The sequence below is a fragment of the Spea bombifrons genome, chromosome 3, assembly GCF_027358695.1.
Source record: "Spea bombifrons isolate aSpeBom1 chromosome 3, aSpeBom1.2.pri, whole genome shotgun sequence".
NCBI lineage: Eukaryota > Metazoa > Chordata > Amphibia > Anura > Pelobatidae > Spea > Spea bombifrons.
Window position 1 is genome coordinate 86,283,422 of NC_071089.1, and position 144,179 is coordinate 86,427,600.

The following is a 144,179-nucleotide window of genomic DNA, read 5'->3' on the forward strand; positions in this document are numbered from 1 at the left end:
CTACAAACCTCTTTACAAAGCATGTTGCAAAAATGAATAACTAATACAAAGTTAAATTGAAGAAGTATTTACTAATTCGCATGAGATCTTGAGTCTTTAGATTTCCGTACCATCCTTAGAGAGATTCAGTGTTACAAATACAACGTATTAGCAAAATATTAACTAGGCAGACTGATTTCCTAAGTGTTTATTTATCTCCCCATTGTTTACAGAATGAATTAGCCAGAATAAATATTTTGCATGGCATGATTCACAATTTATTTTTAGGAGTTTATAAATGTATATATAAGGACTGTGCCATACTGTGACAATCTCCATTCCTAGACATTCATCAGGGAGTCTCAAACTACGCCACACACAATGCTTCTGTGGGTATCTTCTTTTTTGGCCCAGTTGCTCATTTGCTCTGCCTTTGTGGTGTCTCTGCAACCTGTTGGTAGAATCGTCAACCTTGATGATCCAGAAGCTCACGAGGCGGCATCGGTAGCTCTGGAAAACATTAATCGGAATCATGTCCATGGATACAAGTATGCTTTAGACCGGATAGAAAAAATAAACGTGTATCCCCAGGTAGGATTCATTTGGTGCCACGTATCAAATTATAAAATCCTGAATATACTGCAAGATTAGAACACACCTGTTTACAAAATGTGAACATCATCCTGTAATAGTAACACCATTTTTTCCTTGTAAGCTTTCTAGGTACTTTACTAGTGGATTACTATACTTTTTGCCATGATATACATGTGTGTGTGTGTGCGTGTGTGAGAGAAACACAATGTATTTATGTCTGTGTGGGAGAGTACTGATGCAGGTGATGAGTCTATAATGTCTTATTCAATGTCTCTCTCTCTTTTTTTTTTTTTTTTTTTATAGGGCCCAGGTCAAGAAATCTTCTCTTTAGAGATTGATCTTCTGGAAACAACATGCCCTTCTGTTAGCCCTACACCTGTAGAGCGCTGTGCTGTGAGGCCAGTTGTAAATCATGTATGTTTGCAGTAAATTCTGCTCGGTTCTGTCATGCCCCATCCAGGCTGCGGAGCTGCGTCTCTCTGGTTTCCCCTGTCTCGTTGTAATCCAGTCCTGGATTTCCCTGAACGCTGCCATTTCCTTCTGATACTTTGTTTCAGTTCTGCTCTTTGCTTCAGCTTCTGTTTCCTTTACAATTTGTGCCCCACCCCTTTGTTATGTTTTTCTTAGTCAGCAGTCTAAAGGTATGTCCTTGGTTATGTGTTTAGATTCAATGTTTAGTTTGTTTATTAGTAATTTGGTAGGGAGGGTTTAGTGTTAGGACCCACCGATATATTGGAGATTCCGTCACATATTATGGTCATGCATACTTCACCCACCACTACGCCAAAGTACTCCAATATATCGGTGGATCTTTAATTGATAACTGTATGATATATTTGGTTTATTATATTATTATTAAGACATTAGGCATACTGGGGCTTTTTCAAATGAACGAACCTTGAGAATCATTACATTATTAATGGACAGAATGGTCTACAAGATATTGTGCACAGTGTGTTTGCATTTTCTTTAAAATAATGCTCTCAAGCGAGTCTGTGAATCTAAGGGCTATTCTCAGCAAAAAGGGATCTCCAGTATAACCTAGTAAAATATGTGCTAGCCGGAACCAGCCATGTGTTCAGATCATAGTGAATTCTTCACTCTTAGAGTGTATGACCCAGATATTTTCTTTAGGAATGTATAGTATGGTGTGTGAAGGCACTTTTATTCAGTCATAGAACTGCTAGCATATACATTTCCAAGAAATAAAGAATATAGTTTACAATTATTATAGCATCATAGTTAAATTTTATCATAAAATGATTAAGACCAATCTTTGCCATTTCAGAGAGTAAAAGGTGATTGTGATGTTAAACTAAAGAAGGAAAATGGCAACTTTACTGTGATTGGAGTAAGGTGCAAATCTGAACCAGGTATGTTTCACATACATACAATATTCATGGAAATATCACAATAAAGAATAGAAAGTTGAGTATTCTGGCATGATATGTTTCTTTGGTGAAAAAAAATAAATTTAGTATATGCTATGTAAACAGCTGGTAGAACTGATCCTTTTTTACTTTTGAGGTGACAAAAATTACCCTACAGTAGACATATCTATAAATATCCAATGCACAGTGCTGAGAAAAAGTATTTCTTCTATTTTTGGATGTTTGACACACTTAAATGTTTCAAATCTTCGACCTAATTTTGATATGAGACAAAGACAACCAGAGAACCCAAGTAGCCAAAATTCACTCACCGACTCTCATTCTCATTCACTCTCTCTCACACTCTCTAAATGTTTCCCTACCTTTTTTGCCAACCAACCACTTCTGCTTCTGCCGACCACTTCCGCTTCTACATTGTCTTTTTCATCTTCTTTCTTTTATCTTCCCCCTTCTCTTAAATATTTTAAAAAAGAAAAAAGACTATTTAGGCATTCAAGGGAGAGTTGCAAGGTGAAATCCACTGCTGACCAAAAAGAATACAAAGGCTTTTCAACAGTCAAACATGGTTGTGGTAATGTGATGGTCTGGGGCTACTTTGCTGCTTCAGGACCATGAATTCCATGAATTCTGCTCTTTACCAGTAAATTGCGCTCAAGCGCACCTGGGTTATGCAGCAGGACAATGAGCACGTCCACCTCTGAATGGCTCAAAAGAAACAAAATTAAGGTTTCGGAGCTTAGTCAAAGTACCGACTTAAATCCATTTGATGTTCTGTGGAATTACCATAAAAAGCAGTTCATGCTTGATAACATTAAAAACAATTCCACCAAAAAGAGTGAGACAAAGTTCCTCCACAGAGATGTAAAAGGCTTATTGGCAGTTATCAAAGACATGATTGCAATGCTGCCAAGGGTGGCACAACCAGCTATTAGCTTTAGGTGGGCAATTACTTTTTCACATGAGCTGTGTAGGTTTTGATTAACTCTTTACCTTTAATACATGGCATGATCATTAAAAAGCTGCATTTTGTTTACTCATGTTGTCTTATATTAAAATGTGACACAAAAGCAAAAAAAAAAAGAAATCTGGTAATACTTTTCACAGCTTTGTGTGTGTGTGTATATATATATATATATATATATATATATATATATATATATCGTAGCCTTGAGCTTCTGTCTAATTCCCAGTGTTTTTTAGGTCAGGGAAGTTTGGTCCAGATGACGGGGGGGGGTGCGCAGTTTATAGGCTGTCAAAAGGCAAGGTATATGTTTAAAATCATAAACATATTCACTCAACTTTCCTCCTATGACCGCTCTTCCCAAACTGGCACTGTAGGTACATACCAGCCTTATGAAAATATACAGTGTGTTATTGCTTTAAATGCTGTTCCAAGGCTTCTTTTTACATTCCAGATTAGAGCAGATGAAGAAAAAGTAGAAGTAAAGAGAACAGGAAGTTTAGTAGTTTAGGGCCCAGTCGAAGCTACACAACCAGCAGCCACTGCTGCAAATTTTTCTATACAAGTTCCTCGAGCTGTTTGTTCTGCTGACATCTTGACGTATTTCTCTTATTATTTTAGATTCAGCTGAAAATATATTTGAAATCTGCCCCATCTGCTCTTTGCTGGCTCCCATGAATGACACACAGGTTATTCATGCTGTAGAAGTGTTACTAGGAAAATTCAATTCTGGGAATATCACTGGATTCTATCACCTTCATGAGATTGGTCGCGCACAGGTTCAGGTAAGTTATCACTGACCTCCGCAAAAATTCTGGGAATAAGGAAATTAATTTAAATGACTTTAGTCTGTATCTATGTTACATAAATAAAGAAGAATGAGAGAAAAGCAAGTAAATCACTTTCATCTCCTGCTCCAGAACTATTCGAGATGTTGCATTCACAAAACGATACTTCCACATTATTATTCTTTTATCCAACCTCCATTATCTGAAAACATTGTAAATCCTGATAATCTTTTTTTTCAATGCAGGCTGCCCCAGTCAACAAGATCAGCGTTGAATTTATTGTTGCAGCTAGTAACTGCTCAAAGGAAGATGCCAGTTCTAGTGAGAGTGTATGTGTGGTCCAGACTGGAGCTGGTTCTGTAAGTAACCTGGACTTAATGGTTCATTCCACATACATTGGAGGAGAGCATCCTATTGCCCACACATACACACACTAAATAACATGCACCGATCAGCCATAACATTATGACCACTGACATGTGAAGTGAATAATGGTATCGGTGGGTGGGATACATTAGGAAGCAAGTGAACATTTCATCCTCAAAGTTGATTTGTTAGAAGCAGGAAGAATTGGCAAGCGTAAGGATCTAATCAATTTTGACAAGGGCCAAAACTGCAGCTCTTGTGGGGTGTTCCCGGTCTTCAATGGTCTTTACCTTTCAAAAGCAGTCCAAGTAAGTAAAAACTAGTGACAGAGTCATGGGCAGCCAAGGCTCATTGATGTAGGTGGGGAGCGAAGGCTTACCGTGTGGTCAAAAACAGATGAGCTGGTGTAGCTCGTAAGATTGTAAGTCCCAAGAGCAGGGCCCTCTTCTCCTTTGCACCAGTTTGTTATTGTATGTGTTATTGTTATGTGTTTCTAAATTGTCCTAATGAATAACAGCGCTGCAAAATCAGCCGGCGCTTTATAAATAAATGTAATGTAATGTAGCTCAAATTGCTGAAAAAGTTGATTCTGATAGAGCTGTGTGAGAACACACAGTGCATGACAGTTTGTTGCATATAGGGCTGCGTAGTCACAGACTAGTCGGGTGCCCATGCTGACTCCTGTCCTCTGCCGAAAGGACCTAGAATGGGCACGTAAGCATAAGATCTGCACCATGGAGCAATGGAAGAAGGTGGCCTGGTCTAATAAATCACGTTTTCTTTTACATCACGTGGATGGCTGCGTGTGTGTGCGTCACTTGCCTGAAGAACACATGGCACCAAGATCCCCTACGGGAAGAAGGCAAGGCGGCGGAGGCAGTGGGATGCTTTGGGCAATGTTCTGCTGGGAAACCTTGTGTCCTGCCATTCACGTGGATGCTACATTAACACGTACCACCTACCTAAGCATTGTTGTAGATCATAGACACCCTTTCACGGACACTGTATTTCCTGATGGCATTGACCTCTTTCAGCAGGATAATGTGCCCTTCCACAAAGCAAAAAATGGTTCAGGAATGGTTTGAGAAACACGAGTTCAAGCACAATATCAGGCAGGTGGTCATAATGTTATGGCTGATTGGTGTATGAGTATATGCATAAATCTTCAAGTTATTTTGAAACCAAACTGATTTGGCTGAACCTTAATCGCAGCAAGTTTTCATGGAAATCATAGCAACTTAAATAGTCACATAAAGTCCAATCAAGTTAACACAGAAACTGTCAAAGGGGTCTAGCTTTTTGAGAGGAAGCACTTTGGCTAAGACTCAATTCAAATGAGCTGACATACTTTATGACCAGCTTGACTTCAGATTCAACTGCCAATTCATATAAGCTACTCATTTTATGACATGTCCTCTTACGGCATAATTTGTCTTGGGTCAAGGACTCTCTAGCTGCTCTATATGTCAGATCTTGTTACATACCACTTGTTATGTCCTATCCACCCATTGTACAGCTCTACGGAATTTGATGGCACTAGATAAAACAATAAATAATAATAATAACTTGCTAAGGCCTCATACAGACCTCAAGTTTATTGGTACTTTGTGATGAGGCCTCTTCCCTAGAGTAAATAAGACAAATTTACCTAAATGTCTCCCAAAGCTAAAGTTCTGAATTCCCCTAAATTGAATAACGAGCTAGTGCTCAAAATGGAACTGCATATTCACATATAATCACATTTTTAGATTGTCTTTCTATTATGTACTAGATATATCTTTATACAACTACACCAACAAAATATCTTATTACCCCTCAGGTTAATAGGTTAAGTATGTAACCAAATTTCACATTTATGTGACTTTTGTTTTACAGCATTATGGTGCCTGTGTTGGTTCATATAGCCAAACCCAGGGGGTAGAGAATGAGGACTTGGTGCAGTGCACGATCTATGATCCACAGGTACAATTTCTTTAATGGCAGACATCAGTGAGATCTGTGTGTGTGTAACTCCTTCACTTTTGCTGCATTACAGAACTTCAATGTATGTGTTTGTGTCTAACCCTTTTAAGGCTGGAGTGTATGTGTATTCATCCACTTTAATACTTTAATACTCAAGTGCAAAACAAGTGTGTTCTAAGTTGTGTGTCTCTGTGAGCACTTTAAGTTGTGTTCATGTGTGCCTGTAAGTTGTGTTCTTATGTTGGGGTTTGTCTCTGAGTGTTTTATTGTTCTTATGAGTACTGTAAACGTCTGTTATAACCAATGAGTTATGTTCTGGTGTGAGTGAATGTCTGTCAGTGCTGTAGACAAGACATAAAGTGTAGGTTGGACTTGTTGAGTCAGGTATAATTGTCAAATGAGCAATAGGGGCCCCCACATTTTGTTTGGCGGCTTCTGATACTGGTATATAAATATGTATTTACATGTACATTGTATTTTTAGCCTCAGGAAGCAGTTGATCAAAAGGTTCCTCCAGCACCCCAGCAACCTGTAGTGGTGCAACCACATTTCCATCATAACCTTCACCATGCAAACGTGGGCCATTATTCGTCTGAATCCAACTCAGCAGAACATCCTCAGGGGGTTCATGTCAGCCATGCAGTTTAGTGGAGAATCGCTGGGGGGGGGTCATGTCGGTCATTAGTCAGTTTACAGGAAGCTGACTATAGCCTTGTGTCTAATAACAAAAATAAAAAGCATGTCCTAAGAAATTATGATTTTTTTATCTACATTTTGTGTGCCACTGCAGACAACTCAGACAACTAACAATAACAACAAAAAAGATCTCTACAGGTCACGTGTTACAAGATATTTTAATATGTGCCATTGCATATTGTAAAGTTATAAAGTCTGAAAAAAGATGAGCGAAATTGCTGACCTAACCACACAACACCACACCATATTATACCAATGATTAATGTCTCCCTTAATAAATAATAATTACTAAGGATACACTTTAGAAGACATTGGATCTGTAATTGATTTGTATGTGACCCATACATCATATGGTGCTAAGAGTTTATTGAACTTGTGTTAACATATCTCTTCCTGACTTGGAAGTGATTCTATTATTAAAATCAAAAGAAACTTAACAAAGTAGTGTTTCTTCTTTCACAATGAAGTTTAACAGTTAAGTGCCATGTTTGGTTTTATAATTTCCTCAGTTAAAAGCAATCCATTCTCTTCTTGGAAATTACTCAGATTTTCTTTTTTTCGCCCTTACAGTTAGAAAAGGTAGACAGTGTTGGTTATCTGTAGTTTATTCAAGTCTCTGTGATAAACTCTGCTATTGCTACATGCTGTTGGCTATTTAACTACACAGGATGCCTTTTGGCTCGGTTGGCTGTAATTCATCCTCCAGAAGCTGCCTGCCCTCCCCTATAATGTGTATAGCAACATATTTTGTATATCGACACTTTAAAAAAATCTTGCTTTTCCTTAAATCTAATGTCTCAAGATTGTGTGGTCTACAGCAACGAAAAGGTCACCCTCTTGTTTCAATCCATTTTACTTTGACCAATCCCCACATATTTTGTGCAGAGTATAATAATAGTTCAAGCCTTAACTAACAACTATTAGCATTTCTAGTTTAGGATGTAAACCATTTATAGATGATGAAATCTTTCTATCTGATTTTTGTTAATGGGTAACTCTTATGCAACATCTAACAGGTAGAAAAAGTGCAGCTTGTATATCTCTAAGCCTTTTTGGAGAATTGTTGATGCAGACCAATTTGTAATATTGGTCATTTCATTCAATTACATTTCAAAATTTGAACCATAAACACATTTTGTTTATAAAACTCACTTAGCCTTAACAATTCCAGAATGTTTCTAGAAGAATGTTGTTCCAAAATCCAGAGTTTAATATGTTTCTTAACAACATTCAAGCAAATATATGCTAGTCAAGAAAGAGAAGAAAAGTATTTTAATTAGAAGAGTAACAATGTGTAATAACAACAGTATTATAAGTGTAATATTGGATCAACAGCCTGGTCAGTCCCCAGCATACATTTTAAAACATGAATATCGAATATATTCAGATATATATTCAGATATCAACAAATTTCTGGTCAGTCTGCTGGGTAAACTGGGATTTAGTGTCCATCTCCTTGTGAAGCTGTCTATGGCTTAGACCTCAGATGGTCAGGAGGGTGGTCCCACTGCACCAATTACTTTGAGTAACACTTTGTGTTTGGCAGTGAAGGTTGAAGGATCTCATATCTCTCACTTATGCTTACCCTCTCATGCAATCCTCATAGTATGGAGAGGGGTTTCCTAGATTTCCTGTAGGTGCCTCCTCAGTCAGGATCTCTCAAATCACTTTCCAGATGAAGTATTTCCTTTACATCAGCTGGTCTCTGGCATCTGCCCCACAGGCTTAGAGTGGTTCTGCTTCACTCAAGTGCCCCAGATTAGGACTATACTCTATAGACACAGACTAACTAGGGAGCTGACTCCCTTTTAGAGGCTTTATTCACAGGGTGGCATTTCTGTTCTTGACAAGGTCTTTTTTTAAAGAAGGAACCCTTACTCCTCTGTGATTTATAGGAAAGTAGGAAGAAATCTTACAGGAATCTATCACACATGTGGCTTGGTCTAAAATGTGCACACTAGGGCATTCCTGCTCATTGGCTATCATGATCAAGGAGAATGCTTATAAAATATTAACCTCCTGGTGGAGCACATCTCTCAAGGTTCACAAAATGTTCCCTGAAGCCTAGCTGATGCTGACTCTGCTGAAAATCGGAAGGCGCTTTCCCCAATCTCTGGTGGGATTGCAAATTTGTGTGTCCATTCTGGGAGGGGTTTACTCCTTGATTACTCAGGTGGTCAATGATCCAGCTCCCTTGACTCTGGGTGAAATGTTCCTCCACCTCCTGCTGTATCGACCTACAGGTCCTCTTTACAATACACTGAAAAGCTAGTGGGCTAGATATTAGATTGCAGGAGGAACGAGTAAAACAAGCAGTGGTTGTTATGAAGCAACCTGGTTTGCCTGGACTAAATTTGTCTCTTTCTGGGATTTCGAGGCCCTCTTGGGGTCGCACCCTTCCTAAGGTGGGGATATTAGTGTCCATTCTCTGCTCTTTTATTATTTCACTCTTTTCTCAACCACCCCCTTTTTTATTGCCCAAATCACCACCAGGTTTTGAGAAAATATATGTCATACAGACCTGCTCTGGGTAGGTACACTGTGGTACCTGGGAACCTTAGGTTTGAAATCTTAGGACTGGACACACATTATTGATACTGCCGTTTTCTTTTTTTTCTGTTACGTATTGGTATAATGTCACATTGGCCTGTTCGCAGTTGGATGGAGCACCCTGGATAGCTCCTGGGTGCAGCCCTCTGATTGTATGCATAATATACCTGCTGAAGTTCACTGTATGCTGTTTGCATTCCCTTCTTAACTGTTACCTTTGTATTCCTTTTTTATTTTGTTCCCTTTCTTTATTTCTAGAAACATAAATAAACTTTGATTTACAAAAAAATATCTGGAAGCATCAAATCAGCTCAGTCTTTGTTTCAAGCCAGATGTATTTACTCTTCACATACATAGAAACATAATGCCACATAAAACAGACACATCTCTATTTTTTATGGAAAACATTTCTGTGAAAGAAGAGAAACATGTAAAGTCAAAAGGAAAAAAGTCAAGATAAAGCAGGTCTTAATAATACTATAGGGCTACCCTGCAGCATTCAGGGCAAAATAAAGGCATGAAGGGCAGAGTATGAGTAGTATGTGCTTTTCCCTGCATGTTCTTTGAGGTTTATTATATATACTAAAAATTCTAAAACACATTCATGAAAATGTAATGGAACTATAAAATAGGCATAAAATATCCATATATGTGAGACTTATGAATGTAACCCCAAAGCTGAATTTGGTTACAAAAATCCATGAAAAAAATGTGTATACAAACTAAACAGAAATAGTGGGAAGGGTATATTTCCATAAAGTAGTTAAAATACTACCCTCAAATTCCACAATGAAGAGAAACATCATCGATAGCATGTGAAAAATATGATGGATGAAGCTTTTTTTTTTTACAAATGGATTTTTTTTTATTAATTAGTAATAAAATAACTGAAATGATCTTTTTGTTTTGGCTTATTATGCAATACATTAAACTAAATTGTTATCTTACACAAAGAAGGCATAGTGCAACACTCTTTGTAAATGTTGTTGCTCAATCACAGATAACAGTATGTTACTAATTATCCAGCTAGTGTCAGCTCCTAATATTGATTGAAACGTCTCTTTAAAAACAAAAAGTAGACTTTGCAATAACCAATAGTTACACAGTTAGTGACCTACATTAAGAAACACCTGCCTTAATGTCATGCCTTCCCTTTCTGCGGAGCAAAAAAAGAAGCACCCATTGTGCTTGTGAAGGCTGTATGTTTAAACTAAATTCCAAAGCATATGATGGCTGGAGGGTCACCTTTTATTTATTTAGCTGTGTTTTCTGGATTTTAGATTACGGTTATTGTGGTCTGGAACATGTAAAATTTACTTATCGTTTAATCGATTAATTAATGATAATACTCGGCACATCTCATTAAATTGCTTAATTGACTTATGAATTTAGCTTTTTTCAGTGATCAGGGACTACAATCCACAAATGCTAATTGGGGATTAGTCTGAATCACTAACAATGCGTTTCTTAAAAGAAAAAAAAGTAAAAGGGAAATTGATGTGTAGTATAATTAATAGTTAATCATACTCTGAAATCACGATATTATATACATATGATCCCTATAAATTATAATCAAGTATATATTTGAATTCAATGTTAACAAAAAATGGAATATAATTGGAACCTGAATTTAATCCATTAGGGAACATAGTTTTTAATGGATAAATTCAGAAGGATTCAAATTGTAGGAGTATGACAGTCTCATCCACAAGGGTTTCAAATTATTGATTTAATGCCAACAAATTTCAAAGATCCCAGGTCAATATTGTATTGTGCAATCGGTTTACCCGGCTTATTGGTTGTAAATGTTGAAGTGTTCTCCTACTGAGAAGTCTTATGGTCTTACCCACATAATGTTTATGGCACTGACATGTCATTAAATACACAATACCCAAGTTTGGATCTAGAATTCTTTATTGGTGATATATTTTAAAGATTTCTGTTGGCTGCAAGTGCTTACAGGCGAAACAGTGGATAACTTGATCAAATCCATTTGTGCGATGTGGCAACCAGGTGGACCTGATTTTAGGTGTTCTTAGTCTTCTTAGTAATAAAGGGTTTATATGGCTGATACCAACTCAATTGGATCAAATACAGATGTAAGTTGTAGTCCCATATCACTGGTTACATTCTGTTTTTGTATCTCCACATGTTCCAGAGATTTTCCAGAGATTTCTGTTTGCAGTTTGGACCTGTTGATCTAAAAATCTATCTGTAGCAAAATAATACTCTAAGATCCTTGAAACACAATTTTCTGAAGAACTCATAGAGGGATTCTAGATCCTCCTCTGAACCAGAGTCTCCAGTAGCTTGATGGGATCCAGGCCCGGACTAGCCATCGGGCACAACGGGCAGGCTGGCTGTTTTGGTGGCAAAGTTACCACAGGCAAGCTGTTTTGGGGGCAAAGATACCACAGGCAGGCTGAGTGAAACCGTCCATGGAAACCCTCCGGGTGCGGGTGTCAGTGTGGCAAAGCCTGTCCTGGTGTTTGTGATTGGGTGTCAGTGTGGCAGAGCCTGTCCTGTTGTGTGTGTGTGTGTGTGTTTGTTTGGGTGTCGGTGTGGCAGAGCCTGTCCTGGTGTGTATGTGGGTGTCGGTGTGGCAGAGCCTGTCTTGGTGTGTGTCAGTGTAGCCTGTCCTGGTGTGTGTTTGTGTATGGGTGTTGGTGTGACAGAGCCTGTCCTGCTGTGTGTATGTGTCTGTTTTGGTGTCGGTGTGACAGAGCCTGTCCTGGTGTGTGTGTGTTTGGGTGTCGGTGTGCCTGTCCAGAGCCTGCCCTGGTGTGTGTGTCTGGGTGTCAGTGTGGCAGAGCATGTCCTGATGTGTGTGTCTGGGTGTCAGTGTGGCAGAGCCTGTCCTAGTGTGTGTGTGTCCGGGTGTCAGTGTGGCAGAGCCTGTCCTGGGGTGTGTGTTTGGGTGTTGGTGTGGCAGACCCTGTCCTGGTGTGTGCACGAACACAGAAAAGAACCCCAGCACTCCAATCAGCTTCCAATCCTTAGGTTACTTTATTCAAAGAAAGCAAAACAAAAAAGCAACGTTTTGGCCAAACAGGGCCTTTGTCAAGCTCAAAAGGCCCTGTTTGGCCGAAACGTTGCTATTTTTGTTATGCTTTCTGTTTTTGTTTTGCCCTTTTTTCCTGCTAGCTCCCAGCTTCCTGGGAGTTGAGTGCTGAACCATTTCTTCTTTTTTTAACTGTCCTGGTGTGTGTGTGTTTGGATGTCGATGTGGCAGAGCCTGTCCTGGTTTGTGTGTGTTTGGATGTCGGTGTGGCAGAGCCTGTCCTGGTGTGTGTTTGGGTGTCGGTGTGGCAGAGCCTGTCCTGGTGTGTGTGTCTGGGTGTCGGTGTGAAAAAGCCTGTCCTGGTGTGTGTGTTTGGTTATCTGTTTCCTTAACTTACAGTAGGAACTATTTCATTTTTACTTATCCAGAGATAAAACGCCCTCCTGAATTTGTAGTGACTTCAGGGGACAAAACATTCAAGTCTCTGAAATCATTTAGTGGAAAAGTTAAGGTATTGTGTTATTTGTGTTATTATGTGTATGTATGTACATATATGTTTTTTCATAAAAATGGGCTGCTCAGTCTGAAATGCCCAGGCATATTTTTTGTCCCAGTCCAGGCCTGATGGGATCTATTTTTAGTTCTTAATGGATATTTTATATTTATCAAGATTTTTATTAGGAAGATGTTCCATTTCAGAAAACAAGGGGTCAATCTTAAAGTCTGTAGTTAATTCATTTCATATTTCTATGTTAAGATGATCAAGAAGTTTATTTTGTTCTATAAGGACAGAATACATTTTTATGCACTCTAACTTAGGTCCAGTATAATGGCTATGGGTGTTATAGTTTAAGGTTTGTTTAGGATCTATCTATGTGAGATACAATAAAGTGGGTGGTAAACCTATCATTATTTGAAACCGAACCTTCACTAGTTTACCATTGTGCTGGATCCTAATGCTGGCCACCTGTGCTGTGTTATGAGTATGTTCTTTTCCAATACAAAAAAACTCTTTCCCATTGTATAACCCCTTAAGGACAATGGGCGGTCCCTAAACCCATTGAAAACAATGCATTTTGAGCCCGTACATGTACAGGCTTTGTCATTAAGGGTTTAATGCCTATAGCAACTATATCATGTTCATGGGAATCACACCTTGGTATTGTGTATTACACAAGGTACTGTGAGCTCTGTTCCACCAATGGACTCTCTACCTTAAGAGAGAATCCCTGTAGTGTTGACAATGCCATGGTAATGCTATAACAACCAATCTATTTGGTCTATCGAGTAAAAATAGAACATTTTTGGTGAAACATAATTCAAGTAATTAGCAGAAATCCAGCTGGTTTCTTGAATGAATGTGGGGCAGCACCAATGCCTTGATGAATATGGGCATTACATAATTGTGATATTTTGTCATACTTTCTGTAAAATGGTTATGTATTGATACAGTCATGTGAAAAGGAAAGTACAGTCTCTTTGAATTTTATGGTTTTACATATCAGGAAATAACAATCATCTGTTCATTAGCAAGTCCAAAAAATAGTTAAATACAACATCAGAAGAAGAACACATGACATATAACACCATGTCATGATTTATTCAATAAAAATAAAGCCAAAATGGAGAATCCATGTGTGAAAACTCAAAACCCATAGGAATTAAGATGCTAAATAGCAGATAGCTGCTGCTAATCAAATGCCATTGATAAATTGATCATCATCAAGTGTGACCACCTCTATAAAAGCCAAAGTTTTGTGCAGTTTGGTTAAACCCAAACACAGTATATGAACACAAACACCTCATACCAACTACCAAGCAAGGTGGTGGAGGGGTGATGATTTGGGCTTGTTTTTTCAGCCCCATGACCTAGGAACCTTGCAATCATTGAGTCAACCAAGAACGCCAACTCCTCTGTATACCTAAGCATAAGTATAATCTCAAGCGCCTCAGCAAACAGAATGGTTGAAAAAGAAAATAATCAACGACCTAGTCATAGTCCAGACTTTAAACCAACTGAAATGCTGTGACAGGACCTTAAGACAGCTGTGTAAAAACAAATGCCCGCAAACCTCAATGAATTGAATTAACGTTGTAAAGAAGAGTGTGCTAAATTCTTCCACAACGCTGTAAGAGACTGATAAAGTCATACAGAAAACAATTACTTCAGGTTATTGCTGCTAAAGATGGTTCTACAAGCTAATTAATCATAAGATGTACTTAGTTTTTTACACATGGCTTATCTATTTAGGCTTTATTTTTGTTGAATAGATCATGAGGTGTAATATGCAAAGTGCTGTTCATGTGAGGTTGTATAACCTATTTGCTAGACCTGCTAAGAAACAGATGGTTGTTATTGTCCTGATATGTAAAAACATAGAATTCAAAGAGGGTATACTTTCTTTTTCACACGACTGTTTATTCTGTATTACATGAGATGTTTCCATAATATATCAGAACAATTTGAGACATTTCCACACACCCATAGTATGCCTACATTATCTATAGTACTCTGAAATCAATTATGTTACTTTTATTCTGACTCTGTTTATCTTGTCCTTTAAAATGATTACATATAAGAATACAAAAACATCATCCTTTGATCACTTTTTCATTCCAGTGCACAATTACATTATATTCATAAGGCTACTTTTTCATATTAGTACTAGACTTGGGCACCAGGGGGCTCTTCGTCTTCGTGCTCGTCTTCGGCAAAAAAATCTTCGTATTCCGCGATTATTCGCCCGTTCCTGTCCCATGGACGTTCTTTGTTTTTCGTTTTTTCTTCATTTTTTTCCGGTTAAGGGGTTAATACGGGGTTAACACGTCAGGAGTTTAAATGTCCGTATGAGCAACTCTATTGGTCGCCAGCAGGGGGCCTCCTGCTGGAGACCAATGAGCACACTACCATATATGGCTAATATATTCTCGGGCAGAATATTATGCTACTCAATATATCTGACCTCTATTGGTTATACATTGAGTAGCATTGTTCCATATGCTTGAAATCCGAAGTTATTATGCTACTTAATGTATCTTATCAACAGAGGGCAGCATTCTGTCCGAACATATATTAGCCATATATGCTAGTGTGCTCATTTGCATTTATTCAAATATATTCCCATGATCCTTTCGTGTAATGGTTTTATACAACCCCCCCCCCAAATAAATAGAAAAAAGAGTTTGCAAGTTCGACAGAATTAATGTCCGCAAGTGCAGACATTTAACTGTTGCAGTTGGGAGACCAGCGGATCATGGGAGCACACTACCACATATGGCTAATATATCATCGGACAGAATGCTGCCCTCTGTTGGTTAGATACATTGAGTAGCATAATAACTTATTATGCTACTCAATGTATCTTACCAATAGAGGGCAGCATTGTGTCTGAAGTTATAATAAGTTATTATGCTAAGTTAAATGTCCGTACCAGCGACTTTGTTGGTCGCTGGCACGGACTTTTAACTGTTGCAGCAGGGTCCCAGGTTGTTTTTTTTCTTCTGCATATCAACTAGTGGTAAGGGGCCGAGCGAGTGAGCCTATTGGTCGCTTGCACGGCCCTTTAACCTACGTATTTCTGCTCCCGTTATCCAACGCGGCATCGCAGGGGTTAACGGGAGCGGAAATCAGGAGTTAAAAAGGCCGTGCGAGTGAGCCTATTGGTCACCTGCAGGGTCTTCCGCTGGCATCAACCAATTGGTTAATGCCAGAGGAAGACCCTGCAGGTGACCAATATGCTCACTCGCACTGCCCTGTAACCCCTGACGGCGAACCTGCGGATTTCCGCTTCAGTCAACTCCCGCGATGCCGTGAAGATAAGGTAGGCTAGATGGGGAAGGGACCGGGGAGATTAGTAGACTTCGTCTACGTCTTCGTCTTCGTCTACGTTTTACCGGCACTGTATTCTCTTCTACGTTTCTTCGGAACGAACAAAAAAACGGACTCTTCTTGTTCGTTTTCATGTTCACCCGAAGACGAATGCACAAGTCTAATTAGTACCAACATTTTAGCAGAACCTTAATATCAAATCAGAATGCAAGGAGAATTTAGAAAACGAGCAATACAATGCAAGAAGAAAAAAGTTGTCAAATATAAAGCACTGATGGAACATAGGAATGGTCCCACTTCTGTTGGCTCCGCTATATACTTTATGCAAGCTAAAAAAATTGTCACAAAAAACAATAAGAATGTAGCCAATGGAAGCAAAATCACCAACAATAAAAAGATGTTGTTAATGTGTGAGCTTAATTATTGGATCCAAATGCTTAAAAATATATATTCACAAAATAGCCCTCACCAACATGGGAGCTTCAAGTGTCTGCTGGATAGAATGTATCTCAATTTATTGACTGAAGAGTCGGTCCCATCTGAATAAAAAATTCCCTGGAAAGTGCTCTCCAAAGAATGGTCATAAACACAGAACTTGTAGATAAACCAGGGTGTTTTATTCTTTTGGAGTGGTGCCACACAATTTTGATGGTTTAAAATCCACTCTTACCTCCCATTCTCTAGGTGGAATTTCTAGACATGGTGGTTTATGATGAAGAAGAACGTCTACCCACATATTGTTTCGTAAACCAATGACAGTTAATTCTCTTTTGCACTATGAGTCGTCCCCCCATCATGAAACAAAACATTCCTAAGAGCCAGATCCTTAGAGTAAAGAGTTTATGTACCGACCCTTTAATTGATGAGGGAGAGACACACAGTTTCGTCCAGAGACCAAGAGGTTATCCATTTAATATTTTAGAGAAAGCCTTGAAACAAGTACAGGGTTATGGATTTTCAAGCCTCTAAACGATGTGTAGATATACTACAGCCTATTCACCATTGTCGGGTCAGTTAAGAAATATTTTGTCCTGCCATTGGCATTTCTTAAAACAGGAACCTAAGTTAAATGAACATATTTCTGATCACCCTAGTTTGGCATTTAAGAGATAAATAAATTTAAGAAACCATTTGGTACACAGTGATTTACAGCCACCTCCCGTGCCAGAATCTTGGCTGCCTAAGCCCTGATAGGCAAATATAAATACGGTAATTGTTTACAGTGCAATAATATGTTATCTTCTAAATATATAAATCATCCGTACACGGGCATTCAAGTTTACACAAACCAATTTATCAAAACCCAATATTTTTGTACCACTTCTTTTGTTGTATATGCGCTTTTTTGCCCGTGCGCCAAGATTTATGTGGGATGTACCCAGAAACCTCTAAAAGAAAGGCTGGCAGAACATAAGTCTGCTATCTGAAATGTTCTTAACATTTTGGGCACAGATAAGGATTAGCAAAATGCCATGGCCGTACATTATTATCATACCTGGGAACTCTCCGGGTTTTTCCCGGAGATTGCCGGGTGAGCGCTGCTCCTCAGGTTCTCCAGGTCAAGACCGGAATCCTCCGGGTCGCGGGAGTGGGGTCTTGACACGCCCCGCTCCCCGCCCATTTTTCCTTTAAATGGGGGTGTTTCCCGCTGCTGTCAGCGGGAACGCCCCTGACGTCAGTGTGCAGTCCTGGCCGCGTCCCGCAAGGGAAGGCTCCGGGTAGCCGGAGCCGAGAAGTTCCCATGTATGATTATTATATGGCTGGCCACGGCTCTCTTGCTGCTTTGAGATTTTTTGGGTTAGAACCTATATCCATACAAAAGTGAAGGAGAGGTAGGGTTAAAGCCCTCTTACAGCACAAATATTTTTGGATTTGCGAATTGAGAGGGCTACAAAATTAAAATAATTTTGCAGGCTAGTAATATTGTATTTCTGCACTATTACATTTTGTGTTGTTGTACTTTTGCATTATTACATTTTCAGTCACTATCAGATTGTTTTTACCTACAAATTGAATTCATGTGTATGTCACTTAAATTTTTTGTTGCTTACCCAGTGGAGTAGAGCACCATCATTATTTCCATTTACCTTCTATTTGATGTGTTCCAGTGAATTGTTTCATTGTTAATATATATTCCCTATGAGAAATTAAGTGTTAAACCATCTACACTTTGACAACCTAAATACAGACAACATGGGGTGTGTGGACATACTGGTAACTAACGACCATAATATAGGGACCCATAATCACGTTTATCATACATAGGCCTTCTCAACAACTTCAACGCAGTGTACTCTAACTCGCTGTACAACAGTACACTACATCCTGTACAAAAGTTCTCATTGTGGAACCAAAAAAGGATCATGTTTTGTGGAAATTATCTAAATATGAGGTTGTGTTTTACAAGCCACCTGTGGTTATAAGAACTAAAAAAAAATGTTAGTGCCCCGAATGCTACAAATGAGAGAAACCATGGCAGCGTAATGTTACATTACCCTACTTGTCAATACACTTAATGCACAGTATTTGTAATGCAGGGCACATATTCCAGATTTTGGGAAAGCAAATCTGTTTATAAAGCTTTTTGATTGTGGTTCAAGGTACGCTGGGTAAAAACATTGATCATACTTCTAAGCATTCTTCCTGAGTTTGCAATATTAGACATTCTCCTAATCATTGACTCTTTCTTGTTTGCTTACATTTACAAAGGGTTAAAGGTGATACCAAGTTTGAGAGGGTGCTATTGTATAAAGCTGAGCTCCAAGCCTTTCTTCTCCAGTGTTCTGTGGAAAATTTCTTAGGGTAACTGGACTTGTGAGGCCATATTGCCTGTACCCTTCTACTTAGAAGGATGAAACCTATTATTTTATTGTTAGTGTGCATTCAGGTGTTCTGCTGTAGAGCAGCGCCTCCGCAGTCCCAGGAGCCTCCGCTGACCTCCATTCCTTGCACTGATCCTGGAGCAGAAGCTGCTGCCGATTTGTCTTTGCGCCAGCTAAATGCAAACCGCAGAGAGGGCTTCGTGTTTGGGCTGAAGCGCATTTCCAGCGCCCTGGAGCAATTTGAGGTAAATATAACAGCAAAACAACAAAGAACAAGATCAACAGGCCTGCCAATCTACTTTGGGCATTGGTTCTGGTTGAAAAGTGTACTATTAAAATAAATTATTTTTATGCATATTTATGCAATAGAGTATTTAAATGGCCAACTAATGGATGACTACTTTATTGACACAATAGCTTGAAAATGTTAAATTACACGGATATATACAGTAATTAACTATGAATAGGATGACAAAAATATGGTTGAAAAGATTTAGTGATAAGGCACAATCATTTAACTGACAACAGAGGAACCATGAACATATTTACTAATGTACATTATGTTTTTAGAGAGTTCAAGTAACTATGAGGAATATATAAAATTATGCCATACTACAAGGAAATGTTGGAATATACTGTACTCTAATGCCAATATAATTTGTATTGCAGGAGAGAAGCGGCGTTGTGTATTACCTGACACTGGATGTTTTGGAAACAGAATGCCATGTTCTGAGCAGACGGGCATGGAAAGACTGCGAACCCAAACCAAACCATGAAGCAGTAAGAATTGCTCAAAATTAAATATTATATAATGTTTCATATAGCCAGTAGGAGCCATGTTTTTTTTCTATTTTTACATTGTCTCCATATCATTAAAAAATAAGTCAAACCCATCTACATTTTTACTATGAAGGTAAGGAAAATAAAATATCCTGGTGGATATCAGAACATTAAATTTACGTAATAATAGCAGAAGCAAAAAATGGTTGTCTGTACTTGCTTTAATTATGGTTTTTCATAAGATGCAACAGTTTCTCTTTAAATTAAGTTATTACAAGTGAGCTTTACTGTTTCATGGGACCACTTAATGACCTTATCACTGCAAATAACCCTACGTAATTTTTGTGCTAGTGAAAATTATTATTAGCAATAAAATTTACACTTTTTAGTTTAAAACATCAACAGAAGAAGGAGTCTTTTGTAATAAAAGTCACTATTCCATTCCCACTGGGGTAGATGGGGGGGCTCCAACCGCTCTTGCTAGCATACACACAGAATAAAGAAATTCAGATGACAGACCTGAGCCTTCTCGCCCAAGCCAGAGAGGCCATCGGCGGTAAAAACTTAATAGGTGCTGCAGTCTTAAATAATTTGCACTGTTGAATCTCAATACATTACAAAAGGTGGGAATTCAGAGAACAACATGTTTCATGTCCACAGACTCTTATTCATAGAGTCAACTGCATGTGGGCTTTCTGGCTAGGGCAAGAAGGCCAAGGGCTCTCTTGCAATGTTATAATCTTTTAGACAAATAAATATAATTCTAAATGTCATCATATGAATCCGAAGCCTAAAAAAGCTACTGTAACCTTGGCTGCAGAAAAAAACTATAATATATTTATACATGTGTTTATTAATTACACAACTACTGTTATTTTTTAGGTTTTTGGACAGTGCAAAGTTATATTTCACCTTAACAAACCAATGAGGATAGCTCACCTGTACAGCTATGAGTGTGCCTTGAGACCAGGTATGTAGAAAGCGTAATATACAGTACAATAACAATCCTACATTTCTGTTTGTTCTTTATCATGCTCAGACAAGACACTAGGCAGTATAGAAATGGGTTACTGTAATAAGTTCCTCAAGCGAGACGCAAAAGAACGTTAAAGGTGCTGTTCCACCCAGACATTTTTTCTTTCCTAAGTACTAACATTATCACGTACTACTCTTGTATACATGGTCATGTACAATAAATGTATTCCTATTTTAATGTTTCTCTATATTGATTGAAGGTCTCTGGGAGAGGTTTTAGCCTGTCAGACTACTTTGATGTTATTCATAGAAGAGGGCTTTGGAAGAATGACAGGACTCTGTTTCTAAGCAACTCTTGCATCTTAATAAAGCATTGAGGTTTGCATTGAGGACAAACTAAAACGGCAGATAGCTTTATTCTGTTTCTTGTATACGTGGTACAGCACTTATCTGGTAATATTTTATGAGGAAACCCTGGTTAAACAGCAACTTTAAATAATATAATAATGATATAATAATAATATAATGGCGGCACTATGGTGACGTCTTCCCTAATAATAAGTATTATTAATGTTTTATATAGCGTTCTCATATTCTGTAGCGCTGTACAATGGGTAGACAGGACATACAGTAATAAGTAGTATATAATATAACAATATGACTTATAGAACAACAGGTGAGGAGGGCCCTGCTCAAACGAGCTTACAACGTAGAAATGTATTTTGTTTATTTGCTTGCTAATACTCATTTTTGCTGTGACTTGGTACCATCGTGATTTACACATCTGATCACCACATTCTCCTTGGTTATTCCTTCTTTATTCTTTAATAATTATCCAACTGTAAGTTTTTTTCCATCCATTTATTGTGGGTTACACTCTTCATGGTTTATGTATACTATTAAAAAAACCTTCCATACATATTGGTTTTATTGGTGAGTCAGTTCCATTCATTCTGTTTGTTGCAAACTCTAGTTGCCCGAGGTGTTGGCGGGTGCCCTGGCTGTGTCTTTTCCCAACCCAAGAATCATAGCAGTGTCCAGGATATTGTCAACAAAGCAATTGAAAAATACAACAACCAAAGTGCATACGATAAGTATTTTACTGTTGGAAACATCACAAAAAGCACATCACAGGTAAGAATGGCTACATTTCTTGAAGAAAGTTGTCATCTGCTGTTTTCTGTTTCTACTAAATTAAAACATCTTGAAACGTATTAGGAAAACGATACACAGAAATGAAAATAAGGGAAATAAAATAAGGGAAATAAATAACCAAACGTAGGAAAAGTAAAGAAAACGTTGATGGATATGGTTAGTGAAAGAAAAAGTAAGGTGTTGAACTAAAAGGATGACATGGCATTACAAATACATTGTTTAAACCTTTGTCTTCTGTAGTCCCAAAATGGTAGAGAATGAGCATTTATTTATGTAGGTGCCAGACAAAGTTCATGTTAATAGTAACAGAAAGCACCTTCCCAACCATGCTCTGTGTCTTTAATCACAATTTTTGTTTGGATTAATAAAGTGGGCAGCATAAAAAGCATATTAAAGGAAAACAACTATAATCCATGCAGTCAGTCACTACAGTTTTACTCTTTACCGCCTGTAAAATTTAGGGGCTATAAAAAAATCTAGAAATTCAGATACTGCAGACCATAGCAAATGAGGTTCAACTGTCCAACTTGCCATCTTTGCTACTTCTTCCCTTCGCTATGAAAAATATCTCATGGACCACATTTGAAATTATGCAATTGTACCAAAAAGTTATGAACCCTTTCAGGTGAAGAGTTGTTTTTTCAGGTGTTCATTAATAAGCACTTATGTCCTTCCCAGCCTAGCATAGGAACATAGAATCTGATGGTACATATGAACCATTCGACCCACCGTGACAGCCCTTTGCTTTGTATTATATTCAATATTTCCATACATATCCCATGCATGTTTCAACCATCTACCACCTCTGCTGCTAGGCTTTTCTGATAATCTACTAGAATTCAAGGGATTTAAAACTTCATTACAATACATCTAATGTAGTACAATCAGCTTGAACGTTCTTAAGCTGTGTACCATTAAGACATTGAGAACATTTCAACAATGCTATGAACAGCTCACAGAATAGTAAATCTGAGTAAACTTGAGATACGCCCAACGTGTACTGAGTTTTTAGCTTCTAAAATTAGTCTGTAGAACTCATGAGTCCATGGTGAAAATAAATTTGAAAAGAAAAATAAACATTTCCAGGCCTATTTGAGATTCCGACTGGACTACAAGCTGTACAATATAATTAATATAATTAATAAAAACAGTAGTGTGGTGGTAGGTGAAATGGCATGGGTAGTTGTTTTAATTTTAAAACTGTATTTATCAATGCATACAGTATGATTCAATTAGCTCATGTTGTTTTCTGTGGTGATCAAAGGTAATTGCTGGAACTGCCTACAAGGTGGAATTTACAATTCATGAAACATCTTGTAACAAGTCTTTGTCAGCTGAAGAGCTGGCACTTTGCAAGCCCCTGGACTGTGAATTTGCAGTAAGTACTTATTTTATTAGACAACCTGCTAGCACAAAATAATGCCAGAATTGTAATGGGCCAATGTGTTGGACTAGGGAGGACAGAGCCAAAGGTAAATACTTGGCAGATTTATGAAGTGCTTAATTGAGACATTGCACTGTGCCATGCCTATATAAACTAACTTTGGTCAGCTTCCACTAACTTACTAAATAACTAAATTAAAAAGTGAACTTGCTGACTAATCATATAAACACATCAGCTACAACACACAAGGAATTCCTTATGAAGCATGTGAATCTGGCTCGGATCTTGCATGGCTCAACAAGCGGAACCAGGGTCCGACTCATACCTCAAACAAATACCATTTTCATTGACTGACCATAAAAAAATCTTTGTACAATATTCCATGTAAACCACAAGCAAACTAATAGATGCCTATATTTTAGTTATTTTATATTAGACCTTAGTTAAGGCACTACTAGTAGCAATTCTGTTGAAATTTTCTTTTCTCAGCACACTGGCTATTGCAAGAGCCGTGGCTTAGCACACTGGAGCCGACCAGATGATCCATATGTGACAGTCACCTGTGATATATTTGAACCAGAGGTACTGAATGAACTTTATTGCTTAAAAATTGAAATAGCCTTGTTTACTTATTTATCACTTATTTATCCCTCCTCTAATCATAAACTAAACTTAACAGGATAGCAAAAGCAACCCTCCATCCTGTGGCTTGTGTGTAAAAATGGAGTTTCCAAAAAGTTCTGAGGATGGGGCTTAAGAGAGACACTTCTAATCTGAATGGAGTTGAGGGTCTAACTTTTGGATTTCCTTTTTATACAATATTTTAGTCTGACATCTGAAGGCAATTGAATGGTTAAGTATGAAAGGGCAGTTATTCTGTTTTGAAAGTTTGAAACATAGCTTACTGTATGTTTAGTAATTGTTTTTATTATGGTAATATCACGGAAGCCTGCAAAATCCAACTAACCTCCTCTTCTTATTCACTCAGCCCTTTAAATTGTATGTTAACATATATATATATATGCATTTATAGGCCGCTGCTATTGAAGAGCAGAACCATAAGAAAGGTCATAATGAAGAAAAACCTGAACGAAGTCCTGGAAAAAGTGGAGAAAAACATGGGAAGAAACCAGAACGCTCTTCTCGCAAACAAAACAACAAGAAGGACCATAAACATGACCATGACAACAGCGAAAGTCATGAAGATGAGCATAACCATGATCACCTGCACCCCCACGAACATCATCACGGCCAACAGGGAAATAGCCCTGCACCAGAATCTGCAGCGACCGTTGGCAAAATTGTATATCTAGGTAATGAAGAAGAGCCCACACCAACAGCCGCAAATAGAGAGAAGAAAGCCAAAAAATCTGATGGTGATAAAACTAAACAAGAGAAACCAAAGGGCCCTAAAGGAGAAAAATCACCACCTGGACTTAAATTGCCAAAACCATATATACGACCATTCCCTGCAGAAGCCTCAACATCGGACCGGTGTCCAGGGCCTGTCAAGAACATTGGTCCACAACCTGTTGCCACAGAACAACCCACAGCAATTCCAAAGTAAATACTCAATGACGTTCATAACAATCCTGTTACGTTACGTATGTTTCTTGCAAACCATGGTTTCACATGTTTGCATAAAAATGTACAATGCATTACCTTTGTCCACAAAAATCAAAGTAGTCTTTTACCTAGTAGTTTACCTAGTGTTAACCGACCAATGATTTGTAGGATACTATGGTATATTTGGCATGGCACAATGCTTGGTGGTCACAAACAGGTGGAACAAGCATTAAAATGTTCATGAATAAAATACTATATTTACATTTGTAGCATTTCTTGATTTCATTAATATACACAGCAATTCAATAATTAGGGTAACATTTCTTAAAAAAAAAAAAAAAAGTGGGTGCAATGCTCTGTGAGTACATTATTAAGCATTTTTTGACAATGAAAACAAAATAAAAATACACAGCTTACCTGACCTAGAAATTGCCGCCCTGCTGCAGCAGCTGTCCTCTTCCTCTGTCGTCCGACATTTCCTGGCACTGACTGGCTGTTTGGAGCAGTCAATCAGTAACAGGAAAGTGTTCCAGCTGAAATCAGCATTTTCGACACATGCACTGGTGGTCTGAAGAGACCCCAGCACGCAACGTATGTTATGTGCAGGTAGAACGGTGGAGCAGATCGCCTACTCAGCATTTAGCTAAGGTATGTGAAAAGGGAACAATGCATATGGGGGATTCTGCGGAACCTAGCATCCCTTAAACTACGGAAAGTATTTTCAGGGACAAGGCCAGATTAAGGAGGTTTGGGCCCGTTTTTTCTTGTGCCCAACATAATAATAATAAATGTAAAATAAAACAAAACAAAAAAACTGTCTATTGCAGATTCCGCTACATTCATGATGTCACACCATGTTCATATCAGGAAATAGCATGGCCACTGCACATGTTCTAATCATGTTTCACTTTTAAATAGACACTGTACATGTGCAGCCAATGGATAGGACTGTTGGCAAATGGCATAAAACTCCTGTCCAAGACTGTGCCATTCAAATCAGGTGCTGCTGCGCATGTCACCCCCCTGCCCCCTTCCCCATTAACAATAGTGAGCACCACCAATGCCAGTGAGACCTCCTACCTGCATCCTGTGAGCGAGAGCCCCGGGTAGCAGAGGCCAGAAGGTTACCAACTATGTAAATTAGGTAATATACATATCTGGTGTAAACATGGGCATAGGAAACCCTAAAAATCTGGGGGATAGAATTTCCCCCCATCAGATACCCATTTTTTTCCCCAATATCCCCTACCCCACTTTCTCCCCATCTTTTTTTTTTGCAAACACATACAAAATTATATAACTTGAAATACTGGTAAAAATAATGTACATTTAATACATTAGATCAGGCATGTCCAAACTTTTTTCGAAGAGTGCCAGATTTGATGAAGTGAACATGTGCGAGGGCCGACCATTTTGCCTGACATTTTCTGAACCATTAAAATTAAATACAAATTAACTATTTTATGCAAAGTTTATTGAAAACGGCATACCACATCTATCCCTTTCTCACTATCTCCCCTCCCTACCCCCCTTCTCACAATCTCCCCTCTCCCTCCCTACCCCCCTTCTCACAATCTCCCCTCTCCCTCCCCTTTCTCACAATCTCCCCTCTCCCTCCCCCTTCTCACAATCTCCCCTCTCCCTCCCTACCCCCTTCTCACAATCCCCCTCTCCCTCCCTACCCCTCCTTCTCACAATCTCCCCTCTCCCTCCCTACCCCCTTCTCACAATCTCCCCTCTTCCTCCCTACCCCTCCTTCTCACAATCTCCCCTCTTCCTCCCTACCCCTCCTTCTCACAATCTCCCCTCTCCCTCCTTTTACCCCCCTTCTCACAATCTCCCCTCTCCCTCCCTCTTAACGATCTACCCTCTCCCTCCCTACCCCCCTTCTCACGATCTACCCTCTCCCTCCCTACCCCCCCTTCTCACGATCTACCCACTCCCTCCCTAGGTCACTTACCGTCAACTCCTGTGTTGGGAGCGTGAGGCGTTTGTCTCGGGTGCCGGCGCTTCACAGCTGAGTGATGACGTCATATGCCGGCGCTCAGCGTGAAGCGCCGGCACCCGAGACAAACGCCTCACGCTTCCAACACTGCACTCTGGGCAGCGCAGAGGCAGGCGGCGGCAGCAGCAGCAGCAGAGGCAGGCGGCGGCAGCAGCAGCAGAGGCAGGCGGCGAGCAAAGGAGTCCTAGATTTCTGTCAGTCAGGGGGGGCCCAAGAGGTGCCGAGCGGTCGTTTTCAGCAACCGTTTTCAGGGCCCGGTCGCAGTCGCGACCCCGGTAGTTCCGCCACTGCCTACAATTTCTTTATCAGATGCCCTTGTGGCTGTGTGTGCCGGCGCAGGGAGAAGGAAAGCCCAAATCTTGCGACGTCCGAGATTGCAAGATTTGGGCTTTCTTTCTCCCTGCGCCGGCACACACAGCCACAAGGGCATCTGATGAAGAAATTGTGTAGGGGAGGGTTAGATTTCAACCCTCGTCTACAGTCAAACATGAACCCTGTTTAAAGTTACGAGGGTTGAAATCTAACCCTCCCCTACACAATTTCTTCATCAGATGCCCTTGTGGCTGTGTGTGCCGGCGCAGGGAGAAGGAAAGCCCAAATCTCGCGTATCAGTCCGGAACGCGGGCCGCAATTGGCCCGCGGGCCGGACTTTGGACATGCCTGCATTAGATAGAGGAAAAACAGCTAATCTTTGTAACTAAACATTTTTTGAAATATTGAAAACATTGGACCCTAGGCAAGCATTTCCTTGGGCCCCGCTCCATGCTCCCTAGCATGCAATCACTCCCTCCACTACCACACCAAAAAAAATATTTGCCACACTGACCATAGATTAGGGGAAGACTGTGAAAGTCCGTGCAGTCTTCCCTCCTTTTGACCCTACCGTGCAGTGGCGACTCTAGAAACAATATATAGGGGGGGCACACAAAATATCACAGTCAAACTGGGGGGGCATTCATCATTTCCAAAAGTAATGTGCTATGGAATTATACTTTTGTTATTGGGCTAAAATAATACTTGATCATTCAACATGGGAAGCCTGAAGCCACAATTGAGTGCGACTAATCCTTGAAATAAATATTATAACACAATAAATAACTTTTCCACTAAATGATTTCAGGGCCTTGGACGTTTTGTCCCCTGAAGTCAATACAACTTCAGGAGGGCATTTTATCTCTGGATAAATATAAATTAAATAATTCCTACTGTAAGTTAAGTGCCAGGAACAGATGACCAAACACACACACCAACACAGGCTCTGTGACACCAACACCCAGACACACACACCAGGACAGGCTCTGCGACACCGACAACCAAACATACACACACACACACACACACACCAGGACAGGCTCTGCCACACAGACACCCTGACACACACACCAACACAGGCTCTGTCACACCAACACTCAGACACACACACCAGGACAGGCTCTGCGACACCGACAACCAAACATACACACACACACCAGGACAGGCTCTGCCACACCCACATCCAAACACACACACACACCAGGACAGGCTCTGCCACACAGACACCCACACACATCAGGACAGGCTTTGCCACATCCAAACACACACACACACCAGGACAGGCTCTGCCACACAGACACCCACACACACCAGGACAGGCTCTGCCACACCCACATCCAAACACACACACACACACACACACACACACGGACAGGCTCTGACACACTGACATCCAAACACACACCCTAGGACAGGCTCTGCCACACTGACAACTGAACACACACACCAGGACAGGCTCTGCCACACCAACACCCAAACACACACCAGGACAGGCTCTGCCACACCAAAACCTAAACACACACACCCGAGGACAGGCTCTGCTACACTGATAACCAAAAACACACAAACAGCAGGACACAATCCACCTCACAGACGTCTGCATCAGGATGGATTTTTCACACTGCACTGTCGTTTATACCCCCCTTAGTGTTTTTGCATCTGCTGCCCATATATATTAATATTAGCCCAAGTTGCCGATAGTAGGTATAGATCAACACATTAACACACAAACCAAGCTTTGTATGGATAGATCAACTGAAATTCACTTGTGATCTCAGCACTGAAGGTATATATCAAATAAACAGAATCAGACATACAAATCCTGTACTTGCAGGTATACAATAGTATATGAAACGTAGCATTGCAGGTATAGATCAAATAAATACATGGAAACAGCATTGCAAGTATTAATCAACTGAATAAGACATACAAACACTGCATTTGCAGGTATACATAAATAATGTATGGAAATATATAGATATGGATCTACAGAATAACGCAAAAACCCAGCTTTGCAGGTAAAGATCAATTGGAATTCACATAAAAACACGTCATTAAAAGGTATATTTAAAACCCCCTAAATTACAGGCATAGATCACAGGTTGCACACCCCAAAGCCAGCCCTGCCGTCCACACTGCCCACACAGCAATCACACTCCTATCATACCCAGGCAACCAGTAAATGCTGGTACCTAGGCATGATGGGACTGTGCTTGCTGTGATTGCTGTTAGCAATCACACTCCTATCATGCCAGGTCAGCCAGTACATGCTGGTACAGGGTGGCTGTAAGTGATGTGTAGACCCCATACTGCTGGCAGCATCAATACACAAGGGGGGCAGCTAGCTAGGTTTTAGCATGTACTGGCTGACTTGGCATGATAGGAGTGTGATTGTTAACAGCAATCAAAGTCCCATCATGCCTAGGTTCCAGCACTTACACATCCAACCAGTAAATGCTGGAACCTAGGCATGATGGGACTGTGATTGCTGTTAGCAATCACACTCCTATCATGCCAAGTCAGCCAGTACATGCTGGTACAGGGTGGCTTTAAGTGATGTGCAGACCCCATACTGCTGGCAGCATCAATACACAAGGGGGACAGCTAGCTAGGTTTCAGCATGTACTGGCTGACTTGGCATGATAGGAGTGTGATTGTTAACAGCAATCAAAGTCCCATCATGCCTAGGTTCCAGCACTTACACACCCAACCAGTAAATGCTGGAACCTAGGCATGATGGGACTGTGATTGCTGTTAGCAATCACACTCCTATCATGCCAAGTCAGTCAGTACATGCTGGTACAGGGTGGCTTTAAGTGATGTGCAGACCCCATACTGCTGGCAGCATCAATACACAAGGGGGGCAGCTAGCTAGGTTTCAGCATGTAGTGGCTGACTTGGCATGATAGGAGTGTGATTGCTAACTGCAATCAAAGTCCCATCATGCCTAGGTTCCACCATTTACACACCCAACCAGTAAATGCTGGAACCTAGGCATGATGGGACTGTAATTGCTGTTAGGAATCACACTCCTATCATGCCAAGTCAGCCAGTGTATGCTGGTACAGGGTGGCTGTAAGTGATGGGCAGACCCCATACTGCTGGCAGCATCAATAGACAAGGGGGGGCAGGTAGCTAGGTTTCAGCAGGTACTGGCTGACTTGGCATGATAGGAGTTTGATTGCTAACAGCAATCAAAGTCCCATCATACCTAGGTTCCAGCACTTACACATACAACCAGTAAATGCTGAAACCTAGGCATGATGGGACTGTGATTGCTGTTAGCAATCACACTCCTATCATGCCAAGTCAGCCAGTACATGCTGGTACAGGATGGCTGTAAGTGATGTGCAGACCCCATACTGCTGACAGCATCCATTGACAAGAGGGGCAGCTAGCTAGGTTTCAGCATGTACTGGCTGACTTGGCATGATAGGAGTTTGATTGCTAACAGCAATAAAAGTCCCATTATGCCTAGGCTCCAGCACTTACACATCCAACCAGTAAATGCTGAAACCTAGGCATGATGGGACTGTGATTGCTGTTAGCAATCACACTCCTATCATGCCAAGTCAGCCAGTACATGCTGGTACAGGATGGCTGCAAGTGATGTGCAGACCCCATACTGCTGGCAGCATCCATAGACAAGGGGGCAGCTAGCTAGGTTTCAGCATGTACTGGCTGACTTGGCATGATAGGAGTGTGATTGCTAACAGCAATCACAGTCCCATCATGCCTAGGTTCCAGCACTTACACATCCATGCTATCACACACACTCATTCATTCATTCACAGATTCATTCCCTCAATCACATATTCTTATTCAAACTGCCTCCCCACCCCTTACCTGCACTGCAGCTCCTCGACGCCGCTCACAGACTTCAGCAGAGGGCGCGGCCTCCCTCTGCGTTCTCTGGTAAAGCACAGAGGAAGCGGGACTGGAACAGAGTCATGTGATGTCACGTGAACTCTGCTAGGTTCCGCTTCCTCTATGCAGTACAGAAGACCCTCCCACAGGTAAGTAGCAGGGCTCGAGGTGCGGCCCGCGTAAGATCGGTTGCCTTGGCTGCCGATCTTACTCGGGCCGCACCCTCTCTCTCCTCCGCGTTAAAAAAAGAAATAAAAAAAAAGAAAGACGGGATACAAATTCGGCAGGGGGGGCAACAGGGGGGGCAAGGATTAACCTAGGGGGGGGCAATTGCCCCCCCTTGCCCCCCTGTAGCGACGCCACTGCTACCGTGACATTGAGAGGTCCTCCACTCCCATAATCACCCCAGAGTCCCTTTGTCCCCTCATTCACTAAGCCACACCTCTCTTTTACTTATTCCCTGTAGTTCAGGTATAGATCAAATAAACAACACATGAAACAGCACGTGCATGTATAGATCAACTGAATAAGACATACAAACCCTGTATTTGCAGGTATACATAAATAATGTATGGAAACATAGCATATCAGATACAGATCAACAAAATAACACACAAACCAAACTTTGCAGGGATAAATCAACTGGAATTCACATAAAAACTCAGCATTAAAGGTATAGATAGAAACCTCCTAAATTACAGGCATAGATCACAAGTTGCACACCCCAAAGGCCAGCTCTGGCATCCACATTCCCCACATAGAACCTGACCAGCACTCAGATTACACAAACAGATTACAGTCTATAGTGAGCCAATTTTTGTCCCCAAATAGCCCCAACTTTGTCCCATAAACACCCCGTCTGTGCCATCTTGGTCCCCAAGACTCAAACACCCTGCTTGAGCCATCTTTGCCTTTCCCTAAATCACATCCATAATACACATATCCATTAATGCATTCTCACAAATCATTCAAGCAATTCATCCACACATTAATTATTTCACTTATTCACACAATTCATGCACACATTAATTAATTCTCTCACTCATTCACACAATTCATCCACACATGGGTTCATTCATTCTCTCACTCATTCACACAATTCATCCACACATGGGTTCATTCATTCTCTCACTCATTCACACAATTCATCCATATATTAATTCATTTATTCTCACTCTTTATTTCAATATTCTTACAACCCCCTTTTCTTAACTTCCTATTGCCCCATTCTCACTATCTACCCCCTCTACCCCCTTCTCACACTATCTACCCCCTCTCCCCCTTCTCACTCTATCTATCCCCTCTCCCCCTTCTCACACTATCTACCCCCTCTCCCCCTTCTCACACTATCTACCCCCTCCCCCTTCTCACACCATCTAGCCCCCTCTCCCCCTTCTCACACTATCTACCCTCTCCCTACCCCCCTTTGTAGTTCACTTACCGTGCTGAAGTCCTGTGGTGGGAGCGCGAGGCCTCTGTCTCGCTGCTCTGCCACAGTGTGCGCTGCTTCACTGCTGAGCGCCGGCATACGATGTCATATTCCAGCGCTCAGTGTGAAGAGCGGCACCGAGACAGACGCCTTGCGCTCCCACCGCTGTAGTAAGAGCAGCCGCAGAGCTGGCTCCTGCAAGTGTCTAACAGCCACTCACATTAAACTTATATTAACAGGCAGCAAAGTTTATGACAGCAGTGGAGTAGCTCAGGCTACTACATATAAAGTAAGTCTACTACATAATGGGGGGGGCTCAGTGCCCCCCACCAGCAATTGCTCTATATGCCTCTTGGTTATTCTGGTTCTGCTTAGGGTAACGAGTGGGTTTACATTCAAGGAATCATTATACACAAACACTAGAGTTTTAATCCCAAATTACCAAACGTAAATATTGAAAAAAACTCCATCTCATCTCAGGACTGGAATTTTTCCAGGAAGTGTTCAGAAATGCTATGAGAAACAGCACCACCTACCCTTTGAAATACTGAAAGGATAACACCATGAAAATTAAAAAATGACCACTGTGTTATCATTTGCATTAACGTGCATATGATAAATGTCCTTTTAAAATAGATTACATTAACAATCATGACACAATATACTTATCTGAAATGTGTTTGAGCTACTGGAGTCTATCCTCTGGCTATTGTTGTGATTCTATACCCACAAGGATTGTCAGCAACCGCTAGTGGCCGCCCTTCACTCTCTGGAGCACCCAGACCTCATTATTGCTAGCAGCTGTGCCTGGTTTCCTGGATTAGTTTGCCTATATAAACCTTCCCTGCCCTTCAGTCAGAGCCTTGGCATTAACATTTGAGGACCGCTTTGCTCTGGCCCTGTACCTGACCCTGTACTGTTCCTGCCGTGCGCACTGCCAGTGGGCTTCCTGCCGTGAGCCCTGCCACTGGGCATCCTGCCGTGAGCCCTGCCAGTGGGTTTCCTGCCGTGAGCCCTGACAGTGGGCTTCCTGCCGCGCACCCTGTCAGTGGGCTTCCAGCCAAAGACACTTATTACCTGTGTTTACTTGTCCTGCCAGTTTCCTCAATATGGACTATTTCCTAGTATTCTGCTTCTGGTGTCTTCCTTTGCACCTGTCTGTATCATCCCTCAGCTATGAGGTATCGTGGGGTACAGACAGACCCCCAAGTATCCCCTGCTATTGGGCTCCTACCTGACCTGCTTGCCTGGTTCCTGACACCATACGAGCAACTCTATCGCCTGCAGGGGCCTCCAACTTAATTGGTTGATGGCAGGCGAGCCCCCTGCTGGCACCAATAGAGTCGCTCTTACAGACTTTTAAAATCCTGGTGCCGCAACTTGGCCACTGGTCTCCCCGTTCCAGTAGCGTCGCTTGTACGGAACTCTCGGAACGGGGAGACCTCCAGGCCAAGTTGTGCCTTCAGGAGTTAAAGGGCCGTCCAAGTGAGTCAACTGAGGCGACCCTGCAGGCGACCAATAGAGTCGCTTTCACGTCTCTTTAACTCCTGACGGGGAACTTGGCCTATCTCCCCTCTACAAGAGTTAAAGGTCTTTAACTCCAGGTGACGAACCTAAGGATTTCCGCTCCCGTTATCTACGTAGCATCGTAGGGAGTGAAAATCCGTAGGTGTAACGATCCAACAAGAGACAGGTCTCGTATGCAGAAATAATGTGGAGACAATTAGAAACAATAAGGTACTCACCCTTCAGGTACCTTTCCCTGAGTGTTGAGCTCCCAGGTGCAACTTTAAGTGGAACCACAGGAGGGAAAGACCAATAGAATAAACAGGTCACAGTCTGAGGTCAATGCAGGCAGCAAAACTTTTAACGGGAGCGGAAATCCGTAGGTTTGCCGTCAGGAGTTAAAGGGCCATGTGAGTAAGTCTATTGGTCTCCTGCAGGGGCATGGTCTGATATCTATATCCTAATCTTGGCTGGCTTCTAGGAACACCTGCAGGAGATAAGGGACCCTGGGCAGGATGTTCTTCTTCAAATCGCCCACTCTGCCAAACCACAAGAAGGTCTTTTGAAACCACCTCTGCAGGTCAGATCTGAGTGAGTTAAACAAGAACTTTCCCCAGTACTTAGTAGTTTGAGAAGTATTGATATATAACATAAATCAAAAAACGGAGCTGAAACAACTTAGAACTGAAACAATATAGAGTGCTACGTAGGTAACTAACAGGTACCAAACAAGGCATCTAGTCTGGTGGGGATAGTTAGTAGCATACTTAATCTGTAGCAGTAGAGAGGGAAACCAACCCCCACCCCAGTCAAAGCAGCCAACAATTTTAAACTGAATAGTGCCATGAGTGATTTTGGCTAAGGACCCCCCAAAGCCACGAGTGCCATCTAAAGTATCTAATATAGGGGAAAGTAATCGAGCAAGGGTAGAAGGCACTGGGCAGGAGGCACTAGGGGGAGGATGCAGGCCTATAACCATAGTTGAGTGTGGGTGAAGAGTTTTCAGTGAGAACATTAGAGAGCTCACCTGATGGGGCTGACATCAGGAAATGGGTATACAGATACTTGCGGAACTCTGCAACATGCCTCAGCGACTGAGTGCCGAGGTACTAAGGAATCTGTGTCTATGGTTCCAGTTTCTATAAGCCCTCAATATCACCAAATTCCTCAAAACTAGCGTTCCTATGTGAGTTGCAGTATGATAGCATAACGGGTTAATGGCAAGATTGGCCAAGTTAACAAAAGCTATTAGTTTGTTCTGTAACTCAACTTGTGTCAGTTGACTTAACTCTTATGTCAATTCAAACTTTAGTGAATAATCCCACATACAAGTGTGCATTAAAATTTCAATAGTGGTAAGATTTCCAAATTGTTTCTTGCAGAGTCCTGACCACTAGTAAATACAGGAAAGTATGCATTTGGCACAATTAACTGAACAGATATCTCAAACATGTACAAACAACAAATGCAATAAAAGGGTCATATGTTAAGACAGAAAAGCAAATCAAGAGGACCAGTGTAGACCAACAAATCAGCAATACTTAATACTAGAGTAAGTTTTTTCCTAGGTCACAAATCACAGTGATGTATATAGCACGTAATTCAATATTTACTGAACACTCTGCAAATGTGGCCCATTGCTTAACCACAGAATAACCTCTAGGCTATTATATTATATATTAACCAGATTAGATAACGCTAAAAGATGTTTGAAAAGTGTAGGAGTACAGACATTTTTAATCCTTTTTTATAAACAGCTAAAACATAAAAGTGTTTAGGTCAAGTTATATCTAGAAGTTGAACATAATATAGCTCCACAAAGACTTTGTGATTCATAATTTATAATATCATTTCACACTGAAATTTGTTTTTTAAAACAAACCTGATTGAAAAACATCTCGGGTGCTAAAGCTAGCAAAAAAGCAGATCATTTCAAAACTTTACCACAAATACCACAAAAGTTTTCCTGAAAGCAGGTAATGAGAAAAAAGGAAAAAAGAAGGGTTTCCAGAACAATATGTTCATCTAAGCAATAAAGCTCACACATGAGCAAATAAACATAAAACTTAGGTACCTTTTATAAGCCTTTATATAGCCTTTGTCTGTTTCAAGGAGGAGTTGAATGGGTTGTCAGACCGCGGATGAAGTGCTTAAAATACTTTCTTCGATATTCAAAAACTAGTTTACTCTTTTCTTCATATCATGCATTCATGCAAACTTGGTTTAATCACAACTGTACAGTATTAGTTATGTGAGTTAGTTTAGACATTTCCACAACTTTTTGTTGTTGTTGTTAATTAACTGGTTTTATTATTTCCGCTTCCTTTACTACTTGGAAGAGGAAGCATTTTAAGCAGGTCAGCTCTAGTGTCTGCAGTAGTCCAATATAGATATCTACATGAGTTGTAAAGCATCAACATCTATTTTTTAGACAACTGTGGCAGGCATGTGCCAAGGAGGTAGTGGTGTAATTAAACAAAATGTAGTCCAGGAAGCCCCACGTGCATGTTAGTGGTTGGAAAGATAAAAGGCATCTTGCTTAAAAGTTACAAACATGTTAACAAAACATAGCGTGGATTCCCTATCGATTAATGTAAAAGTCTTTTGGGTAACAGGTCAGCTTTAAGATTACCTCCTGATCCCGGTATTGAAACGTTCTAATCATTTACCTTTTTGTTTGCTGAAATTCGCAAACACAAAAGTGATTCACTGATTAAGAAAGTACTAAACTATAAAAGTGAGTCACATAGCTTTATTCTGCAGTGTCAAACCAAATTGTCAACCATAGGTACGCCGATTGAGTGACATCCCGTTTTCCTTCTACTTGAAGGATGAAAGGTATTATTTTATTGTTAGTGTGCATTCAGGTGTTCTGCTGTAGAGCAGCGCCTCCTCAGTCCCAGGAGCCTCCGCTGACCCCCATTCCTTGCACTGATCCTGGAGCAGAAGCTGCTGCCGATTTGTCTTTGCGCCAGCTAAATGCAAACCGCAGAGAGGGCTTCGTGTTTGGGCTGAAGCGCATTTCCAGCGCCCTGGAACAATATGAGGTAAACAATATTTTGGGGCAAAAGTGCCTTTCTTAAAATCATTTTGAGAAGTTAATCTCACTGAATCTGATTGATTTGTATAGCATAGAAATCAATCATCAGCAATTTGCAAAGCTCAGTTTCTATATTAGTTTTCTCTATTGCAAAGTAGGCGCTCAAGTATGTTTTCACAGACATTTCTGTAGTACACGGATGCATCACATCCCTGAATAACAGATACTAAGGAACATTATTAGTAGCATATACTACACTGGTCCTATGCGCAAGTTCCTCTTCCTGGCCAAGTGGGTTCATTCACTGGGACAATAATGGTGTATAAACTTTAGACTCAATAGAATGGAAAACATGTTCTTGCTTGCTGTTCATTTAAGAATATAACTGAGAACTTGTTAAATATTTGATGTATTTTAGTATCATAACTCTCAACATATTGAATGGCTGAAGAGGACACTTTGGTTTACGGATGTGGTTATATAACTGTGTGACCTGTTGCTTATTATTAGCTTGGAAGTGAGATATTTAGGAGGACTTTAGAGTATAATATACAGACTCGATGGGCTGGTTACAAGAAAGATTTCTAATCTCCCCAATGGACTATTTACACTACAGAAGACCTAGCCTAGCCGACCCCAATGTCATACCTCTCAACTTTTAACCTTAGTGAATCGGGATGGCAGGGGCAGAGTTTGGGAGGTAGAGTGTCACTCAAACCGGCAGCGTTACAGTGCCCAATTCAGTGCATGTGCAGTATGCATTCTCCAGTGTTCCAGACACCGCCAAATGAAATTTGGACAGCGGGATTGTGGCCTCGAATCCTGCTGTCCCGCTGAGCTCAGTAGAACAGTAGAATAGAGTAGCAAAATCCGGACTGTCCAGTGCAAAGCTGTGAAGCATGCGTTCTGAGTATCTAGAAATGAGGGACATCAGGAAAGGGATGTGGGCCCTGAACAGGGACACTTGGCAGATATACTATACTATAGCATATAAATCACAAAGTTATGGTAACATATATTGCAGGAAGAGAGCGGCTCTGTGTATTACCTGACATTGGATGTGTTGGAAACAGAATGCCATGTCCTGAGCAGACAGGAATGGAAAGACTGCGAACCCAAACCACTCCATGAAGCTGTAAGTCATGTCAGCTATGCTCCAAGATTGATCCTATAATGTCTCCTGTGTGTTATAGAGTATCTTAAAATATATCCTACTTATTGCTTTAAGACGTTTTTGCTTCAGCAGAGCAGAGAGACCTTTTATAATGACCATATTTTGATGATTTAAGAAATGTACACATATATTCCCTGAAAACACAGTCATTTAAGAAACAGATGCAGTGGAGTAACTTATGTTTATAAAGAGAAATACATAAAGAAAACATAAGCACACAACAAAATCAAGGAAAAATTAAGAAAGAAAAACATGCAAGTAGGTACCCATGCCCAACTTTTTACAGACGACTGTAGCTGTGGCAGACTGGCAGCTTTGCTTCTTACAGAGGAATAATTATTTCAGTAAAAGAAGAATTTCTACAAATCAAATATACTTTTGAACTGATAAATGCCACATGCTGGCATATGAATGTAAACTTTGACTTTAACAAGACTTTATGTATTTTTTTTCCTTTGCCCTTTGCAAGGTGTTTGGACAGTGCAAAGTAATATTTCACATTAACAAACCACAGAGAATCGCTCATCTATACAGCTATGACTGCACTTTGAGACCAGGTAAATAATCCAATATACCAAATGGAGTAGCAACTATGTTCCTCCATGTCTTGCTGTATATGCCCTGGCTTGGCATAGAGCTTTGGCAGAAATGTCTTTATATTATAGAATTATAATGCATGATAGCTGAGTGTCCTCTTCAAATTTTTGTTTCTCCCAGCTCCATGACTTGCAAAAGATGTGTTTGGCTGCAAACATGCATTATACTCACCTCCAGCTTATTACAGTAGTGGCTTGTGTGAGGGGTCTAGAGGGTCTAACAAGACCCACCATGCACATGTGCAGAACACTCTCCAATTGTTTTCAGCCAATCTATTTTTTATTTTTTTTAAAATCAAATGTTATTAGGAATCAAACAAAATACAGAATATAGAAAATAAATATACATAATAGCAAAGGAAATTACAATAAATCATCATTTTTATGATGGGCCAAAATATGATCGAATTCATCCTTTTAGGAATCTGTAGTCTTCCATATCACATTCCATCAGGCTGAAAAAAATGGGGAGGGGTGGTAGGCAGACAGCAAATGGTAAAGAGAGGCCAACTAGCCCAACCAGCCCAAACCCCTTTCCCTCCCCTGAGAACAAACCTAGGACAACAGTTTTCTAAACTCATTAAAGGAGGTATCCTCCAGCCATCCAAACCAAGTTTCTGTGTATGTCTGCAATAGCCCTTAACTCTTCTACTCTCTGAGCCCAGTCATTAAAAGAAAGGGCTTCTGGTTTCCCAGGGAACACTTATATGTTGAAAGGGCTTTCTCAGTATTGTGTAGTAGTATCACATCTGGGGAAAGAAAGAGGTCCTCACGGACCCTCTTCCACTTGGGCTGCATCAGTGTACAATCCCACCTTAGGTGTAAAAATGAACTCACCTTCACCCTGCATCTTCAACAGCTCGGGACCTGTCCAGTATTTAATATTGATATAAATTAGGTTTACATTCATACAGAATATTAATGAGATGGAATGCTCAATGCCAGTAAGAGTAAACAAAATGAAGTGCATGTCCTGTGTGGATGGGACCAAGCAGCTTTGTCAAGTTGTTCACAGATTCATCAAATGTCAACATAGCCCTGCAACATGCATTTTTACACAGGAAATGTGGCTCACGCGAGTGACTTTGGGGTTATATAATTTGAATATTGAAAATCAAATGAATCTTTATGCAACGTAACCTGTTTATTTATATTTTACAGTTAGTCGACCCTTAGCCTGTCGTGGCTGTCATATGTCACGACCACTGAACAGCACTCGATTTCAGGATATAGTAAAGCGTGCCCTCGCTATATTTAACAATGACAGCAACTACGAACAGCTGTTCATACTTGGAAACATAACAAAAGGCACAGAACAGGTAAGAATGTGCAAATCGTACTTCCACTTTTATTTATTTTAAGTGTTTGAGTAAAGAGCAAGTGATCACTAATTTCATATGAGAGCACAGTACAGAGAATTTCTAAATTTGGTAAAATTACAGTAGATGTGATTTGTTGTACAAAGAGGTCCTATAAATAACATCGTCATGCTTACATTTAATGAAGAGCTTCATTCATTTCCTATTCTTGTTGGATTTTATGGTTTAAAGGTGATTGCGGGACGCTTATTCAAAGTAGAATTTACAATCCATGAATCCTCCTGTAACAAATCTATACCAATTGAAGAAGAACCCTGCCAGCCCCTGGACTCTGAAACTGCAGTAAGTATAATTTTGCTTTTTTTTGTGGGGTAGAAGCTTTTTTGAATGGTGAGTGATGCACAAGCCAAACCAAACTCCTCTCTAAATATAGTAAATAGAAACATAAATGATAGACGAGAACCGCTTGGCCAATATAGTCTGCCCATTTTTCCTGATATAAAGACTCGAACCCTACTTAATCCTTGGCCTCATCTTAGATTCAGGTTAACCACCAGCCTCTCAGTTGAGTTAAAGCTTCTTATATTACACCATTCACTGTTATAATTACATATTTAAAACTCTTTCACATTTAAGATGGTGTTTAAGATTAACATTCCTGCAGATGAGCTTGGCTTGGTCAGTCTTGTTCCACACTGCATCACCATACTTGGGAACTCTCCAGGTTTGCCCGGAGATTGCTCAAGACCCGGGAGACACGCCTCGCTCCCCGCCCATTTTCCCTTTAAATGGGGTTGTTTCCCGCTGCTGTCAACAGGAACGCCCCCAACATCAGCGGGAACTCCCACTGATGTCAGGGGGACCTCCCTCAGACATCACGGGACCGCCCACTGATATCAGTGGGGACGCCCACCGACATCACAGGACCGCCCACTGACATCAGTGGGCAGTCCTGGCCATGTCCCGCAAGGGAAGACTCAGAGTAGCCAGAGCCCAGAAGTTCCCCAAGAACGCATGGGCAATGAAGCTGCATCATATGGGGGCCCACAAAGGACAGATATGGACAGGATGTGAGTTGTGCAACAGACCACTTTCTTGCTCAGAGATACACACACCATCTCCAATCAGATCATTAGACTGATAGGGATGAATAGACAGATATCTGTTGTTAAAGCCCTGTGGACTTCTTGTTGTTGTTGAATGAATACCAAGGCCTGTTATCCTATTCTGTTTCAAGATTCTGATGATCTATGCCATTACGACTGCTGGTTTGATAACACAAAATTTTCTTTATATAGCATACAGGTTACTGCAAGAGCCGGGCAATAGCACATTGGAGCAGTCCCAATGATCCAACTGTGAAAGTATCCTGCAATGTATTTGAGTCAGATGTAAGAAGCATATTTAATTATCTATGGCACATGATTTTATCTTGTTAGGCTATTTGAATCATACAAAGTATATTTCAGTCAACATGATTTGGAATTGCCATGACATACAAGTGAAAAATTATTTTAATACTTTTTGCACCTTGTTACTATAAAGAAACAAGCAGTTTACAAAAGTTTTAAACTTCTGTAATTCATATTACTGATTAGAAGTTGTCATTTTCATTTATTGTACAAAGGTTAAAATTGTATCATTAGTAACACTATAATTATAATGAAAATAATTTAGCAGGCAAATTATTATTATATATAATTATTATTATAACCTTTAATTATGAACACAAAACATACTTTATAATAATTGCCATATTTTTTTTACAAATTGCCATATTTTTATCTATCACTGTTACTCCTCTTTCATTTCCTGTGGAAAATTGTACCTTGCATCGCTGTCTCCAAATCTTACGCAGTCAATCTCCCGAAAACTTACTTCTTCATGAATGTCATAAATACTCCTACTTAAGTCTTATATTTAATTGTCTGAATCCATTTTACCAGAAGTAGCAAGAGCTGGGTAAGCTGGTTTCAACTCAAAACCCAAAGCCCAGCTTTATATATGTTAAAATGAGACACTCTAGTCATTGCATGCACTTTAATAAAATGATTGGTGTATGGTTCCTCTAAATTTTCATGTTGTCTATTTTGCAAATGCATTGGGAGATTCTGTGAAATCCTTCCAAAAACATTTTCTCCTTTCCCCACCCCCAGCTAAATGCCCTGCAGGAGATGCATTTGGCCAAATGATCCTTGAGTCTGGGGTGTAACACAGAGATCATCTTAGTAGAATTCTATTCTATTTTTAAAGTTATTTAATGGTTTGACTGATATACATTGTTTGACTTTTGTAGTCAACGTCTTTGCCTATTACTGTAACTTTGAAAGTTACAATAAATTACAATTTACATAAATAGAATCCATCCCAACACTTGTCTTGGCCTGACTCTTTAGAGAAGGGAGAAGCCCAAATTGGGCCTATGTTATCCCAAAGATCTCCTTCCCTGCCATTGGGTACCTGGCTCATAGCTTGATCCTATGTATGCACAATATGTTGGCCTCTTGTTAAATCTAATATTGTATATTTATATTTTAGGTTGTTGATCCCGGCAATCAGAAAGAACAACCAGATAGTCCAGAGAAACCTCAAAATGGAAAGAAAGATGAAAACCCAGGGCGTGGGCATGGGCGTGGGCGTGGACACTCACACTCTCATCACAAGCACAGCCATAAGCATGGCCACAAGAGTGGTCACAAACACGGTCATAAGCATGGACACAAACATGATCATGATCACAGTGAAAGTCATGAACATGACTCTCAAGTACACTCTGCTAAAACCGTTGGCAAAATCACATATCTTTCAGCCGACGAAGAGTCCACGACTACACCTAGAATCCAAGAGAAAGCCAGAAAACCTTCTGATGGTGCTAAACCTAACTTGCCAGACAGGTCAAACTCCCGCAGAGGAGAAAGGCCACAACCACCTCCTTTCGTTCATGATGGACATGGTCGTAGATCAGGATTTGGTGGACCACCTAGACCATTTATTCGCCCTTTCCCTGAAAATGCTTCCACATCAGACCAGTGCCCAGGACCAGTGAAGAATAATGTCCCAGAAGATGCCCCAAATGTTGTAACCACACAAATGCCAACACCAATTCCAAAATAAATAGTCGCTGACATCACAACAACCCTTAATGCATTGATTGTAATCCAAGAAAAAGAAAGATAGTACAGTATAATGTTCAAATATTAATGTTAAGTGAGCCACCCTTCTTAGTACGTTATTATTTTAAATTGTCTATCCTGAAGCTGACATTACATTAAACAATATCTTATTTTAACATTGTAGCAGTATTACTTCACAAATTAAACGAGGCATGCAGTCCTGCTGACATCCTCAATGACTATTTTGGATTGTTTCTGAGTCATGTATTTCTTGCTGTTAAAGGTTTGCTAATTAAATGTCATTCCATTACCACATCACATTTACTCACCATTATGCCTGACTCAAACAACAAAAAAATCTACAACATTGTGTACTAACGTACAATGTAGTTACTGGCAATTATTAAGTTATCAAGTTCAACGCTTCTACCTTTCTTTTGTGACTCCAAAAGGCAATCAGATTTATCCTTGGATCAAGAAGCTCTAAAATATTAGTGTTTATTCAAACATATATTGCCCTGTATATTCTGCTGTTATAGCCAGACCCTTTTTGAAGGCATCCATTGTACTTGATAGTACCACCCCTCTTGGCAGTTGACTCCATATCTTTATTACCCTTACTGTAAAGAATCCATTTCTTTGTTGTGCATGAAATCTTTGCACTTCTAGGCTCAGAGGATGACCTCTTGCTCTTTGTACATTTCTGGCCCTGCACATATTTATACAATGTTATAATAACCCCACTAAGATGCAGTTTTCCTAGCACATATAGATGCAACTGTTTTAGTCTCTCTTCATTAATAAGAGCTTCCAATTCCCTTATTAATCTTTTAGCCCTCCTTTGCAGCTTTTCCAGTTCTATAATATCCTATATACAGACCACTGCCTTGAACAGCACCGCATATTCAAGGTGAGGTTTTACCATTGACTTAAACAATGAAAAAATGTATAATTTCCAAATTTGAAATGCCTACAAAACTGTGGGTTTCCTTCCACTAGCCAAGGTACCTTTAAAATTGATTGCATGTTAGGTGCCCTGTACACACACAACCAGACATTGACACTCATACCCCAAGGCACTCTCACACACTGACACTAACACACACCGACCCACTGACATTCACACTGCATGACACACACAACCAGTCAGTGACACTCACACCCAAAGACACTAAACACTAACATTCCCACCCCCAGACATTGACACATACCCAGATATTGACACTAACACACACCTAGACACTGGCACTCACACTCAAACACCAACACACATAACCTGACACAGACATTAACATCTACACAATCAGGTGCTGATACCCCCCCCTCAGACATTAACACATACCCAGGCACAGCCAAAAACTAACACACACACAACCAGACACTGACACTCACACCCCCAGACACACAAACACACTGGCACACAATAGATGGACACTCATATCCCAGACACTGACACTAACACACAACCAGGCACTGACGCACACACATCCCAGGCACACATACAGACAAATAAAAGAAACTAGCAGATATGGGGCGCGACATCAGGAACAGAAATCCCCAAGCGTATGTGTCCATCAGAAAATATCAAACTTAATTGTTTCACAAGGACTTCATAAAAAAATGAAAAATGTCTCACATGTTTCGTCCGCACTGGACATAATCATAAACTAATGTTCTCAGAATACACCTAACCCTTTAAAAGGTACACAGACCAATCACAATGTGATACATAATGGATCGCTGCTGTGGTCAGTTAAATAATGTAACTTCTTAATAGCGGGCATTATGAACAAGCATTAACTCCTTCACGATCAACTCACATGAAATAACTCACCATGAAAACATGAATAAATATTACTATCAAGAAACAACATAAACGTTTATAATTGCATAGATGAAAAAATGCCAAAAGAAGGAGCTTCTGGACACACTCTCTTCCCCAATTGAAGGGACTGATAGAAAGAAAGAGGCTTTACTCTTTTGCAGAAGAAAGAAAAGCATTCTCAATTTACAAAATGTCCAGTAACCAAGGCTTTGCTCTAGGTCCTTTTCTTTATGAAGACACTTTTCATTAAACAATTTCTTAACATCATTTGGCTTCAACTGCTATTTCTGTGATGATGACACACCACCTTTATAAAATAAAATTCATGACACAGCTGCAGCATGCTTTACAGCTATCTCACCCCAAAAAAATTATATATAACATTGAGCTACCCCTATTTAATGAGCATATGAGTTTAGGACCTGATAGCTTGTGGACATTGAACAGTTCCCATCAGCCTCCTGGGTGTTTACTATGCTGACAAGAATTTGTAGGATATCTGCTCTCTAGCATATTTGCTTTAGTTTCACACCTGTTGACCGTTACCCATTGAGACTAATTAGCAGGCTCATAAATACCAGGCTCCCTCAGAGTCTAATACCCTTGTACATTTTTGGAAACTCCTGTGTTCCTGCAATTGGTTTGCGCTTATTTAGCCCAGCTGTTTTGAGTGCCCTACTTTTCTCCTGTGTTTGACCTTAGCTAGTTCCTGTCTGTGATACCTCCTTGCTCCAGTTTATGGTTACTTTTGCTGTATATGGCTTTGGCTATCTTCAGTTGTTGCCTCGATCACCTTGAGAGGTTCCCCCTTTGTCTGGGCATGTACTCCTTTGGGTTATAAGGCCTGGTAGTCCTGGTGGATCATTGAAGTCCAGCAGCTGTGGTTTCTAGTGAAGAACTCCATTGGGACTCTAGACCCTCAGACCCTGGGTGTGTGTGTGTTCCAATTTACAGGCTTTAAGCAGAAGCAGAGAACAAATTATAATTATATTATATTAAATGTATAAATATAAATATATATTATATAAAATACAATATAATAAAAGTGACTGAAACATAGAATTTAAAAAATTAGGCCCCATTAATATGCCCATTATTCCATATCTGCATATGAGAAACTAATATGATATTCTGCCACAGAAGGATCTGGTTCAAAAGTATAGAGTGCAATATACTGTAAATATCAATTTGAAGTTGTGAAATTCATTTGGACCTTGCAGCTACCAGCATGCCAGCCCACAGAAACTTGACTTAGACAGTGGATGTTTGGATTCATTCCTGTCTAAATATTGCACCATTTATGTTAGGGCAGAGCACAAGGATCACCTCTAACCTTCAAATTTCCCATACACCACTCCACTTTTACTTTTATCATCTAACCATAATACGCATTATTTGTTAAGTAATTAATTATTTATAGTATCATTTATGTATCTCCATGGTGTCCCTTCTTAGGAGAGACAGACAATCCTTTTGCCCTGAATCCCCTGCCCTTTTATGTGCTGATGTCCTCATTTTCCAGTAGGCCAAAATGTTTGGTGGGCATCAGTGTGTCCTAATGTTTTACAGCCCTAAAGGTTACAATAAGGTGCATAGAAACCGCAACAAATGTGTCTAGAAATGTAATGAAATGATGTCGAGTCATTCAGTGACACCGAAAACCCACCCTAGGGTGCCCTCTCGCAGTGGAGCTTGTGACCGCTCTCTGCGAGAGATTTTTACTCTTGCAAGATGGCGGCACTCAAATAATAAACAGATTCTCAAGAGGGTCTCTCTAGGTACTACAGTCAACCATGCAAGTCAATGGAGCCCAGCTCCAAAAAAAAAAAAAAGTTAAAAAATATATAAAAATGTGATAACGTCAAAAAATATTTACATAATAAATTAAATTATAAAAAATCACCCACATTAAAAATAACAATATTGAATGGAATAAAAAAAAGAAGTTCTGTTCAAACCAATTTTATTTCTGATGATTCCTTTTATTTATTATGGATATATTTTTTTCTTAAAAAATACAGTGAATACTTTCTAGCTACTTTGTCTATAACCTGGAATCATATAAATGCAGGTTTAAAAATGAATTTCATGTTAAAAATGTTACAAACATTTTAGTAGTTTAAGTGTTTGTTTTAGTCTTTGTATTAACACTGGGCTCTGCCAGGTGAAGACCATTAAGGGCTTGTGACAGCCAGACTGTTGCACATATCCATGCATGTGCACAGTGGTGTATTCTGGTTTAGGCCAAATTTGAACAAATTCGAATGCACAAATTCGAAGTCTAATTTGGACTAAAAATGACCACATTAATTTCTAAGAATTTGAAACGACGGGAACAGGTGAAACCCAACATAAATATGACCACATTGTAACAATGTGAAACTTAGTAAAGTATGACACAATTGTGTCTTCAACGATTTTTGACAGTATTAAATATATGCAGTGGTTTTGGTTTCCAAATTTTCCAACCTTGGGACCTCTGCCCACAGTACCCTGGAGGTAATTGATCACACCTTTAAGTTTAGTGGTTAATTACTTTTTGTATATAAGTAAATATATGTTGCTTTTAGCACATTGTGGAATCCATCAGCCTTTATTTGCCAGGCGTTGTAAAGACTGGACACTTCTACATCTGCTGCTGCTAAAATAACAGATAACAGATAAGGACCATCTCTTTGGTCAACATAGTACACCATAAATTTTAAAATTGCCATGGGGGTTAGTGACCTGTTTTTTCTATTGCCAATATTGGCATGTTTGGCAATCTATAATCATTTACCTTTTGTTTGCAGTTCTCTGACAATAAGGTCAAGGAAATAGACACAGGGCTTTAACAACAGACTATATAACCACAGGATCTGGGATTCACAGTATGGTCTATCTGATTTGGGACCACAAATATAGCATTTTCCATTATGGGGAAAGATTGCATATTGATCCTGTTTGCATTAATCTCATTGTGTAGTGCTAGAAGCCCACCATTCCCCAACATAATCCCTGTAGATTGCAATGCTACAGAATTCGAAGCAGGGGTGGCCCTGGACTTAATCAATGATGCTCGAGATGAAGGTTTTGTCTTAAAGCCCTTCCGTGTTGTTGATGCATTCCGGCAAGAGGTAAATATGCTATTTCCAGGGCATTCCAAAGCACATTTAACAATGTATGGTGTTTTCCTTTGCTAGGTTCATTTATGTAAAAGACAATATTTCTAACAGAAACAGGCTTTGTATGCACACTGTAGAGGTGCTGGAGCTTTTATATTAATGAAATGGGAAAAGTTAGAAGAAACAGAAAATGTACAGCTAAAATAAATTAAGAAAATGTTTTCAAATCATTGAGGATTCTAATATATATATATGTTAAGAAATGTAAACATTATTGCAATAGAAAAAGGCTCAACTCGCATAAGATCTTCCTTAGGTGTGATTCCAATTGGATGATTCCAATTTGCAATATGACTTTAATTCTGCAGCATGAAGACATGAATAGGGTATTTTATGGTTCATTGCTGACAGTGAAAAATGATTTATATGACCCCAGCGGTACATAACAGAAACATGTTATATTTAATATTTAAATAGTAAGCAACCCTCTCCTGAGTAGCACAAGTAGCTTCTCAAGTATATCTTTCACAAGTATTTTTTGCAATTAAAAATTGCTTTGAACAAAGTGCACTGGACACACATGTGCAACCCGGTGTCATCTAAATCTGTGGGCAAGCATAAGAGTGTGATGTATATGATGGCAAGGGCATCTACTCCCATGGACAAATGGGTAGTTTTTTACAACACATGTTTGTAAGACACTGTATGTTATAGTTCTATTCTATACTATGTTCTGTCCTGATCTCAGTCCCAGAAATTAGGTGGAGGCTCCATCTTCTATCTAACAGTAGATGTCTTGGAGACAGACTGCTCAGTGTTAAGTGGGGTAACATGGAAAAATTGTAGCAGTGAAGTCCCGTTCCACGAAACGGTAAGTCATTTGATTGTATCTGGACCTTGTAATATATTTGATTACATTACCACTATGACACGTACTGAATATTTATACAAATACTGGTTTTCCCTAAAACCAGTTAATAAATATCATGAGCGCAGGAGACGACGCAGCTGTGAATTAAAGTACTAGTATTGTAGTATATGAAATACCTGATCTTAAACCTCCAAAAGTGGTGGGTCAATTTTGTATAATAGATTTTATGCAATGTCACATTCAGAGACATTCAAAGTCCATATTTTAATCAAAAGCAGACTCACAGTATGCAGCAACAGAACATCTACCCGAACTAAAAATAAAATAAAATAATACTAATAAAAAGGGTTGTCACTTAAAAAAATGTCCCTAATATATTCTGAGTATATTAAGTAAAACATATATTTATACCAAAGTGTCACCCTGTCAAAGCACAGTCCACTAAAAATTGCCCCTTAAGCTTACATACAGTGTTTTATATATTGAAAAGGGGGTTTCCCAGGTGAATTTCCAGTTGTAGCTTACTGAATTCCCTTGTTTAAATGAAAAAATAGATTATTATTAACTAACCAATATGTACCTTAACTTTAGATTGGACTGAATTAAACCATATGTAATGTATGTCATAGGTGTTTGGCCGATGTAAAGCCGTTATCTACATATCCAAGCCATGGAGGATACTGAAATTGTACAACTACAACTGTACCATGACTCCAGGTAGGGGCGAAAAGGGCAGAGAGGATGTTCTGCATCATATTCATATAAGAATTCATATTACCATACAGTCACATGCAAAGTGTCATATATTCTACAAGCTACAAGATGAAGTTGGAGAATATCACTAGCTAACACTCAGTGTTAAACATACACTACTGTTCATTTCACTTAGAAATGTCCTTGTTTTGGAAACTAAAATAACGTCAAATTATCAGGAATACAGTATAGAAATTGTTAATGTTGTAAATGTCTATTTCAGCTAGAAACGACTGATTTTTAATTGAATATCTTCATAGGCACACAGAGGGCCTTATCAGCAGCCATCACTCCTGTGTTCCAAAGGCACATTGTGTTCGCTCATCCAAGTTTAAGTTTAAAAGGCAAATTGATCATTAAAATTCTCTTGCATTAATGTTAGCACAGCAAGGAATTCCCCAAAACTTTTGAACGTTAGTGTATCTCTAAGGTTGACACATTCCAGAAGTTGGGTGGCTGTGTCTTTATTTATACATCTTTCAAGGCTGCTACAGTTTAAACAAGTTTGCCAACCCCACTGTGGTGGTTTAAGCAAAGCATTTCCTACCAATATGGCACTGAAAGAACTTTCAGTGTTAATTTACAAGTACAGTCCATCTCTATCTGGCAACTCTGTGAACACCACCTTTAAAGATTGTCACCCTACTTCTACGGATTTATAAATGGCTAGCCAAAACTGAACCAATCGTGGTGAATACATATTATAGAAAATGTTTAGTAATTCATGATTGCATATTTGATGTGTAACACTTTCAATGCAATAGTTCCTTCCAGACTAGTACATAGTATGTGTCCTGACTGCCCCTCTATCATAAGAGATATTACACCAGACATCAAAACGAAGGCTGATCGAATGGTAGAAATATACAACAAGAACAACAACACAAATCATTTCAAGGTTGATCATATAGAAAGAGTGAGATCACAGGTAAGATTAAAACTGAGTTGCAAAGAAATGAATGCCAAAGATGTGTGTAGAAACCATAGGCCATGTCATATAGTATTATAGGGAGGCTATATCTGTGGTTTGTCTTTGAAGGGTTCAGACAGCATGATAACATAGTCTATTGAGACCTATTAACTGAAAACATTGTGTATTCAATTTTTGTTTTTAACAATTTAAAAGAAAAAAATCATATCACAGTTTTCTCAAAGTAGATGGATATACTTTGGTGCTATCCTTTAAATATGTTTATTGCTCAACACAAACAAAATTAGTATCATCTTTAAATTCTCTTAAACTCTTCCCAGAGCGCTCCCAAAATAGTCATTGACCCAAGCCCAATTTACATTGTAGGTACACAAGCCAAGCCTACTTGTCCTCTTTAGTCCTAGGTCCTTGTGCATGTCGAGAACCATGTGAACCATTTTAAACTTGGTATGCTAAATTATCCTCATAAAGCTTTTATCTTGAATGTACAGCACAGCCCTTGAGTCTTTGTAACGGTGCCAAGAAAGTAATTAAAATACTAGAACAGGAGATCTGGAGTTGTAGCAAATACAAATGCAATTGCTGCCATTTAAGCAAATCTGTATAGATTGACATGGTATGTAATTTACATTTTGCTTTTTATTTTCACAGTGGGTATTTGGTCGCTCTTATTTTCTGAAATTTACAATAAAGGAAACCGAGTGTCTAAAAACTCAGAGTAATGTTACCCTTTCAAACTGCAGTTTCCTCGGAGATCCTGTAAGTAGTTTGTTTTTGTTGATTATTTCACATACAGAAATCACACAACATAGAGCTATGATCACGTGGTTTCTGGTTAAGGTGTTTAAGTTCTTTAAGCATATAAATATGTTACTAAAATGTATGGTTTATATAAGGAATTAAAAAATATTTAAGAAAAAAAGCCACATAATTAAAAATGTTATTATATTATTAATTATATATATATATATATATATATATATATTAAACTTTTAATATTACACATTTCAACCTTTGTCCTGGTTAATATTTAGACGCTCGTTTGTATTATGCAATAATTTCGCCCACCTTATGTTAACCTGATTTTTCTAGTGGATGGAAATCTATCCTTTGCAATTTATTGCAGAAATGTATCAATATAAGTTACAACAGCAATTTCACAGAGCGATAAAAAAAATAACCATGTTTTCTCCTGTAGGATGTGGGGTTCTGCACTGGAAATGTTTACACACAGCCTACTGTAGGAGAAGTTTTTAATGTAAACTGCGAAATCTATGGACCACAGGTAATAAATCAAATTATCATATAATTCCAAACTTCTAGTTACATAGTAATGTTGAAATAAAGACATAAGTTCATCAAGGCTAGTGTTTCCAATGTATGCCTGAAAGCATTGATCCATAAAAAGTCAAAGCTCTTTTTAAGCTTGTGCCTCAGGAATGGCTTCAAGAGAATTGAGAATAATCTCTGCAACAACAACTTTTAAATTAAAATGTGTACAGATGAATACTGTTTCTTACAAAAAAACCTAGTTCATTTATAAAAGCCTCCAGATCAAAAGCTGTTACCGCTTTACAGCCCAGTAAAGAATGTCTTCTTTAAGTTTGAACTGAGGTGCCTCTTAATAAATGTTTCTTCCACACAAATGTATTTTAACTGAGAGAGGCGAGGAACAGGTATACAACAGTTTTAATAATGTAATGTGTTTTTAAGGATGATGACGACCATCATCATCATCATCATCGTCATCATCCTCACCACCATCATCATGGACGTGGACGTGGTGAGTGTCCAAATGATGAAGAGAGCCCAAACCAACCTCAGGATGGTCATGAGACCGCTGATGCCCCAACACAAAACAACGACAAGCCTGAGACACCCGGACACAGCCATAGACATGACTGTAGGCGCTGTCGATCAAACAGAGGCCATACACATGGTTGCAGACAACATCATCATCATGGCCATCCTCCACATCATCATCATCATCATCATCATCGCCATCATCATCCAGATCATCATCATCAACCAGATAACCACAACCAAACTTCTAAAAGACATAGTAGCTCATCTGAAGAACATACTGAAAAGAAACATGTTATTAGAAAGCCTAAGGGCTCAGTTGAATTGATCTATCTAAATGAGGGAGAGGTTTTACCAACACCAACCATCGATCATCAGGTTCCTCCCCAAACTCATTTTCATGATGTTATTGACTTCCCTAAAGCTAAGTCACCACTGGAAACTTGTCCTGGGCAAACAAAACAATCCATACCACAGATTTTAAACTTTTTTCCTAATGAAAAATAATAGCCATAAACATCCACACAATGAAACACTGTTACTCAAATAAATAGTATTAAAATCCCATGTTTTTATGTTGTGAATAATTAGACATTTGCTAAGATAGAAAATATATGGGGGGGATTTTGTTTTATTCGTTTTTGTTTTCTCATTATATTAATGCTTTTGGCTTACTACACCTTTCCCTTTATGTTTCTTTCTTAATCCTTTAAAAAGTGTTCTTGACACCATAGTATCCAATGGAATGGTTCAATCAAAAGAAACATTTTATTATCTGATTGTGAAAGGACCGTTGTTTAGAATTTGCACTAAAATCACTTTTAGTGCATAAACCCAATGCTTTATTTCTACCATTATCATTCGGGTCACCTTTCGGGTATTTAAATCCAGTCATCATGTGCCTCAACCAATTTGCCATTTCTTCTGTCAACTCCTGTCCATCAGAGTTTTCTCTCACTCAAATCTCCTCTTCCTTCTAACTTAAGTTGACCATAATCAATACTCATCACTCATCAGTGATGTCACCTTACAGGAAATATGTAAATGCCTACAGAATTGCTTTTCCTACAGAAAGCAATACAAACGTTCTGAGCTCACGAGTCTTTATCTTTTTCAAACTATCAGCAGCAAAAATGATGACTGTCAACAAAGTACTTCAAAGGATGTACCTTCTGTCTATGCAAGATCAACCAATGCTGTACACAACCACCTAACACAGGCCATATCAAAAGGATAAATATGGACACAATCTTACTACAAGTCTGTTTCCACCTTTGTAGCAAACCTTATAGTAGAACTTTACTTAAAAAGGCAGGACTGGTCATTAAACTAAACCATATAATGCCTAATTTAAGTACTTATCATTGGGCCACAGTATGATGTTATCTACTTAGCACGATACCAAGTAAATATTTGCAATATGGGTTAATGGAAAACTTCCATTACTTATCAGGTATCCCAAAAATACAAAGTTGATTTTTTTGCACGATAGTTAAATTTACCAGTCATTCTCAAATTGTAGCCTAAGAACCAATCAACATGACCTTAAGGAAAATGTATTCTTAACTAACAGAACTTTAGAGCATTATAATTAGAATAAATAGAACTTTAGTCCTTTAAATGTAAGCTCTCAAAATGTGTTTAAACTCATTTTTAAAGTCAAATACATCAGATATTTAGGGCATATGATGCAGCACTGAACTTTGAATATCAGACACAGTTCACCTGAAGTTTTACCTGGGGTATTTCACAACTTGGATCAATAGAAATAATATTAATACGATTTTAACCCATGACAATTTTATCTAGAAACGTGGAAAAAAAATATAAAGGGCAACATAGAAATACTGGATCAACAAGTTTGTATGTACATTGTATACCCAAAAAGTAATCTAGCAAGCAACCTCCATAAGCAGTGCAGAGTTTTACAGTCTTTGATGTGAAAAATGCAGTTCTCTGTTGGCCGCTTGGCCAGAATATGCCACCACTCTAGACATGATGATTTTTACAAATCATGTGCGTCCCTGGCACTGCCTGAATAGTAACCTAAAAACTCAAATTATAGCAGAAGCTCAACCTGCAAACAATAAACGTACTTGTATGTGATTAATTAGAAGTGGTTTGAAGGTAACTTCCAGCATCTGGAATATATAGTAGCAAATACCAAATATGTAATCTGCACAATATAAAAAAATTGCAATAAAAAAAATAAATAAACACGATACAGATTGAATGTGTGTTATTGTAATGTTATACATGAGGTGTTCATGGCATACATCCAAACAGTTTTTTTGTAAAAAAAAAAAAAAAAAAAAATGAGGTCCTAGTACTCATGTTTCTTTAAAAAAAATGCCAATACATATACACATCCTGTCCCTTACCCATACACAAACTCACTTCTGCCTCTTGCTTTGCTATAAACTAAATGCCCACCTCCTCAAGCCACCAAAGTGCTACGCCTCTACAGGCTCTAAGCCACCCCTCCACGGAGCCTGTACTCACACTAACACATCCAGACACAAACACATACCCAGACACTAAGACACAGATCCACTGGAACTAATACTAACACACAGACACACACTAACACAGACACATACAATGATGCATACACCCAGACTTTCAAACTAAAACACACATTTACTCATACTAACACACTCAGACACTCACACTAACATACACTAACGGAAACACTAACACACACGTCACAAACACTAACACACACAAGCAGGCACACACAATAATACATACACCAGACACTCACATTAACACACACCCAGACACAGACAAATGTGCTATTATACCCAGAGACACACAATCATCTCTTTTCATTGTTACTACCTCACCCTTTTCTGTCTTCTTGATTCTTGTGGTGGGAGCACAAGCGCTGCTATTACAAACCTCTGTGCCAGTGCTCCCTAGCAGTGCATGCAGCTCCATCAATTGCCGGGATGCACTGCAAGGAATCGCTGAAACAGAGGTCTGTAAGAGCAGAACTTGTCCCCTTCATTTTGGGCCAGTTAGAGGGAGATCCATGATCTCCCCAACCATCCCTGCTCCTACAGCTGCAGGCATTCAAGTCAGCCTCTGGAGAGAGCAGTCCCAATGACGGGCACCATGCCGAACACTAGGGTTGGCGGTATGCCATACTGTGGTGTACTATGGTAGGATGTAAAATTCCGGTGCTGAGCAGAAAGGAAGGCACCTGTGTAGGTTAGTATCTGACCTAAAACATAGAAATTCTTATCCATGATTATAAATGCCCTTGATTAGAAATGAGTTCTCTGTTGGCACTATAAATCAATGTTATGTATAATATAATATTTGTGATATATACCGTGAATTTATGATAATAAATATTCTTAGACAAAAAGTGTCTAAAATATAGTTTGAGAAGTATAACGATCATACTTGGATGTTATATAGATGCATAGAATGACAGATACGAATACAAGACCATATAAAACACACACAAAAATGTGAGCCAACTAAACTGACGTGAATCAAATTATTGTATTTACCTAGAGGCCCCAAATGTTTAAATGTTAATCATTCCCTGATCTGTTCTGAGTGAAAGGTAGATAGCCTTTAAGCATTTCACTGCCCACATACAATTGTTTGCGCAAACTGTTTGCATTGTAAAATTGGGCAACATCTGTGAGAGGAGGGTTTGTTTACCTTCCCCTTCCCAAGCAGTAACATTTTTTGTTTTCCTAATCCTAGGTATTGTTACTAGGTATTCAGACGCTCAGACTTTAAAGAGCAGTCCCCAGTATCCCTGGGTATCACTGCATACAATGAGGCTCCTAGGTGCAGTGCTTTTTTGTTCTTCTTTGCGGCTCATAGTTTGTGGCAATGAGGTTCTAACCGACGCTGACTGTGATGACCAAAGTATCTTTGAGGCAGTAGATCTGGCACTGAACGTATATAACATTGAGAAAGAAGACGGAAACCAGCTTATGCTCTACAGGATCACAGATGCCAAGACAAGGGTAAGTCTTATAAATTGTCTTATTGAGGATGTTCTAATTAATAATGTAATGCAACAAGGAACCTACACTTAACCAACCAACAGATCATTTTATTGTAATTGTTTTTATACACTGGTCTGCCATTAAAAAGCTGATGCAGTATCATAGTCATTAAGTCATATAATGGTCTTTATCATTAATTTAATAGCCTATTATCTGACTTGACCAGATTTCATCTGGCTCGAAAGATTACCATGTTAACTCTTTTTCCTAGTTTCTTAAAACACCATCACACAGCTGTATATTAACGTACATTTATCACAAATGTAATTCCAATTCACTTGTTTTCAAAATTATGTACTTACTGGTTGTATTCACAATGCTCTATTGCTTGTAATCTGCTTTACACTATATCTCCCAAATGTCTGTTTGGGACCAAACATATTTCCTCCCCTTAAGAGCTTGGTGTGTTTGCTGTGCAACAGAAAATGTGATTATAAAATATAAATGGAACATATTATTTTTCTAAATGCATTGCTCAGTTACATATATGATTTTTTGCACTTATTTTTATTGAAGATGGATATAGACATGTTTTGCATTTGCTGGAAATACTACAGTAGTGCCAGATCCCTGAAGACTCAGTCTTTGGGTAGAGGTGGACTGACCTTTTGGCTGCCATTTTCAATTGAAAACTTTAGTGGGTGCCCTCTTTGGGGGTAGACCAAGATGATATGGTCATCTCAATGGTCTTTTGAAAGGAGGGGCTGCATATCCTCCATGCCCTTACAATGGAACATGATTAATGAAGCACCACACCTCAAGCTTAGAAAAAAAAATCTTTATAGTCATCAATAGGTTACATAACATGTCTCAGTGAAGCCCTACCCCAGCTTAACTTCTAACCACACCCCAAAACAAAAGTGTCCCTCTTTAGCAACTTCAAATATTAGGAAGTAGGTACAGAGCTTTGCCAACCTGCTGGCCAAGAGTTGATATTGCACCATCTGTGGTCATACCTCAACCTACTCTAGGGTTTCTCGAAGGCCCTTAACACAGCCAAACAAAACATTATAGTAGTTAATACAGCAGTATGTTTTGAATTAATTTATGAAATACTAGCTCAGACTTTTACTTTTTTCTATTAACAGCTAGAAAATGATAATCTGCTACATACCTTTGTCAGTTATGATGTGCGTGAAAGTTCATGTGGAGTAAAGAGTGGCAAATTATGGCAGGAATGTGACTACAAAACACCAGAAATAGTAAGTAAACTACATTTTTATATTCATCTCTCATAAGTAGCATAAAACTTACCTACCTTAAAGGGACCGTTTACTGTCCCTGAAATCCCAAGAAAAGAAAAATGCATTATCCCGTGAGTAATCTAATATGCATTCTTCCTAAATGAAAAATATGAGTTGTACTACCTGTGGTAGCTGCTGCATCTGCCCTCCTCCTATGTGCTCCAACAATTATTGCAACTTATAAGTTGTCTGACCCCAGCCACAGCTTTTGCTGCCTGGGGCAAGTATACCATGTGCATGGAGACATGAGTGTCCAGTAGAGGGGGCAAGAAGGGGTACTTGCCTCCCTCCTGGAAATTCAAGGAGGCCTAGCTGCGTCTTCATAGAGTCTGCACCTGGGCAGTGACACAGTTTACAGGCTACAGACACAAGGTCCAGCTGCCTTGACTCTCAGCCAGTCTGGTATGTCAAGCATCATGGGGAAGTACAGCTGTAGTGTCAAGGGTTAGTTTTTATATCATTATGGATTGACACTTCTGCTCCTGTTGAATTCACACCTCATTAATTCTTAGCCATCCATTTAGCTGGTCAAACGTCATGATAATAACATCACTTACAGGTACTTATTTTAGTACAAGTTTTATGTTTGATGGAACATTAGGACAGATGGCTCATAATAGTAATCACACATAATAGATGTTTGGTTTAACCATATAATTTTCTGTTTGTCTAGGCATTGGGAAAATGCTCAGTACATGTTCTCGTCAACACAGAGCATAAAAGCAGCGACGTTGTTTCCCAAAACTGCAGCTTGCCTATAGGTATGTATGTCAATATATAAAATGTATTGTAGTAACTATGTACATATGGTTCCTCTTTTATAATTGAAGGGGCAGTCTAATGTTCTATGCAGCTTCACCTACAAAGAATCAGTACTGATGTACTTTCCAAGTACTTTGACATGCATTCTTTACTATTTCTTATGTATTAAAAACAAAAATAAAGCAATTACTTAGGAGAAGCTGTAGCTCCAAACCTGCAGGACAATGTCTCCTCTTTGGTCCTCTTTTCACATCACCGATTGACTATTTTAAGAAGCCAATCAGTGTTAGGAAAGCTCTCTCTTCATATGTGCATGGTGGGTCTCATTAGGCTCCCTCCACAAGTTTAACACAGCCAGTGCTGGAGCTGGAAAAGCTCAAATAAAGCATGCAAGTTCACTACTAATGAGTAATTAAATGTAATTTAATTGTGTCAGAAGTGAAATAATTATCAGGAAACAACAGGGATTAATTGAAATTAGCAAATCTGCCAATGTAACTGCAAGGGGAAACAGCCGATGGTAGGATGTGCTCATGTACTGTTGGGACATATTTTTTTTAGTGGAACCTACAGTTTCTGTTGTCCAGCTGCCCTGCCTTGGATGCGATGTACATATTGACACCAACAATGAAGAGGTGTTGAAAAATGTGCAGGCAGCAATAGAAAGAATGAACAGTTTGGGAAACCACCCCTTTCTCTTTGATGTGGAGGACATTCAAAAGGCCACTCGCCAGGTCTGTAGCTACATAATGGTTGACCTGGACTCATGCAGTGAATTAGCAGATATTTGTTTTACTGTACTCTCTGTGTGTGGTGTGTTCAAAAACCCATGGGCTTGTAGATGGATTGAACATTTCAACTCCATTTTTTAAAATGCATTATTAATGGCAAGTCCCAGCTTGATTCTTACATGAAGAGCTGGTCCTACATAACGCATATTTAATCTGGGGAAATGAGGATCTCGCCGATTTAACATTATGGAGGTCAGCAATATTTCCCCAGAAATGATCCTTGTTTTCTTCACATACTGCATCAACTATAGTTATGTCTCTTGTCTAGAGTGTGAAATATTCTACTTAACCTGTTGATTTGTATATATTTTAGGTGGTGAGGGGATGGATTTATAAAATTGAGTATAAGGTCAGACAAACCAATTGCTCTAAAAGCATATTTTCAAGCGTAACCTCAGAAGAATGCGAACTTGATAAAGATGGAGTAAGTATATTGAATTGCTTCACATCCCTCAGTGGTCTACCTCTTACAGGGGCCACTTATTACAAAAAAAAATAGAGATACTGTAAAAATGTATGGAAAGAAAAGTATTTTGAGGAATGGTTATATAATGTACTTGTTTTATTACATTATACACTGACACCCACACATACACATTCGCTGACGCCAAATACTAACACACACTCATGGTAACACCATACACTAACACACACACATACATATATTAACATCACATGCTTACAGGCTAACTCCATATGCTCACATAAAAGCTAACACCATACAAACGCACACTCTAACCCAAAATTGTACTAAAGAGCATAGAGCCGCCATTGCTTTGGACTGAGTTAGTAAATTCTAGGGAGAAAAACCAAATATCCATACTTCGTTGGACCTGTTCTGTCCTGTCATGTCCTGTCTACCCTTTGTACAGTGCTGTGGAATCCTTTGGTGCTATTTAAAACAATAAATAATAATAATATTGGGTGAACAAGTATAAATGTAAAGTTGCATAAAATGGAATTTTTTATTCTGGCCCAATAAAAGATATATAAAAAAAAAAATCTAGTGCTCTCGGAACTGAGATACCAGCAAAATGCGCAGGGTTTGAAGGTTCACCCAATGTGTACATACACATACAGCTTAGAGTTGAATGATTATTTGTTGTTTTATATAGTGCCATCCTATTCCATAGCAGTGTACATTAGGTAAATAAGACATAACAGTTAGTATAGCACATATCAATATTAATTAACAGAAATAAAAGCAAAGTAGGACCCTACTCAAACAAGTTTAGAAAATAAGTTGTAATACAGCTCACATCAAACGCTGCATGGGCTGCCAACTAAAAATTGCTTACCAACTCTGTAATGTTAATTGTTTTGTTTTCATTTAGCAACCAGGTCACTGTAAAAGTCGTGTGTTTGTAACGCCTAAAGGAGAAATTAATGACATATCACTGGAATGCATCTCAGACACAGGTACTTACGATTACAGTTTTCTCCTATACTGTATATATATTTTTAGGTAATTTTTAGTAGAAGCCACTCTACATAGTCTGATTTCAATTTGTGTGTGTGTGTTGGCAGCACACCATGTAATCTGTATTTTACTGTTTTAGGGTTTTGTCTTAGCTGTCCTAATGAAGTAGAACCACGTGATCCAGTCCTTCTGAATTTGCTAAAAGATGTCATCAATGAATACAATTCAAATAGTAACAATACATACCTTTTTAACGTTCTGACTGTTGTGAAAGCCACAAAACAGGTGGGCAAATTCATTTCTAAGGGAATAACATTTCTGCAAAAGGTGTGACAAACCTGTCATTTTTTGGTTCAAGCAATAACTAGTAGTTACAGTTTTAGATTCTCAAAGTGTCAAATATGTGTTTTGAGCTGAGCTAAGTCAATGATTTATGAAAAACATTTGACATAGAGCAACCATGTTTTATACTTCTGAATTAGACCATGCGTTATTGCTTTGCAGGTTCTAAACATTATCCATATAAAAAGCTTGTAATCTTGTTAGCTTTTCTCTTTCTTCTTTAAAGTGGAAGTCTAAGACCTACCAAGAACTCACACCTTGTAGATAGCTATACACAGACTAAACAGACTCCATGGACATGTAAATCTCTATTAGTATTATTATGCATTATGAGGGACCAGCTCCCAGGGCCGGACTGGGACTGAAAAGCAGCCCTGGAAAAATTTGGAGACCAGCCCCATATAGTTTATCTCACGGTCGCGCTCTTTAACCACACGCACCCCTTATACACACCCGAGTCACACTATTCACCATTCTTTTTATCTCATTATTTGTATTAAAATGCCAGAAAGCAAAAGTGTTAAAAGGCCCTAATAAATGAAATACATTACACATAATGGGATCAAAACATTTACTACTGCGAACATTTTAGATGAAAAAGTTCAGTGGAACAAAACAGTGATGACATTATTCTTCACGATATTCTGGTAAGAAACTTTTGTTTCTTTATTAATTCATGTAGACTATTTTTTTCATATTTAATATAAGCTATGATTGAGACATGTTTGTGTTTTTTTCCTTTTATTTGCCAACCTACCCCCGAGTTATGCACATCTGCCCCCAGGCTTGCCACTCTGCCCCCCTGATATGCCTTCTAACCCCCTATATGCCACTCTGCCTCCAGAAATGCCTTATACCCCCTATATGCCACTCTGTCCCATGATATGACTTTTAACCCCCTGTATGCCACAAAAGGCATATCATGGGACAGAGCGGCATATAGGGGGTATAAGGCATTCCTGGAGGCAGAGTGGCATATAGGGGGTTAAAAGGCATATCATGGGGCACTCTGCCTCCAGAAAAGCCTTATGCCCTCCTATATGCCACTCTGCCTCCCCAATATGCTTTATACCCTCCTATATGCCACTCTGCCCCATGATATGCCTTTTAATCCCCTATATGCCACTCTGCCTCCCTGATATGCCTCAATCCTCCTATATGCCACTCTGCCCCGTGATATGCCTTTTAACCCCCCTTTTGCCACTATACCTCCAGATATGCCTTTTGACCTCCTCTATGTCACTCTGCATCCAGAAATGCCTTATACCCCTATATGCCACTCTGTCTCATGATATGCCTTCTAACCTCCTATATGCCACTCTGCCATATAGGGGGTTAAAAGGCATATCATGGGACAGAGTGGCATATAGGGGGGTATAAGGCATTTCTGGAAGCAGAGTGGCATAAAGGGGGTTAAAAGGCATATCATGGGGCACTCTGCCTCCAGAAAAGCCTTATGCCCCCCTATATGCCACTCTGTCCCATGATATGCCTTTTAACCCCCAAATGCCACTCTGCCTCCCTGATATGCCTCAACCCTCCTATATGCCCCTCTGCCCCGTGATATGCCTTTAACCCCCTTTTTGCCACTATACCTCCAGATATGCCTTTTGACCTCCTATGTCACTCTGCATCCAGAAATGCCTTATACCCCTATATGCCACTCTGTCCCATGATGATATGCCTTTTAACCCCCTATATGGCAGAGTGGCATATAGGGGGTTAGAAGGCATATCATGGGACAGAGTGGCATATATGGGTATAAGGCATTTCTGGAGGCAGAGTGGCATAAAGGGAGTTAAAAGGCATATCATGGGGCACTCTGTCTCCAAAAAAGCCTTATGTTTCCCTATATGCCACTCTGTCCCATCATATGCCTTTTAATCCCCTATATGTCACTCTGCATCCAGAAATGCCTTATACCCATATATATGCCACTCTGGCATATAGGGGGTTAAAAAGCATGTCATGGGACAGAGTGGCATATAGGGGGGTATAAGGCATTTCTGGCGGCAGAGTGGCATATAGGGGGACACACTTACATACACACACATGCTGAAAACACATTCAAAAAAATATTATACATTTTGTACAAAAAAATACATTACTTTACTCACCTTCTACTTCTCTTGACTTCCGTCCTCTGATAGCAGCACACTGTTCTCTTCTCTCTCCTGACAGGATGTCACTGACCTGACATCCGGTGCTGCAGCGAGGGGGCGGAGCTTCCAACCCTCACGCTGCTCCCATCACTATGCAGCCATCAGACTGCTGGGAATGTAATCTAAACGGCCGATGCGTGCTGATGCCGCCGGCCGGAGCTACTTTAACACTTTTTTTTTTTTATTTATATGGTAAGCAGGATCGGCTCGCCATATAAAGTAAAAAAAAAGTATTAAAGTAGAGCCGGCCGGCGGCATCAGCACGCACCGGCCGTTTAGATTACATTCCCAGCAGTCTGATGGCTGCATAGTGATGGGAGCAGCGTGAGGGGTGAAAGGTCAGTGCGAGGGGGCGGAGCTTTCACCCCTCACGCTGCTCCCATCACTAGGCGGCCATCGCACACGGCCGCTGGGTGCCGATGCGGCCGACCGGCGATACTGTAATACATTTTTTAAATTTAATATGGCAAGCCGGACCAGCTTGCCATATTAAATTAAGAAAAAAGTATTATAGTAGCGCCGGCCGCATCGGCACCCAGCACCCGCTCAGATTAGGTTTCGGGCAGCCTGGGGGGCAATTGCCCCTGGTCCCAGCCCACGGACCTGCCGGCCCACCGGGAAATTTCCCGGTATCCCGGTGGGCCAGTCCGGCCCTGCCAGCTCCTATAAACTCCTTATGTAAAAATAGTCTTGTTTAATGCATAATAAATCAGAAAGAGGTCTTGAATAGACCTTGTTAATGGACCTTCTCATGGAGGGCAAGCAAACCTGTTTGGTGAATTAATATTAGGGTCTTCCTTTATGGTCCCGTTGGAACCCATTGTGGGTTCTCAGTTGCACAGACATGTTCTAATAAAACAGAGAACATATAAATAGGTTTAACTTCACATTAAGCTCAGCTTCTATATGCTCTATATTATAGTTAGAGCGTGTATTTATTTATTTCTACATTTATTTCTACATTTATTGCAGCAGGAAACCTCTGTTTTACACTAAAGGATGCCATTATTTTTATTCACATATCCACAAACCCCTGATAGGTTGGTACAGTGAGGGAATTTAAACATCCATTGAACAACTATAAGGATATCCTGAATATAAAATAAGACCAAGGGTCAAATGAGGTTTTTATTACAGGGAAATTGACAGATCAGATGGGCTTATTGGTTCCGATTCATTGTCCACTTCTATGTTTACTCCCCATTACAAACAGTATAGTATATTGATATCATAGTAATTTGAAATATGAATGTAATTTGAATTAACTTGCTGCATGCTCCTTTTCTGCCTTTCATCTACAGGCTTCCAATGGAATAATATATGATGTAAATTTTAAAATTAAAGAGACCAACTGTACAAAGCTTGATTATGTTTTCCTGGAAGAAGAATGTCATTCCTTACCATCTGCAGTAAGTTCTCTGGAAATGTTTTTATATTGTTTTTTCATATATATATAATAAAGAGTAACATTGCTTTACTGGCCAAGACTGTCTGTGGGGAAAATTTCTGGTGATCCACTGAGCCCGGTAAATTATTTAAATGCCAGGGTCTGCTATTGGCCCCAGGCCTGACCTGATCACTAATCCTACATTATTCTAATTGTAAATAGTTTATTCAGTAAAATACTGTGAAGAAATCCCTAGATATAATCAATGCATGTTTTGCAGTCCTTCATAATGCATAGAAAGGTCAGGGAGTTAAAATAATCCCGCTCACGGCAACCCCCCCTGTATTTAGTGAAAACATTGCCTAGCCCTGTTTTTCAGTGACTACTACTAAGGGAGACTGCGCATGCTGACACTCGTGTGATATAAGCTAAACATACAATTATTTTATTTTTCTGAAAAAATTTGTTCCGCAGGCACCCAGTTTTATTTTGTTTCACATTTGGTCCAGATTCAAATTCTTGCAGTCTTTAGGTTATATGGCATTAACCCCTTAAGGACAATGGGCAGCCCCTAAACCCATTGGAAACAATGCATTTTGAGCCTGTACATGTACGGGCTTTGTCATTAAGGGGTTAATACCTGTGATAAATCTAACATTGCAAAATAAAGTCAGTTGCAAAGTACATTATGACATGACTAATACCACGGTAGTATGATCTTTTTTTTCTTGTCCATACGCGATTAGTTTAATTATTTATGTATTACAAAGGCAAATTATTCTAGACACCCAAAACCTATATTTCTATGTCTGTGATATTACAAAAATATCTTAATTAAAATGGTCAGACTAGATGCCATCAACTTCTTTGTTTCAATTGGAACAAGCTCTGTTTTATGGAACATTTTTTTTTTCACCAGAAACTGTATACGTTGGTTAAATCACTCAATGTATTGTTCATAAATTTGAGAAGTGTGTTTCTTTTTTCCTTTACTTTCCTTCAGGAAATTTTAAGCTGTAATGCCAATATAAATGTAACAGATAAAAACACCCGCTCCAGTTATGAATGCTCAACCCAACCTCTGTTTACATCGGTAAATATATTTAATTTTATTTTTTTTACTTGTTGCTTTACGTAATTTGAAAAATACTTATAAACGCTTCAAAATATATTATGCTTTGTTGTACCGTCCAACAAAGGGAAATGGTTGTTAGATTTTATTTACAATCCAGTGGTCTAATCTAGTATTATCCCATTCTAGATTCATGGCAAAAGGATGGTTATGGCCAGCTTAGCCAGGGCTGGATAAGATATGCATATATTATAGGAATAAATAATAATCATGTCTTGTTGTCATATTGAAGTCTGTGTGGCTACTATTCAGCCATTCCTACCTTGTGTAATGTGCGCCTAACTGGAAATCCAGTGCTAAATGTACCTGGCCAGTTGACAACATAGGTTAGTATGTTATGGTTAAGCTTGCTCTTTAACCAATTCTTATTATTGTGGAGAAACCCTGAGACCTGACAGGAAATACTGCAAGGATGAAATAATTATTCAATGACAAATCTATTTTCCCTAAAGTATACATTTTTGCCTTCTACTCCAGAAAAAAGACTGGTGGTACTTGTATCCCTGTATTCTATATCTGTTACTCTCACACTCCAGTCCAATGACTACCAGTAGGTCCCAGGCAGTGCAAAGTGGTCCTCCAGATAGAACAAGAAGTATGGGAGGCAAGGCAGGGTTTTTAAAAATGTGTGCCTGCATAAGATCGTATGTGGCCTTTGTGGCCTTTGTGTACCCAGATTTGTATAGGAACAATCATGCCAAATATTTTAAGAGTTAAGTTTGGAGTAGCTGTATTAGTCCAGTGTATAAGAATGCAAAAAAAAACCCAGAATGTTGCAGAATCTTGTAATACCTTTTTAATTGGACTAACAGTATTTAAAATAATCTGTTAGTCCAGTCAAAAAGGTATTACAAGATTCTGCAACATTCAGTTTTTTGGCATTCTCAAGAGTTATGAATAATTCTTCAGCTGTGTGGACCTTTGGATATACAGTATATTGAAAAGATACAGCAGAGATAAAAATCCACATTTTTGCGCACCCATAATCACAACCTAATAGAAGCACATCAGAAACACTACTCCACTATTCCAACTTTTTTTTTAAACTTTTTTAGGCATCACGTATTTCGCTAAAGGGTCTTTCCCCACTCCGTATGAGTTTACCTGAATCGAGAGTTTTGAGACGAGCCGTACGGGGGCTGAAGAAATCAAAATGTGGTCCAAATCATAAAGGAAACAAGGGAAATAAACATGGGAAAAAAGATAAGAAAAAACCCAATCACAAGCATTGTGACTCTTCTGAAGAATCCGGAGAAGATGAAAGGAAAGAATATGATGTAACAGTAAAACCACCTGTGCCAGCAACTACAACTCAAATTATAAAGGTCTTCCAGACAACCCAAATACCAATAGTGAGTTTAGATCATGGAGAAGAAACGACACATATTACCCCTCCTCTATTTCCCGTTATTCCATCATTGCCAGAGGATGAAGGGATTTTCCCAAATATTCATGATGATGTTTTGTTAGATCTGCCAGACTTAGAAACTGCCCCAAGATGCCCTGGGAAGCTGTGGCAACGGAGAGGTTCACTTGGGCCAGTTACTACATTGAAACCACATATATCCCCAAGTGGTATACCTTCACATGACCAAGCACAGGAACAAAAATCTCCTCAACCTTTTACAGATGAAGATCTATTAAGTATTCTAGATTTTAAGCGTTAGCCAACCACAAGCTAAATACAAAATGAAATTAAACCCATCAATTATAACATCTAGGTTTAACATACACATTTGCATAAGATAGTAGGGCAACATTGTCACTCTTGTCTGTAACACTTTGAAAACATTCCTGAACATCTGAAAGTAAAACACTATATTTGGAATTTTTTACAATATAATGAACTGATGATTTATAATAGTAATGTGCTTAAAATTTTAGGTATAAAAACACAATAAAAATGCCAGATGAATGTTTTCAGATCATTTAACACTTTTTCAGAAATACAAATGGTATAAAATATAGTTCAAAGGCTTGGCTACTATAGAATATAGGATAATGACAGATACTTCAATGACTTTTTCCATCAGAAAAATAACTGATTTGTTCCATGAAAATATCCACTAATTATCATTGTAAGCTCGCTGACGAGGGTGATCTTTACATTTTGGTATGTGATGCACTACTAATAATATTAATAATTATTATTAATTAATGATCATAATTTATTCCCAATTACCACAAGTATTAATAATATATGATAGGCAAATATAATATAATATGCATGTTAAGGCCCTAGATAGCATGATATAGGTATCTAGGTTACACACATGCAAGGTTCAATATAAGCCAGCCTGATAACCGTGTGCTGATTTTGTGCTGTCATGTAACAGAATGTGACCCTGCTGTAGTAACCTGGCAGCTCACACCATGTGAGCATCTATGAGGACAGGTTTCATGCAAGGAACAGTTGTGTTGATCACAGGAGCTACAGGGCTAGAAGGCCATTTGTTTTTATTTGCTCCTTGGGGCCATATGTTGCCAGTCCTGGCCTGGCCGGAACGGAATCTACCAAAAACATGAAAACAGCATAACTAACTTGTCACCATCAGAGGATGGATGTCATTTTAGTCCAGAAAGACCTTGAGGAACATGAACTGTTAATCAATAGGTTTATAGAAACCGTGCCACATTTAACATGCCTCAAGGTTTCTGTATGCTTGTAATGGTAAGGAAACAACATCTGAAATGCCAAAGTAAAATGTTCAGCATGGTCTAAGATCTTGGCAAGGGTCTGGGCTGGTCCTAGCCAAATTGCACATCAGGCAAGAATACCCTGTACCACCACAATTATTGTAAGGTTTAGGGTTATAGAGCATTATGATACACCCATACTCAACAACCATTCTGAGCTAAGCACAAGGAGAAAGGTCCATAACATTTGGGTCCTAAAGAGTGTCTGTCCCTAATAGAGATGGACTTGGGAAGTATAGTTATTTGCAAACAGTCTGGGTATATCAAAATAAAAATTATAATTATATTATATTTTATTATCTGGTGTAGCATATGGTCCGCACAGAGCGCCATGGCAACAGGGGCGCTGTCCGGGACTTAAATTATAACATCGTTTGATTTTTTTGTAACTTTATTTAACATCCTCCATATTAAATAAAGTTTTTTTAACTTTATTTAACATGGAGGATGTTAAATAAAGTTAAAAAAAAAACAAAAAACGGTGTTTTCATTTAAGTCCCGGGCAGGGTTGCTCGTGAAGTTTTCAGCAAGTTTTCAGCAGTGCGAAGGGGCAGAGGGGGAAAGGCATTGAGAAGGGGCAGAGGGGGGAGATTTTTTTCCTTTCTTTTTTTTTTGGTATGGGGGGGCGCCAGAGGAGTAGTCTGCACAGGGCGCCAGAACACTTAAGGCCGGGTCTGGTCCCACTAAAATTGAACATATGAACATTCTGTAGAATCTGGAAACACTACAAATGCAGTGATCGATAAACCAGAATATTATTATATCTTTGCCACAAAGAAAACACAGATCTTAGCCACCTGCAGCTTGTATATGATCTCAGGAAGAAAATGGACTTGATATTATCACTGTGCAGGCAAATTATTTCCTGCATATAAATTATATAAATAATTTAAAAAAAATGTGCAGAATTGAGCATCAAATTGGGACACATACTTAAAGTTTTAGGTTTCCACACTAATGGAGATACAACTGTCTCCTCATTATATTCATTACCAGTTTTAAATCAAAGTTTAATTTTACAGATTTAATCATTTTGTATCACAGATAGAATATTTAAAGTTGTAAATCTGCATTATGTCTGAACCCTAGCCAGCATATAATTCACGTATTTGCTTTGCATAAGCACCCGTTCTCTCTGTGCAGACAAAAGCTGTCCTAAATGTAAGACAAGACTAAGGATTGACCCAGAGATTGCCAGGAGAGCGCTGCTCCTCCGGGTCAAGACCCGAATCCTCCGCCCATTTTTTTTTATTTACATGGGGGTGTTCCCTCCGACGTCAGCGGGAACGCCTCCGACATCAGAGGGACCGCCCACCGACATCAGCGGGAACTCCCGCCCGCTGTCGTCAGTGTGCAGTCCTGGCCGTGTCCCACAAGGGAAGGCTCCAGGTAGCCGCAGCCCAGAAGTTCCCAGTTATGGCCATATTTCTATGTACCCAACTAGGAAGTTCCATGGTATGCTAATAACATGCAGATGACATCCTCAGGTACGCAATACACTTATATGTACATAGTTCAAGCCCAATTGCAGGCATATACCCATGAATCATATTTAAATGGTAAGTTTAATATCTTATACAATTTTACCAGTGAAGAATGCATATGACTGTACTTTGTAATAAACTTGAGCATTTGAATTTTGTATAAACTTTATTTTTAACAAATTTTGCCAATTTCATGCATTTGTATGAATCTCCAATAATGTGAAGGACATCTAACCAACCAAACAAAACCAAGCTACAAAATCTCCAAAATGTCACTAAGATTCATTTGTTTGCCTGCTGTAGTTAAGTCACCCTCCCCATCCCTGTCACAATTTTTGTGAGACAGTTGCCTATTAAATAGAGGATGGTACTTTTGTTGGCATCAGACAGGCTTCCAAAAGTTATGATTAGCATTTTGGCAATAGTCCAAGAAAATGTGGTTAAGGTTCAAAATGGTTAAACATTTGTGAGTCCAATAAATCTAACAGGTGCTGCTTATGAAGTATTAGCAAAAGCAAACTCCCAGGAACCAATCAAAGCCAGGGTGCAAAAGGTTACATATAGCAAAAGAAAAACATTGCAATGCCAGATATATAAAAAGAGTGTTCTACCTTAGATCACTCTAAAACTAAACGTTTAGCAACATTTTTACAAATCTCAACCAAAACAACAGCTCATAATGGAGAGGTGCAGAAAATAAACATCTCTGGGGTTCAGTAAACCTCAAGCTACTTCTCCAGGGAGGCTATTCTATATATACCTAAATATTCCTTACATTAAATAACATTTTCTTACATTAAATGAAAATATAAATAGCCGGGGTCCTATGGACCTCAAGCTTCTACAATTAAATATTAGTCTGGGTTTATGGAAAGTTAAAATATTGGCATTTTAAATGCCCATGGGGTGCCTAGTTTAAAAAAATGTATGATTTGATAGGGTTAATCGAATTGGCCGGCTTCAAAGATGTCCCAAATATGGGACGTGGGCACAGACTCACCAGATGTCCAAATGACAAAAAAATGCACACCTCACAGAGGTCGCATTTTACTTCACAAATAACCCAGCAAACTCATGCATGGGGGGTATCACTGCACTCAGGAGATGTTACTGAACACTGACAGTGACATAAAGTTTGACAAAGGCTGATGGCATTATTAGTGCATGGAAAGGGTTAAAGTACCAGCATTTGAAATAACCTGGCGTGTCTAGTTTTCAAAAATATATGGTTTGATGGGGTAAATTACATTGTCAGGCTTCAAAGATGTCCCAAATACCATGAGGCAGAATGACCAGATTTTGGGAAAAAATAGTTTTGAAATAGCAAAACGCTACTTGTAATTATTGCCCCATAACTTGCCGCAACACTAAAAAATATTAGAAGAACCTTTGTCCCAAAGTGTACTACAAGTAAAAAACAGTCTTGTCATTAAGGGGTTAATTAATTAACACATTTTAATGTTTGTATGACGCTTCCCCTCTTTGTCTCTCTTAATTGTTGTTAAGTATATACCGGTTTCACAACTGCCATGGTGACTTTGCTGTTTCAACTAGCAATCAGGACTCTATTCCACAGAGGGCAAATACCCCATCTGTATTGTGAGTGAATGTTGGACAAGAATTAATCATTTCACTTTCCACACAGAGACGTTTGCCCAACTGTTTGCATTTTGAAAATTGAGCAACACTTGTTGTCAAGGTTTGTTGACCCTCCATGGCATGGAGTATATGTTTTCACTTAGAGATGTTCATATAATTAAAACGCTCCTGAACAGACCCCACAATCCATGTGGTGAACTGGCTAAAATGAGGGTCCTGGATATTTTGTTTTTTTCCTCTCATTTTCTTATAGTTGCTTCTAACCAAGCTTTAACCTTTGAAGCTAACTGCAATGACCACGCTGTCTTTAAAGCAGTAGATTTGGCACTAAGAAGTCACAATGCTTTGCTGGAAGAAGGAAACCAATTTGTTCTTCACAGGATCACCGAAGCCAGAACAAGGGTACGTGATTTTTCCACCTTTTATTCTTTACATGCCACAAAAATAAATTAATACATTTTAAATTACCCCAAGCAACAACTTGTACAAAAGTATCTGGCTACATATATATAATTATAATATTGAATACAGCATAGAAGGGGAGGAAAAATACAATACTCTATATGCACATTAGTAAAGAACTTGACTACCATCCCATTAGCAAACTTAAATTTTAGGGGTGCGAAGAACAATGACAATGCATTGGATAGTTTTTCGGACACAGTAGAGAATTCTCTCAACAAGTATGAAGTATGAACTTCAATATAACTGGTATATCGAAAGTTAGGACCAGGTTTTGATGGCGTGTTCTGTATTCAACAAATATTTGTTCATCTGGAGCAACCTTTGTTTCCTCCAAAGCTGTATGTGCTTTGGATCAGAACGAGGACAGTGTGGGCTGAAGGCAAACGTAAGCTCTGATTAAGAAACATTGCTACATGCAGAGGGGCCATTGCGCATTTCCAAAAATAAAGAATACATACAAACATTATTGTTTGCCTTAATCATTCATTACTTGAAACATTTTTAATTACATGTTCTAATATTCACATACAACCGTGTACTGACTGCATATTGGCTTGGGGGACTAGACCTTATAAAGCATGTCTGCCCACTTTGTCTATGTTTAGATTTTACAGTTTACTAAATACTGTTTTCAGATTTTTTTTTAAAAAAGTATCTAGGTCCTTCTCAGTAAATTATTTCTCCTTTTTGTTACGTTACTGTTCCTTATTGGTAGTAGCTTATTTTCAGGAAGCTTTTGTTGGGTGAGGAGAGGACTTCTATGTACTGTACGTAGACAGAAAGTATCTAGATATGGCTTTCTTTAACCCAGCTTGGATCTGCCGTTGGGCAGAGAGGTGTCAAGGCCTTACCACAAGCCACTAGTTCCTTCTCTATGAGGTGGCATCATCGGGTGCTATGTGAAGACAGATAATTGAAGCCACAACTCCCCTGCAAACTCTCATGACAACGCTATGCTTAGTGAATAAACCCCAGAGTTCACAGTAAGCTGAAAGATCAGGTGAAAACACAATTCTCCATTGAACTCATGGTTGAACTTGTTATGCTTTGGGAATAGGCTTTATTTCTGCAACGTGTCTGAGCAGTCCCAGGGGACCATCTAGTGGTATTTGCTAAAATAACACTTAAGAGCACTTGATACTTTTCTTTAGAAACTTAAAATAAAATAGCTATATATAAACATGTATGTTTTTTAAAATAATATTGTGTAATAGTTTGTCTTTTTTTTTTGTTTATTTCGTATTCATGAACATATTTATATAAACACATTAACAATGAGTAAAATATAATTCTTGTACCTGGGCTTAATAGTATGTTCAAAGATTTCAGAATTTGAACTGATTCAATAATAAATTATAATAATAATAATAAAATCGCATGCTATGAAACAATGTAATTCTGCTGTATTTCTTATGTCATTTAGAAAGTGATGCAGCAGATAGATGCCGAACTAAAAAAAGCCAAGCCATTGAAAAGTTCTTCATGAGCCAAATTACTGGCCTGGCCTGGCCCACACACAAACCAAAATAATATGACATCCACAGACTGCACGAGTATGTTCTTAAGCCAGTTCAAGTCCAGGTTCCTCCAGAACCAGGCATCTACCTGAAGCCCACACCATTTAGCCAAATGCCGAAGAAGTAAACTAAAATATTGCATCATAGAAGCTTTTTATTCTATATAAACAATTGTATTGTTTCAAATAGCGAACAATCATATTATCACTTATTTTAAAGAAATGAAAAGAACTTCCTCACCTCACTTTTCTTTCTTTTATATATAGCCGGAAATAAACCAGGTACATTTTTTTGTGGATTATGAAATACGAGAAGGTTCCTGTGGAGTGAAGAGTGGTAAAATGTGGCAGGAATGTGACTTCCTTACACCTGATGGAGTAAGTCCTTAATTCTACCTTGATGGTGTTCTTTTGCATTTAGTTATCGTGTACATCCATTGAAATTTATCAGAGATTAGCCCCGATCTGGATTTATATATTTTGTTTACTAAGGCACAATTAATCAAAGACGTGTACGCTATAAACTGTGGGTGGGAAAAAAGATATATAGGTATATTTGCAACCCTTGAAATATTGTGATTTCTTAGGCTTATGATAAAATTTTGGACCATAAATTGCATTGTACCTTCTTTGCCCATTATAAAATGGTTATACTCAGGACCAAATTAACATAACGGTTAATGGCCCATATGTCTTTCATAGGCCCATTGGCCCAAAAGCAAATGTATATTCTTTTCTGAAATAATATAAATAGTGTGCAAACGTGGCTGTCCATGTCTAAGTGTATTGTGTACATGCCTGCCTTTGTTTTTCAAAGTGCCATCAACATTTTAAGATCCAGGGCCACAAAGCACAAAAACCACATAATTCATAATCAGTAATAATTTATTCTGTAGGTGGTTGGTAAGTGCTCAGCACACGTTATAACGAACAAGGAAATGAATAACAGCAACGTGGCTTTCCAGCACTGTGTCTCACCTACAGGTATGTATATCTGGATGTAATTCACAACATATCCATCGCTCCAATTTAGCACCTCTTCCAGCATGGTCTTTTTACTTCTATCCTACATGTGCCTATATTTCTAAGCTTGATAGTCTTGTGAAAGAAAGCAATGGTCTGCAGTATACTCATCTCTACCTACTACAGGTTTAGGTCCTTTCTCACATGTCCCTCATAATCTTCATAAATAGTGCTGGTTTCTCCACATCTTGAAATCCTTTTAAGGACCTTTACAGAGAAGAGCAATTAAGTCAATGCACACACAGCATGGTGCTCCTTGTGACATTATGGAGAAACACAAACCTGATGACTTTGAAACTACACATATCAAAAGGAACAAGACTAGCAGAGGCCACAAAGGGCTACAGAGTAACCAGGGTTTCTTGGCACACCTTCCTCTTAGCTGACATGGTACATACATACAAAGAAATCCCTCTGCTGGTTTAACTCATAAAATGTAAAACATTCTGGAGGTAAAGAGACATTTTTACTATAAAACAACCCTTCATTGAGTACAAACCAAACATACAAACCAAAAACTGACATGGAATTTAGATGGAGTGGCTTACTAGCACCTCAGGGCCACACCGAGTATAAACTGTACATTAAAGTAGCCAGGGTTTGCTTTCAAAGAACATGAATATGTTCTTTTTAAAAAATGTCCAATGTTTTCCATTAGATACAGATTCTTCTATATTATAAATTCTGACAACTAGTATATTTTATGATGAATTGCTCTCATCTGTTAAGTGATGGTCCCAGTGACTGATGGAGTCTGCACTGGATGCTTACATCATATTGACCCCAATCGTGAGGAGTTGCTAGACATATTACAGTCCACCATCAAGAAAATGAACCTGGGAAACCATCCATTTCACTTTCATGTGGAAAACATTAAGGAAGCCAGCCAACAGGTCTGTAAGTTTAAATTATAGAACATGATGTCTGTTGTACCAATCTTTTTTAAAATGTAGGATGATACTAGGGTGATCTTATTGTATGTAGCACAATATTTGGTACCACAAAAGGCCCAAAACCATAAGGTTTTCCAATTATGTAACTAAATGAATAAATACCCTGATAAAGGCAGGGTTTTCTTAAGGGTGAATGAACATACCGGTATTAAAATTTTGAAGGCACCGAATGAAACATGCCCACATTGTACAAAATAATTTCTTAAACTGAAAATGAAACTTTCTTGCTGTTAACCTTAAATGTGGACTGTCAATAACACAACTAAACTAATTTATTAAAACTATCTATGGCTTCTCCTTATTGGTATACATAAATATATTTTGATGTTTTGTTATCTGTTAACACGATTACAAACTACATATGACTACTTAATGTACAGAACTGTAAAATGTAGGATTTGGGAAAAAGGTAGAGATTGAACAAATATTTTCATATTAGATATAAAGTTGTATGTATGAAAAATACCCATGAAGATTATCAGCTGTGAGTGTGTGAGTACCAATTTTGTGTTAAAACCTTCCAAGTGCCAAACCACGAAGGGTGGGGGTCTTAGTATTAGTGCCTGAAATAGCCACACACAGCAGTTCATTCAGATCCAGATAAACCCTACTCTTTAAATGATATTGATGAATAGCAAACAGTGGCGTCGGCAGGGGGAGCAGAAAACTTGCTGTGCCCCCCGTGTGCCCCTCCAATTGAAACGGCGTCTTCTTTTTTTTTTTGCGCAGCCGAAGGAGAGAGAGAGGCGCCGAGCGTTCGGTCAGGAATAAGTTTTCAGCAACCACTCGGCGCCTCTCACTCTCCTTTGCGAGGCCTCTGTCTTGGTCGCGGCAGACCAGGGAGACAGAGGCGCTCCCACCGCAGGACTTCTACAAGGTAAGTGAACTTCAAAGGGGGGAGAGGGTAGATAGTGAGACGGGGGTAGATAGGGAGAAGGGAGTGAGAAGGGGGTAGATAGGGCAGAAGGGAGTGAGAAGGGGTAGATAGGGAGAAGGGAGGAAGAAGGGAGGGAGAAGGGGTAGATAGGGAGAAGGGGTAGATAGTGTGTAGGGAGGGAGGGGGTAGATAGTGAGTAGGGGGGTAGATAGTGAGAAGGGAGGGGGTAGATACTTAGTGAGAAAAGAGGGTAGCAAGAATATTGAAATAAAGAGTCAGAATAAGAGAGAGAGTGAATGGATTAATGTGTGGATGTATTGTGTAAATGAGTGAGAGAATAAATGAATTAATGTGTGGGTGAATTGTGTGAATGAGTGAGAGAAGTAATGAATTTGTGAGAATGTATTAATGAATGTGTGTAAATAACTTGTGTGAAAGAGTGAAAGAATAAATGATTGTGTGAAGGACAATTAATTAGTGAGTGACTGTAAAAGTGTTTGTGTGAATCATAGGTGTATAATTGATTTGTCAAAAAGGCAAAGATGGTATAAGCAGGGTGTTTAAGCATTGGGGACCAAGATGGCACAGGTAGGGTGTTTATGGGACAAAGATGGCACAGGTAGCGTGTTTATGGGACAAAGATGGCGTACGCTCAGCTGTTTGGGGACAATGTTGACTCATACTGGGCTGTTTGGGGACAAAGATAACACATCCTATGTGTGTGTAATTTGGGAGCTGGTCAGGTTCTATGTGGCCAATGTGGACACCAGGGCTAGCTTTGGGGTGTGCAACCTGTGATCTATGCCTGTAATTTAAGGGGGTTTATCTATACCTTTAATGCTGAGTTTTTATGTGAATTCCAATTGATCTATACCTGCAAAGCTGGTTGTTATTCTGTTAATCTTTATCTGCTATGCTATGTTTCCATACATGTTTTATGTTTACCTGCAAATACAGGATTTGTATGTCTTAGTCAGTTGATCAATACCTGGAGTGCTGTTGCCATGTGTTGTTTATTTGATCTATACCTTCAGTGCTGAGTTTACATGTGATTTCCAGTTGATCTATACCTGCAATGCAGGGTTTGTGTGTTCTGTTAATCTATACCTGCAATGCTATGTTTCCATACGTTATTATTGTATACCTACAAATACAGGGTTTTTAAGTCTTATTCAGTTGCACATGCTGTTTCCATGTGTTGTTTATTTGATCTATACCTGAACTACAGGGAGTAAGTAAAAGAGAGGTACGGTTTAGTGAACAAGGCAAAATCTTTTTTTGGTGTGGTAGCGGAGGGAGTGTGTCAGGCTCATTATATTGCAGCCCTTAACTGGATGTTGGAGTCCAGAGCGCAGGAGTGTAAGAACGCAGTGATTTAAATAAACTTCACAAAGGACACAAGCAGAGTGTTTGGTTATAGGTTATATTACAAAACCAAAGCAAGGCATCTCACCAGAAGCAGCAGAGTAGGAGGCATATCATGCATATGAGGGTAGAAAAGTCCAGGCAAGTATTCAAAAGGGTCTGGGACAGGTAGCAAGCAAAAAAGGGGAAATCCAGTAGGCAGTCCAGGTGAAAGCGGTAGGCAGGTAGGCAGGTAGGCAAATCCAACAGGCAGGTCCAGCGTCTGGCATGAACTATGGCTCCAAAGAACTTAATGAACTCACCACTCTGTTACAGGGAGGCAGGGATATAAAGCATGTTCATTAGGTCAGGTGTGAGTCGTCTAGGCTTCAGGTGAGGGAGGCATGGTAATAGCAAAACCAAGCAGCTGAACAGAAATACACAGCACATGAATTACCGTATTTGCTCGATTATAAGACGACCCCGATTATAAGACGACCCCCCAAAATCAAAATATTAATTTAGGAAAAAAACAAAAAGCCTGAATATAAGACGACCCCATAGGAAAAAAGTTTTACCAGTAAATATTAATTCATGTAAACTAATTTTCATATTTAATAAAAGCTATGATTGAGAAAAATATATATATTTTATTTCCTTTTATTTGACAATGTGCCCCCCCAGTTATGCACATGTGCCCCAGAAATGCCTTATACCCCCCTATTTGCCACTCTGCCCCATGATGTGCCTTTTAACCCTCTATATGCCACTCTGCCTCCAGAAATGTCTTATACCCTACTATATGCCCCTCTGCCCCATGATATGCCTTATACCCCTATATGCCACTCTGGCATATAGGGGGTTAAAAGGCATATCATGGGGCTGAGTGGCATATAGGGGGTTAAAATGCATTTCTGGAGATATATATATATACTGCTAACAGCAATCACACTCCTATCAAGCCAAGGCAGCCAGTACATGCTGGAACCTGGGGATGTTAGAAGTGTGATTACACCCTCCATATGCCATGCTACCACCCCCACCCCCCTTACACATCCATGCTATCACACACACACACACACACTCATTCACAAACATTTAAATACTCATTCATTCCATTAATCACACATACACACACACGCTCAAACCCCCCACCCCCTTACCTAAACTGCAGATCTCCCGCTCGCAGACTTCTGCAGGGGCCCGGCTGTGCGAGCAACTTCTCTGGCCCCGCCCCCAGAGGAAGGAGGGGGAGGTAGAGTTATGTGAGGACTGTGCTAGCTTCCTGTTTCCTGCTGCTAATAGCAGAGACGCTGCTCGCGATCAAAGCCCGGTAAGCAGCACGGCCGAAGCAGAATGAGGTCTGATTAGAAGACGACCTCGATTATAAGACGAGGGGTATTTTTCAGAGCATTTGCTCTGGAAAAAACCTCGTCTTATAATCGAGCAAATACGGTATATACATAGCAAGACATGTATACATGGTACAGGGTGCCACATATGACAGGCAACAAGGCAAGGAACACAGGGGCTGGAGTGAGGAGCTGAGATGTATAAGGGAAAAAGGCCAAAGGTACATAAAATACAGACAGAAATAAACAAGACAGCAAGCTGTGGAGAGGAGTTCAACTCCAGGCAGACCTCTTAAAGGGGCAGCCACGCCTGGCAGTTTCCAAGGCTGGGGCTGAACCCTGACAGAGTGATTGCATGCTAGGGAGCGTGGAACCGGGCCCAAGGAAATGCTTGGGTACGGTCCAATTTTTTTACTATAAAATATATTGGCAACAGGGCCTAATATTTATATATATATATATATATATATATATATATTTATATATATATATATATATATATATATATTTATTTATATATATAAATATATATATATATATATATATATATCACTGGATGAGATTTTTTTAAAAACATTTTAGATATTCCTAAAAATATGGAACATGTGTCTTACCTAATTGGAAAATGTTGAAATTATGGAGTTTATGACTACTAAGTGAGTCCAAGCATGTGCACAAGGAAGATCCCTTAATCCATCATCATAGAAACAGATGACTGATCATAACAGATTAGCTCCTTATTGTAGCAGTGGAACGACACATGCAGTCATGTGGCTGCTCTCAAAAGATGCATCTTGACATTTCATTTGGATTGTCTACGTATTATGTTTTGTTTGTTGGTGTTTTGTTTGCTGAATAGAACATGGCTAGGTAAGTCCATCTCTTATTTCCACACAGTCTATTATAATTGGTTCTGAATTTAGTGAAATACACATTGTAATTTACATGATTCTTTCTTATGTTGGAGAGGGACTGGCAAGAGATTATTTTACTGTTAACCTGTGTTCATAATTGCATACACTAAATCTGAAAAGTCTAATAAAAACGTTTTTAAAAAATGCTTAGTAAATTCATAGAAGTCACTTACTCATACAAGCAGATAACTGTATGGATTTGGATTCAGAGAAAACATTACTACACGGCTGATTGTTTTAATTCACAAAGAAAGTCAGTGATGCCATTGTACTTCTTTGTCTGTCCATGTTCCAGGTAGTGAATGGATGGAACTATTATATAAGTTATGTTGTCCGACAAACCAACTGCTCTAAAGTTGATTTTAATGTTACTACAGAAGAATGCAAACGTGATAAAAACGGGGTAAGTTTAATGAGTTTATATTCATCTATTATGATAGGATTTTCATTTATGAGCAATGCCGTTCACTGAAAGGGGTAACGGGTAATTTTGTTGAGGTTTTAGGAGGCAGAACCAGTAGCTATTGAAAGCAAAGTCAACCATTATGAAGAGGTGGAACCCCACAGAGAGTGTAGGGGGGTGTTAAAAGTGCCCCTTATGTTTGGTGACAGCTTGCCTCTAATATAATAAACAGTTCTAGTGAGTTTACCTTGCTTTCCACTACTATAACAATTAAGGTGTAAGGCCCTCAAAATGCCACAAATTACGTAGAGATCTTGTGTGTTTTCATTTTGCTTACGTTACAGGATTCAGTAATGAATCCCTTTAATCAGTTACTCATAGCAATCACAGATAACAGGTTCTCGTGTTGTCAGAGCAAATACTTCAACCTGAAAGGTTAAAAAATGTAAAAAGTTTTAATATAAATAATTTAATAATATTGTAGTAACTGATTAAGGAAAATATTCTATTCATAAATAATAACAAACCATTCTGTGTTTCTGTTTAGCAATCAGGTGAATGTACTGCTGCCATATATGTGAGCCCAGGTGGGGAAATTAATGTCACTAGTCTTTATTGTATCTCGGAGTCAGGTAAGTGGCCATGGTTGATTAATCTAAAACTGTCAGGGGCTATCCAGGCTGCGGAGCTGCATATCTCTGTTTTTCCCTGCCTTGCCTCAGTTCCCATGTTTTGCTGTGGTCCATTCCTGGATTTCCATATGCTTTGTTCTGTGCTTCCGATTCCTGGATTCCAGTCTTGCTCTTTGCTTCAGCTCTGTTCCCTTTAAAAGGTGTGCCCCACCCGTGTGTTATGTTTGTCTCAGTCTGCAGCTAGGTATGTCCTTCTCCGTTCTGTGTTTAGTTTCTATGTTCAGTTTATTGGTAATTCAGTAAGCAAGGTTTAGCGTTAGGACCCACCGAATATTGGAGTACTTTGGCGTAGTGGCGGGCTAAGCATAACTATGGCCATATGATGTGACGGAATCTCCAATAGTTATCTTATAGTCCTAGGCTAGTCCTGTATCCATGTGTGTCTGTATTTCTGGCTCCTCACTCCTTCCCCTGTGTTCCTTGTCTTGTTCCCTGTCCTTTGTTGTGCCCTGTATCATGTATGTCTTCTCTGGTTATGTTCCTTGCTCTGTCTCCCTGTTCCTTGCTCTGTCCTCCTTGGTTGCTATGTTTCTGTTGATACTCTGCTTAGCTTCCATTCTCCCAGCCTGCAGCATCCTGCACATGATTCTAGTGCTATGTCTCATGCCTGCTCCAGGGTGCCTGCAGGATATCTCCACGTTCTGCTCTGTTCTGGACTACATCAGCTGCTATGTCAGGGTGCTGGTATGTGGCTGCACAACCCTAGATGCCCACCCGGGTGAGTGCAGTCGCCCTGCACCAGGCCCTGTCCTACTCCGCTACTGCACAATAACTCCTTTGGGTGCTCTGGGTCGTCTGTATGGACCCGGTTCCTGACATATAATCGTCTGAATGGACCCAGTCCCTGACAAAAACAAGTTATAAGAAAGTAAAAGCTTTGAGACAAAAATTTGCTTGTGACCAACTCACCCAGTGTATGTCAGAAGTCTAGTTTAGACACGGTCTATGGTGCTAAGTGGCTGGCATTTGACCAACAGTTTTTAAGATGACAGCCTGGTCTCCCTCTCTCAGCAGGAGCGACATTGCTTGTTCTTCTCTCACATATACTTGCACTTTGAGCTCTGTCACATATAAAGGGTTTTGTAGGGAAACATATTTTCCCACTTCAGCATAAAATACAGTGCTGTATACAGTAATGTAGGTTAGTATTAGAAAAAGAATGGTTTTATCTGATTTTTTTCTAATAAACTACCATTATCTGCAGACCAGGAGGCTGTCATTGTTAGTGATATGTGATATTTTGGGTGACTTTCTCCGCGTAGCGACCACACTGAGCTTACTCTTTATGACAATCCTATAAAGTCTGTTCATACATAGACTTTCAAGAGTCAGAATGTCTGTCTGGGTGATTTACAGTAAGCTATTCGATTGTTTACCACAAACAGGGTGATTCAGGGTCTCGGTGTCTGTAGTAAATTGGGCTAAGATGTACATACAAATGGCTAATTGTTTTTGAAAGATCCCCATCTGGCCATTTATTTTCTGCAATATTGATACTGTAGCAGGGAGTCATCAGAGGAGATACCCCAATATGTGAGACAGAGTGCGGACCACCAACCACCACCTCATTTGGCTACTGACAACACATATACAAACATGTATGCATTAACAAGGTCCACCTTGCATAAGGTTATGATACAAACAAATATTTTCCTTCTAAGGACTCTGTCTGAATTGCCCTGATGCTGTGGAACCACAAGACCCCGAGCTCCTGAATTTGTTAAGACAGGTGGTTGATGAATATAATGTTGACAGTAACCATCAATTTCTTTATAAATTTGCTCTGGTTCAAAGGGCCACAAAAAAGGTCAGTCTATGGATGTGTTTTAACAAAATAACAATATTTGGAAATAGAATTTTGCATATAGCATTTTGTCTAGTATCTTGGTTTCACTGCAGTGGAATATGGTTCATCTATTGCACCAAAGCCATTGTGGACAACAGTTTCCATGATTACCAGTTTCCACCTGGATGATCATTTCTACTGCACATGAAAAGCATAACATAAGGGCATAACTCATTTTATTGTGTGAGAAAAGGTGCAAGCCAAACTCACCTGCAATATAATGAAAGCAACATGCTAAGGAATGTAAATTCCTAAGTAAGAATAGTAGTTTGTGCTAATTCAAGTCTGGCCTAACTCTTATGAAGCTAGGTGAGCCAGCTCTTGTGTCATTAAGCTATAATTCCAGTGATCTGCATTAAGCAACAATATGAGGGGGCAAATAATAAAGATCTGTGTTGGAAAATCACACATTCCTGCTCCCTCTACTGTTAATTTCCTACTTTGAAGCATGTTTGTTTAAATTTACTTGAAATATGTTAATATAACAACGTTGCTAATTTTTTTCTGTACAGGTTCACAGTGGAAAAATATATTCCGTGATATTTAACATAAGTGAGACCAACTGTTCAAAGACCGAATTTTCTATACTGGGAGATGAGTGTGACATCAACAAGCTCCCTGTAAGTTCCACAGACACAGTAAAGTATGGTCATCACATTTCTAGTTGTGCAAAATAAATATTCACCCTAAAGGTGGGTAATACATGACTAAGTAGTTAAGTGCCACACTTGATATTCAACCTTGATTACAAATGTGTGTGATTACACAGATAGTTAGAGCACCATAGCTGGCTGTACATACCTAACAAGCAACCATTGCTTGTATCTGAACTGTAGAGGACACAAGCCACTTCCCATCTAAGTGACAATATCCTAAGTGCCACTAAACAGGAGTTTACCAAGGGAATGCACAATGAAGCCAACGAGGAAGAACTTGGAGGCACTCCTTCAGTCAATACTCCACTCATTCTAGGCCAACCACTGTTATACCTGTTCAGAAAATGTACTCTCTCATTCCTGTCCTCATACTTTTTGTTTATTCTCGGTCTCCATGATTACTAGAATTGTCTTCTTTCTCTACCACAAGTATTACCACAGTATATTTTTATCGCTCCCTCATTATATACTTCTCCCCATTTCGTATCACAGGCACTGTTTTACCATCTCAATTTATCCCCAACAGAATGTATATATAATTCTGTTGGGTAATAAATTCAGCAATTTGAAGAATAAGCTGCATTATGTTTAATCTTTCTTCTCTCATATCCTATTGAAGAAGATGGTAGCGGCAGCAGCACATGACTTCCATGTATATTACATATTTATAAGTGCAAACACCTTGCACACATCCTGTTTAATCTAAATGTATATAAATATATTTAGATTAAACACTATGGGTATAAGGTGTCTGCACGTATACATAATATATGTGCTGCTGCCTATGCCAATTTCTGGGAGTGGGAGGACATCAGATACATTGTCAGCGATGACAGTACTAAAGTAGTTGAGGGTGGCTCGTGGAGAGAAAGGCGGTTGAGAAAGCATGTTAAATAACATCATAATATACCGTATTTGCTCGATTATAAGACGACCCTGATTATAAGACGACCCCCCAAATCTTATTATTAATTTAGGAAAAAAAGAAAAAGCCTGACTATAAGACGACCCTATAGGAAAAAAGTTTTACCAGTAAATGTTAATTCATTTAAACACTTTAAAAAAAAAAATATTTTGGTTTTATGTCCTTCTATTTTCCAACCTGCAGCCCAGTTATGCACATCTGCCCCAGAAGTGCCTTATACCCCCTATATGCCACTGTGCCCCATGATATGCCTTTTAACCCTCTAAATGCCACAGTGCCCCATAATATGCCTTTTAACCCTAAATGCCACTGTGCCCCATGATATGCCTTTTAACCCTAAATGCCACTGTGCCCCATGATATGCCTTTTAACCCTATATGCCACTCTGGCACTTAGAGGGTTAAAAGGCATATTATGGGGAAGAGTGGCATATAGGGAGGTTTAAGGCATTTCAGGAGGCAGAGTGGCATTAAAGGGGTTAAAAGGCATTTCACAGAGCACTCTGCCTCCAGAAATGCCTTACACCCCCCATTTAACACTCCCCCTCCCTCCTCCAAACTTACCGGTGCTTATGAGTTGGGGGGGCGCATAACACAGGAGGGTCCAGGTCCCCTGCATCTGAGCCCCAGGTGCTTAGTCCGGGCAGCATGTAGAGCTCCACGCGAATCGCGTAGAGCTCTACACGCTGCCCGGACTAAGCACCGGGGACTCAGAAGCACCGGTAAGTTGGAGGGGGCATAACACAGGAGGATGCAGGTCCCCTGCATCCTCCTGTGTTATGCCCCCCCCTCCAACTTACCGGTGCTTCTGAGTCCCCAGTGTTTAGTCCGGGCAGCGTGTAGAGCTCTACGCGATTGTATCGTGTAGAGCTCTACGCGATTATATCGCGTAGAGCTCTACACGCAGCCCGGACTAAGCAGCGGGGACTCAGATGCACCGGTAAGTTGGGTCGGGGGTTAACACAGGAGGATCCAGGTCCCCTGCATCTGGGTCCCCAGTGCTTAGTCCGGGAAGCGTGTAGAGCTCTACGCGATTGTATCCACTGCGGGGGATCTGGATCTTAGTCTCATAATCAGACCTATTTGAGGTCTGATTATAAGACGACCCTGATTATAAGACGACCCTGATTATAAGACGAGGGGTATTTTTCAGAGCATTTGCTCTGGAAAAAACCTCGTCTTATAATCGAGCAAATACGGTAATATTATAATCTATTTTATTTTAAATGGTTAGTAATGCCTTGGGCAGAGAAGCTGGAAGAGGAGGGAGGTGCTGGATGATGGTGCTAAAAGTAGAAAACATTTAAGATTTAGGGTTGCAAGCAAGGGAACAGATTAGTGAACCACTAATTAGTATTATGAGATGGAAACCAGAGGTATAGGAGTGTAGTATGAAATTGCATTGCGTGAAGTTTTTAGATAAATGTTATTTCCTCCATAGAGGGTCGGCATTACAACCATGTATTTGAAAATGGCGGGACTGTGTGGTTGAAGACGTAGGAGGTGGTGCACAGTAAGAACAACCTCATCTAGGACCGAGGCTAACATATGGTTATACTAGCTAGTTTGACAATTGGGAAACAGTATGAAATAGAAGGAGGTCAGGTCAATTTGGTGGGTGGGCAAGTGGTCTACAGTGAGAGAGCAAAAGATGAATTGAGGCATAACCATTTAGCTGCATTATTAATTAAATTAACAAATATGTGGCACAAGGGGTTTTACACTCTTTGTAAATATATATATATTTTTGTCATTAATTTTAGAGACCTTTACAGTGTTCTGTTACAATAAATGCCACGGATGAAACGATTATTGACTATTCGGGCCTTCATTGTGATTCTTTGATGCCTGTAAGTATTTTACTCCTTGAAAGCTTGCAATACACTCATGATTCACTGCCTGTTATATAGAATTTTGCAACACATAGCATTCACAGTTTTGTAATATGTCTACAGTGTAAATACGATTAATATTGTTATTTGTAAAGCACCAAACTATTCTGCATATATTTATGACAGTGTATAGACACAAATTCAACCTTATAAAAACAGATAATATCCAGAACTCTGGTCATATCTGCTTAAAATGTATGGGTTTATTGATACCAAAACTGGTGACAGGACTGGCTTGATCACCCATAATGGCTAGTGTAAGTGAAGTTTGTGGCAAATTTTATTAACTGGAAAGTTAGAAAGGCTAATTAGTGTGAGCTAGTTTGCTTTGCAGAAAAGATTTCTTTTAGGCAACACTTAAAACAAGAGGAAACAGTTGCAGAAGGTTTTATATAAGAAGGAATTCAGAAATAAAGTGCAGCTTGTATCAACAGCTCTACATCTTAGGTAATGTTTAATGATTGACAAGAAAGGACAAAAGAAGTGTGTTGATATAAAATGATGAAACCACTGCTTATGGAGTTCAGAAGGGTTTTGCTTTGGAATCAATGTTAATGTGTTTTGAAGGTCTGACTTCTGTATGCAAGAGGAAAAAGCAGTTTGGCTTGACGTATGAAAAAATATGTATATATTTGTATATGATGGAAATAAGCTGAACATGATTACCGAAAAAGAGCAGAGACAAAGGATGTGCTGAGGAACATGTTTAAGAAGTAATGCATTATACAGTTGGCACAGGAAGGTGGAGGAAAAAGAAGAGCATATTTTAAGCTTCACATAGCATCCAGGAAGAGAGCTGATTGAACACATTGTACAGATACAGAACTGTAAGAAATTTTACTGTGAGGAGTTACAATACTTTAAAGACTAGTTAATTTCAGCAGGCTTAATATAATTTTAGGATCGAAGATTAAGAGAAAAAGTAAAGGAAGTAAAGGCACTTTCACAGTTAGGGGTTGGTTATGGCATGTCTATGGAAGTACAGAATTTATGAGAAATCAGGAAAATCAGCATGAACCTAAATTCCCTGTACTGATACTCTGCCATATGGCTCATCTTTTAAAAGTAAAGGGTTTGTCTTATCTTTCAAAACCACACATGTAGTTAAGTCTCTATGTGCCAGTGGCTACATTCCAGGCAGCTGTGACTAGCAGACATTAAGTACACAGAAAGCACAGGGTGAAGGAGCAATCACTTCAGCATTAAAAGTCAAGGCCAGACTTGGTGGTGTAGACGTATTGGTGGAATCAGGTGTTAAAGGCATGGCAGGACAAAAGTAGGGCTGCTCCATGACAGATTAAAGGCAGCATGCAAACAGTGCACAACATAAATAGGGAAAGCAGAATCATAGCTATAAAGGACTAGTGACAAAGGCAAGGTAAATGAGTAAGGCTTAGGTCAACTAACACTAATCCTGTCTCTGACAACAAAATAGACCCCCAAGTGTAATCAGGGTGGACATAGGAGGCAGATATCATACTCAATATACTCCACAGAATGTTTTTTTTTTTTTTTGCAGTATTTTGAGAACATACAAGGACTGACACCTTTTCGTATGACTCCTGGTATTCTGATAAGGAATGGACGCTCTCAGGAGAAAGCAAAAAGAAAAGTTCATGGTCGTAAAGAACACATACAAAATGGTAAAAAAGGCAAGAGAAACCACGAATCTAAACACGAGTCTTCTGAAGAGTCTACAGAACAAATAAAACATCAGGGCCAAGAAATGGAGCATGAGATGGACACAACAACGTCTAAAGGACCTCTCTCATATGTTGACTATACTACTATATCAAATCTGCCTGTGCCAGAAGCTACCTCTGCCCAAAGATGTCCTGGGAATGAGTGGCAGCCAAGGAAAAGTGCATTTGGACAACCCCTGCTCCAACTTCTTGTTAGTTCCACATTTATTACTTATCAAATAATGTGTGTGTATAAATATTGTATTTATATATATATACTGTTCTTTCTAAAGTAACTAGGGGTGGGCAAGAGAGACAAAGTTACAGTATAGTATAGCTCAATTGTGAGCAACATGGAACTGGAACAAAACGTTTACCACTGCTTGCATGCCAGTTATACAGTATATCTGCTTTTTCTTTAATCCACTCTTGTGTTGTATATAGCAAGATGTGCCAAATGGACACAAAGCTGACCAAAATGACCTGTTCTTCGGTGGCACCATGTATATTACAAAAGCTTGTTGCATGTGTAAAATGTGTAAAACATTAACAAGCGTAAGACATACTAGTACACAAAGATAAGCAGAAAAAAAAAAATAATGAATTTGTTTTTTTATCTTCCCCTTTTAGAGTAAGAGTATACCTGGACTATCGCCTCTTCGTACACCTTTGAATTTTGGAGTGTAAATTAAAATCCAGCGCATGAAGAAGACATGGATGACCACTGAAACGTTGACGTTTAGAGAACAATCGAGGCACTCATTGACTTTCTCTGGGCATGTTGAACAATATGCAGCTCCACTAAATACCCCATTCTAGAATAAGCAGTATCAGATCTTGTTAGACGAATGTCCCCTGCATAGCAGCTCCTTAGGACCTCGTATATATCTCCACTGTCAGATGAAGAATTTTTACAATATTTGTATTCCTCTTTACATGGGGCAGTGCAAAAAGGTAATACTAATTATGATAGTCTCAGAGATGTGAAACCTTTAAACATTGAAGGGCTTGCATTTACTATTCAACTCTTGAGTGCCAGAAGATCTTTATGTTATGAGCCAATATTAAGGTTCATGCCATAGAGAACAGCTTCCCCATTTTTCAACTTCAATACACAGTGCGACTTATGGTAACCTAGAAATCTAAGTTCCAAATAAAAACAAAATTGAATTGTAATTAAAATAAAATATAAAACATACGCTTATTTTATATTTTATACATTTTGAAATCAGTTAGCATGGGATAACCAGAAATTAGTTTCTGTGACAAATTTCTGTTTAATGGTGCATAGTAAAATGTACCATAAAGAAGGAAGCTGCAACAAGCGATACACCTGTTGACTAAATGTAGATGTATTATTAACCCCTTCAGGACCGGGATTTTGATACTAAGGTGGTGCTAAAAGACCGGAGCTATGTCTTTCTTCAACTGTAATTTCTCTGTTATCAATTAGTGCACCCACACAAATCATATATTGTTTTTTCAGCACAAGTAGGACTTTCATTTGAAGCCATATTAAGCTGGGTAGTACATTGTTATGTTTGAAATAAACGTGAAAAGGTGGGGAAAAATGAAAAAAACATTTTTTAACGGTTTTGTATGCATACAAATTGTACACACATTGAACCAATGGGAAAAAATTATCCAAAATATATTCATTAACTTGTCCTGATTTGGAAACCACCCAATAAAGCCAGGATTTTCATCTATTTTGACCAGTATAGGGCAAATATTGCAAGGCATGCATCACATTTTTAAAATGTAATTTTTTTACAATTTGTGTAGTTTACTAAGAGGATGCTAAATACAGATTCTGCTCTACAACTGTCTAATGTAAATGGTTCTGTAACGTCCCTCCCACCGTATGAGCCAATAATCCAATTCACTTAAGAATTATTGATGCTGCACCACGTTTCTAACTACCGTATTTGCTCGATTATAAGACGAGGTTTTTTTCAGAGCAAATGCTCTGAAAAATACCCCTCGTCTTCTAATCGGGGTCGTCTTCTAATCAGACCTCAAATAGAGGTCTGATTAGGAGACTAAGATCCAGATCCCCCGCACCGCTGCAGGGGACCTGGATCCTCCTGCCCCCCCCCCCCATCATACACACACTTACCGGTGTTTCCTGCTGTGTTGCCGGGGCAGCGGGTTGACGTCTACGCGATCCGCGTAGACAACGTCCGCTGCAGCCGGAAGGAGGTGTGGCTAGCAGCGGGGGTTGTCTGCGTCCGTCGCATAGACCTTCCCCGACTGTCAGAGATCAGAGTTCCCCGCACCGGTGCGGGGAACTCTGATCTCTGACATCCGGGGAAAGTATACGCGACGGACGCATACAAACCCCCGCTGCTAGCCACACCTCCTTCCGGCTGCAGCAGAAGGCGACGTCAACCCGCTGCCCCGGCTGGAAGCACCGGGAAGAGAGGGGGGAGAGCGGGGTGGAAAGGGGGTGAGAGGGGGGGTAGAGAGTGTGTGTGTGTTAGTTAGTTAAATGGGGGTATAGGGTGTGTGTGTGTGTGTTAAATGGGGGCATAGGGCATTTCTGGAGTGGCGTTAAGGGGGCATTTAATAGAGCACTCTGCCTCCTGAAATGCCTTATACCTCCCTATATGCCACTCTGCCCCATAATATGCCTTTTAACCCCCTAAATGCCAGAGTGGCATATAGGGGTATAAGGCATTTCTGGAGGCAGAGTGCTCTATACAATGCCTTTTAACTCCCTTAATGCCACTCTGACTCCTGAAATGCCTTATACCTCCCTATATGCCACTCTGCCCCATAATATGCATTTTAACCCCCTAAATGCCAGAATGGGATATAGGGGTATAAGGCATTTCTGGAGGCAGAGTGGCACATAGGGGGTCAAAAGGCATACCATGGGGCACAGTGGCATATAGAGGGTTAAAAGGCATATCATGGGCCACAGTGCCATATTGGAGTGGCAAGCCTGGGGGCAGATGTGCGTAACTGGGGGACAGGTTGGAAAATACAAGAAATAAAAACAAAAAAAATCTTTTTCTCAATCATTGCTTTTATTAAAAAAATAGTTTACATGAATTAACATTTACTGGTAAAACTTTTTTCCTTTGGGGTCGTCTTATATTCAGGCTTTTTCTTTTTTTCCTAAGTTAATATTCAGATTTTGGGGGGTCGTCTTATAATCAGGGTCGTCTTATAATCGAGCAAATACGGTATATGTAAATGTATATATCAACTATCCAATCATCCACAGACACAAACAACAAAAGCACTTTGGGTTTCCTTACAAGGATGTGTATGTAACCATAATAAATGCCTTAGCATAAACAGTATGGAGTCAGACCATTAATCCATCAATCTTTGGTTATACAGACAGGTCCATAAATATTTGGTGACACAATTTTCATAATTTTGTATGTCACCATAATAGACTTTACAAACTGATTTCACATGAAGCAATCGAAATGTGATTAAAGTGCAGACATTAATTTAAGGGTATTTACATCAAAATTGGGTGACTGAATTAGGAATTAATATTTGTTATACATAGTATCTTCAAGGGGCCAAAATCAATTAGCCAACTGACTGAGAAGCTGTTCTCTCATTATTTTATTAGCAATTAAAGGGTCTGGGGTTCTTTCCAATTGTGGAGTTTGCATTTGAAAGCTGCTGCTGTGAACTTCCATCATTTAAGTTGCCTTCGGCTCTGTGTTGAGTAGGCTCAGGCATTGGGAACAACATGCAGGGTTATTTGACCGGATGGATGGCTCACGTCCTTGAAGTCTGCTGCCTCAGTTTAGATGATGGCAATTTGCATATACTCCAGAACATTATGAAGAGTGATCAGATGAATTGCAATCAATTGCAAAGTCCCTCTTTGCCACGAACATCAATTTAATCCCAAAAAAACCATTTCCAATGCATTTTAGCACTGCCTCAAATGGACCATCTGAAATCATGTTAGCGATTCTCTCGTTAACACAGGTGAGAGTGTTGACGTGGACAAGGCTGGAGAACACTGTTATGCCGATTGAAATAGAATGACAGACTAGAACCTTTAAAAGGATGGTGGGTGCTTGAAATCATTGTTCTTCCTCTGTTAACCATGGTTACCTGCAAGGAAACATGTGTTGTCATGATTGCTTTGCACAAAAATGGCTTCACATGCAAGGATATTGCTGCTTTTGAGATTGCAACTAAATCAACCATTTATCAGATTATCAAGAACTTCAAGGAGAGAGGTTCAATTGTTGTAAAGAATGCGTCAGGGCGCCAGGAAAATCCAGCAAGCACCAGGACCACATTCAGCTGTGGGATTGGGGCGCCACCAGTGCAGAGCTTGCTCTGGAATGGCAACAAGCAGGTGTGAGTGCATGTGCACACACAGTGAGGCAAAGACTTTTTAAGGATGGGCTGGTGTCAAGAAGGGACAGACTAATATTCTGCAAAAGATTGGACTGCTGAGGACAGGGGAAAAGTCATTTACTCTAATGAAGCCCCTTTCGGATTGTTTGGGGCATCAGGAATAAAACGCTTATCTGGAGAAGACGAGGTCCTGTGTGATGCCAACAGTAAAGCATCCTGAGACCAGTCAAGGGAGTGGGCTCGCTCACAATGTTGCCTAAGAACACAGCTGTGAATAAAGAATGGTACCAACACTAAGTAGCTCGGGCAACAAAACATTTAAATGTTGCGTCCCCGGCCAGGAAACTCCCCAGACAAAAATATCTAAGAACACTGAAGCGGCAAACTTTGTAAACACCAATACTTGTGTCATTCTCAAAACTGTTGGCTGCCTGATGCCAGTGGGAAACACCCCCATTTAAAGGGAAAATGGGCGGGGAGTGCCAAGACCCCGCGAAACGGAGAACCGGTGCTTTACCCGGCAACCCCCGGGTCAAACCCTGAGAGTTCCCAGGTATGATTATCACGAAACCATTTGATCAGCAATCTCCGACAAAGGGAGCTGTAATGTTAATTTTCATTAACCTTTCCATGTTTTTTAGGACAGTTTCGGCATTAATTCATCCGGACCAGGTGGGATTCATACCCCACCAGGAAGCCCCAGACAACATCAGGCGAACATTAGATCTGATTGACATTGCGATTTCTACGGATCAACCGCTAATGCTTCTCGCGTTGGACGCCGAAAAGGCGCATAGACTGGCACTATATGTGGGAGGTCCTGCAGTCGTTTGGCTTCGACGGTCGTTTCCTCAGGGGCGTTCGTGCATTATATGAGTCTCCAAAGGCGACAATTGCTCTTATGGGTCATGAATCCTTGCCCTTCCAAGTATTCAACGGCACCAGGCAGGGATGCCCGCTCTCACCTCTTCTGTTCGCCTTATGCCTGGAACCGCTGGCGATCGCTATACGGTCTAATCCAGATGTGCGGGGAGTGGAGATCCTTGGACGCCAATATAAACTCAGTCTGTTCGCGGACGATATCTTACTTACCGTGTCGGATCCTCTCATATCTCTCCCCAACTTGTATTCCACTCTCCAGGCTTTCTCTAATATCTCGGGATATAAAATTAATGACTCTAAATGTGAGGCCCTGAACATCACCCTGGGAACATCGGTGGTCAATTCACTTTCCGCTGCTTTTAAGTTTACCTGGAAGTCTACGTCTCTCACTTACCTGGGTATACATATTACTAAATCACACAAAACGATGTACCAAGCTAATTATGCTCCGCTATTGTCCACGCTTCGCTCAGAAATCACGAGCTGGTCCAACTACTCCATCTCATGGCTTGGGCGCATCCATGCACTCAAGATGAACATTTTGCCTAAACTTCTTTATTTGTTCAGAGCTTTGCCTACCCCGATTCGCCGACCTGATTTAGACGCATTTCAGTCATTTCTGTTTCGTTTTCTCTGGAATTCTAAAAGAGCCAGGATCAATAGGCACACGTTATATTTACCCAAAGGCAAAGGGGGCCTCGCTGCTCCGAATCTGTACCTTTATTATTTGGCAGCAAGAATTGCTCAATTGGAGTCCTGGTCCCTCTCGGAGGGGAAGTCCTGTCGCTATACCCTGAACCTTACAGGTGATGTCTCTCCCATGACTCCCGTGTTCTTTAACCCGGCGTTTCCAGCGGGGCTAGAGCCGAAGATTTTCCAGTGGTGGCTGGAGAGGGGACTTGTGCGAGTGAGCCAGTTGATCCATCAGAATGCGGTTGTTCCATTCCACACGCTGCGTGAGTCGATCGACATCCCATCAAGGACAGTTTGTGCAGATTACATGTAACCGTAGAGAAACCCTCCAAACTGTATTCAGCTACAGTCTCAGATTACAAAATACATAAATACATGCCACATAGTCCCCATGTAGATTTAAAAAAATCTATACATGTCACACAAGTATGCCAGCATTTTGCTTTTCTTGTGCGCCTGCTTTTGTGGGCCAAAACTTCCATCACCCGTCCCATCAGCTTGGCTGAGGGCAATGGACATTATCATCCACAGAGTCATCAAACTATTCTTAACAAAATGTTAAAATGTGGATGTAGGGTATTTTTTCTTATTGTTATTTGTGACTGATTTGTTTAATTTCCTGGGAGGGGCTGGCAGCAGGGATCATAACAGTTCTTCCAGTATGCCAGTCAGGTGATCGAACTGTAGATCAGCAGGTAACCTGTTGGCACAGTTTTTTTTATACTTTTGCTAGCATGCGGCCATAAGTAGGCTGTCTGTTCCATGCTGCAGCTATAAATAATACATATATATATAGAGAGAGAGTTTTTGAGGCTGCTGATCAGTCTCTCAATCGATCCTCCAAGCCTGTAGCATTTACGAAGCTACTGCAGCAGCTGACTGGCAGCAAGTATATTAGGCGAACACAACTCCTGCATGACAAAAGGGCTGGGGGAGTTGCGTGAAGTTCACAAATTGTGTGTGTGAGGGGTAGGAGAGAAATAAAGAATAATGCAAATACATAAATACAAAGCAGAAACATAGTAATAGTCAATATGCTTCATGCACCAAATATTAACATGAAGCGTGTTGCTATATTGCAGTAACATAAATCATGCCCGCTTGGGGAAAAGCGGTATATTGTAAAGTTAACTCAGAAAGTCTCCTTACAGACTGAACTATACGTTGTACAGGGCCCGCTCCGCCTTTGTTAGTAACTTGCCAGCGTTGGCCCTTCACAACGGAGAGTGAAGTGAGAGGCTTAGAACTGTCGTTGAATGCTTTTCAACACCCCCCCCAAATACATTTTTACAAGGAATCTAAATATGTAACTATTGCAGATTACGCAATGCGAGTGAGGTACAAAGTCATAATGCGGATCCGGTCGAATATTCTGATTCATGTACTTTCAGATGCCGGCTTTCCGCGCGCCTACCATGACTCTCTCTATTCCTAAAACCAACAGAGCATGCTAAATATAACCAGCGTGGCAAAACCAACCAACACCGTATGCGCAGCGCCATAATACACGCCTTGCCACTTAGCTAATTTTACCGAACACAGCCTATTCATACAACCCGATTTCCTCAGCGGTTACTTTTTATTTTTGTTATAACGAGTCCGGACCGATCACAAGGGAGGCGTAGCTTCCCAGACCCCCACAGCCAGGGGCCTGCGTAGGAAACCCTGTGCGTCGAGGGACCTACAACCTGTCACCGTTTGCTGCAATATCATTCCGCGGGTGAGAAAAGGATGAGAAATTGAGAGAAAATAGTTCATATCCACCACTCTTAATAGCAACAAGTAACTTTGATACCGATGTATTAACAGCACAGGTTTTTTCTTATTTAAAATTTAGCTATATATCGTCCCAACCGTAATATGTGTCCGAAACAGGAAGGAGAGGCTTAATATGCGTTTAGATGTTCATGCGCGGCTGAAAAAAAATAGTCCCGGTGTTATATATGGCGCGCGCCGCCGCTGCTAGATCTTTTCAGTTGCGCTTCGAAGTTGGTGCAGAAGATGTCCGGTAGCTCCGCCGATTATAGCAGGTAATAGCGGGTTTATTTGCTAGGTGTTTTGGGGATAGTAACGTGAGCTTTATGGTAGGTTTAGTTTGCACAGATGCTTTTGAAAGTATTTAAATTAAATATCAGTGTGCGACCTGCATTCTGTGGTACGAATGTCTGACTAGGTTTATAAAATGCCTGCTCACGGTGTTGTGTGCTGTCACGCAATATCTAAATTTTCCGTAACGTCAAATACTTAATACGGTTTCCGCCGATAGCTTTCGCTTTAGCACAAACTCTGTGCAGCTTCTGGAGGGCTGCAATAGGGGGAGTATTAACTAGACAACGCCTCCTTATACGGCCGGCGCAGCGCGTGTGTAGAGGAATTTTATGGCGCTGGACGTGGTTTGGAGCATATATCAGCAGGGTGGGTTTGAACAAAATGGCGCTCTCAGAATATGGCGACAGCAAGGGAATGTGTGAACCTGGGAACTGGCTGAGTATGCGGGCCCCAGCTGATAACGTGCCTGGGCTGCGCTCGGTGGCTGCGCCGCGCTGACCTCATCGCGGTGGTATGGCGAGGCTTGTTTACCGGACTGTCATGTGACGCACACGGGCCTTGCCATGCGGGCAGCACGTAGCGGGCTGCTAGCTGAGGGAAGCATCGGTGGACCAACGTGGTGTAGCTTGGGCCGAAGAGTTCATTAAATGCTTGATGGTCCTTCCTAGCAGTTTCTATAACCATATGTCCTGTTTAAGTCTACTTAAATCACCTCGTGGGCCTCTAGACCGACTTGAGAACTGACCCTTATAGCAGTTTCTTAGGGTCTGCTTTTTTTGTCTTCAAGATTTATAACTAAGACATGATAGCTGTAAGTGGGTGCAGTTTAAGTTGGGGTAAAACTTTAACATCTAGAGTTTACAGCTAACGTTTCAGGGCATTAGAAATGGCTGTCAACTGTTATGGGCCATGTAGCTACTATATTCCAAACGGTGATTGGGCCTGTACTGTCAGTTTAAGGGTTTGTATATGGGTCCCAATCTAGATGCTAACTGGCAGTTTAAACAAATTCTCATGCTGAAAGTCTTGTACTAATGGCTGATGTTCATATACATACGATTTGATGTTTTAAACCTGCTTCTGTTAATAGAGACCATGGTGGCCCAGAAGGAATGGACCCCGATGGTGTTATTGAGGTTAGTAGAATTAATAGTTGGATATAATATCTACATAATATCTGCAAGATGTCTAAATGCTTCTCTTTTTACAGAGTAACTGGAATGAAATTGTTGACAATTTCGATGACATGAACCTGAAAGAATCTCTTCTGAGAGGCATCTATGCATATGGCTTTGAAAAACCGTCGGCTATCCAGCAGAGAGCAATAATACCATGCATTAAAGGTGTGTGTGTGTAATCTGTACACGTCCCAACCTAGGGTATCTTGTAAAGAATGTGAAATGATGGTTACCATCTTTCGGGACTGACCTGAAATGGAGAGAACCTAATTTACTGATCACATGTTAAGAACAATGCCTTTGACCTAGTTTAATCACCAGGTAAAATGTGGGAACATTGAACATGTATCCTACTTTTTTTAGGGTATGATGTGATTGCCCAAGCTCAGTCAGGTACTGGCAAGACTGCCACATTTGCTATTTCCATCCTGCAGCAGCTGGAGATTGATCTCAAGGAGACCCAAGCTCTAGTATTGGCTCCCACAAGAGAACTGGCTCAACAGGTATTAATAGGGCAGCTAACGTTCATGTGTGCTGCACATGTTTCCGATCTCACAACTGTAAGGCCCCTGTAAAAGACAGAACAAAATATGGACTGGTTTAAGGAAGTTTCAATTCTATTCTGAATGAATTGGTAGATATGTAGTGTTGACTATTCTCAGTTGTGTGACCTGAAATCTGCAGCGTACATCGTTCAGGAAATGTGAGCTATTAATGCATGTCGGTGTTTCTTTAATGCTTATGTGGGATTGCTCATTTCCATAAAACGATTCAGTGTTGGCATACTTAATTACACATTGGCTTGCATTTGTAAAGCATGTTGCATTACTGTACAAAAACATATCGATGTATCAAGCTGCATATACCAGAAAGCCACTCTTTAACAGATGCAATTTGAGTGCCTAAATGCAAGAGTAAAGCCATAGCAGCTGCAGTGCAGGGACCTGTTACTAAACTTTCAATTGCCAGTCAGTAGTAGCTTCAGCTCCATTATAGAAGTCTTCTAAATGAGGAATGTCATGCCAGTTTTTTTTTTAAGCTACTTGCATAAAAAAGGCTTCACATCAATAGTTTTGCCAGTAATGATGGGTCAGGCTGTGGCTGCTTTGAGTTGATAGTGAGGGTTGTATGTGTTGATCTGGTTTACATGCATCTGGTTTTTTTTTCGTTCCTAGATCCAAAAGGTGATATTGGCCTTGGGCGACTATATGGGTGCTACTTGCCATGCTTGTATTGGCGGCACAAATGTTCGTAATGAGATGCAGAAACTGCAAGCTGAGGCTCCTCACATTGTTGTTGGAACTCCTGGACGTGTATTTGACATGTTAAACCGGCGATACTTATGTAAGTGTTGGTGTTAAACAGTTACTGTTTTAATGAGCGAAGTGATGGTTTACCATCTTTCGGGACTGAAACCTGATGATCTTTTATTAACTGATCGCTCAAAAGCTCTTTCCTTGTAAGGGGCTTGCTCCCTAAAGCTAGAGGGCAATGTAGCATGCTATCTGCACAGAAACAGTTCTGAGGCATCACTGTGCCATTTTGAGTTCATTTGCAGCCTAATCTTAATATTGCTGTGTAAAGGCTGTAATTTATAAAGAAAGTTGTCCAACGGTGGTGACTGGGTCCAGTTAGTGGTGCCTTTTCTCTGCAACACCCATGATTGGTGCATTCTAAATGCTGGGTTGGCTTATGAGCACTTAAGGATCTGTTTAATGCTGTAGTGTGTAAAAGGCAAATTTCCTTTAACATTTCTTTAAAGGAACACTTGCTTATTTCTGTGACCCACTGATTTATTGGAAACTGGTACCTTAAACATCAGAAGCTTTTTAGAATTATAGCTTTTCCAACAAATTATAGGAAAGCTGATATTTGAAAGGGTTTTTTATATATATTTTTAGCTCCCAAGTGGATCAAGATGTTTGTATTGGATGAAGCAGATGAAATGCTGAGTCGTGGGTTTAAGGACCAAATATATGAGATTTTCCAGAAGTTGAGCACAAACATTCAGGTAAATGGTGGTTAAACTTAAAAAGTATACTAAACTAGTAATTAAGCCTTGTATTTGGAACATCTGAGCATATGAAATGTATTCTGTACAAATTCCACTAAGTTAATTTAGCAGCGGTGCCATTTCTGAAAACTGCTTTAATTACTAGCATGTTAAAAAAAAAAATCTTCTTGTTTTAAGAACTCTGCTAAAATTACTGTTCCTGGATGTCTGGGTTCTGTAATAATGCTAACAGGGTACACACAGGAAGTAGAATACATGCACTCTTATCGATTTTGGACATGGGTGGACCTCTTTCTTAATGTCCAGTACCCTCTGTCTGAAAGATTTGGTGCAACAACTCAAGGGTTGCAAACAGGGCAGGAGTTGTGTAGCCTTGTGTGAAGATGTTTTAGTGGAGATGCATGTGATCAAGATGTGTTATGAAAACATTGTGCTCTTAACTGACCTGTTCAACTCTTTCCATAGGTTGTCCTGTTGTCGGCTACTATGCCAACTGATGTGTTGGAAGTGACCAAAAAATTCATGAGGGATCCAATTCGTATCCTTGTGAAAAAAGAAGAGCTGACACTTGAGGGTATCAAACAATTCTACATTAATGTTGAACGGGAGGTGAGTCAATGTCTACAACTTTTTGTCGCACAGTATGTTGGTGCCTGCACCTGTAATATGCTTTAAGGGAGTTGCTGTCTATTAAACTGTTATTTGGGCAACAAACTTAAAAGGAGCCAAGCACTCAGGGCTGCTATAAAGCATGAATAAATTACTTTGTTCTCATGTTGTATAAAACTAGGAGTCTGGCTTGCTATAGTATTGTACAGAGGCAAATGAAGTAACTTTCACCACAACCTACTTATGTGTTCTGTTTCACTAGGAATGGAAGCTGGATACTCTCTGTGACCTGTATGAAACTCTGACCATTACGCAAGCTGTTATTTTTCTGAATACCAGAAGAAAAGTTGACTGGTTGACTGAAAAAATGCATGCACGGGACTTCACGGTCTCTGCTCTGGTAAGATTTTTTTTATGCTTAAATGCCTTTTATAACGGGCTATTTAAAAAGCAGGATAAGTTACAATTTAGCATAACAGTGCTATGTTGTCGTTCCCCCTGCTAAAATGAACTTGTTTCCTTCTATCCTTGACTGCTGCTTTTACAGCTGGCAGGGACGCTTGGTCTCAGACATATAGAGCATAGTGTTTTTAATCATCACAGCAGTTTTTTGGTCTAGTTAACATTATACTAAAAATGCAAAATGGCAAATATCTCAACAGCATGGTGACATGGACCAGAAGGAACGAGATGTCATTATGAGAGAATTTAGATCTGGATCTAGCCGTGTGTTGATTACAACAGACTTGCTGGTAAGTTGCCCCGTGTGTTAAACTGTCCACCCATATCCAAAGACTGTTACTTTCTGTGAAGGTTCCACATACCGAACAGTTAAGTCCTTTGGTAAAGCAAGAACCACATTCCACAGTGGACTACACCGTTGTAGTTCACCACTATATTGTGGCTGACAAGCTTGTTTTGCATGTATATTTGGTAATATAATTTGGTATGGTGAGCTGTTGCCAGAGTACATATCTGGTTGGAATATATTTGCACATAAACCCATAATTCAAGTTGTCGGTGCCTTAACTTTTCCCTTTAATTATAGGCTCGGGGTATTGATGTCCAGCAAGTTTCTTTGGTTATAAACTACGATCTGCCTACAAATCGTGAGAACTACATTCACAGGTTAGAAAATACCGTTTTTATAGTAGCTGTATGTGTTTTGTGCTCTTGATCTATAATCTTCTGCTTCTTACATCACTCTGTCAACTAGACCTATGCATGATATTAAAGTATCCAATGCCAAAGCATTAAATACCTCCCCAAAGAATTCTTATATTCTAAATTTCTCTAAAGGAAGGATTGTTTTCACAAACATGCAGGATAAGTTACAATATAGCTGTTGTGCTGTGTTGTCGTTCCCCCTGCAAAAATTAAATTGCTTCCTACTATCCCTGCCTGCCCTGAATCTTACCCCGGTAGGCAGGGACGCTTGGTCTCAAACATCCCCTGTGCCATGGAAATGGTAATTTTAACTGTAAGGCAAAAACCTTTATTAGACTTTTATGTTTAAATAGTTAAGGAGCAGGATACAGCTGCTCCCGGACACTGCTGAGAATGAGCCCGTGGAAGTGAGTGGTGTGTGTCTCTTGATCAGAGAATACACACTTCTGGTCGTGGTGAGATGGCGGCCAGTGGATCATGGACTAATTTGCTGAAGGTAATGTATTTGCATATAATGCAATCTTCACACATGGATTTTGTAGTTTTGGGTATTAATGCCTTGGCATATGCGTCTTTAGTAGGAATTACAGTAGTGATAAAGCTGCTACATTAATACTGTTCATATGAGAAACTTTAAATATTACTGTAAACTATTGTCATGTGGCCACTTACATTCTACCAGTGCTGTTGAAATTGCCAGTTTTCATCAAGCAGCACTTCTGTACAACTAGACTATCTTTTCTCCTACAAATATGCAGAAACCCTAAACTGTTTACAGCAAATATCCTGTTAGATTGAAAATGAGGCCTTGCTTGTATAGAAATGCATGAAAACTGTCCTTTAATTGTCCTACCAGACATGTAGATGTCAAATACAATTTACCACCAGTCTTAAACTGCTACAATTCTGCTGCTGTAAATAGAATAAATAAAGCAATGGGAGTCTTATTAACAGTGCAAACTACCATTCTGTCCCCTCTGCAGAATTGGTCGTGGAGGTCGTTTTGGTAGGAAAGGTGTTGCCATTAATTTTGTTACAGAGGAAGACAAGAGGATTCTTCGTGACATTGAGACTTTCTACAATACTACAGTGGAGGAGATGCCAATGAATGTGGCAGATCTTATTTGAGCCCTGGATGAGATTGATCGCTTGGATGCAGTACTTGCTGTTGCTGACGAGGCGAATTGCGACGTGCATTGTGCTGCTTTGGAAATATATTTGAGTCTTGTCTCTATGCTCATAACGGATCAGAAATACAGATTTTTGAGACGCGAAGAGACTGTAGTTGCCTGCTTTGGGAGGAAGGCTGTGGGCTTCATCCTCTTTCCAGAGTTTAGACTGTTGGGGTGGGTTGTAAAGTGATGGGGTCTTTACATTTTCTTTTTATTAGGAATTTATTTTCTAGTTCCACTTCAGTGGTTGTGTTAGATGTTCTGTATCATTTAATAATTTACTTATGGACTAAAAGGTATAAGTGCTGTATAAAATCAGCAAATTATGTTAAAGTTGCATATACACCTTTATTGTATATTTCAGATGTAGAATTCACTAATGGTATATAGCATAATTTTAATTATATAATCAATAAAGTGATGAGTGAGTTTGCACTAGGCCCTGAAACCCCAACAATCTGTTGTATTGGCTTAATTGTAAGGTTGCACATGTCTTATTGAAGTTTAAATGTTTAATAAATTATTCAGATGTCAAGCATTGTTACTCTTTTGTATTCCTTACGGCACTTAACACAAAGCAGATTTGTAAATTGGGAAACTGATACAGATCCTCAATTTTGAAGCTTATATCATGCCACTGTTTATATGGTTTTTTGTGACCCCTTTGTCTAAAGTAGCCAGATGGCAGTAATATGTTCCCTGGTTAGCCTTAAACACCAGCTCTGACTGGTAATACATATAGTGCATGTGAGCAGGGGCAAGTAGAACAGCATGGCACATTCAAGAAGCAATGCTAGCGGTAGAATGTATGTAATGGGCTGTGAATGGCCTACCATTTGTCTGCCACCAGCAGTTTGTGGACCTGTATGAGATGGGTATTTCTCCTATTGCCCTTAAAACATATTTGCTTTACTGTGACATTGGGTAGAGGGTCCTGTGGACTCTGGTCTTTGTGGAGGCAGTATAACCACTCTCTCATTCTACCCTTCGCTTAGAAAAAAACAGCCAGTTATGACTTCTAGTTGAATAGACCCCCCCAAATGAATATTTAGGTGAAAAGAGCCTGAATATACCGCTACCATGTAAGTGTTACTCGTAAACATTCACATGTAAGTTATTTCATATGAAACTTATTTGCCAACCTGCCCCACTTATGCACATCTACCCCCAGATATGCCTTATACTCCCTATATGCCACTCTGCCTCGAGAAAGCCCTTAACACCCACCCCAATATGCCACTCTTTCCTTCCCCTTACTTACCTGTGCTTCCCTAGACTTGTCCCTTATGCTTCAGATTCCTTGGGGTTTTATTGGTGGCAGCTGGCAAAGGTCTGCATGATGCATGTGGACAACCTGTGCTGCTGGCCCTTCTGCCGGGGCTACTATGAATGAGCCCCAGGAAGATTGACACCAGTGCTCCATCATAGAAGCGTTGGCATCAGAGGTTGTCTGCGCGCATTGCACTGACTGCTGCTGGAAAGGTGGATCCAGGTTCCCTGCAGCACTGCAAAGGATCTAGATCTTAATCTTGTAGCCAGACCTCCTGTTTGAGGTCTATTTCATAAGCTTTTCACTGCCAGCCATGTAATGTCTTTTAAAGGGGCTTATCGATTTTCAAGACATGATGACTAAACACTGGTGATCATATACAGATTTCATGATCGCAAGTAGTGCCTTCCTTAACAGTTACAGCACTGTGCTGTATTCAGAGGACCAATGTCTGCCAAAATTATGCAGATGGTAAAGTAAATTCAGGAACATGCATCCACATTCAAAATCCATATAGCAGAGGAACTGAGTTCTATAGTATCGAACATGACCCACACAACATGAGCACAAGGCAGAACCAGCATTGTAGTGCATTGACACTGTGGCTAGCTGAAGCTTAGCTACACCGTGTGACTATTGCCCTAAAAAGGACAAAGTATAATGGCAGCCCACCCCAAGCATTAGACCACACGTGTTGAGGTGAAAACAGGGCTCTGTTTACCAAGGGCAGACCAGATATTTATACACACAAACATGATAGGATGAGGGGCTTCATTCCAACAACCACCAGACAGCCCAACGCCTCCATACAGTTTTGTGGCCAGCAATACCCACCTGACAAAAGTCACTATTTTAGGGAGATCCTAAGGGAGAGCTGAGTGACAGAATCGGAAACTTCCCGGGGAATAGTCTGCTCGGTCGCTGGCCAGAGTACCGTAGCCGTGGCTGGGTAACCTTGGTCCTAAAGCTTGATAATAAAACCAGGGTTCCCCAACGAGTTCGCGCTCTGTAACCATCGGGTGTTACCCACCACAAACTTAATGTAAAATCAAAAGGTAGGACAAAGTGCCCACAGCGACGATGTTCCAATTGTCGGCAGGCAGCGCCATATTTTCTGGTCAGGCGCATCGAGCGTTTCCTTTGATTGTAGAGCCCCCATGGCCAGCTTGTTCATGGGAGTCTGGTTCCAGCAGACCAGACAGGCTTTCAGTCACCCTGTGCCCCCCAATGAGCCATATTTAATTAACTTAAAATTAACTTAAAGTAATCCACACAAATTATTTTTGTAAACACTTTTATAAACACATTCATTAATACAAAAGTTCTATTGCAAAATATTGACATTTTAAGAAAGAAAATTAGCAATTTTGAGTCAGTTGTTGCATAACGACTGCAAACAGACCAAGCATTTGAAGATACTCATCTGCTCCATCTGCCAAACATTTGTCAACGTCCTGCAAATACAAAAATAACAAAACTAGCAATATCAAAAGGTAAAAAAAAAAAAATCCAAATTTTTGCACAGGCTATGATAACAGTAATTGCGCTCTCCAACTTCAAAACACTTTCAGCAGTTACTACAAGAAATGACTTAGTTTTACTTACTGCAAGTTTTTCTGCAATGATGGCCTTCTGTTTATCAGTGAAATCCTCGCGTTCAAGTATTGAATCATGAAGCTGATTTATAAGCTGGTTAGCTGCATGACCATTATTTATCATGCTCTGTGTGAAGAAAGGGATTATTCAGATTTAAATCACAGAGAAACCAATTTTCATGTTCTTAGCCAAGGGGGTATTGCAGACTCTGCCGATGAACAGAGGGATAAAAACAGTTTGCAAATTAAGTAAATCGATGATTTTCCCATTTATTCACGGAACTGAACTTCAGAATCTATAAAAGCGGAAAAGGGCTATCTGATAACTAGGTGGGTTTCGTATACTAAAATTTCTTTGGGTTGGCATGAATACTGTGTGACAAGATGATGCTGGTGATTATGTATGTTAATACGCAGTACAAGTAAAGGAAATAGGTTGGCAGCTGCAGTGGCATTTGCACATTAGGAGCTGGACAGGAGTGTGAGCCAGGACCACCTAGCTAAACAGAACAATGTCTGGCTTGGCAAGCCATACTGGGGTCAGGTTTGTGTCCTGGCACAGCCCAGCTCTAGCTACAATCCAACAGTGATTCAGAGATTAAACACCCTTGGTATTCCCAATTTTAAGAACAATAGCCAAGTGCTGCATACTTCTATCTAAGTGGCATATACTGCAGAGTTTGCCAACCTTTTGTCACCTATCAAGTAACCCAAGAAACAGGTTCCAACAAGTACCCCAAATATGTTTTTAGCCATCAGGTAGTCTGTTAAGCAGTTATTTAACAGACAGCCCAAAGAATGAGAAACTCTGACAGTGCATCTTAATTGTGACCTACGGGTGCTTTATATTGATCACCTGTGACCCATGTTCCCATAAATAGGTCGGTGTATATAACCCGGCATTTATTTTCTTACCTTGACCGCATTTTCCAGTTTTTCAAATGAACCACTTTGGCAAGTTACTAGGATCTCATCAATAGTTTCTTTTGGTATTACCTACAAAATAAGGGCACAAATAACTGCATAAGGACTGGGTAGTGTAGAATGCGATCTTTACATACCCAATACCTATTTGGAATGGTACGGTTATATGGTAAGATGCCTAACATGCAGATCTGTGCTACTGGGGAGTGTAGCTGTTCCTCATATGGTCCAGTGCCTTTTTCCTTGTTTTAGGCCCTCTGTACCTGTGTAGATTACTCTTCTTTCCCTGCCATTAACCTGGTGGCACATCACATGAGAGATGGACTCCTCCTTACTAGGTAGGCAGGCAGGACTCAAAAAAGTACAAATAACCCCCTACCATTACAGTGTCAATGATTAAAAAAAGGAACTCAGGAAGCCAAAATACTGCAAAAGTGAAAAAAAAAAAAAAAAAAGGTAGAACCTAATTTTCCTTTGCCAAACCTGGTGGCACATCACATGAGATGTAAAAAAGCATGGGGGGGTACATTCAATCAGCAGAAGGAAAGGCAGAAGCCACCACTTTCCTTCCAAACACTAGATCCCTAGAACCCAATTCCATTAAACGATAGTGCTTGGCTAAAGTGTGAGGTCCTGTTGGGGGAGAGGATTATTTGTACCTTTTGCTTTTTGAGTCCTGCTTACCTAGGAAGGAGAAGCCCCCCTCTCTCATGTGATGTGCCACCAGGTTAACAGCAGGGTAATTCTGATAAGGGGAATTTGTCAGACTGGTTCTTCCCATGTGAATCAGAGATGAATATTTAGCTGCTTGGTTACCTTTATCAGGAACAGTGATTACAAGTAAAATAAGAGGACTAGAAACCACTGCCATCACAGCCCGCACACAGCTGAATGAACATTTGATTAATATTTAGTAACCCAAGACAGTCTTTAAAACACAGCCACTTCCCAAAACCTTCTAAAACAGAATGTTATGCATACCCCAGCTATTTCTATAACTACTTGGTGTGTTATCTCTTGCCCAGCAGTAAGTCTTGTTGCACTCTGTAAAAATGTGATAGCTTTCCGCAAGTCTCCTTCTGAAACCTCAACCAAGCAATTCACTGCCTGCAAGAGAGCACAGATAAATACATAAATGTATGACAGACAGAACATGCCAATTATCCCCGCATCTTTTTGCTCAAAAGCTACTTGAGAGCAGAGACCATATGCAAAAAAAAAGTTGTAGTATTAATTATACACACTGTGCAGACAAGGAACAAATAACTCAATTCTACAGAGGCTACACCAAATAAATACATGTCCAAAAGCACGAGAGCCCATTTAATTAAAAAAAGTGTATCTTCATCATAGCATTAATCCTAAAATGTTTTCTGTCTACAAATTATATAAATAATAGACTCCCACAACTTAAAGCAGCCATGAGCCAACAATTACACTATTACAATCAGTTGCTGCTGCTTCCAACACAAAAATAGAGTGTGGAGCAAAAAAAATACAAGATGAACCCATCAGACGGGATTTTAAAACAGAACCCAAGAATCAATCATTCAGCTGATTTTGCCAATCTAGGAAATTGGAATTTTAATTTCTTTGCAAATCCTGCCACTTAGAAGAGAATATTGCTCCTAAATTTTAGGATTTCACAGTAAGTGAATAATTTTTACAATCTAAAACTCACAAAAAGTATGTCATACTGATTCTTTTTTGTGTTATCGACTCTTCAACATAGAATAAATGTAAATGTGTTCTAAGTAGCTGATATATAGAACAAAGATGTCAGTTTAAACACTGACAGAACACATGAGATTATAACTGCAGACTCCCATTTGTATTTGAAGAAAATAAAATGCAGAAATACCTCATTTGAGATTTTCACATTTTCCTTCTCGCAGATTCCCAGAATCCTCTGGGTTTGTATTTTATCAGCCAGCGGTTTAAATCGAAATTTGGAACACCGGGACGTTAAAGGTTCTATTATTCTGGAACAAAGAGAGGGGATTTCTTATAAAGTGTATGAGTGCATGAAATATATGCCCAGGGTCTGCACCAGGCAAATGGCACAAAGAGTTAAGGAGTCAGCAGGTGTCAGGAGGCAGCTGCCAGGATATGGAAAAGAGGAACTTAGTGAATCCCTGCTTAAATCTTACTCAAACAGGGACAGTTTCCCAAAGAAACTCTCAGCTCTACTAGAACCGTAAGCACCTTCATTCACAAGTATTAAAAGCCACATCTCAATCAATAATTTCACCATAGAAAACATAAATACTATTAAATAACTAGCTTAATGCGCAGGGTGCTTTTCCAAAAGGCTCGGTCCCTTCCTACCCAGTGGTGACATTAGCCAGACGAACCCGAAGCATTACATTGGTGCAAGGTTTTAAATGGCACAGGTGGGGAATGATAAGACCGGGGGCCTAGGTACATAATGGCAAGAACATCTCACAAGTCTCTGCTGCTGCCGAGGACAAGGCCAGATTCATTTAAAAAGCACACAGTGCATTTTTAATGTGTTCCAGTGCACTTTACTGCATGTTAATCAGCGCAGGGATTGTTTAGTTACCAGAGGTCCCGTCTCTTAACGCCTCCCCAGCAGCCTCTTCTGAAAGCAGGGAACACAGCATGTTTCAAGTCTATAGGACCTGAGCTCCAATTTAAAATCAATGGGAGTAGCAGCAGCCAATCACATGAATGCTATCTGAACACTGATATTTAAGCGAGCATACATGTGACTGACATCAATGCAAATGCTACCGAGTACAAACACAGCAATAGCATACTAATGCTTCCTGGTTTCAGTAGAGGCTGCCAGGGGAGGAATACAGAAGTCTAATGTTTCTCACATACAGTAAATGCAGTAAAAATGCACTCCTTTCAATTTTAAGGATGCAATTATGAAGTACAATGAACACCGATCACTTCCTAAACGTGCTGTTCCACATTGATGTTCTTTCCCAACTTGTATATGCAATAGTACTGTGGTCTCCATCTTAAATAAGTGTATTCCTTTTTTAAAGGGAGATACCATTTCGCTGTATTTTCTTGTTGAAAACATTTCAGCGAAGCCTCTTAGTGCTGTCGGTCTTCACTGCTCAGCCTGCCCATCGCAGAAGGCCGTTATTTTTATGGTCTTGTAGTTTAAAAGCACCTCAATCCCATCACACATCACTCCCAGCACATCTATCACACAAAACACCCCACTCAATAACAGTTTTAGGAGATGGGGAGCATTAAGGAGAAAACCAAAATGACTGATACCAGGAAGAACTTATCTGGGGATGTTTTAAGGGGCCTCCTATGTGGAACAGCACCTGTAAATAAAATTCTGCATATATTTGCAATTAATTGTTGCTGGGGGGGGGGTTGCTATTTACTCCATAGCAACACATACAGCTAACACAAATTAAACAGGGGAATATCTGTAACTACAGGATGGAAGAATACAGCATACAGCCATACAATTTTACAAGTATTATTACACAGTATCTTTAAATAAATAAGGCATACATTTAACTAACAGACACATAGTATGCCTATCTAGTGTAGAAATGCTTTTGGTATATTTAATATCTGCTCCAGGTTTAGATACAACTGGGCTCTGAAGCTTCCAGCCATTTATTCCATACCTCTCCCAAGGTCATATGCTTTTAAATTCACTCCTAATACCGTATTGGCTCGGATATAGGCCGCACCCTAAAAGTTTGGTGCTTTTTTAAAGAAAAAGTTTTTTTCTTTAAAAAAGCACCAAAAAAACATGCTGCCACTCTGTCCCTCCCCCGAGACATGCTGCCACTGTCCTCCTCCCCCCCCCCCCGAGATATGCTGCCACTGTCCTCTTCCTCCCCCCCCGACATATGCTGCCACTGTCCTCTTCCTCCCCCCCCCGACATATGCTGCCACTGTCCTCTTCCTCCCCCCCCCGAGATATGCTGCCACTGTCCTCCTCCCCCCCCCCGAGATATGCTGCCACTGTCCTCCCCCCCCAGATATGCTGCCACTGTCCTCCTCTGCCCCCCCCCGAGATATGCTGCCACTGTCCTCCTCTGCCCCCCCCCCCGAGATATGCTGCCACTGTCCTCCCCCCCCCCAGATATGCTGCCACTGTCCTCCTCTGCCCTCCCCCCCCCCCGACTTACCGGAGCAGACTCCCGGGCACAAGTTGTATACGCGTATTGCGTAGATGTCCCCCGCCGGCCCCGCAAGACACCCGGGAGTCTGCTCCGCTAAGTCGGGGGTGGGCAGAGGTAAAACACATCGTGCGGACGGTCCGCACGATGCGCTTAGACAACCTCCCGTGCCGGCACCCCCCTCCGTGGGAAGTGCTGGCAGGGGAGGCTGTCTGAGCGTATCGGGGAGTAGGATGAAGGTCCCCTGCACCGCTGCGGGGGATCTGTATCCTAACCCCGCTGCTTGCCCGGCGCCCGGGACTGCATGTCCCGGGCGTCGGGCGCTAGACCCCGAATATAGGCCGCACCCCCACTTTAAAGACTTAAAGTGGGGGAAAAAAGTGCGGCCTATATTCGAGCCAATACGGTATATTTGAATGGAAGTGTGCAGAAGCACCAAATATAGCAGACATTACGGATTGCTGCATCCAAGGTGGAATTTTATCACCCATTCAAAGTTCAAAATAGAAAATGTTAATTGATTAAAACCTAAATCTCTCACCTACTGACATAATTGCAAATCAGACAGAATCGAGTGGTTTTGGATTCTTTCTCCATTGTGCGTCTCAGAGCAGCTTGCGCAGCCGATGTCATTGAGTCCGCTTCATCCAGTATTATAATTTTAAATGGGGGGCATGGCTTTCCACTGCAAATAAAAAGTATTAAAGCGCCATGAACGGCAGCATATACAAACACTTCATTGTTCCAGTTCCATATGCTCTTTCTGAATTGCTTGTAATAGCTGTTCCCAGGGAGCTAACTGGTTCTGATGAAACATCAAGGCGTGGAGAGTATAACAACACTCTCAGGAAAGACTTCTAGATTATCTCCTCCCAAATAAAGATTGATTACAACTACTAACATTTGGAATTCAGTTAAGCATTTAGTTTTGTTGATGGAAAGTCAAAAATATTCAGAGCAAGTGATCACCAAAAATGGCCATAGGAGTAAAATTACAACCTTTGATACTAGTCATAACCATATAAAATAAAATATACTAAAGTAAATAAGCAGCTTACTCGTGTCTGGTCCCTGCCACTGTTAGCTGAGCAAAGTTTTTCACTTTTTCTCGAACAACTTGTATTCCTCTTTCATCTGATGCATTCAGTTCTAGAACACGCTGGCGAAACAGTTCAGGCCTACAAATAAAGGTAAGTTTATTGCAGTAGGACATCAGGAAAACATAAAAGTCTCAGTTATATCTATGCCGTACTAACCATAGGCAGACTTAGACACCCACCAAAAAAGAACAAATGGAAACATACGTTAATGGGACACTCCAGTGCCCTGTGCGGTCCTCCAAACATGAATGCATATTAAGTTCTTAATTATTCTAAGTTCTTAATATGCATTACAAGTGTCTGACACCCGATTCTCTTACTGTTCAGTCAATCTGGATTTACGTTTAGTAATATTTATGTAAGCAGTGTTTACACTTGCCATATGTTTGACCCTTCTGAGTAATGGGAATCAAAGTGAAAAGAGGGAGAAAGAGTGTTTCTCCCTCTTCAAAAAAAAATCCAGGGATGTCACCATCCAGTTCCAACACAGAACCCTCAGGTCTTTAAAGACCTCAAACAGATTTACAGTCAAAAAAGTCTAAACATAAAATAATTATAATAGGGAAACAAAAAAATACTGTCCCTCCCACTATCAATTTATATTAAAAATAACCACCTCCCCCAGTACAACATTTAGAAAATATGAGGATGTCGAACTTAAATTAGGGCTATTTTTTTTTTTTATCAATGGCACCTAATTTGTGAAAGAAATAAGTAATATTGAAAAAAAAATCTAATTGTGTGCATTTTTTTGGACATTTAATTCATACCGAATAAAATAGGAAACAATTGACAAAATAGAAAAAAGAAAACAAAAGCAGTACAGTAATATACCAAGATAAGGTATTTAAGGAGGGCATTTCAGTTGCTGAAACAAGAAGCCAAAAACTAGCACAGCAAACTGCAGAGCAAAATTATAAATCCCTTTAATTATTACTGAACAATGAAATGTGTGGAATGCTGCAGGATCAGCAACACTTAAGCAACCGATGGAGCTTTATTACATGCTTTCTATTGTCACACACCCAAAGAGCTCTCTGGAGGCTGCCAGGATTGTAGATGTTTTCCCAGTTCCAGGAGGCCCATAAAAGAGTAGGTTAGGGAGCTAAAAGGACAAAAAGAAAAAAAATGCAAAGTAAAATGCATTTAGAGTTGTAAAATGAACATGAAATATCCAGTACAATTAAAATGCTACAAAAATAATGACTGCTGAAATAAATGAGCATTTAATGTGCTTTTCCATCAAGTCACAAGCTGAATAGGACACTAACATTTTAATGAATGAATATAAGCAGATTTGTTACTCAAAAGCCATGGGAGCACACATTATACAACATGACTAAGACACAAGTTCACAAGTGTTTCCAGGAGCTTCCCCAAATATTCTGGGAGGAATGGGGGATTATTATTGTATAGCGTCACCAGATACTGCAGCGCTGTACAAAAGGTAGACAGGACATATCGATTAGCATATAACATAAGTAGATTACATACATAACCAAGTGAGGAGGGGCCTGCTCAAAGAGCTTATATTCTAGATCATTGAAAGGGACAATGCTTTAAATGTAGTAGCAGTGTCTGAGATTCTCTTCGTTTTGTAGAAATGGGCTCCATTTGATCAATTATCACTGCAATTGATTGTAATCTGAGCTTTCTATATAGAATAACTTGCTACATTCCGTTGGTGACAAAAATTACAATACTGCTGTTCAAACATCCCTAAAAGTTTTTGGAAACTGGCAACTGAAGCTGGGGTTCATTAAGCAGCCAACGTGGGGAGCTGGGCAGTGAATATGTAGCATCCACATTTTTATATGGGAAATGTGAAGAACGGGGAACACAGGTTGATCAATCTTAATTGTCTATATTGTAACCTTAACTAAGTTGGAATGAGTTCTCAAAATATACGTTTGGCTATAAATTGGGCATTTAAGATAATATATGCGCATTTAAAAACCAGGTTGTCATTATTAGAAGCCAGAAACCAATGTGTTATTAATGGTGTATATATCAAATAGCACACCATGACACCAGCAGAAACATTTTTTTAAAAAAATGCAAATAAGCCCTTATAACACTTATCTAGACTTTCTCTATAATATTTACTAAAGAATGCATATTGAAGTACCAACATGCATTATTTAAACACACACCATGGCTGGGGAGATGCATATGGGGGATTCTGCGGAATATCCCATGCATTTGCAAAAGGAACAAACTGGAATTCGGGCTGGTTTATTAATTCAGTTTACTCACATCTGCTCCTTCCAGTGATTTTTTCAATACCGCTACCACTTCGTCCTGGTAAGCCACTTCATCTACACATTTGGGGCGACTGTATGAAAAGAGGTAACCAGAATGAGGAATCTGCACACTCCAAAAGGAACTCGGGTGCTTAACTGTGCCAGGAAGGGCCAGCTCCCCAGTAGATCAAAATAAATAAAGGCTCCAGGCACTCATAGGTTCCAGCTCAGGCAGATTTTTAGAGGAAGACAGAAATGACGTTTCGACCTCACAATGAGGTCTTTTTCAAGTCTTGAAAAAAGGTGTCAGTAATTTGTTTTGAATTTAGTTGCAGCACACCTTTTATTTATACTTCTTTGTACTCATCTGTGTATCCAGTCACTTTCTCAAATCCTACTTTTTACAGTTTTTTTTTTCCAATAAACCTATAATGGAGATTATTGCCTCCCTTAAATAATTTCTCACCTATTGACCAGTATGTTAGTTCTTGAGGAGATGAAGGTTAAGGTAAGTGTGCATTTTTATGTCCCAATTTTTTACAATTTACACTTGTTTCAACTTTTTATAGCTACCACATTGTTAATATGTCACCTAGTTTGAATTCATAGTATTGAAAATGCTGTCACCCAACAGCACAATTAGATTCCAAATGCTTTCATATGAAAAATAATAGACATATCTACTTTGTTATATGGCTTTAGCTAGTCTCTTAAAAAATACTAAAAAGGACCACACAGCCATCATAATCATTAAAGTGCATATGGTAACTAGAGTGCGTGACTTTAAACAACCCAAAAAAGTTACACACTATCACTTTGAGAAGGCCTATTGCACAGCCTTTCTGTAACGTGCAAAGAAAATGAAGGGCATGTATCGAAGCCTTGCAATAAGATAATGTTATGGTCATTACTATTTTTCCACCCATGGTACAGCCTTCTGCTTCTTGCCATCAGAACTGCTGCCGGCGCCAGATACAGAAGCTTTATCTTTCTGGGGCTTTGTGCTGATGGACGTTGCCCCTTTCAAAAACGCCTGCATTATGTAAATACCTGTAAAGATGAACAATGTTTATCATAAACAACAAAGCAAGATACACAGTGCAAAACAATTTCATATATAGCACTTCCCAAGTCACATATCTTCATTCATTAGGTTTATCAAGATTCTATTTATTACGCTGGTATGACATTACAATAACTAATTACTTTCATGTGCTTATATCCTCATTCTGAGGAAAGAAAAAGCACAGAAATAGGATGCAAGAGAATTTTCTATAGCTCATGATGTGACAGACGAGACAGGCCATAGTGCCAGTACCTACATCAATGTGCTTAGGAACACTATGGGAAACCCTTTTCACTGGTTCAGCAATATATATATATATATATATATATATATATATATATATATACACACATATACACACTTCTGCAGCAAATTGAAATGGGAAGCGGTAGGATTTTCTGCTAGGATGACCTCTGAAAGATGCTTCCCAAAGTCACAAGCAAAAGTTTGAATGGCTGAAGGTTAGTCATTTCTAGTAATTTATATATTAAAGCGCATGTATATGCATTAAGGTACCTTTTACCTACCTATACATAAATCAGCGTGACTTGTGGGGGAAAATGAGGCAGACATTGCCATTAAGCTGAAAATGAGCACTAAACTAAAAAAATGTTTTAGGTTCAGACAAGCACCATTTCTAACATACCATACCTACATCTTATATTTACATTGTAGCCATCAGGATTACTATAATTCTTGCAAGGCAAATGACCACATTTTGGTAACACGTATAAATTAACTTACATCATGGGATTCTCAATTCATTTCTTTAATGTGTGATTTATGACTCCACTCTGATATCCACTACAGAGATCCCTCAGACCCTGCATTTTCACAATACTTTCCCCACACAAAGTATGAAACCGTAACCTAATATTTACCTCAGTTAGTCAGACAAGCAATCGTCTGTCAATAGAAGTAACGAACGCGCCAAAACGGTACATCAGAACTGCTTCCGGCGCACTGTCCTACGCGCCAAGCTCGAAGAAAAGTCACCAAGCGTCTCCATAGAGACGGAGGCGGAAGTTTGATTCGCAATCAACCGCCATGTTGGTAGGGGAAAGGAGTGACATAACATACACTGGATAGTTGTAAAAGACGTTTTAAGATACAGTTTTTTGGTCGAGCGGTTACTTAAGCGTTCGGTGCTGCTGACTCCAAACGTAAAGCACAGGCTGTCAGTAAGCCACAATCCTTAGCTGGCTGAAGGAGGATAATTCGTCATGGTTTGGACTAATGAAATTCTTTAATGGGCGCGAACTAGAGGCAGCGGTTTTTTTTAATTCAACAGGGAGTTTGTTGTTATATTTGAATGACATCGTCAAGCAAAGAATGGTCAGACAGTGTATTCAGATAAGGTCAAGTAAAAGTACTTCGTAAGGGGAACAGAAAAAGTGGTATAGGCGAATACAATGAAGCAATTAAAAATACATGGGATGTGGTATGGGCATCCTGAATCTAAGACAAGTTTGGAAACGGATTAAGTCTTTACATCTGGAAAAACTGGTTGACCAATGGTCCAATGAATTGGCAAATTAGTGGCAAGAAAGCTTTCTTGTTAAAAAAAAAAAAAAATGGGAATGCGTGCCATATAATGACTGGAGTGTCCCCCAGTGGTATAGACAGGGATATCTGGCAAATCCATACCTCCCTACATTTAAAAATGTGAAAGAGGGACAAAAAATTGCTTTTGCGGAACTCACCGATATAAAGAACTGCACTTTACAATGTCGCGCTTGCCACTTAAAACATGCTTTGTTTTTGTCAGCACAATCTTGCATATTAAAAATAACCAACACACTGAATTTAATTCTCATGAGGCTCAGCCAGGCATACTACTTGCAGGATGCTGGGTAAGCATCATGGGAAGTGCAGTTAACGGTAGATAAAGCTGCAGATGTTAGCTGTGAACTAAAATTCCCATGATGCTCAGCCAGCCAGGTGTCCACCATGACTAGGCATCATGGGAGTTGTAATTCACAACTAACACCTGTTGCATCATCTGCTGTTAACTACAGTTCACATGAGGCTCAGCCAGACATACTGCTCCCGTGATGCTGGCTGAGCATCATGTGAAGTGCAGTCAACAGTAAAGTTGCAGATTCTAGCTGTGAACTACAATTCCCTTTATTTTCAGCCAGCCAGGTGTCCACCATAATGCTGGCTGAGTATCATTGGAAAAGTAATCCACAGCAGCAGAGATTTTTTTTTTAATTAAAAAAAAGGCAAATGTTAGCCTCCCTCCCAGGACCCTTACCCTTTACACACACCTGCCCATAAAACACACATATACTGTTCTTACACACACCTGTCCATACACACACATACACACTGCCTTTACACACACCTGCCCATACACACACATATACACATACACCTGCCCATAAACACACATATACACATACACTGTCCTTACACCCCTTTCTCCCCATCTCTTACCTCTTCCTCCATCCTGTGGTGGGAGTGCGAGGTCTGCCACATCACTACGCGCCAGCTATTGATGATGTCATATAACCACGCTCGGCATCAATTGCTGGCGCAAAGTGATTGGAGAGCAGTAAAGCGAGGTCTGAAGTAACAGATCTCGTGCTCCCTAATGTTGAGCCAACTAGAGGGAGATTGTGACCTCCCAACTAGTCCTGCAGACTGCAGCTGCTGATCTGGCGGCTGTGCACCCCCTCGCAGCTGCGCCCGAGGTGAGTACTGTTCTCGCCTCCCCCTTCCTCCTCCCGACCAAATCGGTACAGTTGGGGGCCATGATGGTGGTATAGTGAGTGTGATTCTATGGCAATATTGTGTGCATGCTGTTAGTATGTGTGTGGTGACAATCCCACCAACATTTCAGTTTTCCAAATTGGGCCATCTATGTTAAGGGTATGGGAGAGGCACCCTTAGCTACTATTGCAAGGCGGCTTCCAGGGCCGGACTGGCCCACCGGGATACCGGGAAATTTCCCGGTGGGCCGGAAGGTCCGTGGGCTGGGACCAGGGGCAATTGCCCCCCAGGCTGCCCGAAATCTAATCTGAGCGGCCGCTGGGTGCTGATGCGGCCGGCGCTACTATAATACTTTTTTCTTAATTTAATATGGCAAGCTGGTCCGGCTTGCCATATTAAATTTAAAAAATATATTACAGTATCGCCGGCCGACCGCATCGGCACCCAGCAGCCGTGTGCGATGGCCGCCTAGTGATGGGAGCAGCGTGAGGGGTGAAAGCTCCGCCCCCTCGCACTGACCTTTCACCCCTCACGCTGCTCCTATCACTATGCGGCTGTCAGATTGCTGGGAATGTAATCTGAACGGCCGGTGCGTGCTGTTGCCGCCGGCCGGCTCTGCTTTAATACTTTTTTTTTTACTTTATATGGCGAGCCGATCCTGCTTACCATATAAATAAAAAAAAAAGTGTTAAAGTAGCTCCGGCCGGGGGCATCAGCACGCACCGGCCGGGGGCATCAGCACGCACCGGCCGTTTAGATTACATTCCCAGCAGTCCGATGGCTGCATAGTGATGGGAGCAGCGTGAGGTGGAAGCTCCGCCCCCTCGCACTCAGACTGCTGCAGCACCGGATGTCAGGTCAGTGAAGAGAAGTAGAAGGTGAGTAAAGTAATGTATTTTTTTGTACAAAATGTATAATATTTTTTTGAATGTGTTTTCAGCATGTGTGTGTATGTAAGTGTATCCCCCTATATGCCACTCTGCCTCCAGAAATGCCTTTTACCCCCCTATATGCCACTCTGTCCCATGACATGCCTTTTAACCCCCTATATGCCAGAGTGGCATATATATGGGTATAAGGCATTTCTGGATGCAGAGTGACATATAGGGGATTAAAAGGCATATGATGGGACAGAGTGGCATATAGGGGGCATAAGGCTTTTTTGGAGGTAGAGTGCCCCATGATATGCCTTTTAACCCCCTTTATGCCACTCTGCCTCCAGAAATGCCTTATACCCATATATGCCACTCTGTCCCATGATATGCCTTCTAACCCCCTATATGCCACTCTGCCATATAGGGGGTTAAAAGGCATATCATGGGACAGAGTGGCATATAGGGGTATAAGGCATTTCTGGATGCAGAGTGACACATAGGAGGTCAAAAGGCATATCTGGAGGTATAGTGGCAAAAAGGGGGTTAAAGGTATATCACGGGGCAGAGGGGCATATAAGAGGGTTGAGGCATATCAGGGAGGCAGAGTGGCATATGGGGGTTAAAAGGCATATCATGGGACAGAGTGGCATATAGGGGGGCATAAGGCTTTTCTGGAGGCAGAGTGCCCCATGATATGCCTTTTAACCCCCTTTATGCCACTCTGCCTCCAGAAATGCCTTATACCCCCCTATATGCCACTCTGTCCCATGATATGCCTTTTAACCCCCTATATGGCAGAGTGGCATATAGGAGGTTAGAAGGCATATCATGAGACAGAGTGGCATATAGGGGTATAAGGCATTTCTGGATGCAGAGTGACATAGAGGAGGTCAAAAGGCATATCTGGAGGTATAGTGGCAAAAGGGGGGGTTAAAAGGCATATCACGGGGCAGATGGGCATATAGGAGGATTGAAGCATATCAGGGAGGCAGAGTGGCATATAAGGGATTAAAAGGCATATCATGGGGCAGAGTGGCATATAGGAGGGTATAAAGCATATCGGGGAGGCAGAGTGGCATATAGGAGGGCATAAGGCTTTTCTGGGGGCAGAGTGCCCCATGATATGCCTTTTAACCCCCTTTTTGCCACTCTGCCTCCAGGAATGCCTTATACCCCCTATATGCCGCTCTGTCCCATGATATGCCTTTTGACCCCTATATGGCAGAGTGGCATACAGGGGGTTAAAAGGCATATCATGGGACAGAGTGGCATATAGGGGGTATAAGGCATTTCTGGAGGCAGAGTGGCATATAGGGGGTTAGAAGGCATATCAGGGGTGCAGAGTGGCAAACCTGGGGGCAGATGTGCATAACTCGGGGGTAGGTTGGCAAATAAAAGGAAAAAAAACCAAACATGTCTCAATCATAGCTTATATTAAATATGAAAAAAATAGTCTACATGAATTAATAAAGAATATCGTGAAGAATAATGTGATCAGTGTTTTGTTCCACTGAACTTTTTCATCTAAAATGTTCGCTGTAGCAAATGTTTTGATCCCATTATGTGTAATGTATTTCATTTATTAGGGCCTTTTAAAACTTTTGCTTTCTGGCATTTTAATACAAATAATGAGATAAAAAGAATGGCGAATAGTGTGAGTCGGGTATGTATAAGGGGTGCGTGTGGTTAAAGAGCGCGACCGTGAGATAAACTATATGGGGCTGGTCTCCAAATTTTTCCAGGGCTGCTTTTCAGTCCCAGTCCGGCCCTGGCGGCTTCATGCAAGTTCAACGGAGATCTGTGCTGCCAAAAGAGTACTTGTTAGTTGTTAAAGGGGTAAACGGTGCGAGGGCTCAAGAGCTGGCTCAGCCAGATCTGCAGCTTCTCCTAAAGCTAAATACGTTATTTCACAGGTTAACAATGGATATTAAAGTACTAATAAAGTAGTGATGTATCTAATTCTTTTCCACTGATATATTGATGTCAGGTGCGAGATGGAACAAGGACACATTTTATTTACATATTTGGAACTTCAATCATATGTGTGATTGCTACTTGAGGACCCACATGGGAAATGTACTAGCAGAACAAAATATAAATTATGCATACTGTAGCTGAATATAAATACCTGCATCTCTGCTTTATAAGGATACATGGGACACAGGGATCTTATAATTAAGGCTGGCACAGTGGTTAAATACAATGCTGGCTTGGAAAAAAGAAATCAACCGTACAATGCTACCTATTGTTTGACTTTACACAGTAAAATCCTTTCCACTGAGAAAACGCCAGTGGCCTATTCACCACTGTTCAAAAGTTTGGGGTCACTTTTCACAAAAAACAAGAACATATCTAGCTGTGTTACATAATTGCCCTTTAAACTTACTGTACACAACATGCCACTGGAACACAGGAGTGATGGCAGTGATAAGGTGGCTCTTATTTAAAACTTTAACAACATCACTGTATATCCGTTTTATGTTATATTAATCAACAAACTTTGCGTTTTCTTTCAAAAAACAAGGACAGTTCTCAGTGACCCCAAACTTTTGACTGGTGGTGTATATAGGGAGCAAACTTTTTCTTTACACTACATTCTTTTTTCAGTTTAATATTTAAAGAAAAAGCCATCTAGATAACATATGTACATCTCTGTTTAATTTCCATCGCTATATCGTAAGACCTAAATGGAGTTATTTTGCTTTATTTTCTTTTCTTAAAATATAAACATATGAATATTTGAGGATTATTGCAATGGAGATTATAGCTCCGTTTAATTAAAATGTCAGCGTTAAAAATGTGTACATGGGTTTCAGTATGAAGTTAGAAAAATATCTTACTTTATTCCTGCTGGGATGAGGGAGGGAGTTACTAGAATTTAATTATGTGCATTTATTTTGGATTTAATTTTTGCTAGACTTAAGTGAACCTCCTCTGAGTCAGCAAGTGGTAGCCACTGGGTGGAAATTGCAGTTGATCCAGGGAAGGATCTCCATGGTAACTAGTAAGGCTGTCATTTAAAGACATTAAAAACCACATCAAAATTGTTAAAAGATTCTTGCTTTTGTGATAAATGTAAGTTCTTAGTTTATGGGTTTAATGTGTGTTTTTAGAACAGTAATGTATTTTAAATCACACCTTGTCACGTAATGCCCCTCTCTAACCCACGCTGGCACAAATGAGGCACATATGGTGCTGTTGAGTCTACCCCAACAAAACAGGTCAATTGTCTACCATGCATTGTAGATAGACTAAATTACCATTTTTATAATAACATCAAAATGAAAGCTGGTCAAGCGCTAATATGAGCTTTACAAGGGCAAAGAACACTACAACACACACAATACACAGATCTCCACCCACAAAGCATTTACATGGATTTGCCAAAACCTCATATCAAAGACATCAAAGAAAGGATGATTAAAAGTTAAATTATTTGCATAGATCCCAGGCTTGTGTCTTGGTCTTGCAACTACTTGGCTGGTACTGAGTGGTCCAGATTATATAGTCGGGAATAAAACCAGTGAAATAATCCTTGTGTGCATCTTGTCATCAGCTGTTCTTATCATGAAAACCAAATTTGTGTCTCTTTTATTTAACTCTTGAGCACTCACGCCAGCAAATGGCTTAGTTTGTTGCGAAAAATCTCCATTTAATGTTGGTCCTACACCAAAGTACCCCAATTTTGGAGAGTCCTATCTAATGTTTCATGGCAATGTAGTTTACCGCGAAGCTGAATCAGTGGGACTGCACTGCGTTTTAATCCCCTGAGACTTTCAAACAGTTTAAAGCCTTTTTGGACAATGAGGCAACTGTGTGGCATAAAAAATTATATAGGACACACTAAACTTTGTGGTGGGCTAAGCAATATACGGCTATATACACTCACTAACCCTGGTACATCTGTTCAATTGCTTGTTAACACAAATATCTAATCAGCCAATCACATGGCAGCAACTCAATGCATTTAGGCATGTAGATGTGGTCAAAACAACTTGCTGAAGTTCAAACCGAGCATCAGAATGGGGGGGAAAGGGGATTTAAGTGACTTTGAAAGTGGCATGGTTGTTGGTGCCAGACGGGCTGGTCTGAGTATTTCAGAAACTGCTGATCTACTGGTATTTTCACGCACAACCAACTCTAGGGTTTACAGAGAATTGTCTGAAAAAGAGAAAATATCCAGTGAGCATCAGTTGTGTGGACAAAAATGTCAGAGGTCAGAAGAGAATGGGCAGGCTGGTTTGAGATGACAGAAAGGCAACAGTAACTCAAATAACCACTCGTTACAACCAAGGTATGCAGAATACCATCTCTGAACGCACAACAGGTTGAACCTTAAAGCAGATGGGCTACAGAAGCAGAAGACCACACCGGCTGCCACTCCTATCAGCTAAGAACAGGAAATTGAGGCTACAATTCGCACAGGCACACCAAAATTGGAAAATGGAAGACTGGAAGAACGTTGCCTGGTCTGATGAGTCTCCATTCCAGCTACGACATTCCAATGGCAGGGTCGTACTGAGGCGTAAAAAACATGAAAGCATGGATCCATCCTGCCTTGTATCAACAGTTCAGGCTGGTGGTGGTTGTGTAATCGTGTGGGGGACATTTTCTTGGCACACGTTGGGCCCCTTAGTACCAATTGAATGTTTGTAACACCTTGTAGAAACTATATCACAAAGAATGAAGGCAGTTCTGAAGGGTCTAATCTGGTACTAGCAAGGTGTATCTAATAAAGTGGCCAGTGAGTGTATATATGTGACGGAATCCCAATATTTATACCTTAGGTAGGTGGTATTCGCTGGCTATGCGCTGAATTCTTGCTTTCTTTTGTGCACTTATTGGTCATTATTATGAGTTCCCAATTATGGTATATATATATATTTATATATATATATATATACCTGTTTTGCCTTTTCTAAACAGTGTCCGATACTAGCCAGGTAATGATTATGGGGTTAGTGTGTTCTGCATGCACCATCCCAAGCTTTCAAGTTAATTTCCTTGGTTACAGGTGATTAAATTGCTCGCTCAAGCATAAAAACAAAGAAGAAATGGCAAAATCAGAACAGAGCTGTTATTGTAGGTAAAGTTTACATAAACATATAATTTAAGTAAAATGATATAATTCCAATAAATGCACTTATGACATTCTCTTTGAATGCTTGTTATTCAATTAAGTGTGTCAAGTTGGGATTCCCATTCCCATGAGGATGAATAATTTGGTTAGGTCATCTGATAAGACGGTACATACATACAGTGCAGTCTTTTTGCAGGGCAAATGGGGCAGCTGCCCAGGGGCTAGCCATTCCTGGGGGGCCGTACCAGCTGCCCCTTGAGCCCCCTTAGCTTACGTCTGTGCTGCTAGCACACCTCTCCTGTACCACACTGTGACGATACATAACTTTACATTACGTTGCATGACGCCAATACGTTCCTGCTTCTCCTGGGTATAGTTGCTTGCATGGTGTGCGAGTGCCACAGAGAAACCTGCAGGTGAGGTAAGGAGGGACGGGAAGGAGTATGTGTGAATGAGTATGTGTGCATGAGTGTGTATCTGTGTATACATAATTACATGATAGCATAGATGTGTTGAGGCAAAGTGAGGAGGCAAAGATGGCACAGGTAGGCTGTTTGGGGGACAAATATTGCACAGACAAGCTGTTTGGGGACAAAGATTTCACAGACCTGCTGTTTGGGCACAAATGTGGAAGAGGCAAATGCTTGCTCTGGAAGGGGGGGCAAATGCTTGCCCAGGGTCCAATCAGTATTAAAGGCAGTCCTGTATATAGATATTTAAAGAGTCTCAGGGTCAGCTCATTTTCCTAGGTATGCACACAGTCATCCTACTTACACCTTTCAAGTATTTGGGATAGGGATAAAAACCACTTTGTCTTAAAAAAAAAAACATTTTTAACATTTACAATGCAATATTTTACTAGAAATACATATAATCAGACAATGTTGTAGACAATGAAGAGTACAGGAGTCAGTATGGCCAGATTGTATCAGCAGATAATGGATTGTATGATTTCCAGCTTTTCACTTCATTTGTTTACCATCTGGGCCCATGGCTAATGTAGGAAGGCGCCATTATTAACACAGCAATCTAGTAGCTCGGGAGGATGGACAGGCCCCTAGGGTGCAGACCCTGATGATGTGTAACCACAAGCAGCAGCTGCTCTCAACCTCAACAAACCCTTTCATTGCCAGAAGAAAAGCACCACACTTGGCAGGCATATCAAGGTCTTTGTATTGAATGTGAGTGGGACAGCTAGAGCGCATAACATGTTGGATCTTACACCCAGGCCTCTACAGTCTACAGCATGAATAGTGTTGTAGTCATCCGCAAATGCTTGTCATTGAAAATGTATGATTAATCAACAATGTCATCAACAAAAGCATGTCTCACAGTAATCATTGCCTGTTTATCAGCACATCCTGCACATATGTATTTCTGTTAATTTATCTATGCTTACTTATTTAAGGTACATATATGCATCATGCAATATATCACAAGCTGACTGTTTTTTCCATACAGTGTCTATCAATGTTATCTATTCTAATTCACTCTACACTAACATAACCAAGTTACATTCCTCTCCCAGGCAGCCAAATCACTCCAGGTAACTTAAAGATATCCTATGGCTGCCAGGCGACCAGTTTGGATATGTGCTGTCAATCATTCGGTCATTATATATAGTAAAGATGTTACTGTATATAATTCATATGTTACTCGGATAGGCAGGCAGTAAATGACAGCACGTCCTATCCGTAGGTATAGGGAGGGTTCTTGGAATCGGTGAAGATGCTCACATGTATTTGCTCGCTCCAGTCCTGAGGCTCCAGAAGTCCAGGTTTTCCTGTGTGTCACATGCCTTTGTGTGCCCTGGAGGCAGGTACCGAGCCTGCAGTGATGACTAGCCGAATGGCTCGGTGAGGGGAAGCAGGAACACCCGCAAAGCCCTGGTCCCCGGTGCCCGTCTGGATGTAACATGCGAGTCACCCGTTTGGGGGTCCGTGGGTTGTGTGTGGATGCTGTGTGTTGCCTAGTGACAGGTGGAGAGAAGGCTTCTCTCGCTGAGCTGGGAGTGGCACTGCCTGGCTTTGTATCGCACTAGCCGGCAGATTGCAGGCGCACGGTCCGGAGGGGAAAGAGCACCATCATCTTATGGGAAATGCTTTTTTGGCTGAAAGAAGAAGAGATGTCGCATCAGGAGTTAACGGAGAGGTTATCCTCAGTCATCACACATGTTGGTAAGGAGGTGGTGGCTGGGAGTGATGGGCGATGGAGGGTGGGTTGCTAAAGGGCTTTTATGCACCCCTCATTGCATCTATATAATGCTTTATATATATATTTATATGTGTGTGTATTTATATATATATATATATATATATATATATATATGTATAGGCGTGGTGTGTGTGATTACAAAATACATGGTTGCCCCATTGCTGCAGCGAAAGGCTATATCTTTGTGAATTGCATTGTATAGTTTAGGTATGGGTGGGTAACTGTTTCAGTATAATTGCTGATGGTATCCTAGCTGGTCTTTTCTTTCGCATTGAATTTTTCATGGTGTCTGGCAGCATTGGCAGCACTGCGCTGGTCTCTTGGTAGTGGAAGGACTCCTTTCTATGCCGTTACACCTGCCTATGCGCATAAAGAGGATCCAGCATGTCTTCTAGTAATCTGCCCATCAGGGCGTTTAAATAATGCATAGATCCACAAATAAATTCGGTATATCATGGTGTAGATATACACAGAGATCCGCTGCGCCATTGCATTTGAGATATTCAGAAACCTAGATTCTGCAGTGTATGTGAATGATTTATTTAATCAATGTGTCTTTGCATTACATCTGCACCCTGGTGGACTTGTGACTTCTGCCTTTGCTCCTGCGCATGATCTGAAATATTATAGCCTCATGTTGTATTGAGTGACAAATATAATTCAACCTGTTTTCGCAATTTAAAGCATATTATGTTCCTATTATTTTATTTAGGGTTATGCTGTTTGATGCTTCTGAACAATTGTTTTGGTACCTTGACCTTCCTAACATTTTTCTATTTTTTTTTTACATTTCTGTTAAAATCCAGGACAATTAATGTTATGCATAATACACACCATATTAAAAAAATCCACTTTTATGATGTTATTTCACATACACACATATACAACACTGTGTAGATAAAACATATTATCTGTTATTGGTTGTTGATGATTTCATTTATTTTACTATAAATTACATCATCTTTTTCATGACATAATTTTACCTAAAATAAACATATATAACAGTGAGCTGAGATTTTATAGTATGAAGCGTTACATATTAACAGTTATATGCTGTTAATATCCAGCGCCTTTTACCGCATAAAATACTTGCCTTTGATTTTGTAAAAACATTATTGTTTCTTAAATGTAGATAATTTCATGTGGTGCTACAACCAGTTGTAACAGCAAGCACCTTCTAGGAATTTTAGTGTCGTTATACAAAATAACTAAGGCCTATAAAGTTGTAAAGCCCCTTGTTACCTTCTTTTACCCCCAAGTGTGTTGCTTTATGGGGGAAGGTAGTAAAAAGAAGTTACTGGAGTTCCCACATTCCATATCGGTAGGGGACCTTCACCTCAATCTCTGGAATTTGGGTCAGAAGGTATAGGGCTATTAATATTCATTCCCTCTATATGAAGCAACCAGGGGACTATACTACTCCTAGCAACAGTATGTTATGGCAGTCATTAACTATATTTCCTATAAAGGTTGGTGTTTCACATGACTTTTTGACACTTTTCATGCAAACTGCCCACAAAACAGGCAAAGTAATAATTACAATCACAATTTTTTGTATATTCTGCTCAGACATATGGATGGCCCAACTATGGAATGTACCGGTATTACAATTCCCATCACCCTTGGCCAGTTAGTAAAGGGAAAGCACATCTATGTTGAAATGACTATAAATCACATAAAGGTTGTCTTAATGAATTTAATGATGCTCATTGCCATCATTTACCAACATGAAGTCCCTTTTTTCGACCAATGATTGGGACATTCCATGGGTTTCTATGGCGATAAGACCACTTTTTTTAAATTAGAGTCATGTATTATATATTTGAGAATATTAATAATACATGTTTGCAGGATTATTCAGCTTTCTACAGAATTTAGTGTACTTTAATGAACTACCGGCAGTCACACAATGGCAATGGACTATTGTAGAGGTTTGCACATCTTGGCATCAAAAGAAATTGAAACTGTGCATCCACCTGATAAAAGATTACGGAAGCGTTGGCAGGTCATATGCTGTGTATTGCAACTCCCATTATGCTATCATAGCAAGCAAACCCCATTCACTGTTTTAATAGTGAATTTGCGTTAATTTCAATTATTGATCGGTCTGTTATTTGTAAGCATTACAAGACAGAATTGATTAAATTTTTATAGTACTTGTTTCCGTATACAACATTTACTCTGACTGAAAGTGTTTATTGACTGAAGCCAAGCTGTGGCACAGGCAGGAGATGTCTTCTACATTGTAGTTTTCAGTAACAGTATGTATAGAATATTTGAAATAATGTAAAGAAAACCTGATCGGTTGCCTGGAAATGTATTGCAAAGCGAATTATAGTCTCAAACATTTGTTCTGTAGCTAGTAAGGTCTATAATGTATTCTTTTTAGATTTTTTTCCCCTTGAAATGGCACATTTAAGACTTATATGCTGTATGAGCCAAAAGGCTCGATACCAGGTGTGTTTCTCCAAGGTTGTTGGGATAAATTCCATCTTATTCCAGTGAGCAATCATCTACACTGGATCAATAAAAGGTTCCTGGGAGCAAAAACATAAATCAAGTGTATTGCTCCTGTAGCAATTCATGGACTGGAATTTGTCCCTGTGTTTTAGCTGTCAGGCTAGCCATTTTTTAAAAAGAACACTGTCATCATGACTAGTACCCAAGGCTTCTTCCACAAAGTGACAACTCACTGCCCTTACTCTTCACTCTGTGCTTCTTTTGGTGTTAAATCTGGTGGTATAGCATTCAGCATTAGCAGCAACCTGTATATTTTCACCCCCTGTATTTTTTAATTAATCATTTTACTTGTTATAACCGATATTACAGGTAATTTTCACTTATAAATAATCCAATGCTTGCACTCCATTAGTCTCCAGTCTTCAGTTGCTCCACGTTTCATGGGTAATTTGTGAGTTGAATGGCATTATAGGTGGCATATTTAGAAAGTGTTATATGTGCTCTAGTGTTCCCATTAAAGTCAGGGAACAGATAGAGGTTACTAGAAAGATGCAAAGGAATTATTTTGATGCATAGAATGTACATCCGGAATCCTTTAATTATGCTATCAAATATATATTAGTTATCCAAGAACCTAAATTTATAGTAGATTTATAGTTTTCTTAAATATCACCATACAAAAAAGTAATTCCCACATACTCTATTGCGTTCCTCAAATATGCGGTGACCGTGTAGCATTTATAATGCAATGACATCATCAAGCAGGAAGTTATGGTTTTGTACAGTACATATAATTGGATCATTCATGGAGCAAGGATATGTCTGGCGCAGGCAGAATGTGATGACCAGTTGTTATTAATATGAGTATTTATAGAGACACACTGCCTTGCAGTGCTCTGGCTAGCAGGTCAGGGAAATCTTATAAATTTCCCGCGGCCATCTGTGCAACTGGATTAAAAAAAAAAAAATTTTGGTAATTATGCCTATGTATCTTCTAAAGCCTTTTATCACTGCAAAATCGGTAGTCATGGTTACAGAGTAGAATTTTCTGAACACAAGATGTGAAAGTGCACCCAATTTCCTTCCTACTAGACAAGAAATCATTTATCAGTAAAAGGTTAATGTAAGATTTTTTAAATCACTTATGGAGGGGTGTAGTGGACACACATTGTGCTACGAGTTGTTACAGGCTTGAAACATTGTTTCTAGAGTGTGTGTGTGTGTCCTTGTGTGTATAAGGTTAACCATAGGGCTCTTGATTAACTTCACCCAATGCTGGCCAATACCTTGTTACACCATTTGATCTGAAAGAGCCATTTATTCTTAGCAATATGAATCCATCTGCAGAGGATCATGAGTATAATTAAGATTCTCAATAGGCAGCTGCTGCATGACATCAGGTTGTAGGGTTTAATTAAGAGACCTGGCTTTTCACGCACCATTAATGTCTAGCCGCGTGACCCACATCAAAGTAGAATAGAATTTGACTGAGAGTTAATCCGTCTGAAATGCTGCGATAAACCAACCACGGATTTGCCTTTATCCAAACTATTTATACAGCAAGGAGCACCTGCTCTCTATGTCACTTTTCCTTTAGCAGTGTAGAATAGATTCAGTGAGCGCCTACATAGAAAACAAGAAAGGAAATCATTTAGATTAAAATGTACATACAAAAAGTATCAGTGCTGAATAAACAAGAACAAACAGTGTTTGGATGTGGATGATGAGCACACCTGTACAATTGTTTTAATTGGTCGCTAGAGAAACCCCCCAAAAAAGGTTTTGAAAATTGGAATTACATTATAAGCCCTAGCTCATTAAGTGATCTAACATATTTATTTCAGTGGACCAGTTACAGTGGACAAGAATACAAATTATTAGATTAAAAACACTGACCAAACAAACTAAAGACAGAAAACAGAAAAGGGTGAAAAAGTTGTTAATGTATGACATACAACAGCGTAGAAGTATCAATATTAGGAATCAAAAGGATGCTGCAGCCATCATATGCACTTTAATGTATATGAGAGTTGTGTGGTCCCTTTAACTTGTTAAGGTGTCCCCCATATACATTTGCATTTTCTCCAGCCCCCCAACTCTTTTCTGTTCACGAGATGTGTGTAGCCCAACATACCTCTCTGCGCATGAGATTCAGACCATCAGCCCGCTCTAGCGTTGGGACATCAGTGGTGTAAGGCTTAGGGATGTTTCGATTCGGCCTCAATGAACGAGGCTTATGTCCTGGCTGTTAGCTGCCCCAGCTAATTCATGACCATTGACAGCTACGGTTATAGCAGTATAACAAACAACTTTGCATTTAGTGCACCACTTCCCCTATTTTCTTATGCCTGACCACACCATTCTTTGTCCCTGTGTGTTTGGCTGGCATGTAAATCCAAGTGAATTGACATCTCATTTTGTAGTATTGTCTGTTATGGGAGGTAAAGGGAAAATAGACAAGGTGTATGCAGAAATCTCAGCACTAAAGCTACTCCCCCTTTATGTTGCTTGGGAGATGCACAAAAGTCATTGGAGATGTCGGATGTCCATTGACCATTTTAAGAGACATACACCAATTTCACATGTTGCTGTTTTAACCTGCGGATTGGCATTTAAAGACAGCTATCTCAATTAGATTTAGAAAATATAAGGTACTGAATAATTTTGCCAAGCTCTGTATTATAACTCGTTATAAAGCAGCCTGATATATTTAATACACACAAGTTAAGACATTTCTTCTGCTTCTGGCATTCATTTATCTTTTATGTGTGCTCTTTGCTGAGTGTAATGTATGTAAGGACTAGGGTGACCACATTTTCATTCTGCCATTCAGGGACACACTATGAAGAGATTACACACAGGCATATATATATATATATATATATATATATATAAAACCCCTGGGGGAAGTCTTAGGTAGCAGCGGAGGTTGTCTGCGCCGGCTGGGTTCGCCGGCTGCCCCCGCTTGACACCAGGAGCACTAGGGACAAGTCTAGGGATGCATCGGTAAGTCGGGGGGGGGTATAAGGCATATCAGGCGGGCTACAAGACTGGATCCTGCTCTCTGACAGCCAGTGGACGTCTGTACAATGTGTGCAGACAACCTCTGCTGCTGCTGGTCGGTACTTCTGCCAGGGCTTCTATGGTGGAGCACCTGAAGGTCAAGTCACACTGGCGCTCTTTCATAGAAGCCCCGGCCGAAGTGCCGGCAGCAGCAGAGGTTGTCTGCACGCATCGCACTGACGTCCACTGGCTGCCAGAGAGGAGGACCCAAGTCCCCTGCAGCGCTGCGGGGGATCTGGATCTTAGTCTTGTAGTCAGACCTCTATTTGAGGTCTGATTATAAGACGACCCAAATACATTGTCCCAGGATGAGAAGTCTGAGTAAAAGAGCTCTCAGCCAATCAGGAGAGACTTCGCATCTCTCCTGATTGCCTGAGAATTGAGAATTGTATTGAGAGCAATTCAATAAATTGTCCTGGCTCCATAAATATAATCTACAGGAATTGTGCATTTGGCAAATGAATACAGTTAATTGCAGGGTGCTTACGCATGGACAAGGCAGTGCACGATGATTGCAAGATCAGTCAAGCTTTTACAATACCTTGTCTTGTGGCCTTCAATTTCGATGTAGTTTTAGCAGTAGTAAGAGTTTCAGTTAAGGTGCAAATCGTAGTTCAATCTCTTGTAGTATTTCTCTGTAGCAATACATCTGTTTGTTTTGGGTAGATCCCAGCAGATATCTTTGTGGGGTCTGAGCCCTTGAGTATTTACAGTATTTTTGAGATTTGACATATTAAAATCAAAGATGATTTGTTATGAAGCTCAGGACCTGAAGTGTGGCAGCCATCTTGGGTGTTCCTGACACTGTTACTACATAAAATGGGGGCCATTATATTTACAGAAGATTTTCACCCTACATCTTTTTCCTAGAGACCCGCTCCCCCTCAACTGCTCTTGCAACAAGCAAGACATATCACAAGAAAAAACGAGGTGGCCGTTCACCTTATGTACCAGGTGCACAGCTCTAGAACACCTCCCACCACCCATCAGGGCTACAGAAGACCACTCTATATTCATTTGGCTCTTCGGCAAGGCATTCCCAACCATTACCCCCCAATCTCTCTAACCTTTTCTAGACAACCAACCCCCCCTCCTTACTTTCCCTTTTCTGGCATAGAAGCAGGGTTTACCACGCAAAGTATAGCATTCATTGAGGTCTTCAGACTTACTGTCTAGCAGACTCTGCTTTTGTCAACATTGTTTTGGTATTTGGTGCCTCAGAGCCTCAGTTTCATTTTTTAAACTCTCCTTATTCTTGTTCTTATGTCACATGATAATTAAGTGCTCCTGGCAAAAAATCTTAATGAGGCAAAATGTTACATGATTGAAAAGTATAGGTAAAGTATAGGTGGTAAATCCAGCAGAGTAAATTGAACAGCACCTGTAAATCATACTGGCTTTCCGTAAGGGTCTTAATCTCTTTTCAACCACATTTCCCCCTCCCCATAATCTTACCTCGTACAGTAATATTTAAAGGCTAAATAATAATATAACTAACTATATTGGGTAGTAATTTTCAAATTGGGTAGTTCCTTAGTAATTAGCATTTTACAGGTTGCTGAACTGTATAGGTGTATTTGCTTGTCACCTTTCATGTGTATATTTGCAAAAAACAGGAAGGATCGGCATGATGTCATACACGTGTCTCGTTACTTTTATCCTGTGTTTCCACCAGTCCTAATAGTACAAGTATGTTTGTATTGATTGTTTTTTTTCCCTTCGGTTTATTCTTAATGGGTATATAAATGGCCTGTAATTTTTCATCCCAGGTTATTTGGATGCTAGTTTTTAACCTATCTCGGGGACTTGTTGAGGTTTTACAGCCAGTGACTTCACGTGTGCAGATCAGCTCACCGTTAAAATAAGTAATGGCATCTCAGGAGATCCTGGCACTAATACGGTATTAACCAATTGCATCAGTGATCTGCCTGTAAAGAAAACATCCTCCAGGAGTCTTAAGAAGGATAAGTGCGTGGCCTGCAAATAAGGCTGTGTGTGACAGTGTCTTACTTCTCTACTAATGGCGTCCTGGTGTTCAAGATGTGGTCAGCGGATGCCAAGCGATTTAAAAGTATTTACCCTCGTACGAATAACAGAAGGGGAAATGGCATCATATCACCGCTTCCTTGGAAAGTGCCTTAATCTACGGCATGCTGCAAATAAATGTATGTACAGATACACGTATATGCAGGCTTAATGTAAAATACATTATTCAGATTTACTGAAATATCAAATATTACAATGGGTGAAGGGCTATTATAAAATGTATGTGTTACTCTTAATGATTGATAGATAGATAGATAGATAGATAGATAGATAGATAGATAATTAGGTAAATTAGGTTAGGTGCTTGTGGATAGTGTTCCTATTATTTATTTTTTGTTAATCTGCCCCATATTGACTGAGTGTCCTAAAATCCTTGCCTTTCATTTCCCATGTTTTTCTCTATTCGCCTATTTTAATGAATATTTCATGCATTTTCTGGTGTAGTGTTGAGTCATACATCCACACTCTCCAGGTCTGTGCGAAGCAGAAAGCTGAGACATAATGTCATATCCCACGCTGATGAGGAGCAGGAGCTCTACTTGCCGTTTCCTATTGGAGCCCCACAAATCATGAGGGCAGCCCTACATGTCAGCTCCAGACCCTAAAAGCTTACTGAAGACACAATGAGATTGAAGTAAAAACTCTGGGGCTCATGATAAAATAAAAACCTGTTTCCAAGTATGTAAACATAGAGTGAGGACCCAAAACACTTTGTCAATGTATAAAACAAATATTTTGAGGACCATCCCAGTACAATACCAGTGTATAGGACAGGCAATGCATGCCACACCAGTTGCAGTAGAATGCAACCCTCATTCCCCAGCTAGCTAACTAGGATTTCTAGTTCACCGAGAGACTTTGCCTGTCTCTGCCAACGGGGTTAAACAAGACTTTGACTGCAAAGCTCTTAAAATATTTGTGTCAGCCAAATTCTCTCCATGTTCAACTACTCGGTGGCAGATGGAAACTGTGGCAGCACACAGCTGGAAATGCAGTGTGTGGCTTGGTCAAAGTTCCAATGCTGCGTCCATCTGCTCTGAGTTTCCTTTGCGTCAGACTCTGTGCCAAACAAACTAAGGAACTCGACAAAGAGCCTAACAGAGCTCTCGTCCCTGCTTGCTGTGATCTTCTGGCCACAAAGTGCCTGAAGGATCCAAGCAGACCCACAGCCATGTGCGAGCATTTCCTGGATAAGCTGATTGTTCATTATTAAAGATGGGATTTCGGGGCAGTAGAAAGCACTTTGCTGTCTGCCATTTGGCTGTTGAGAATCCTGAAGGAGTTTTGGACATTTCAGATGCAAACAGGTCTGTGGTTTTACTTTTCGTTTTACAATCACCAGAAGATGTTGTGCAAATAGAAATGTTCTGGGAGCTTTGGGCAGGGAAAAGGATGGTGAAGCTAGGGGATTTTACTGTTTTTACAACAACAAAAAACTATTTTGTATCATTGTATCATACTATTGGTTTATGTAGGACTATAAAAAGTATGATGTCGCCACCTTTAGGTTTAGGGGAATGCTTGCTTAATGAAGCTACACATGCCACAATGTACACCTATACTGTGAAAAACGCTGGTGCAATAGTAAAATTGTGTAACAGAGTAAACATTTTTCACACGTCATATACAGTATGTAGATCATTAGAGAAATCAGTCGTACGTTAATAGAGATCAGACTGAAAAATAAAAAGCATTTAGAGATTAGGGAAGAGAAATGCTATTTGAGAATGAAGTAAATGGCTTAAAATGAAACGCATTGAAATGGAAAAAATGACTTTAAAGTGTTCATATTCCAGCGGTGGAGAGAAGCTATGAGCTAAAGTATTTTTCCAGCTGGTGAAAACAAAAAGCATGAGATGAACTGCAATTATGACAGCAAGCTAGTCTACATGTGTAAGGATTTAGGACTGGCCTGGCTAGCTACTTAGATGCCAAGTTTGATGGGGCACTGTGTTAAGCTCAGTAATGGCGTATCAATTGGAATAAAAAAATTAAGAACTATTTGGGGAATTTCACTGTAGATGTGATAATCATCATTTGTGGTCATCTATCTAACCAGTGTTATTATCTCCATTCCCATTTATGATTTTTCCACTACTGGCAGGTAATATGTTTTATTGGTTCCTTTGTAGGAATTTGCTTGGGTCTGTGTAGTAGATTTTAGTCTTCTGATACTTAGCATAACTATATGTTAACACAAATCCTGTGTGAGCATATTTAACGGTGTTCCTTACTTTGTGCATAACTAAACCCATTGCTTATATATTGATCTCCCTAAAAGCTCCAAGGACCAAGAGCTGGCCAAGGAAATCTTTACATAGCTGTCTCTGTGAGAATAAATGAAGACCATTGCTCTTTGCTTGAGACCTCTGTATGTTATGTCTTTGATACATCCGGTGGCCCCGAATATCTAGTACACAACCATACGTACTGTATATATTATCTTTTTTTGCATCTGCCCTGAGCTCCTTGGCAAGCAGGAGATACATTGCCTGCTTACCAGTGTGCATGCGCTGTATACTCACCACCAGCCAGGGCCAGCACTGGCTCTTACAAGTATTCCAAGGGGTCTAATAAGACCCTGCATGGCCAGTGAATAGTTGCTTCAAGCAGCCAAATCAGACAGGAGAGGTGATGATAATCTGGAGCCGCATTGTTTTCACCAGGTAGGTCAGACAAGTGTTTTTTTTCTTAGAGATAAAGAATTAATTTACAAAGTGCTGTAATATACATTTTTTTGTTGGTGAGAATAATATTCAGAATAACATGCAGATTCAGAGTTCAGTGACTGAAGTGTCTAACAAAGAAACCCCAGTATTACTATAACGGCCTCATGGTGCATGCGGTTCTGCTGATTGCCAGGCAGACAGGGAGCCCATTCACCGGGGAACCTTGCCTTCTGACTCTGCTTTATTTTGGTACTTGAGGGCACATAATGGTCACAGTGACGTGTCTGTAAATTAAATCCAGATTAACAAGATCTAAAAACAATATCTATTTTATTAATCTGATCCAATGATATATATATATATATATATATATATATATATCATCGGATATATACATATTTTTATATATATATATATATATATATATATATATATATATATATATATATATATATATATATATATATATACACACACACATCCATAAAGCTAAATATTTAGTTATATGTTCCCATTTGAAATGTCATCATACGTTCATACAAAAGGGGCAGCAGGGAGGCTGTTCTCAGAAGCATATTCAGGGGATTTTGTTCAATGTGGAAGTTATAGAAATCACATGCAGTATCTGTATTTTTTTATTATTATTTGCTAGTGTTTTGACTTGAGTGTTTCTCCCTTTCTTTTTCCAGATGAAATCATGCAGCAGGAGATACGGCCACTTCTTGCTGTAGATATCATAGAACAGCTCCATAGACAGTTTGCAACATTGACAGGTAAGGTTAACATTTATGGATTGTTATCCATTCAGACATAATCATTTCACACTGTAATGTGATAATTATTTATACCTAACTGTGTTTATGTAGTAGTGTTCTAAAGTTTATGATAAGCTGGAGATTATTTACGCATTTCAAGAATTCCTTATGGCTCGTGTAATTAGAGGTGCTGTTCTACCTGCTTGCCTTGTAACTGAATGCATCACATCACTCTAGACAGCTCATTTGAGATAATAAGGCCATAGAAAGGTTGCCATTTAATAATTGTATGGAAATAGAAAGATATAATTTGACAGCAGATAAGAAGCCCTTATGTTTTTTTCTAATGTCATGACTCAGCCTATAATCAGTTCTTGATTCAGGATTGTTTAAACCACAATCTCCTCAAACCGGATCAAAATAGTTAAGAAAGGGCCTATCTGACCTGGACTGTGGGCATGAATGTCTACATATAAGTGTATGTGAGCATGAATGTCTATGAATAAGAGTATTTGAGCATGGACGTCTATGTATAAGTGTATGTTAGCATGAATGTCTATGTATAAGTGTGTGTGAGTGTGAATGCCTATGAATAAGTGTGTGCGAGCATGGGTGTCTATGTATAAGAGTGTTTGAGCATGGATGTCTATATATAAGCGTGTGTGAGCATGTATATGTAAGTGGTGTGGAATGACGTGTGTTAGAATGAATGGGTACATGTGTGTTAGTGAGTATGAGTAAATGTGTGTGTTAGCATGAGTAATCTGCGTGTTTACACATGTGTAAATGTTGGAGAGGGCAAGGGGCAAAGAAGGCACAGACAAGTTGTTTGGGGGAAAAGATGGCACAGACAAGCTGAGGGCAATGATGGCACAGACAAGCAAAGGTGGCTCTTACAAGCTGTTTAGAACAAAGGTGGCACTGTGGGACATGTTGCTTGGTGACATTGTGGAGCCCCATAGCAATTTCCTCACCAGGGCGGGGTGGTTTCTAGTCACACCCCTGGCCTCTACCGCTTCTGCTTGGAGGCAGGTTCACTTATATAGTACCCACTTGGTAAATGAGCTTGAAATGCAATGTGTTACAGGATCCTAAATCATGCCAGAGGTTATAATTACTCTCAGATTGACTTGCTTTTGACTGTAAGTGGTCATTAGATAATTAGCCACCCATACCAGTCAAGCAATACCAGTTTTTTGTCCTACAGAAACAGGAAGTGTGTAAACATGTAGGGCTGTATAAAATCTACTTTATTTGATCTATTTTCTACTGCTGTTGCTGTTCTCAATGTATTTACTAATAATAATCATTAAAAGTGCATTTACTTGGCAAACTGAAACATAAGTTTTAGATGCACTGAAATGCTAGATAATTAACACAGAAGTGAGAATATGAGTCATCAGGTCTTCCAATCTTACCAAACCTAAAAAAACATGTATGTCTCAATGTGGCAGAAGGGAGTTGTTAGTTGAACTTGATAGCATTTATATTGTCCCACCAGCGAAAATGATGAAGTTACATAAACATTTGGTATCTCAGAGTAGAGCCCTGTTTTTTTAATCCCGCTGAATTTCTGAACATTCCCGCCCACAACACCTGAAAAAACCGCCCGCACCCGCAAGTTGACAGGCCCCGCGGGACCCGCATCCCAATGCAGTCCTGTACCTCAGAGGTATCTTTTTCAGATGGAATCTAAACCAGCCCGTGGTACCCACTGCTCACAAGAGTGGTACAGTGTGGCAGCTATGCTGGACAGTGCCCCAAAATCACTACTGTCCTGTGAAAACAGCGAGGCTACTAAACTTTCAACTTACTAGAAAGTCCAAATTAAATCAGAAGAGACCTGAGGTCTCAAAAAATTAGATAGATATTTTTCTATGTTGGCGCAATAAAAGGTATCATCTTCAGATGAAGAATCTTGTTTTCTCTTGGGCTAACATGGCTATATGCATTTTTCTTATCCTTGCCCTGCAGATTTTATGCTGCACTTGGCTTTTAGTACCACTAGGTGGCAGTGAGGACTCATCACTTCATTCCACAAACAGACATCATTCCGGCAATGGAGAAGTCACTAAGTGATGTTCTGTGTTTCAGGTTTTGCCAGATCAAATCCTGACTCTACTCATGGCCTTAGCAACCAATATTACTTTTAACAGACTGCACATATTGTAAAAAGATATAGAGCCCAACTGTGGTCTTAAAGAGCTACTGAGGTCACAAGACCACAAAGTTTACATGATCATGCATGCTGATACAGGGACAGTTGTTTACACTACCTCCTTTGTCCTTGTGTTTTTAATCCCCAGAAGAACAGGTGACATTTACATTTCCTGATACTTAATATTTACCTGATCCCTGTTAGCCGCATTCTATTATATAACATGCCAAAACCAAGCAACGCACTATTGACCTGTCTAACTTCAACTAGCGATGTATCATAAAATAAATTGAAACACAAAAACGATCTGCTTTGATGTTTTGTATTAAAAACAAAAAAATCAGGTTTAAATATATATTTTTCCATAATTTTCAACCTACCTGCCATGCATCGTAAATGCAACAATGTATTGTGAGCACATATACAATATAACATCTTAATCTTTCCCGATTTCTAAACGGCTATGCTGCATGTGTAATGGAAATTGGTTTTAAAATGTTAATACATGGATCGAACATCATGCTGTAAGGATTTTCAGGTCACAGGCCAGCTTTTAATATTTAACCCCTTAATGACAAAGCCCGTACATGTACGGGCTCAAAATGCATTGTTTTCAATGGGTTTAGGAACCACCCATTGTCCTTAAGGGGTTAAGGGTTTCAATGTCATCAGAGCATTAATTTCACTGGAAAGACTCAGGATATTTCTAGTGGGAAAAATATGTTGTGTACATTTAGAAAGATAACTACTTGCAGTTATGTTATTTCAGATAATAGTTTAATCTAAAAAAAAACAAGTGTATGGATACTCTCTCCTTCTACTTCACAATCTCTTTATCGGCTCTCCAATCCCACCTGTGATTCTCTTGCACCTTTTCTTTCTCTCTCATTTTCTTCCTTTTATCCTTCATCCATTTCTCTTGAGTATGATGACCTACTTTCTGTTATTTTCTCACTCACTTTGTACACATTTTCATATTTTTAATCCAGCTCTACCCCCCCACACACACACACATAAAAATAATAAAAGTACATACTCTTTGGCTCTGTGAAGATGCCGTTCATCATATTGTCTTGTGCTTTTAGGAGGAAGAGGAAAAGATGGGGCACCAATTATCACCTTCCCGGAGTATCCCAGCTTTACTGAGATTCCCGACGATGATTTTCTGAATGTTGTAACATATTTAACCAGCATCCCCAGGTAAGGACCGGCTCTAAAAAATGTGCAGCAGGTAACCCTTGCAACATAGACACAATACATGCTACTGCACAGCAGCCATTTGAGTCCAATTAAATCAGGTACGGGGCCAGGTTTGCCATTAGGTATACAAGGGCTCATTTAGTGGAGATGCAGCAGAAACGAATGGTCTCTCCACTAAGTAAGGGAATACGTGACTATACATACAGATCAAGCTTGCGTAATAGAACTGGACCGTAAAGGTGCATTGGAAAAATCTCTGGAATGCAGAGAAAAGTGCAAATTGTTATACAGTATTATTTTAAAATGCCACTATCATGGCCATAGTACAGAGAATAGTAAACCTCAAACAACCTGTCAGACAAGTCCTGTTTCTCCACTACTCTGTCCCAAAGGCAGGGAGGGGTACCTTTATTATATGTCTCCTCCATGAGCAGCATTTTATTGCTAAATGTAACTGTTTAATGTTATTGTATATAAATTAAACATGAAACATAATAGAATTTTTTTTTTAAATGCTGTTTTTTTCCTGTGTGTCTTTTCCTTAACCCTAGGACGTTTGGTCTGTGATACTGTTCTGTTTTAATTATTATTTTGTCGGTTATGACACCATATAACCACCTTCCCCGGCTGTCAGAGATCACGGGGAACTCTGATCTCTGACAGCCGGGGAAGGTCTGCGCGATGGACGCAGACAACCCCAGCCGCTAACCGCACCTCCTCTCGGCTGCAGCGGAAATTGTCTACGCAAATCGCGTAGAGCTCTACACGCTGCCCGGACTAAGCACCGGGGACTCAGAAGTACCGGTAAGTTGGGGGGGGAGACAGGAGGATCCAGGTCCCCTGCATCGCTGCGGTGGATCTGGATCTTAGTCTCATAGTCAGACCTAGTTGAGGTCTGATTGTAAGACGACCCCGATTATAAGACGAAGGGTATTTTTCACAGCATTTGCTCTGGAAAAAAACCTTGTATTATAATTGAGCAAATACGGTAATATACAGCGATTACATGGAAAAGGGATTCACAACCAGATCAGTCTACATTTAGATCACCTAGTTTGGTGAGGCTGTCCAAACTATAAAAGAACAACTGGCAACTGTGATACTGTGCACATTAAAAATACAGGGTCATACTGTTATCGTTAATAATAAAAATTAAATAAGTCATTTTATACTACAGTCAACCCCAGTAAAATGGCTGATGAGTGGTAAATCTGGCATTTAATTGTGACGTGAAGAACTAAAAGTTTTGATGTGGTCGTTCCTGTGCACAGGAGGAAAAAAAAACCCTACTTTGCATTTCATGATGCAGAAGACTTAGAGGCCAAAGAGGTAGACATGTATTGGTATATTTTCCTGAAACCCCATGATACTTCCTCAAAAGAAGAATGCACCCTAAGGTGCTCTTTGAATACTTTAACAAGAAATCTTTCAAAACAAAAAATCTAAATAAATAAAAAATGCAGTTACCGGCAGAGCTACAACACATACAAATGACTAGGGTGTAGCTGCCTGTCATAAGAATGAAAACATTGCTTACAATCATTTTTGGAATGTTTTTTTAAATCTAATTGCAGAAATAAAAACATTTGGTGGGAATTCTTCCTTACGCTCCTCTTGTCTTGGTATTTTTCTGTCTTAAATGCTGTTAGCGTGCTCTGTGATATTTTTCTCCTTTGGGTCTTCTATAAATGGACATCAACCAAGGCAAAGGTGGAGCAGGTATAACATATGTTTTCCAGTTATTTATAATTGTCTTTGTCCTATCTTGTAGTCTTGATGCTGCCAGTATCGGGTTCGTCATTGTTATAGACAGACGCAGCGATAAATGGAGCTCAGTGAAGGCATCTCTTACTCGCATTGCAGTAAGTACACAACTCCCACATGTCTAAATGAACCCCCTGAAACACATGTAGACCATCCTGTCACAAGGCTTGTGGAAGTCCTTGATGTCATTCAGTCAAATGGCCGTCACAAAACCTCAAGATGAGAACCCATGACCAAGAAACAGTCTCCATTAGTCATGGCCATAGGAAACACATTCAGAATTCCTGCTATTAAGACAGTGTTTCTCAATCCTCAATAGGGGGCGTTTCCAGGAAACTTGCAGCTTGTTCTTGTCCTGCGACCATCCCGATTTATACAAAGGGCTATAGCTGATATTGGCATCAAACTATACCGAGATGATTTTAAAATGAAGGTACCGGTAAGCGTGTGCTTTCATCTCACCTTCACCCCTGTTGCATACTTCATACCATCACAGCTAGGAGGATGTCAGGACATGCGGTTCTATTCGTAATGTCTTATTATTCATTTTTTTGTTTTCCAATACAACATTTGGGAATGGGGGGGGATAAAACATTATTTTATATTACATTGTTGCTAAACAATTACAAAATGTCACTTTTCTAATATGCTTTTAGAGGGATCTATGATACCATTGTCATGGAAGCATGGATTGCACAATCAGGAGATCGCTAACAACAAGAAATGTCATAGCAAAGAAAAGAATTGTTAAAGGGAAGGTCTGATGCCCCAGGCAACCTCATCTGACAATGAATGCATATTAAAGTACATAGAAAAGTATTTTTAATATGCATTTTTCTCTATGGAATCTATCTCCTGATAGCAAATAGCAAGGGTCAAATGAGAGAATTCTGATAATAAGATAATTAACTGGCGAGTAACACTTGGCTACCAAATGCAATAAAATGCTTATAATGGCTGAAGTGTACCTTTAACATTTATCATGCAGTCCAAAGGTCTGACAGTCAGCAATTTCCGTAGAATGAATAAACGTGTCTAATCTCCCTAAATATGAAAATAAATTCTAATCATAAAAAATATGAATGAAACATAAATATATATCCCCAGTAATTAATATACCTGATGTACCAGAGGCACAGTATTCATTAGGTGACCATATTTCACAACATTTCCACCTCCATAACCTGTTGCATGTGATTGCATGTGATATCTGTCCGTATGTCTTAAGTACGTAGTATTAGATAACTATCTTGATTATTATTTGCAGATTATAATGCTAAACTCGGTTTCTGATCTTCATGGGTACATTGACAAAAGTCAGTTAACCAATGAGTTGGGAGGCTTCTTGGAATATAATCACGGTCAATGGCTTCACCATCGAACAGTAAGTAAATGCTCAGCACAGTTTTGGAATTTCCATGTACAGTTTGAAAGCTGGTAATGTAGGACACGTAGAAAGTCCACCCAAAGTGGCCCAGTAATCAGTGACAGCTCAGCCTCCAGCCACACTCCCAACACTGTGTCCAAGTTTGGACACCCGAAATGCCTGGGGGGCAGCAGGAGATGGACGTGTGACAAGGACCCACAATCTATTTTATTTCATGATGATTTAATGTTGCCTAAATATCTCTCTGTAATTTATGTAGGTTCTACTAAGAGGTCTTGCATGATGCTTAATTTGAATAAGACGTAACTAATAACTACTCTTGATATTATGCTGCAAGCACGCCTCGTGTATTTATTATAGGTTAAATATATTATCACTTAATAGCCACAATAAGAGTCACAATGATTTCCTGTAGGGACTCAGCTGTCACATACTTAGTAGTAAGCAAAACCCTAACGGTAAGGCTCACGTATCATCAAACCTGTAAAGAATCTGAATATTAATTTGTCCAAGGATCACCGTAAAAGAAAAATATTTAACCTTTATTATTATAATATATATATATATATATATATATATATATATATATATATATATATATATATATATATAGCAGATAAACTGTCAGAACAGGGAGACCATGTGGTATTTTTTCTGTTGCTACAGGCCATAGAAAGCTTTGCTCAGGTCGTCAAGACAACAGCTCAGAATCTGCAGACCTTTGGAACGAGCCTCGCTGAAACCGAATTACCCAATGATGTTCTATGCACAGAGGAACTGCTTTTATCTCACACAGAGCAGCAGAACAGGCTCAGAGTAGGTGTCAATACCACAACTGACTGTCCAAACACGCAAGCAGAAGTACTCTTCTATCCCAGCTAAAAGAAATCGCTAACATAGAAGCATAGCATTTACCAACAGATAAGAACCGCACGACCTATCTAGTCTGCCTTTTTTCCTGATGTAAAGGCTTAAACCTGTACTGCTTCTGCTGAGAGGCTGTTCCATGTATCTACCACCCTCTCTGTAAAGTAAAACTTCCTTAGATTACAGCAAAGCCCTCTAGTTTTAGATTATGACTTCTCGTTCTAACATTTCTCCTATATTGTAGAGTCAGCGCTCTTTGGATATATGAAATTAGCTTAGAACATAGAGCATGAAGAATGCAATGAAAATTGGAAGGCCCTCACTTATTATCAAATAGTGGATTTCATTTAAACACCCTTGATATATATATTGACTTCAAGGGCCACTTTAATATTCTCTACCCTTTAAATTGAAAACATATATAAACACAATGATGGTATTAAGCCCTTGTAT

At 39.9% G+C, this 144,179-nt stretch overlaps 9 protein-coding genes and 5 non-coding genes across 16 annotated transcripts in view; 13 read left to right on the forward strand and 1 right to left on the reverse strand.

Annotated features, from left to right (window-relative positions):
* Positions 1-308: 308 nt before the first annotated feature.
* Positions 309-6,793, forward strand: AHSG (alpha 2-HS glycoprotein). The gene is made up of 7 exons (XM_053460635.1): positions 309-570; positions 877-987; positions 1,862-1,946; positions 3,547-3,710; positions 3,959-4,072; positions 5,955-6,041; positions 6,525-6,793. Exons 1-7 carry the CDS (start codon positions 361-363, stop codon positions 6,687-6,689), a joined length of 936 nt encoding a protein of 311 aa, XP_053316610.1. The 5' UTR covers positions 309-360; the 3' UTR covers positions 6,690-6,793.
* Positions 6,794-18,897: 12,104 nt separating this feature from the next.
* Positions 18,898-25,062, forward strand: LOC128482900 (fetuin-B-like). The gene is made up of 7 exons (XM_053458880.1): positions 18,898-19,184; positions 19,609-19,719; positions 20,602-20,689; positions 21,668-21,828; positions 23,114-23,227; positions 23,723-23,815; positions 24,267-25,062. Exons 1-7 carry the CDS (start codon positions 18,969-18,971, stop codon positions 24,798-24,800), a joined length of 1,317 nt encoding a protein of 438 aa, XP_053314855.1. The 5' UTR covers positions 18,898-18,968; the 3' UTR covers positions 24,801-25,062.
* Positions 25,063-36,708: 11,646 nt separating this feature from the next.
* LOC128483104 (fetuin-B-like) lies at positions 36,709-43,336 on the forward strand. Its single transcript, XM_053459154.1, has 7 exons — positions 36,709-36,965; positions 37,983-38,093; positions 38,602-38,689; positions 39,890-40,047; positions 40,279-40,389; positions 41,346-41,438; positions 42,586-43,336. The coding sequence occupies exons 1-7, from the start codon at positions 36,750-36,752 to the stop codon at positions 43,159-43,161; spliced, it is 1,353 nt and encodes a 450-aa protein (XP_053315129.1). The 5' UTR covers positions 36,709-36,749; the 3' UTR covers positions 43,162-43,336.
* Positions 43,337-47,878: 4,542 nt separating this feature from the next.
* On the forward strand, positions 47,879-53,012 carry LOC128483078 (fetuin-B-like). The gene is made up of 7 exons (XM_053459126.1): positions 47,879-48,101; positions 48,838-48,960; positions 49,590-49,677; positions 50,478-50,641; positions 51,296-51,403; positions 51,843-51,929; positions 52,358-53,012. Exons 1-7 carry the CDS (start codon positions 47,901-47,903, stop codon positions 52,952-52,954), a joined length of 1,368 nt encoding a protein of 455 aa, XP_053315101.1. The 5' UTR covers positions 47,879-47,900; the 3' UTR covers positions 52,955-53,012.
* Positions 53,013-56,159: 3,147 nt separating this feature from the next.
* On the forward strand, positions 56,160-67,644 carry LOC128483120 (T-kininogen 1-like). The gene is made up of 10 exons (XM_053459179.1): positions 56,160-56,439; positions 57,570-57,683; positions 58,399-58,486; positions 59,049-59,221; positions 59,592-59,702; positions 60,613-60,697; positions 60,838-60,983; positions 64,504-64,611; positions 65,593-65,682; positions 66,777-67,644. Exons 1-10 carry the CDS (start codon positions 56,245-56,247, stop codon positions 67,386-67,388), a joined length of 1,722 nt encoding a protein of 573 aa, XP_053315154.1. The 5' UTR covers positions 56,160-56,244; the 3' UTR covers positions 67,389-67,644.
* Positions 67,645-71,581: 3,937 nt separating this feature from the next.
* KNG1 (kininogen 1) lies at positions 71,582-89,234 on the forward strand. The gene is made up of 11 exons (XM_053459228.1): positions 71,582-71,903; positions 73,750-73,860; positions 74,379-74,466; positions 75,235-75,398; positions 80,241-80,348; positions 80,896-80,980; positions 82,702-82,847; positions 83,399-83,506; positions 86,230-86,316; positions 87,878-88,252; positions 88,671-89,234. The coding sequence occupies exons 1-11, from the start codon at positions 71,622-71,624 to the stop codon at positions 88,725-88,727; spliced, it is 1,611 nt and encodes a 536-aa protein (XP_053315203.1). The 5' UTR covers positions 71,582-71,621; the 3' UTR covers positions 88,728-89,234.
* Positions 89,235-95,933: 6,699 nt separating this feature from the next.
* Positions 95,934-102,686, forward strand: EIF4A2 (eukaryotic translation initiation factor 4A2). 3 transcript variants are annotated; one of them, XR_008351045.1, is made up of 12 exons: positions 95,934-95,989; positions 97,099-97,144; positions 97,219-97,351; positions 97,550-97,689; positions 98,362-98,530; positions 99,088-99,197; positions 99,666-99,809; positions 100,072-100,209; positions 100,472-100,561; positions 100,858-100,937; positions 101,330-101,472; positions 101,960-102,097. XR_008351045.1 is itself a non-coding variant. In XM_053459229.1 (11 exons), the coding sequence occupies exons 1-11, from the start codon at positions 95,961-95,963 to the stop codon at positions 102,102-102,104; spliced, it is 1,224 nt and encodes a 407-aa protein (XP_053315204.1). In that variant the 5' UTR covers positions 95,934-95,960; the 3' UTR covers positions 102,105-102,686. The 3 variants fall into 3 exon arrangements, 2 of the variants coding, with proteins under 2 accessions (XP_053315204.1, XP_053315206.1); XM_053459229.1 differs by lacking the exon at positions 101,330-101,472 and having other exon boundaries at positions 101,960-102,686; XM_053459231.1 differs by lacking the exon at positions 101,330-101,472 and having other exon boundaries at positions 95,936-95,999; positions 101,960-102,686.
* On the forward strand, positions 97,402-97,470 carry LOC128488311 (small nucleolar RNA SNORD2). The gene has a single exon (XR_008353731.1). It is a non-coding gene; the product is annotated as a small nucleolar RNA SNORD2 (small nucleolar RNA).
* LOC128488312 (small nucleolar RNA SNORD2) lies at positions 98,565-98,630 on the forward strand. Its single transcript, XR_008353732.1, has one exon. It is a non-coding gene; the product is annotated as a small nucleolar RNA SNORD2 (small nucleolar RNA).
* On the forward strand, positions 99,362-99,539 carry LOC128488308 (small nucleolar RNA SNORA81). The gene has a single exon (XR_008353728.1). It is a non-coding gene; the product is annotated as a small nucleolar RNA SNORA81 (small nucleolar RNA).
* LOC128488281 (small nucleolar RNA SNORA63) lies at positions 100,258-100,383 on the forward strand. The gene has a single exon (XR_008353705.1). It is a non-coding gene; the product is annotated as a small nucleolar RNA SNORA63 (small nucleolar RNA).
* Positions 101,129-101,258, forward strand: LOC128488280 (small nucleolar RNA SNORA63). The gene has a single exon (XR_008353704.1). It is a non-coding gene; the product is annotated as a small nucleolar RNA SNORA63 (small nucleolar RNA).
* Positions 102,687-104,695: 2,009 nt separating the features above from the next.
* RFC4 (replication factor C subunit 4) lies at positions 104,696-115,445 on the reverse strand. The gene is made up of 11 exons (XM_053459234.1): positions 115,355-115,445; positions 114,319-114,457; positions 113,421-113,499; positions 112,190-112,269; positions 111,123-111,242; positions 110,606-110,749; positions 107,799-107,919; positions 106,919-107,044; positions 105,929-106,009; positions 105,024-105,140; positions 104,696-104,872 (listed from the first exon to the last, which is right to left on the reverse strand). The coding sequence occupies exons 2-11, from the start codon at positions 114,444-114,446 to the stop codon at positions 104,777-104,779; spliced, it is 1,092 nt and encodes a 363-aa protein (XP_053315209.1). The 5' UTR covers positions 114,447-114,457; positions 115,355-115,445; the 3' UTR covers positions 104,696-104,776.
* Positions 115,446-124,898: 9,453 nt separating this feature from the next.
* Positions 124,899-144,179, forward strand: part of MCF2L2 (MCF.2 cell line derived transforming sequence-like 2) — a 94,636-nt gene continuing 75,355 nt past the window's right edge. The window contains exons 1-7 of the mRNA XM_053459222.1: positions 124,899-125,320; positions 136,285-136,368; positions 139,594-139,708; positions 141,480-141,570; positions 141,792-141,911; positions 142,740-142,856; positions 143,526-143,675. Coding sequence (XP_053315197.1) covers positions 125,242-125,320; positions 136,285-136,368; positions 139,594-139,708; positions 141,480-141,570; positions 141,792-141,911; positions 142,740-142,856; positions 143,526-143,675 — 756 coding nt within the window. The 5' untranslated portion in view covers positions 124,899-125,241. The remainder of the gene's footprint in view (positions 125,321-136,284; positions 136,369-139,593; positions 139,709-141,479; positions 141,571-141,791; positions 141,912-142,739; positions 142,857-143,525; positions 143,676-144,179) is intronic.

What these genes read in the sequence shown, in the direction of transcription:
- RFC4 (XM_053459234.1), bottom strand. Translation starts at nt 114,446, where the DNA reads ATGCAGGCGTTTTTGAAAGGGGCAACGTCCATCAGCACAAAGCCCCAG. An exon ending in GCCTCCAGAGAGCTCTTTGG is followed by an intron (nt 111,243 to 112,189) that starts GTGTGTGACAAT and finishes CTTTATTTGTAG; the next exon opens with GCCTGAACTGTTTCGCCAGC. An exon ending in TCATTGCAGAAAAACTTGCA is followed by an intron (nt 104,873 to 105,023) that starts GTAAGTAAAACT and finishes TTGTATTTGCAG; the next exon opens with GACGTTGACAAATGTTTGGC.
- EIF4A2 (XM_053459229.1), top strand. Translation starts at nt 95,961, where the DNA reads ATGTCCGGTAGCTCCGCCGATTATAGCAG. An exon ending in AGTTGAGCACAAACATTCAG is followed by an intron (nt 99,198 to 99,665) that starts GTAAATGGTGGT and finishes CTCTTTCCATAG; the next exon opens with GTTGTCCTGTTGTCGGCTAC. An exon ending in CGTGAGAACTACATTCACAG is followed by an intron (nt 100,938 to 101,959) that starts GTTAGAAAATAC and finishes TCCCCTCTGCAG; the next exon opens with AATTGGTCGTGGAGGTCGTT.
- LOC128482900 (XM_053458880.1), top strand. Translation starts at nt 18,969, where the DNA reads ATGAAACCTATTATTTTATTGTTAGTGTGCATTCAGGTGTTCTGCTGT. An exon ending in TGAGTGTGCCTTGAGACCAG is followed by an intron (nt 20,690 to 21,667) that starts GTATGTAGAAAG and finishes TGCAAACTCTAG; the next exon opens with TTGCCCGAGGTGTTGGCGGG. An exon ending in TCACAAAAAGCACATCACAG is followed by an intron (nt 21,829 to 23,113) that starts GTAAGAATGGCT and finishes TGGTGATCAAAG; the next exon opens with GTAATTGCTGGAACTGCCTA.
- KNG1 (XM_053459228.1), top strand. Translation starts at nt 71,622, where the DNA reads ATGGAGTATATGTTTTCACTTAGAGATGTTCATATAATTAAAACGCTC. An exon ending in TCACCGAAGCCAGAACAAGG is followed by an intron (nt 71,904 to 73,749) that starts GTACGTGATTTT and finishes TTTTATATATAG; the next exon opens with CCGGAAATAAACCAGGTACA. An exon ending in TTATTGTATCTCGGAGTCAG is followed by an intron (nt 80,981 to 82,701) that starts GTAAGTGGCCAT and finishes TTTCCTTCTAAG; the next exon opens with GACTCTGTCTGAATTGCCCT.
- LOC128483078 (XM_053459126.1), top strand. Translation starts at nt 47,901, where the DNA reads ATGGGGAAAGATTGCATATTGATCCTGTTTGCATTAATCTCATTGTGT. An exon ending in CAACTGTACCATGACTCCAG is followed by an intron (nt 49,678 to 50,477) that starts GTAGGGGCGAAA and finishes TCAATGCAATAG; the next exon opens with TTCCTTCCAGACTAGTACAT. An exon ending in GCAGTTTCCTCGGAGATCCT is followed by an intron (nt 51,404 to 51,842) that starts GTAAGTAGTTTG and finishes TTTCTCCTGTAG; the next exon opens with GATGTGGGGTTCTGCACTGG.
- LOC128483104 (XM_053459154.1), top strand. Translation starts at nt 36,750, where the DNA reads ATGAAAGGTATTATTTTATTGTTAGTGTGCATTCAGGTGTTCTGCTGT. An exon ending in GCGCCCTGGAACAATATGAG is followed by an intron (nt 36,966 to 37,982) that starts GTAAACAATATT and finishes CATATATTGCAG; the next exon opens with GAAGAGAGCGGCTCTGTGTA. An exon ending in TAACAAAAGGCACAGAACAG is followed by an intron (nt 40,048 to 40,278) that starts GTAAGAATGTGC and finishes TATGGTTTAAAG; the next exon opens with GTGATTGCGGGACGCTTATT.
- LOC128483120 (XM_053459179.1), top strand. Translation starts at nt 56,245, where the DNA reads ATGAGGCTCCTAGGTGCAGTGCTTTTTTGTTCTTCTTTGCGGCTCATA. An exon ending in TCACAGATGCCAAGACAAGG is followed by an intron (nt 56,440 to 57,569) that starts GTAAGTCTTATA and finishes TTCTATTAACAG; the next exon opens with CTAGAAAATGATAATCTGCT. An exon ending in GGAATGCATCTCAGACACAG is followed by an intron (nt 60,698 to 60,837) that starts GTACTTACGATT and finishes TTACTGTTTTAG; the next exon opens with GGTTTTGTCTTAGCTGTCCT.
- AHSG (XM_053460635.1), top strand. Translation starts at nt 361, where the DNA reads ATGCTTCTGTGGGTATCTTCTTTTTTGGCCCAGTTGCTCATTTGCTCT. An exon ending in AAATAAACGTGTATCCCCAG is followed by an intron (nt 571 to 876) that starts GTAGGATTCATT and finishes TTTTTTTTATAG; the next exon opens with GGCCCAGGTCAAGAAATCTT. An exon ending in AAGGTGCAAATCTGAACCAG is followed by an intron (nt 1,947 to 3,546) that starts GTATGTTTCACA and finishes TTATTATTTTAG; the next exon opens with ATTCAGCTGAAAATATATTT.